Here is a 144179-nt window from a genome sequence, read left to right as displayed (position 1 = left end):
TCTCCATGTCTTTCTTGCTGGTATGACACAAACACTCCTTCCTAGAGGTGTGAGACTGTGGTAACCATGCTTTTCTCCGGCCCCAAATTCTGCACTTGCCCTTTCACCATCAAAACAGGGGAAGGTGTTACCAAGAGAATGCTCAAGTGGATAACTAGGTGCCAAATACATTATTCCCTGTCCTGTAAGGTAAAAACAGCCATACATTCTCATTATTATGGCCAGTTACTCCTGCCAAGAGAGTAACTCCTTTTTGTGCCTAATGGTTCCTTGGTACAAGGGGAGCCTAAAGGCAACAGCTGTAGCTTCTAGACCAATAGGAGTCTTGCATATATTCACAGTAGAGTTCTCCTTTTAGGAACAAAGACCTCTAAACTCATAAAACCGAGAGTTGTGGAAATAGAAGTTCCTCCCCAAGTAGGTAACTGGTAGCAATGATTAACAGGGCACTTCTGCTTCTAACTAATGGGTCCCAATCCTACAGATAAATAGCACCCTATAAAGGTCATCAATTAACGCAAGATTTCTTAACCTTAGTACTTTGACATTTTGTGCTGGATAACTCTTTGTTGTAGGGGCTGTCCTGTGTAATGTAACATGTTTTGCAATATTCCCGGTCTCCATCCACAAATGCTAACAGCAACTCCCTCGTGGTGGCAACCCAAAGTATTTCTAGACTGCCAAATGTCTAGAGGAGCAAAATTGCCCCAGGTTGTGAAGTACTAATTAAAGTATACACTGGGGTATATACTAGAGGATGATATTCCATCATTGCAAGATATTGCCTCTGAGCTGGCATTCTAGCTATATTGTTAACTTTCTGGGTGGTACAGAATATGATGTGCCCAGCGGGTCCATTGGTCATGTACTTACTTCCATACTCTCTTTGTCATCAAATGGATCCCTTAGTCTTACACAATGTATGTAGGATGCCACATGAATGGAACAAACATTATAGAAACCCTTAGATAGTGGTCCTGGCTATTTATTAGGTGCTCATATATATAAAGATAAATCCATTTTCAATGATCCAATTTTTGTTTCAACAAATATCAAAAGAATGCTCAAAAAAGATAAATATCAAGATACTAACCCTGATTATCTCTAGATAGTGTGGTTATGTGATTTTTATATTTGGCTTAAATTTCATTTTCAAATTTGTAAGTAACAACCAGAAAACATTACGATGGAAATCAAGACCAATCACAGCATCAACCCACCTTCCGGTCCAGAATTATTTTAGATAACTGAAAATATGTCTTTAAAAGAGTATTTCCATCATATGCTAGAAAACAAGGATGCCATCTGTGGAACAGAGAGTCCCCAGTAATAGAAAACAGATGGAATCATACAAACGAGAATAAGATTGAAAGAAAATGTGCACATGAGGAAGTGATTGGAGGAATAAGAGGAAGTCCAGAGATGTTTCAAGTTCAAAGTGAACAAATGCAAACAGCCTGTAAGGCACTGAAATATCATCAGAATATTAATTACTTGTTTAGAATAGCAGTGGAAAATATGGATATGGTAACACTTTGATAACTGCTTTCTAAACCCAATAAACTATCTGCTTAGAAGCTCTCTTGGCATGAGAGCTAGGGCTGGAGAGAAAGCAGACTCTGGGTTCTCTACAGACCTCTATAAGAACAGTGAGACTACAGAGAAGGCAAGACAATCTAACCCTTCCGTTGACAAAACTGCACCATGAATATGATTTTCTAAAGCATGTCTATAGAATTGCTCCTACACAAGGCACACAGATAGGGTGCTAGAATTGGAGAAAGAGATCAATGCTCTGGTCACTTAGGATCTCTGAAAGGAAGGAGAACCCAAATGCCCTGAGTCTAAACCATCCTTATTCACCCTGCCTGATTTCATGCCCTATCCCCTCCTACAATTACTGGAAGCAGGCTGCTGTAAACAAAACCTAGAGTCACCAAGACAGAAATAAGAATTTTTAATATATTCACATAAAGATAAAACAAAATCAGGAAACACTTATGAAAAAACTATGACATAGAGGCATCAAACCCAACTGGAAACCCACATCAAGGGGGACAGTTAATGGAGAAAACAAGACTCAGCAACTATGTGAGGAATGAGTAAAAATTACAGAAATGTAGACTATGAGCCCTGCAATACAGGAGCCTGGCAGGCTGGAAATAACAGAAACCTGACCTAGGGATGGGGCCAACTGAGCTCAGAAGTTTCTACAGGAATGTAGCTCAGGAGAAGAAAGAGGCAGAAAGTACAACAGAAAAGTTGATACTAGAGAATACATTCAAATGTTCCCATAGCATTGCAAAAAGAGAGAGCAGGAATAATAAAGGGAGGAAATTGAAGGAGATGGGAGAGGAAGGAAGAAGAGAGAAGAAAGAAATAAAAGTAAGGAGGGGGAGAGACGGAGTCCAGGAGAAGATAATTTACCAGAGCCAAAAGGCCCACACAGACACATTGCAGATGCACTGTACAAACAGTTCAGAGCCCAGAGGATAAAGAGCAAATGTCTAAAGACTTTCAGAAAGAAAAAAAACCAAAACCAAAACCAAAACCAAAAAAACAACAAAAGCCATGTAACTGTGAAGGAATGAAAATCAAATTAGTGTCAGACTCAGGGCTCTCTTTTTTTTTTGGTCCCAGGAAGAAGAGCTTCCATTCTGCTCCTGAAGGGCCAGTCATAGAAGACGGAAGAATAGATGGTCCTTCTGGCAGCAGTGCCTCAGCCACACTTGCCATTGCTAATGATATACACTAGAAAACAATGGGGCAAGCATTTCAAAGTCCTGAAAGAAAATTAGCTCAATTCAAAAATTCTATATCCAGTCCATTTAGTGGGAGAGCAAAATAAAGATATTTCTTTTCAGACATACGAGGCTCACAATGGCTACTGTCTATAACTCCTTTTTGAAAGAATTTCTAGAGATAAACTCCAATAAGAGAAAAAATCCAATCAGCAGAAGTAAGCAAAGACATCTGATTTGTTGGTGTACAGTATTTAACTAAAGCCAATCTGACCAGGGGAAATGTTGAGAAAGGATGGCAGTGTATAACTCAAAGCAAACTATTGTTGTCTTGTTCAGGGGAAGTTTCGTCGTTACGAAATGCATTTAGCTTCGAGTAATAGAGAAATCCAACTCACAGAGAGATATAATTTTCTCGTAACAATTCTGGAGAAAAGAAATTTCTAGATATTGGTCTAGAAGTTTGATGACATGTCGGGATAGTTGCCTCTACAATTCTCTCAGCCTTTCTCCAAGCTTAGCATCTCATGGTTGCAAGGATGCCTGCTCTAGCTCCTAATGGTACAGCCACATTGATGGTAGCAACAAGAGTGCATGACAAGTCATTTCTGTCCGTCTTATTAAGAAAGTCAGAGATGATTTCTAGTATATTTTATTAGCCCTGAAACATGTCATGGGACTACTCTCAGCTGGAAGAGAACCTGGAAAAAGTGTATTTAGCTTTTACCACCCTTATATAGAAGACAAAGGAGGAGTTTGGTAATGACAATGGATCATCCAACCAGCATGTCTGCTACAGAGCCTAAAGACGTGAATTCACTATAGATGTTGGTAGTGAAAGGATCCAAATATGCCATCCCAAAATAAGCAATCTCAGCATAAGAGTTATTTCGAGTTGAAGGCAATTAAGGGCCAACAAATACAGGAAGAATTTCTGCTCTCTCCTTATCTGCCTGAAAGACAGACATAAGTTTACCCCCAACCTGGACCAGGAGAAAAGAGGAACACTCATCAAAAAAGATGGAGGACTAGCACCAAGATAAGTCTACATAGAAGAAGTTTCCTAAAATAGGCCTTATCTTCCTCTAGTTCCCCCATATATTGCCTGATCACTTCCCCACAATTTATCATCCTGGATCATCCAAATTCTCCTTCCTTTGTGAAGAAAAGTACATAAACTCCCAAGTCTAACTACTTTGAGTTTCATATCTTTTCTGTGAAGAAAACACACACATGTAAAAATATTAATACATTTTATTTTTTTCTCCAATTAACCTTTGGTCAGTAAAATTCAAGCCCCCCAGTTTTGAATCTAAGTGTATAAAGAAAATATTTTCCTCCCTGACAATAGAAAAGTATAAATTCAAACACATATTTACAAATCAAGGAGAACTGCAAATGTAAACATTTGGGGGAAAAAATCTTATTAGCAATAGCATGCCAAATACCTACCTTCTGATACCCAAGGGGGCTAGGTAGTTTGCTCTGTCATCTGGAGCTGAGTATGAGATTCCAAAGGTGCAATAAAGAGATGGTTCCTATATTATTGCCTCTTGTGGGTAGAAAAAGTTATCTACAGGATTTTTTTTTCCTGAATGTTATATGCAGAGCTAAATTGTTCGGAATTTTGAGAACCAGGAGGGCAAGGAAGGAAAAAGAGGAAAAATGTGAAATACTGTAGAGTTTTATGTACTTTCACATAAATGTTTTCTGGTNATTCACCTCACTCTGAAGACCAGTGCTTTTTCTGGTTTTGTTTTTTAAAGACCAGCGCTCTTGACACCAGATTTGAAAACAACTTTAAATTCCATTTGGAAAAACAGACCTGCCTGATAGAAAAGCCCAGGTATAGCATAATATGCCCAGTCTGCTCCAAGGAGGTATTCTGATTCAGTGATACAAGGCATTAAGATGGAAAGGCTGCCTGAAAATAAAAGATTGTTTGGGGATTTCTTTGTCCTATGATTTTTCACCCTCATGATTGTGAATGGAATTCAAATCATCTTAAGCAAGCAGAGGATTGCTCCATCACCTAGAACGTTACCTTGCAAATCGGCAGCAATAACTAGGAGGGCCAAAAGGTTAAAAACTCTGCCAAAATTTCTAATGATACAAATTTTATACTGAACCTAAAATCTTTGATCATAATGATTGTAAGTGAAAAAAATGACTTGCTGTGACATAATAATCCAGATGCAAAAAATAAGGTCTATTTACAATATTAAGATTTTTCATAAAACATCCCCCTCTTTATCTTTTTTCTTTTCTTTTTACACATAAGATAAAGGCCCTTTTAGAGGCACCTGGGTGTCTCAGTCAGTTAAGCGACTCAAGTCATGATCTTATGGCTCAGTTCATGAGTTTGAGGTTCTCCTCAGGCTCCTTGCTGACAGTACAGAGCCTCTTTGAGATTATCTCTCTCCCTGTCTCTCTCTTTCTCTCTCTCTCTCATTTTCTGTCTCTCTCTCTCTCTCTCAAAACAAATAAGTAAACTTAAGAAAAAAAGATAAAGGCCCTTTTAATTTTGCTTATATGATGTTATCATTTGAGTTTACCATTTCTGTAGCATGAAACAAACAAAACCTTTACTTGAAGCATATTTAAATGATGTCAAATCTAATAAAATTAATAGCCCAATTCCTTGCAATTGTTCCAATATATTTTCTTTCTTAAACCAAAATTATGAGTAAAAATACCATTTCTCCTTAAATGATTTCACATAATAAAAATATGAAGTCTAGATTAAATTGATCTTTTTACTACTGTTCATTCTGCTATATTCCCTTTATGAAATTGATATTTCATGTTCAATTGTTTAATTTCAACTGAAATTGGAAGACCAAAGCATCTTAGGCTATATAATAATAAAATTACCTTACCCTGGTACAGTTTCATGTTTTTCAAAGCTCTTTCCCATTATTGAATTTTGTCCCACAACAAATCTAGTTATTATTATTTCCCTTTTGATATATGAGGAAAATGAAGCACCAAAAGTTTAAGTGACTTGTTTTTAGTTACCTCATTTAATTAGTCATAAAGCTAAGGCTGACACTGAGTGTTTTTTGTGTCTGTCATAGAATTCTTGGCTTCTCTATTTCATGAGTCCTGATATTTTCAAAGAACTGACCTGGGAGCATTCCCCCTTCAGCTAAACCCTTAAGCTCGTCAATGCACAGTTCAAGGAGATTGTCAGTTCTTGGCATACCCTTCCAAATTCCACAAGAGAATGTGGAAACTATAATGAGATTGGCAATCTAGTCTTTGGGGGAACAATGAAGGTTCATGTTTATACCTGTTTAACTGGGAATCAGATAAATACAGCATCAGGTGAATGGGTCAAACTTCAGTCCAAGAAACAACCTCATGAAGTAGCAGGCTAGAAATTGATGGTTAACCCAGTGTCAATGGATGTTTTGTAGAAAATGGGGGTGCATCTCAAGGAAGATCATAGGTCTAAGGTAGAGAATAACAGGCTAAATCAGGGCATTTTCTGTCCTTCAGCAGCTATGCAGCAGCAGGTGTTTATCAGGTGAAAGCTACATATTACTAGAAAATATAAGCATTTTCTTTTTTTTTCTTTTATGTTTTTCTTATTGCTGAGTTTTGAGAACTCTTTTTTTAATTTTTTTTAGTTTTTTAATGTTTTATTTATTTCTGAGAGAGAGAGACAGCGTGAGCAGGGGAAGGTCAGGGAGAGAGGGAGACACAGAATATGAAACAGGCTCCAGGCTCTGAGCTGGCTGTCAGCATAGAGCCCAATGCAGGGCTTGAACCCATGAACTGTGAGATCATTACCTGAGCCGAAGTCAGACACTTAGCTGACTGAGCCACGCAGGGACCCTATAAGCATTTTCTTTAAAGATTTTTTTAAATTTTTAAGTAATCTCCTCACTGAATGTGGGGCTTGAACTTACAACCCTGAGATCAAGAGTCCCATGCTCCACTGAGTGAGCAGGCCAGGCGCTCCTAGGAAATATAAGCATTTTTAAGGCACCCAGGGCTAAAGACAGGGAGCTGGGGGAAGAGGTTTTGGGATGAAACATAAATTTCAAGGCCTGGCATCCAGAACTATTCAAGGCTTCAAGATCTCGAATGTCTCCTGCAACCTCAAACAAGTATGGGAATATGGGTAGCCAGGAAGGCAGGGAATTGCCAAGCTGGCATATACATTCGGACCACATAGTTACAGGGGAGAAAAGGCATCAGCCCAGGTACCAGGACTAGAGAAACTGTCCAGAATGGATTCAAACAAGATGCTCTGGGACAAAGTCAGAGTGACAATCCAGATTGCTATGGGTGGTTACAGGAACCATTTACAGTAAGAGTTTTCTGAGGAAGCTCAGAGAGCTAAGAGACAGAAGCAAGCTGGATAAGACATTTGCCAAAATGTTACTATCGGTAAAGATCATTTAGAATGAGGAAGAAAGGGAGAGATCTGGCTGCTTTCAGGTTACAAGTAAATCAAAAAGGGAGTTTGCATGAGACCGTCTATTTCAAACTCAGGAAACTATAGTGACTTCTTATCATTCGGTCTCCCCAGCTCCAGGCCAATTCCCCACAGGAAGAATTCCCAAAGATGGGAAAATGCAATACCCCCTCTCCCCCCCCCTCCCCCCAAGGAGGCAGAGTAAAAGGTTAAGGCCTTGGTTAGAATCTACCCACTAATTTCCAGGGGGAGTAGGCCACCTCCTTGTGAACAGGACAGAAAACAAAGGAGTGCTGGGACTCTGTAGAGAGAAACCAGCTTTATTTCTATTGTGGGAAGGACAGGTATCTCAAAATAGAGTATATTAATGAGGCAAACTCTATCCTGGTCTTCCAGAAACTGAGACCAAGAAATAAGGCAGGATGTCCCTCTAGTTTGTTAGGTATTCATAGGTATTCCAGCCACTGGGCTTACCTACTTTCCCATCTCCTTTTCCCCTTCCTGGAGGCAGGGAGCCTGAGGGAAGGACTGTTATAGCCCAGAATAGCCCTCACGGACAATATCATGGGGGTGAGGGAAACAAGCACAGAGTCAGGCATCCAGATTTGGGGTAAATGAGAATCCAGACTGGGTTTTACACCTATTCTCCCAGGCACCTATGTCCCTGGGCTCCTGTCATGAACAAGTAAAAACAAACTGATTATCTGCTTCTGTAAGAGCTATAGAACCTGCAGATTGCAAGGTGGGTGCGGGTAGAGATGAAAACATTTTCTGTATCCACACCCTCAACCATCCTAGCAAGGAGTGGCTGAGCATCCAAGGCTTGAGGAGCCCATGTATATCTTCCATTCATTCCACTTACAGGGACAGATTTTATATAAATGTCAGGATAGAAATATTTTCTTAGGGGAATATATAGTACCTGGAATATATGCTCTTTTCTTTGCAGCTTGCAGAATTCCTTTGTAGGAAAAGACAAATTTGTTAAACAGATGCCAGAAGCCGGGCCCCAAAAAGCTTCCTGTTTGTCCCAAGATTCTTGAAGAAGGAAGTAATTTACATAATATGAAGAGAGGAGAAGGGCACACATAGATCCTGGGAGCAGAAGTTTCCAGAAAGAAGAAGACAAACACATTCAGTGGACCAACCTAACAGGTTTGGGGAAAATATTGCTAAATCCTTGGCTAAGTAACATACAGAGTAGAATTTCTCCACCTCTGCTGTGAAATTACCCATAAATCTTACATTTTTTGCTAATGCCTTGATAGGGGGTTGGGTGTTTTTTTTTGTTTTGTTTATTTGTTTGTTTTTGTGGGAGAGGCTCAGAGGAACGTGTTGTCTGTTGGACATGAGTTAGTACAGGAAGTATAAAATGTTTCAGAAATACAGCCGTTGATCCCTGTCATGAAATGCTTATAAAATGTCTTGTAGTTTAAGAATATTCTCATAAAATCATTATTGTCTATAAATAGGGCGATATCATACTTTCCATTTTGCAGGAGGAACTGGACTCACAGAGAAACTTGGCCAACTGAAAAGTAACTGAGCTTATTTTTCTTATTTGGGGTATTTGCTGAATTTTTTAAATGAGTTTATTATTTAGAGTTGTTACAGGTTCATAGCAAAACTCAGTGGAATGTACAGAGATATCCCATATACCCCTTGATGGGGTTTTGGGGTGATGGTGGAGTTTGGAGCCAATGGCCAAGAAAGAATTTTTGAAGATGTCTTTGGTGCAAAAAGATGATTTCATTAAGACATGGGGACAGAACCTGGACAGAAAGACTGGCACTGGGGTCATGTAGAGTGACTACTTATATACCATGGAGTTGGGGGAGGAGGAGTAAAGTTAAGAGAAGGTTTCTTAATGGGATTTCCATATGCCAAAGAGGATTTACAGATTACTGGAAGCCTAGCTATTGTCAAGCTTAGGTTGTTTTAAACTCTAGCAAAAATGTTATCATTAAGAGAGTAGGGAGTTCCTGGAGATTAGGCCATTGATGAGATATTTGTAAGCTGATGGAAACTATCAGCTAAACTGTTTGTTTTCTGTCCTTTTCTTTGTTCTTGGGCAACTAGAAGTACCTGAGGAATATTACACATATCTCACCTTGGCAGGGGGGTGGTTTGTGCTAGCTTGTGCTTGGCCCTCAGCTTGCCTTATGGTCCCTCATCACCCCTTGTCCCCACATATGCACATCCTCTCCCATTATCAACAGCTCTTGCCAGAGTGGTACATTTATCACAATGTAACCTGGGTGCAGGGGTGCAAGAGCACCCGAATTTCCAAAGAGACCAGATTTGGCCATTAGCTGCTGACAAAATCCAAAGGCAGAAAAACCAGCAGTGATGAAACAAGAAAGAAATGTATTTCAGTGAGGGCAACACTGGGAAGACAGTGGATGTCTCAAAGACAGTCTAAAATGTCCCCAATTCCTTCAGGTTTATATAAGGAAAATGTGGGGCAAAGGTGGGTGGGTATGTGCAGATGAGTGGTGAAGGTAAAATCACTGTCTTGGAGATAATTATGGGTGGGATCCTGCTGGCTCAGGGCAGTCCTTATTACTCCAGGGGGTATTTTCAGTTCTCATCAGAGGATGCTTTGCCCCTAGGGTGTTTTGCCTGAGTTAGGAGATAAACTGGAGGGAATAATTTAATCAATTAGAGTCTGTTAGACTAAGGTCAAAATGGAGGTAGCTGAAGTCCTCTTTCAATAATTGATGAGCCTACATTGACAATCATAATCACCTAAAATCCATAGTTCACATTAGTGTATGCTCTTGGCATTGCACAGTCTATGAGTTTGGGCAAATGGATGATGACATGCATCCATCACTATTATCACACTGACTATTTTCACTGCCCTACAAATCTTCAGTGCCCTCCTATTCATATCCACCAATCCTACTCCCCAGCAACTACTGATCTTGTGACTGTATCCATAGTTTTGATGTGAAATGTTGGGGTCTGGGAGCAAACAGTCAAGAAAGAGTTCTTGAGACATCTTCAGTGCAGTTAGGGTGGTTTTATTAAAGCATGGGAACGGGACCGTGGGCAGAAATAGCTGCACTGGGGTTGTGAGGAGTGGCTGATTGTGTAGTTCAAGTTGGGAGGGGATTAGGGATAAAGTAAGTCTCTAAGTCGTTTAGAAGCAAGGTGTCCAGCACTTTGAGGGGCTAGCTGCTGTAAGGATAAGGTCATTTACTAATACCTAGTAAACCCTCACTCGTGAGACCCTTCAGATGTCTATCAGTGGACCACATACTTGGAGGATGATTCCTAACTTGTATCTTGTTAGGGGCAAGGTAGAGATAAGGGAAGTTCCCAAAGGGATTTTTTTATATGTTAAAGACTTAGAGGATCCTGGAGGTCCTTTTGCATGCAGCAAAGCATTCACATTGGCAGTTGAGATCCTGGAGGAAGGTCACTCTGCCTGGTCTCAAGTACTTGTCAATAGGCTGTAAATTATAAGGAAGTTTTATTTTTCTCTGCATTTCTTTTGCCTTTGTTCTCCACATCAGTTTTGTCTTTTCCAGAATGTCATATAATTAGACCCAGATTGTATGTAGCCTTTTCAGATTGGCTTCTTTTACGTAGTAATAAATATTTAAGTTTCCTCATGTCTTTCCATGGCCTTGGGCATTTGATTCTTGTCAATGAGTTTTTGGTTACAAGGAATCAAAACATACTCATACTTGCTAAACAAAAAGTGTCAGTAGTATACTGGGAAATGTTAACAATTAGCTTTCCAAGGGAGGGAAAAAAAGACCAGGATTTGTTTCCATGGTGTAAATATTTGTTAATTGTGGCTGATTTCAAACTACTAGTGGTGATGTCACTGGGTGCAGAGTTGGCGAAAGAGGCACACAGCCAGCAAGTGGGGGGAAGCTTTGGCTCTGGCATCCACTGGGCATTTTGAAGTAAGGACACAATAGGCAGTCTCAAGGACATCCAAGGACAAGAAACAAATAATAGCTGAGACTTCTTTTAAAGTACTTGATGAGGAATCTTGTACCCTTTTTAGCTTTGCTTTGGACAGATTCACTGATCTTAATCATGCCTCTGGCAAGTTTATCTTGCTAAAGTATTACTTTCAGAGTCCAAAACAAAACAGAGAGAATGAGAGAGAGAGAGAAGTAGAGAGCGGAGTCATTTACTATGGTATCTTTCTCTTTATAGAGACTGAGTAGGGCAAGTTGCTGCTGTTAATGGAGTACAGAGGTGGAAAATATCAATGCTCTCCTGCATAACCCAGTGGTATGCCATGAGGGACAGCCATCTTGTGAAATACAGGTCAGGATCATGCAGAAACAGGAACTAAAATTCACAGCAGACTATTTCTGTCTTCTAAGTTCTACAACTTTTATCACAGCCACGGTGACAATTCTCTAGTAAGATCCTTTTGGAATCTGCTAAGCCATGGTGGTTGGAAAAGCCAAACAAGTTTCTGAAACTACCACTGCATTCAGTTGACACAGTCAGGGACCTTGGATACTGAGCCCCTGTGCACAGGGCATTCCCTTCTGGCTCTTACTGCTTTTCTTGCAGAGTAGGGTACCAAGGAGCAAACTCAGGCTGGTTCAAATTAGTCTGAGACATGATTGCCACAAAATTTAACATTTCACCACCTTTCCCCCTAATTATAATGCTAAAAATCAAACCTAGAGGAGACTTAATATGCAAATGAAGCATAGGATGTGTGAAGAAGCGTGTTCTGTCAACTGCACCTAATTCCTTATTTCCCAACATCTCCCTGCTTAAAGTCCTGCCCACCTTTGGTCCTTTAAAACTTCCCCTGGATGCTGTCCTGGAAGCCTGTCTCATACCTTGGTCGTGACTGTGTTTTCCTTCAGCTGCAGGCGTTGCCCCAATGAAGCATTGCTTGCACTTTTACATTTTGGGTCCAGCCTTGTTTCAACCATTGCTGGGTCCAAGGACCTGAGTCCAGTAACACAACCCCAAACAGTAAGTTGAAAGCCATCTATAGCCCAGTTAGAATGGTGGAAATTTGTGCCACCCTCAAAGTCTTAAAAGATGGACTCCATTATATTCTCATTTAACTCACTGGTATGGCTTCTACGAAACTCAGGTTGATCACAGCAAATGATAGTGAACTACCATAAACTCGACTAAGTGGTAGTTTACTCACAGCTGGTGTGTCGTATGTGGTGTTGCTATAAGAACAAATCAACACAGCTGCTACTGACCTGGAAAATGATTCTTTTTAATCATTATCAGAATAGAGGATCAAAAACACTTTACATTCACATGGATGGAGAGCAGTGCACATTCTGAGTCTTGCCCTAGGTCTTTGTTAATCCTCCTGCTCCCTATTAAAACAGATTCTCAAGGGACAATGCACAGAAGATGCTGTTGGTCCACTGGAGAATGGCATCATATTAATCAAACTAGTGAGCGTGAAGTGGCAAATGTTCTGGATGGTCTGGTAAGTCATATGTGAATTGGAAATTAGATAAACCTTAGAAAAATTTATGGTACATTGGTGATATTTTTACGGTCCGATGTTTTGAGGAATGCCAGGACAGTCCTTCAATGGAAAAGGACAAGGAAACGTTGTCCTATAACAAAGAAAGAGGCCTAACACTTAGCCTTCTTTGAATTTAGGAGATATCCTATCAGTTGGGTTAACTAACACATATTCCTTGCTCCCTGGTGGCAAAATTGAGAGACACTTTATACTCCATGTTTCCTAGGAAGCCAAACAGGATTGAGTACTGTTGTCCACAAGAGTAAGTAAATCTTTCATTGGCTTTTCTCCTTTCCCTTCTCTCTGCAACATGCCCTATAATGCTTCCTAGCATCAGCTCCTAAAATATTAGTAGGATCTGATATTGAAGGGACCCAAACCAAGTCAAGAGTAGAAACAGGGAAAGTAGTTACAAAGCTATTGCAATAATCCAGACAGAAGATGATGATGGTCCAGTCAGAGAGGTAGCAGTATAAGTAATTGGATATGATCAGGAGTAGTTGAATTCTGGATGTATTTTGAAGTTTGATGTGTAAAGTTGGATGTATCATATGAGGTAAAGGAGTCCAGGATGGCTGTTAAGATTTTGCCTGGGTTAACTAGAATGATTGAGCTTCTTTCAAGTGGGGAAAAAAAAATTCAGGAGAAGTAGACTTTCTGGGAAAGATACAGAGCTCAATTTTGGTCAGCTTAACCTTGAGATACCTAGTAAATATTCAAAAGATGCAGCTGGATACATGAGTTTAGAGTTCAGGGGGAAGGCTCACAGAAGAGATATAATAAGTCATTGGTATATAGATGGTATCTCAACCAGAGATCACCAGAAGAGTGAACATAAAGAGAAGGAGTAGAGGAACAAGACCTGACCACTGCATCCCTTCAGTGGTAAAAGGCTTTAGAGAAAAGAGAAGGAACAAAGTAGACTGAAAACAAGCTATTAGTGGCTTAGAAAGAAAACTCAGGGAATGAGATGTCCAGGAGGACAATGAGATGAAAAAATTAGTATATCAAGGAGGAGGGAATGATCAGCTGTATTAAACCCTGCTGATAAGTCAGGTCAAATAAGGACTGAGTATTTATGAATGTGTTTAGTAATGGGAAAATCAATTTGAGCCTGATGACAAATTTTTGATGCCTAAAATACTTCATAAATTCAATGAGTTTTAGTGGGTATCTGAGCATTCCTGAGGCTGAATATAATCCAGCCTTCCTCAGGAAAATGGGAGGATATGTATGAAAAGAAGGAAGGAAGGACTTTTAAAATGAATTTTGGCTACTTTGTAACTTTGCCTAGGGTCAGCCATGTCATTGGCAATAAAACACTGGGAATAATATGAATAGTAAATGAACAAAATCCCCTCAGTGCCCTGGGGGGTTGGGGCACGGGAAATACAGTAATACTAAAATCTCCTGGCAGTCAAGCTAGATTAATTTACTGAATGCTTTTGTGATAGATTTTGCTGTAAAATAAATTGGATAGTAGATTCTATTGAACAACAGTACCTACAATTTCTAATCGCTGAGTGTTTTTGGCTTATTATAATCAATGGGAGGCCTCTAGATACTCTGGAAATGATGGCTTGATTCAGGGTGGTACAGCTCCCTGATAATAATGCTGGAAGTCATCCAACAGTAAGCCTCAATTGTTCAATGAGAATCCAGGAAGAATAATGCTAAAAAGCCTCACACACAAAAAGCAACTGACTCTCAGGAGGTAGGGGGCAAAATAAGACCACGTGATCATTTTATCCATTTTCTCCATGGCAAAAGTTGTTCTGTGTCTAGTTTTAACTTTGGTACAAATGATGGATTTTTCTTTCTCTTGTAATAATATTTGAATTTGGTTCAAGAACTTCCTTTAGCTTACTTTACCAGTGCACAGTGTCATTTCTCCTGAAAAAAAAAAAAGCTGCCTGTTTGATGTTTGCATTTCTTCCTCCACTATCCTTCTCTTGGCAAGAGTTGCACTTGAGATAAAAATAGTATCTACCTCTAGGATTGTGGAGGATCATGTGACTTAATCTAGGAAGTCACTTAGAACAGTACTAGGGAAAGAATATTTGCTCAATGTATGAGTGTTACGCCTTATTTTTACCTTTATGTAGGAAAGGTGCTATCTTTTCATTGTCTACCTTTACATGGATTTCTAGGACATGTGACTATGACCAATTGTAATATACAGAACTTATCAAATCATTATGAGGATGAATACTTCTAATTCTAAAATGTATGAATGTGCCAGAAATGATGATCCTGCAATTTCAGAAACCCTACAAATTCTGAAGATAAAGAGGAATATGAGCCATTCTTGTTCCAAAGGCCTGAATCAGACCTTGGAATCTTAAGATCTTCGACACTATGATAAGCAATCGACTTACTTCTTTTTTTTTTATTTTTAAAAAATGTTTTATTTATTTCTGAGAGAGAGAGAGACAGCATGAGCAGGGGATGGTTAGAGAGAGAGGGAGATACAGAATCTGAAGCAGGCTCCAGGCTCTGAGGTAGCTGTCAGCACAGAGCCCGACGCGGGGCTCGAACCCACAAACTGTGAGATCATGACCTGAGCCGAAGTTGGACGCTTAATTGACTGAGCCACGCAGGTGCCCCAACAATTGCCTATTTCTAAGAAAAGTAAGATGTATATCTTTCTGCCAACCCCTTGCCATCTTAAATTCAACAAGTCATCTTTGGTTTACATGGGTCACTGCTTACTGTCCAAGGCTGAATTTTCTTCATAAGGAGGCTTTGTTTGTGTGAAAAGTAAGGGAGATGATTGATTTTCAGAAACACCAAGTAAAAGCTGTACTGTCTAGTTAGCACTAGGTTTACAACCCATTGGAAATATGTACAAACCCCTACTCCCAATAAAGGAGTCCCAAACGCTTAGATACTTCACTTCCTGGTTCTTTTTCCCCCTCTCTATTTCATGATCTTATTTTTGCAGGCTTTGCAATGAGCATGTGCGAAAGAACAAAGGGAGGAGGGACTGAAAGTCTCTGCATCACCTCAGGGAATGTACATTTGTTCCAGTCAGACTATTTTTTACCTTACGTGGGCATAGGGGTGTCTGGGTAAGGCTATAACCTCTGTAGTACTCAGCCAATGAGAACCAGGGGAGAGACATGCATGCTAGGAAATAAATTGTCTGCTGTAACTATCCCAAGTGTGCCTTTCAGATACCCGCTCTTGCAAGAACATTGATTAAAGCCTCACTTCACTGTGCTCTGAGTCTCTGTGTCCCTCCTTTGATTGGATCAGTGGGCTTATTTCTCACAGGTGTTAACATGAGCACGGAGATCCTTGCGGATGCAGGGAGCTTCAGTGATTGGGTCTAACCATTCTTCTTTGAGCTCTACCAACCACCCTTGGATGTGGTAAGGATGTGGAACACAGCTCTTCTCCTTCTAAAACCCCTGACCACCAACCCTACAAAGAGCATCTTTCAGTTTTTGTCACATCTGGTTTCTGATTGCAGAGTCTCAGAGCCCATTCTCTTTCTTGGACTCTTTCACAAAACAAAATGTTCTTAACTCTGCATGACCAGCCCCATTCCACCAAAAAACCTAGCTGCAACAGAGAAAGATTTAAGATGAAGGAAAAATACCTCTTATGCTTCTGGTCCAACTACAGCTATACAAACAAAACTCAAATTTTTTATTTCAGTGAATTATTCCAGCAAATCATAAAATGGGCCATACCATCTGTTGCCTCTGACCTTCACACATGTTGCTTTCTCTGCTGGAATATTTTTATTTTCCCTTCCTCCATACCTGGCAAACTCCTCCTACTTACTCTTCGTGTCTTAGTTTAAACAACACTTAGCAAATTTAAACTATGCCTTGATTCTTTATTTTTAAAAATCAACACACTGAAAATTTCAAGAACAAAAATATACTTTCCTACGCAATGTTCACTAGCATAGCTTACAGTGAGGACAGTGTGGCCTCAGATGCTCTGTGAATAAGGTTCTCTTCATGGGCTCCAACTTCCTTCCTGCAACTTCCCCCACTGAAGGACAACCACCTTGTCAAGGAGCTTTCCTTCATCCTTTCTCAAGGATCTGGAATCACCAGTTTACATCTAAGACAAAATGTAAGTTGATATGTTAAGTCTCCAGGGCATTTGCAGATTGACCCTAGGTACTCTTGTGTAATGACAGGAAAGTGCTGTTATGCAGCAGAGAGGATTTTGCTTATTTCAGTACAGAAATAGTGACTTTGGGGCTACCCTCTCTTCTCCCTATCAGTAAAATAACACTAAACGTATTCTAACTTTCCCGACAGTTATTTTGTAAACCAAATGAGATAATGTATTTCAAAGTGTCCATAAACTATAAAGTATTACACAAATGTTAGTGCTATTATTAGTAAGTTTTACAAATTAAGTATTCATTGGCATTCAAGACAAATCTGGAGATTCCTTATTCATAAGTCCCAGAACCCTCAAAGTTGCTGAATTCTTTTCTGCATTCAGTAGAGCTTGGAGTTCCAAGTAGATTTAGGGACAGGTTCTGAATATTTTCATAAAGCAAGGAAGCATTTTTTTGTTAAGAAAAAAATGGTATAGGGGCACCTGGGTGTCTCAGTTGGTCAAGTGTCTGACTTTGGCTCAGGTCATGATCTAGCAGTTTGTGAGTTTGAGACCCACATTGGGCTCTGGACTGGCAGTGTGGAGCCTGCTTAGGATTCTCACTCTTTTCTCTCTCTCTGCCCTTCCGCCACTCATGCTCTCTCTCTCTCTCCCTCTCTCTCTCTCAGGATAAATAAACTTAAAAAAAAAAAAAACACCCAAGTTTAAGAAAAAAGAAAAAAATGATACATGTGTATTACAATGATTTTTTTAAAATAATTTTAAATTTTGAGGTTCCTGGGAGGCTTGGTTGGTTGAGTGCATCCAACTTCAGCTCAGGTTATGATCTCACAGTTCAGAAGTTTGAGCTCCACATTGGGCTCTATGCTGACAGTTCAGAGCTTGGAGCCTGCATTGGGTTCTGTGCCTCCCTCTCTCTCTCTCTTTGCCCCTCCCCCTCATGTGCTCTCTTGCTCTCTCTCTCTTTCTCTCTGTCTCTAAAAAACAAATAAACAAACATTAAAAACATTTTTAATTTTCTTTTTTGCCTCATTGAGAATCTTCTGAGCTTTCTTTACTTTTACAATGGAAGAACATTTTATTTTTCTATGTGACTTGAAATATTTTTTTTCTGCCTGATCTAAGAGTTGAATTTTGGAATTTATTAAAATAACACATTTCTTCATTTTCAGTAAAAATTGATTAGATCTTCCATTACCTCCTAATTAATTTTTTAAAATTTATTTACCATGCCTTATATGTGAATTACACAGGTCTATAGAGGCTTATCTTTTAAAAATTTTTTCTAATTTTTTAAATGTTTTATTTATATCTAAGAGAGAGAGAGACAGTGTGAGCAGGGGAGAGTCAGAGAGAGAGGGAGACTCAGAATCTGAAACAGGCTCCAGGCTCTGAGCTAGCTGTTAGCACAGAGCATGATGCGGGGCTCGAACCCACGAACCGTGAGATCATGACCTGAGCTGAAGTCGGATGCTAAACCAACTGAGCCGCCCAGGCACCCATTTAAAAAAATTTTTAAGTTTGTTTATTTATTTTGAGAGAAGCAGAGAGAGTGTGAGCAGAGGAGGGGCAGAGAGAGAAGGAGATTCCCAAGCAGGCTCTGAGTGGCCAGCACAGAGCCCCTCAGTTTCAAACTCATGAAACTGAGTCCATGACCTGAGCTGAAATCAAGAGTTGGACGCTTAACCAACCGAAACACCCGGGGCTCCGAGGCTTCTCTTTTAAAAAACTTACTTTTTTCTGCCAAACCAAATGTGTGCAGTTCAAACATTAACATAAATTTCATATTTATCATATCACTAAGGCACTATATTTTCCATTTGTCAAATATTATGAGTTTGCATGATTGAAAATGATTATTGTCTACCCATATAAAAAAATTTTAATTTTTTAAGTGTTTATTTATTTTTGAGAGAGACAGAGAGACGACCATGAGTGGGGGAGGGGCAGAGAGAGAGGGAGGCAGAATTCCAAGCAGGCTCCAGGCTTTGAGCTGTTTACACAGAGCCCAATGTGAGACTTGAACCCACGAACTATGAGATCATGACCTGAGCCAAAGTCGGTTGCTTAACTGACTGAGTCACCCAGGCACCCCTTAAAAAAACGTTTTTAAAGACTAGTCATTGTTTAAAGTGGACTTTGTGGATCTATTTTTCTCTGAAGTCAGAAAACAGTTTCGAAAAGCAGGGAGTGAATTATGCTATTTTGAAAAAAGAAACAAAAGAATCTGTTTTTTTTCTATTAAAAATGATATATACTAGGTAAGAGTTTGGCTGCTCATGTGCCTAGGTCAGAGGCAAGGCGCTCTGAAGCAGAATCAGATGAGCCTTGCTCACACCGATGCACTAAAGCATAATAACCAAACATTTAAATAAATAAATCCATACATCCATCTGTCCAAATGTACACCCGTCCTCAAACTCAACTACCTACTTCATTTGGTCACTTAGGTAGTACATTGTTCTGAGTGTCAGAAAAGTAGACTGCAATTCTCTGCATTAGCACTTTTAGACTCAGAGTGTCGGCCATATTTTTCCTTTCTTTTCATTAATTTATTCATTCATTCATTTATCCAATAAATATTTTTGGGCCCTATGTGCTGAGTACCCATATAGGTGAACAGTGTCTAATCCAGGCATTCAGATGACTAAGAGACACAGGATCCTCTGCTTTCATGGAGATTATGTTCAAGTGGGTAGAAGCAGATAATAAGCAAGTATAAGATGAGATCATGAAGGTTAATGAGTGAGATTGATGAGCATAGGAAGGGAGGGCCACTCATTTAGATTGGCTGACCAGGAAGCCCTCTCTGAGGACATGAACTTTGTTTCAAGATCTGAAGAATAAGAGGGAACCAATCATACAAAGAACTAGGAGGAGAGTGTTCCTGGCCCAGAGAACAGAAACACAAAGTCCCTAGAAAAGGACTAGACTTGGCCTTCTCAGTATTTCTACAAGAAGCCAGCAGGCTACAGTTTAGTGAGCAGAGGGGAGAATTGTAAGACATGCACTCATTTCTTCATTTTCAGTAAAAATTGATGAGATTTAGGGGCTACATCATGAATCTCAAGAAGTCCAAATTAAGGGGTTTGCATTTTATTCCAAATGGAAGAAGAAGGCATAGGGGAGATCTAAGCAGTGAAGTAAAAGTGTCTATTTTGCATTAAAAAGTATTGCTCTGGCTTCTCTGCAGTGACTGAATTGTAAAATTCCAAGCATAGAAGTAGAAAAGTGAATAGTGAGGTTACTGCACTCCTCTAGGTAAGAGATACTGAAGGATCAGGGTGAGGGCAGAGGAGATAGAAGTTAATGGATCTAGGGGCGCCTGGGTGGCTTAGTCGGTTAAGCGTCCGACTTTCGCTTAGGTCATGATCTCGCGGTTCATGGGTTCGAGCCCGACGGGTTCGAGCCCTGCGTCGGGCTCTGTGCTGACTGCCAGCTCAGAGCCTGGAGCCTGTTTCAGTCTGTGACTCCCTCTCTCTCTGACCCTCCCCTGCTCACGCTGTCTCTCTCTCTCTCTCTCTCCTAGAAATAAATAAAACATTAAAAAAAAAAAAAAGAAGTTAATGGATCTGGGGGCACATGGGTGACTCAGTCTGTTGAGCATCTGACTTTGGCTCAGGTCATGATCTCATGGTTCGTGGGTTCGAGCTCCATGTCAGGCTCTGTGCTGACAGCTCAGAGCCTAGAGCCTGCTTTGGATTCTGTGTCTCCCTCTCTCTCTGCCCTTCCCCTACCTGCACTCTGTCTCTCTCTCTCAAAAATAAATAAATATTTAAAAATTAAAAAAAAAAAAGAAGCTACTGGATCTGTGGTACATTTGAAGATGGACATTTGTCATACAGGTAGCAAACAGTTGATTAAATACTGAGGAAAGGATGAGGGAAAAAGGGAAATCAAGGATAATTTTAAATTTTTGAAATGATGAATTTACTGACATTGAAATGCTAAGGGAAGGATACTTTTTTTAAAGGTTTATTTATTATTGAGAGAGAAAGTGTAAATGGGGGAGGGGCAGAGAGAGAGAGGGACAGGATCCAGTGGGCTCTGTGCTGACAGCTGCAAACCTAATGGGGGGCTTGAACTCACCAGCCATGAGATCATGACCTGAGCCAAAGTTGGACGTTCAACCAACTGAGCCTCTCAGGTGTCCCAGGAGGGATACATTGTTGATGTGCAGTCAAGAGTTCTGTGAAGAGCATGAAGCCCAGGTAGGAGAAAGTAACATATCAGAGTAATGTAGTTACCAGGTTACATCAATCAGTATTACTGAACTGCAATTAAGGAAGAAAGAAACATGTTCTTCTAGAGTTATCTTTTTTGTACATGGATGAAGACTAAACAGTAGGCACAAATAATTTAATGGGCTGAAGTGTAGAGAGGGCAGTGATTATATGTAGGTGCAGAACACATGGATTTACAGCACTTTTCACAGAACATTATAAAAAATTGATATAGTTAATTTCATCTTATAAGTTAGAAAACACCTTACTAGCAAATGTATTTATGTATCATTTATATTATAGAAAACACCTTACTAGCAAATGTATTTATATTATATATTATATTGTTTATATTTAATATATATTATATATATAATAGACTTGAAAAGCACTTGGTATATTACTGTACTATTACTATAGCACAGTAAAATACTATACTATAATAACATACTATTATATGCTTAAGAAATATTTGCTGAATGAATGCATATATAACAATATACAATAATTATGTTACATGTGCTTTTGAAAAATACCACTAACTATCACAAACTGCTTAAAGATATGTTTGTAGACATTTGTTTGTTAGACAAATGATAGCAAAGAGCAAAAGTGAGCACATAACAGCCAGGTTCCAGCAGGTGCATAGTTTGAGAACCCCTGGCATAGTAGACTTCATTCTGAATTGCTGCTAAAACTGGATCCCACTATCAGCCTCTGCACACATCATTTAATGTGCAACTCTCATGCACATACTTCTACAGTAGCCAGCCAGCAAATCAGTGAATAAAAGGGTCTAGAGCTATCGAGAGTAGTAGCCAGGGGATAAATTTGAGGATACTTGCCCATTTCCAAGGGGTGGCCCTTTCTCAGCTCTGATATTTACTACTGCGCTGGAGTGAGAGTCTCATCTTGCCAGACTTTTCATTTTTTCAACACATAAATGTTGGCAATTACATTTTTTAGAAGATGCTGTGGGGGTCAAACAAAACATGTCAATAAGCCAAATTTGGCTCTGGAGAATCTTAATTTTGACCTTGCACTTAATCTCTGTGGGCTGCAGATGATATAATTATGTGATAGTGGCACAATGGTTCTTAACATTTTCATTCACAAGTTCCTTTAAGAATTTAAAAATCTAATGAAATTATGGAAACCTTCCATAATCTCCGTATGAATGATATTTTGCAGAAAAGGTCAGTATGTTCGTGGACTCCCTGAAAGTTGTTTATAAACTGTGGACACAGTTTAAGAATCCCTGGCTTACACTCTGGAAAACAGTATGGCGCTTCCTCAGAAAATTAAAAATAGAACTACCCTATGACCCAGCAATTGCACTATGAGGTATTTACCCAAAGGACACAAAAGTGCGGATTTGAAGGGGTACATGCACCCCAATGTTTATAGCATTGACTATCAACAATAGCCAAATTATAGAAAGAGCCCAAATGTACATTGACTGATGAATGGATAAAGAAGATGTTGTGTGTACATATACATATATACACATATATGCATATATATACATATACATATACATATACATATATATAATGGAATACTAATTGATGATCAAAAAGAATGAAATTCAATGACATGGACGGAGCTAGAGTGTATTATGCTATGTGAAATAAGTAAGAGAAATACAAGTATCATATGATTTCACTCATATGTGGAATTTTAAAAACACAACAGATGATAATAGGGGAAGGGAAGGAAAAATAAGATAAAAACAGAGAGGGAGACAAACCATAAGAGATTCTTAAATAGAGAGAACAAACTGAGGGCTGCTAGAGGGGGGTGGATGGGGGGGTGGGCTAAATGGGAGATGGGCATTAAGGAGGGCACTTGCTGGGATGAGCAATGGGTGTGATATGTAAGTGATGAATCACTGGGTTCTATTCCTGAAGCCAATATTACACTGTATGTTAAGTAACTTGAATTTAAATAAATAAATTAGAATTCAAAAATAAAGAATCCCTATCTTAAACAAATGTAAAAATTAAAATTTACAATGATATCTCTTCTTCAACTGTCAGAAAGCTCAAATCCAGGACTAACTAAAATTTCATGTCTACTTTTCAGTTTGATTTTTCTCCTTGGTATTGACCTTCTAAAATTTCTTCTATTTCCTTTTCTCCTCTCATTTCCCCCTTGTTGATTACTCCTCATCCCTTGCCTCCTGGTTGTGCTTATGCTACTGTGGCTGCTCAGAAATCTCTGCAGCTGCCCTCTCCCAAATCTGTTGTCCACCCTAGAGATCTGTCTTGAATCGGCCTTGGGCTAACTCCCTTAGACCCCTGAGGATGTCTTTCAGCAGAACTTCAAAGGCACTTACTGACTGCATATCTCATTCTGACACTTAATCATACTCTTGCTTTTTAATGTTATTAAATGTTTCACATGACTGTGCCAGAGGGCTGCATAAAGTTTAATGTTTTGCCCCTCTCTTATATACCCCACAGCATTTAACAGAGTAGTGAGCATAGATAAAGCCTCAGTAGATACAGATTAAGTTCAGTTGTACTGCTCTTGATTTCAAAGCCCCCTATTTTTCCATTTCTTTTTCTCCAGTAGGGCAAATTTCTCATAGCACATGTCATTTTTAAAATGAGCTTTCACCTGGTGGTGCAATGAAACCTAGATTCACAGGGGAACATGAGGATTTGGGCAGATGAAGGATATTCCTGTCTGGAAGCTGTAAGAACTAATGTGGTAATTGATTTGACTGGATTCTAGGGCTGACTAAGTGGCCATAGATCTTTAGGACATAGAAGAAGATTAACCAGAGAATATGTTCTTTGCAATAGAGTAATAAGCTGTGAGCTTATGATTTTTGATAATTTCTCAATCCATTTTACATTTTTATTAAATCTGTTAGCAGAGGACATTACCAGACTTTAGATGTAGCCTGTTATTCGTCACAAAACATAGCCTTTAAGTAAATGCTAAGATGGCTTCTAAAGGTTAATGTTCCCAGTATCAGATATTTCTAGGCAACAGTTTAAAAGCCTTGACATTTGCTGGGTAGACCCTGAGAAAGTGCATCTCCTCCCAGAACATAGCACATGTAGAAACTAGACTCATTGAACAGACATTAATTGGGTGTCTACTATATACTAGGTATGCTGGTGTGGGGGGAAAGGAGTCCCTACCTTTGAGACAATAGACATACAGAGGTTAATAAAACAATCACCTGCTCCTGCCTTCTCCCCACTGTTGAAAGGAGAGACAGCACAGCAAGAATAGGTACCCTGAAAGTATGAAGGAACAGCACCACGCATACTTGTGGACACCAGGGGCCCATTAAACCTTCCTGGAAGAAATGTCAAAGCAGCTGAGTTTTCAGAGATACTGAGGAAGACTTAAGGGGTTTACATTGCTGACATCAATCACCATCTATTCACTGTTGACTGTTTCTTACTTGTTTGATTTATATTGTGTCAATTGTCATCTAGGGATTAATATCGTCTTAACTGAAACTTTGTGTATTCCAGCTACAAGAGTTCTAACCAGAGTGAGTATGTGGTTATTTTGAAAACCATGTTTCAGCTCTTTCCCCCATCTTGGAACCCGTGGAGGCCTGCTGGGAACAGGACTCCTGAAATGACAAATATGTCTGGAAGGCTGTGGTCCAGAGATTTTTGCTGGCTGTAAGCAGGGTCTCCGGAACCAGAGGGAGCACACACCTCTTCTTAAAATTGAAGGTGTTTATGCTTGAGATGAAACTGAATTCTATCTCTGTAAGAGGCGTGCTTATGTGTGCAAAGCAAAGAACAACACAGTGCCCCTGGTGGAAAATTGAACAAAACCAGAGCAATCTGGGGAAAAGTAGCTCCTGCTCATGGAGACAGTGCATGGTTCGTGCCAATTTCTGAAGCAACATTCCTGCTAAAGCCATTGGCCACAGAATCCGTGTGATGCTGTGCCCCTCAAGGATTTAAACTAACTGAAAAGTAAATAAATAAAGGTGTAGATTTGTTCTCTTATAAAAACAACAACAACAAAAAACAAATATGCTTCACTCATCCAAATGGTGCATTTGTTATAAAGACTGCATTTGTCACATCACATCCCAAAACGTCTGGAAACACCTTTAATGCAAAGGTGTATATAAGTAGGAGCATTATGACGTTTCTTAGGTTTCAGGAGACATATTCTATTACTGGAAGTTTATTGGAAAAGTATTGTTAAATTAATTAAGCAGGGAGGCCATTAGGCTGAGTGGCTCTAATGCCAGGATTGCCTATGTAAGCAAACCAAAATATAAGCCTATAAATGCCTTGAGGTTATGAAAACAAAACGCTAAGAACAGCCAACCACAAGCATCCAACTAGCCTTCGAGTTTTAGCCAAATAGTTTCCTTTCTTTGCTTCATGTCCTCTTTATGTAAGTCTTCTTCCTGGTTCCTGGTGGGAGAGGGCTCCTAAACACTTCCAGTTCGGCACTGCTTGGTTGGAAGGAATCGCTCTTTGTTCAAACTCTTGACATTTTTAATATGCCTCAGTTTACCTTTTTTAAAAGTTTATTGATTTAGTTACGTTTAGTGTTTGAGAGGGAGAGACAGAGTGTGAGTGGGGGAGGGGCCGGGAGAGAGGGAGACACAGAATCTGTAACGGGCTCCAGGCTCTGAGCTGCCAGCACAGAGTCCAATGCAGGGCTCAACCTTGGGAATGGAGAGATCATGACATAGGCCAATGTTGGATGCTTCACTGACTGAGCCACCAAGATGCCCCAAAGTTTCTTTATTTTGAGAGACAAAGAGAGAGATTGTGTGTGCACATGGGAGAGGAACAGAGAGAGGGAAAGAGAATTGCAAACAGGCTTCACACTCGGATCCACCTCACTAACCATGAGATAATGACCTGGGCCGAAATCCAAGAGTTGGCTACTTAACCAACTGAACCACGAGGCACCCCTGCCTCAGTTTACCTTTTAACTGTAACTTGTAACTGTAACATGTAACTGTAACTGTAACATGTTTCTAGTATGATGAACTAGAAATCCATTGCCTACTACTAAGCCTCACAAAGATTTTGAATAATGTTTTTCATGCTAGTAGCTTTTAAAATAGGTTAACTCAGACGCTGTGCTGCGGTCAGTTAAGCACCTGATTTTAGCTCAGGTCATGATCTCATGAACTCATGGTTCATGAGTTCAAGCCCCACATAAGGCTTTCTGCTGCCAGCACAGAATCTGCTTCAGAACCTGTCTACCTCTCTCTCTCCCCTCACTTGCTCATACTTTCTCTCTCTCAAAAATAAATAAACATTAAAATAATAGCTTAAAAAAAACATCAGACTCTGATGTTGACTTAAACACATACAAAGATAAGGAGGAGGGCTAAATAAGCCTAACTTCCTCAGGTTAACAAGACAGAAAATAAACAAAACTTGGGTGCACCTGGGTGGCTCAGTTGGTGAAGCGTCTGACTCTTAATTATGGCTCAGGTCATGATCTCATGGTTTGTGAGATCAAGCCCCATGTAGGGCTCTGCACTGAAAGCATGGAGCCTGCTTGGGATTCTCTCTTTCCCACTCTCTCTGTCCCTCCACTACTTGTTCTCTCTCTCTCAAAATAAATAAACTTTAATAAAAAAGAAAATAAATAAAATTTCAAATTAACTATAAAACAGTATAAAACTAATTTACATTAAAACATCAACTTAATATGATGTGTGCTACTATTTTGGTAAAACAAAATAATAAAAGATTTCAAAGATATGGTGACAGTCAGATTTTATATTTATGTATACATTCTTTTGACCTCAATAATACTGATACAGAGCATGCCAACTCATATTAGTATTAATAATTTCAAGAATTTACTTGCTAGTTGAAGATAATCAGATGACATACTTAATCACAATTTGGCCAGGAACAACACCTAATTGTCAACTTATTGAGTTTTACACTTAATTGGTATGTTAATCTAGTTATTGATGAGGAAAAGAAAAATAAATCTTTAGTATGTATCTTCTATTCTATTTACTACATTCAGAACTGAAGTGTGCACCACACCTTGATACTAGTTTCTTACTGCCCAATTCATCACACACTTGGTGGCATAAAACAGCTCCTACTTATTCTCTTACAGTCAGTTCTTAGAGTCAAGAGTCCAAAATCAGTTTTGCTGGGCTGAAAAAAAGGTGTTGCCAGGGCCAAGCTCCCTCGGCAGTTTCTAGGGGAGAATCTATGTCCTTGCTTTTTCCAGTTTCTACAGATGCATTTCTTGGCTCATGGCCCCTTCATCAATCTTCAAGGTCGGCAATGTTACATTTGCAAATCTCTCTTTGCTTCATTATGTACCACCTTCTCATCTGTCTCCCTCTCAGGACATTTGTGATTGCATTTATGTAATCCAGATAATCTCCCAGTCTCAAAATCCTTATTTTAATCACACCTGCAGAGTCTCTTTTGCTCTGTAGAACAACTTTCACAAGTGGAAGGGATGAGGATCTGCATATCTATGGGGACCGGTATTTGGCCCACCACCATTTCCTTGCCCCCCAAGTGTGGTGGGACTGACTGCTGTGCCAAGGCTTTTCTTGACCTCAGCATGTTGTGGGATCACTCAATATTTCCAACACTGTTCTCCAGTTCCATTACTGAGAAACTGGTATTTGCTTTAGTTGACCTTTGCTCAGTACCTAAAATGTGAATGCAGTATAGACACAAGCATGAAATCGCATGATGGCATTCAGGTATTAGGTGGCCATTCCAGTGATCCATGCAAGTATCAGTTTATTGTTTCAGACTATCACATATTTCACCACACAGTATCTTTCTGGTCTACCTGTCCATCATCATGTGTGATTCAGCTCTTTCCAGCCTGAGTGTTGACTTCCCCTGAGAAAAGGATCCAACTGGTCAACCCTGAAGCATTCTTAAAGGTCATCTCCTTTGGACAGAGCTTTCATGGCAGGCTCCCCACCCCTTGTCAGTCAGTTATGGGAGAAGCATCAGCAGATCTAGGGATGCATAAGGCATTTCCTACAGAAGCTCCGCTCAAAAAGAGACATTGGGCATGGGAGGTGATTCCTCAAAGGGCACCCTAATTGCAAGTTTACCTGTATGGTTTCTTTAATAAAAGGAAAACAGATTCCATGATTCTATGAACTATGGAATAGTGATGGTCACTACATAGCTGTAATTGAGGAAATATGATGCATTCGAGGGAGACTATTCAAATTCATGAAGCCTTTTTCATTATCAGCCACAGCTGTACACAAGCTAAAAGCTTGCTAAATGCATAGGATAAAGGGGAAGATGGGTTGAATTTGAGAAAACTGCCCATGAGTTCTTCTAACTTTACTGATTTCTTGCATGAGAAAAAGTTCTTCTGTTTGGAAGAAATAAACAGAAAAGCTCTTTGGGGATAGAAGTAAATGTAGAAGCAGGTTAAAGTGGGAGAATCACATTTGCAAGACCAAGCAGCAATTTGTCTGCCTTAAGCAGACAAGTTTTTGTTAGAGAAAGCAGATTGAGGGGGTGCAATTGAAATTTAAATTTACGAGTATTGTGACTTCTCTTGTGAGTGGGAGCCCTATTTAATACTCTGGCAACCAGACTCACAATTCAGGGTTTTCTACCATAATTTGATGTCTGTCATTTATATTGTCATGAGTTTGAAAGCTTCAGAGAGGTAAAATGAAAGATGATGTTTGCAGTTTCCACAGAGATTGTTTGGAGGAAAAAGTATGGCACTTACCATAGTCCAACCTTTTTATAATCTTTTTTTTTTTTTCCAGAAATGTATAACTTCTAAAACCTCCTTGGGAAAATTTAAATCATTTGGTAATTTTTACATTCTACTAAATTCCTAGGAACTTACTAACTTTTGATTTGCATGAACTAAAATTGCTATGTAATTGGACTTATTGAAATATTTAATCTGGGGAGTCTGGGTGGCTCAGTCAGTTAAGTGTCCAGTTTGAGCTCCAGTCGTGATCTCATGGTTCCTGAATTTGAGTCCTGTATCAGGTTCCCTGCTGACAGTGCAGAGCCTGCTTGGGATTCTCTCTCACCCTCTCTCTCTCTGCCCCTCCCCTGCTCATTCTCATCCTCTCTCTCAAAAATAAATATACTTTAAAAAAAAAAAAGAAGAATTTACTTCAAAACAAGACTAACAATAATTGAGAATCATCTTTTTTTCATTATTTAGAGAATATTTTATTCGTTTCTGTAATCAAACTCATGTAGATAAAGACCTTACACATTTAATACAGCGCGTTACCCCTGTGCAAATGGAAAAAATTGTGTTTAACATTTCTAGACCAATATGGCTGTTAATTTCTGTACAATGCCAACCCAACATTGTATGACTGGGGAAAAATTGAGAATCATCTTAAGGCAACATTGTTGTTTATAGGATTTCCCTGACCCAGTCCTTACATGATGGTACTTCTTTGTTACTCATTAATTGAAAAACGAGAGGAGTAGTGTGTGTGAGACATAGAGTTTTTTGTCTCTGCTGTAGACCAAGATGTAAACAAATCTTATAGCCACTGTCCTAGGGAAATTGGTTGGCCACTTCTCATAATTGCTAGAGCATGTTTGTGGCCAAGTGTAAGGAAAAAGTGAAGTCATCAAGTCTATTTTCAGTACTGGCCCTTACTGTTTGCAGCAGTGGAAGAGTTCACAGAATTCTTAATAAAGAAATGATTAAAATGAATGTTTCAAAAAGGGCACAATATGGACCTAATAGAATAGAAAAAGCATTAAAGATGGTGGAAGGTGGTGCATCTCTGTCTATAACTTTTCATTTGCTGATTGCCTCTTGGACACTGACTTGGCTTCTAATGGAACCAAATGCAAAGCAATTTGGACAGCAAAGATGCTTCTTCCAAAAGCAAATCTTTTTTGCAAAGCCAAACAAATGAATTTTATAATACATTATGATGTTTTCCCCCATATCAGTAGTAAAAATAGATTGTGGAGATTTAAAAATATAAATGGGGATTTTGTCCAATTATCCATTATTAATTATTTTTGGAAAACCATTCAATAGACTTGTTTGATTTATATTATCATCTTAATTCATTGTGTAAACCTGATTTGAAAATTCAAATTAATCCGGAGAAACTTTTTTTTCCCCCAGAGAAACTTTCTAAATGAATCAATACATGCCTTTACATAGGAAATTTCCAGAAATACAAATTGGTAGAGATAGCTTCATTTCCTAGCAACAAGTCTCATACCAATGTTATATTTTTGTGACTGTGAATATGCATTGTATCCTAAGATTATAATTACATTTCAAATTGTCATAATGTATAGCTATTTTTTCCTACATATACAAACAACTTAATAAAATTAGAGTGAAACCTAACAAACTGACTAAGAATTTTTACCAGTTTAAAATGCCATAGTGAGGGGCACCTGGGTGGCTCAGTCGGTTAAGCGTCCGACTTCGGCTCAGGTCATGATCTCACGGTTTGTGAGTTTGAGCCCCGTGTCAGGCTCTGTGCTGACAGCTAGCTCAGAGCCTGGAGGCTGTCTTTGGATTCTGTTTCTCCCTCTCTCTCTGACCCTCCCCTGCTCACACTGTCTTTCTCTCTCTCAAAAATGAATAAAACATTAAAAAATAAAATAAAATGCCATAGTGAAAAGCAATTAAAGGAGAGAATCTTTCATTTTTTAAAGTTTATTTATTTATTTTTGAGAGAGGGCAGTATACATAGAGAGGGTCAGAGAATCCCACGCATGGTCCACAGATAGCCCAGAGCCTGAAGCAGGGCTCAATCTCACCATCTGTGAGATCATGACCTAAGCCAAAATCAAGAGTCAGACACTTAACCAACTGAGTCACCCAGAAGCCACTTTCATTTGTTAATAATAGCTCACCAGTCATACTTAGACAATGAGTAAGCAATTATTATTTCTGTTTTTTCTTTTAAGTTAATTTTTTAAACGCAATCTTTGCACCTGGGGGGCTCGAACTCTTGACCCCAAGATCAAGAGTCTCATGCTCTACTGAGCACTACTGAGCTCTACTGAGAACCGATCAGTCACCCAGATTTTTTAAGTTAAATTTTAAAATTAACAGTTGTCTTGCAAAAGACTAGACATATATTTCCCAAATATATTATTATGGCTGAAGGATAACACAACAAGATTTCAGAAGGTGAAATAAAACATATTTCTCAATGTTATATTTCCTTTATATCAAAGTTTAGTCATCTATAGGATATTTAGAAAGACAAGCCATTCTTGATTATTCAGAGGTCAGAGAGGTCTTTCATCTGAGTGTTCATAATTAAATTCCTGGATTTATATTAGATTGTATAGCAAATCAAAATACAAAATAATTACAAATATGTAATACAAAACTGGCCATTTCCAAAATTAGTCCCCACTCAATGCAGAATCCTCAGTGCCTAACTTTAGCCTTTATTTATATTTTTTAATTTAAAAACATTTTTAAATGTTCGTTTATATCTGAAAGAGGAGGGGGGGAGAGGGAGGGGAGGTGGGCAAAGAGAGTGGGAGACACAGAATCTGAAGGAGGCTCTAGGCTCGGAGCTGCCAGCATGGGCCTTGATGAGCCATAAAATTACAATTTGAGCCAAAGTGGGACGGTTAATTGACTGAGCCACCCAGGCACCCCTATCATTAGCCTTTATATTCCCCCATGGCTTAAAGCATCAGTATCTGGACAATACGATGAAAGACGTAATGCAAAGCAAAGTGAAAATGCAAATATCCCCCAAGATTCGAACTTTCATGAAGTTGCAGAAAGTGATGTTGGAGAACTGCTAAAACGACAGGCAAATGGCAATTAAACAATTCAACCACCAGAGGAGGCAGAGACCGAGGAAGTGATGACAAAGTCAAAGCTTCAAAAGAGAATTCTTGGAACATTATACGATTATGAGGGACCTGAGGGAAAATGTGGATTGAAGATGTCATGTCTTACTCTCAAAAACATTTGTTTGCAATGCTACACCCAAAGCAATGAGATTTTGGCCCATTCTCTGTTCATTCTAAAAATCAATACACAATTACAAGTTGTAACCTAAATGTTAACAGTGATCATTTATTTTCACAATTTCTATTTCATTTTTCATGCTAAAGATCCATTGAATCTTTTTTCACTTCCTCCTTTTCCTTCTCTTCCTCCTCTTCCTCCTCTTCCTTCTCTCTCTCTCTCCTCTCTTGCTCTTTTTTTTTTCCATTCTCCTTCTTCAGTACATGTTATGAAATTTCTGGCCTCCTAGGTTAAGAGCATTCACCTTCAGTGGCTTTCTCCTCCTACCAAATAGTGTCAGATCATGAGAACCTTTGGCGGCAGAAACAAAATAAACTGGGTCATTTCAAATGTCAATAATCTGAAAAAGACTGAAATAGAGATAATGATACCTGTTCTGGAATGCCATCATGTTTTGTGGACAGATATCCTAATTCTATGAGCTTTCCCAGTCCTCAGGTCTTAACCTCTCAGCGCTGGAGGAGAGTCTTTAAAAAAATTTTTTTAAGTTTATTTATTTATTTTGAGAAAGTCAGAGACAGCATGAGCAGAGGAGGGAGAGAGAGAGAGAGAGAGAGAGAGAGAGAGAATCCCAAGCAGGCTCCACCCTGTCAGCACAGAGCCCGATGCAGGACTCGAACTCACAAAACCATGAGATCAAGACCTGAGCCGACCCAAGAATTGGACCGTTAACTGACTGTGCTACCAGGTACCCCTGGAGGAGACTCTTTTAAAAAGCAGAACGTGATCAGTTATAATTTGCAGGCTCTTCCTCCTGGTTCCCACCTTATTCACTTAGATTCCCAAACTCTTTAAAATAAGGTTTTTCAAATTTAAATTATATTTCCCCTATGGCTTGATTTTCCTTTTTCTTTTTTTTTTTTTCTTTAATCATCCTACTTCTCCTGCCTCCTAAATATAGGAAGTTCCCTAAAGTGTCTATCCCTCTTTTCCTTAGTACTTTCCCTTGAATGTTCTGGAAATTAGGGATCATGCTTTTAAATTACTTTGTTTATCACCTGGTAAACAAGTATGTTTTAGAGATCTTTCCAAATACTTTTATGGCCAAAAAATAAATACATGTGTTGTTTTTTTTTTCCTACATGGAAATTAGGCTCTACCGTACGGAACAGGTAGGATACGTAACATCTCAGGAGGCTGTTTTGTATTACAGTTCTGCAGTGTGTGGAAACAAATCTCTCACTTTCTTCCCTTTCATTCTGGATTTGAAACTGGATCTCTTCCTATTTAATGAATTCTTTCTGTTAATTCCAACTGTCAGAGAATACCATCGCCAGAATAAAATTTCAGTTTCTTCTCTACTTCAGTAATTGAAAAGGAAGTATGACTGGACTGCCTTGCTCATCATGATTCAGTCAAGAGCATGCATACCAGTAAGAAATAAGAAATATTGGTACTTCCCTGCTGCTGCATTCTAATGAATTGTAGGTAACGACTTCTGGATCTTTTCGTCCCACTAGTTCTTGTATAGATGCACAATAGAAATATTAGGTGTATGTTATAGGTTGAGTTTGAATCTTAAGAGGATATCCATGTTTGCAAATTATATTCTTCAGATATCTTATACTGATCTTAATAGATTATTTAAAGAAAATCTCTTTAGTGATAAGCTCCAATATAAAATGTGACTTGAGGAGTGCCTGGGTAGCTCAGTCAGTTAAGCGTACAACTCCTGATCTTGGCTCAGGTCAGGATCTCACAGATTGTGAGTTCAAACTCCACTTTGGGCTCTGCACCAACAGCTTGGGATTCTCTCTCTCCCCCTCTCTGCCCCTCCCCACTTGTTCTCTCTCTCTCTAAAAATAAATAAACAAAAAAATTAAAATGTGAAATGATTTTTATTTATAAGAACATGCTTTATACAGGATTTCATTATATTTCACTTAAATAGGTATTAGATAAAATGTGGTTCATTGATTATGATTATAAAATGTATAAATTGTTTCGAGATATTCTTCATTTCATTTACACAGAGTATGAGTAATATAGTATAGCAAGGAGCTGTTATCCCCTTTAAAGTCATGATAGAGAGCAATACAAAAGTCCTTACTATTTTTTTTTTTAATGTTTATTTGTTTTTGAGAAAGAGAGAGACAGAGTGAGAGTGGGTAGGAGCAGAGAGAGACACAGAATCTGAAGCAGGCTCTGGGCTCTGAGCTGTCAGGACAGAGCTTAATGCAGGGCTCAAACTCATAAACTGTGAGATCATGACTTGAGCCAAAGTTGGATGCTCAACTGACTGAACCACCCAGATGCCCCAAGGCTTACTATTTTAAAAACAAATTCACAAGGTGCCTGGGTGGCTCAGTTTGTTAAGTCCAAGAAACCAAGTTGGTTTCAGCTCAGGTCATGATCTCACAGTTAGTGGGTTCTAGGCCTGCATCAGGCTCCACACTGATAGCTTGGAGCCTACTTGGAATTCTCTCTCCCTCTCCCTCCCTCTCTGTCCCTTCCTAGCTTGCACTCATGCTCTCCTGCTCTCAAAATCAATAAGCAAATAAAACTTTAAAAAATTCACAATTTTAAAGTTGTTCTTCCTATACTTCTAGTCCAATGAGTTAAAATACTAATTTCCACAAACAGGAATGTTTTTAACTTTCACTATATTAAAAAAAAGCATACCAAATCTTGCAAAATAATGAGTATTATATTTTGATTCAAAATTTCTCCTTGGCAGTTTGATAAATAAACCATTTGTACTAAGTAGTACATGGAGAAGGAGAGAATATGTTAAGGTACTTTAAGATACAGAGGCTGTAGTTAACATCTACTTGGAAGACAATTGTACTTCTCTTCCAAGAAGCTCGGCGCCATTTTTTACCTTAAGTTTTTCCTTTAGGAAGTGCATTGTTTGGAATTCATATTACTCCTTTAGAAAGGTAAGGTTCTTTGTTGCTTTGACAGGATATGGAGGTCTTGATTCATGTTTGCATAGAACTAAACTATCACAGTATATCATACCACTACTGAAACTATTTTACTGGCTTTCTGTCACATTACAAATTGATTTTAAAGTACATTTGTCTTATAAAGGCAAAAACTGCATTGTCTGTGTTTAAATACCGCATAAACTAAATTTAGTGATCTGTTTATTCTTCATGCCCGTATGGCTCAACTTGCTTGCACCTTGCAATGTCCAGTTGTCTGCAATAATTTACTGCTGAAAAAACTCTTTCCTCTATTTCTAGAATCTGTAACTCTTTTACCTTATGGATTTAAGAGTGAGTCAGTTTAATCTTATATCTTACTACAATAATTTATTTGTATGTATTTGCTATTATATTCACATACATTGGATCTTAGTTGTGATGTATAGGGGTTTGTTCTATGCTTACTTGGTTGTAAATTTCAGTTCAGCATAACAGAGAAATGTATACACATGCTGATTTATTGACAAAGACTGTAAACATATTTCAGTTTATGGAAGAGAAGACGATGTGTATTTTTCTATTTTATTGTCTTATGAGGTATATATTGGTATCCTTTGTTTTCAAAAGTTAATGGCAACTTTATTTGGAAAACTAATGGATCAAATACTGTTTTAAATTGGTATTATCATGACTTCAAAACAGGTATGCTTACGAACAAATAATACTTGAAATACAAGAAATACTCATTTCAAGTAATACTTATGATTTTTGAAAAATTATGATGCACTTAGCAAAGATGAACATGTCAAGACTGCTTGATCTGTGTGTTAGTGCTAGAATTTTATTTAAAGGGATAGAGGATTTAAATGAGAATAAGAGGAGATATGGGGCTATGGTTGTCTTTGATTTGATGTTAAATTTATTCTCTGAGTGAACAGACTAGTTAATTCAGTAATATAAAAATTTTTTTTAAAAATTAATGTTTATTTACTTTTGAGAGAAGAGAGAGTGTGAACAGGGGAGGGGCAGAGAAGAAGAGAGACATGGAATCCAAAGCAGGCTCCAGGCTCTGAGCTGTCAGCACAGAGCCCCATGCGGGGCTTGAACTCACAAACTGCGAGATTATGACCTGAGCCAAAGTTGGATACTTAACCGACTGAGCCAACCGGGTGCCTTGTTAATTCAGTATTTTAAAAATTACCTTTAGGGGCGCCTGGGTGGCACAGTTGGTTGAGCATCTAACTCTTGATCTCGGCCCAGGTCACGATCTCATGGTTCCTGGGTTCTGCGCTGATGATGCAGAGCCAGCCTGGGATTCTCACTCTCCTCTCTGTTCCTCTCTTGCTTGTTCACATGTGTGCATTGTCCCCCCCCCACTCCACCAAATTGATAAATAAAAAAATTTTTTAAATTATCTTTAAGAATGCGTTTATTACTGTGTTGTACTAATGTTTTATAGTAAAAAATAATCTGAAGCCTAAGAATATCTCTATTCAAATTAGTTTTTGGTTTGTTGGTTGGTTGGTTGGTTTTGTTGTTTTCGTCCGTGGTTCAGATTCAGGAACAGAGTAAGTTAGATTTTGTGATTCTCACCCAATGTTTCAACCATTTATTCTGGCACCCTATAATTCAAGAAAGGGAATTTAACTAGTACTTGGAAATGAAGTATAGAGGAAAACTTTCAAAGCAAGCTGCATTGTCTATGATCATAATTAAGAATGGGACAAAACCTTGATAGGTTTTTTTTTTTAAAGAAGGTGTTTTCTTCTACAGAGGCAATTGTGCACTGACAATTGAAGTTAATGATTTTGTTTTAATTTTAACAAATGTGGGGCTGGCTAAGTACCTCTTAATTTGAGTTTAGACAAAGAGAAGTATAATAATAAGCTCTCACATAGATGGTTTACAAACTGCTTTTACATAAGCTATTCTCATTTGATCCTCATGGCAACATGAAGAGAAGGCAATTATAATTTCCTCATTTTACAGTTGATAAAAGAGAAGCACAGATTGTAAACTCTGTGAGGACAGGGTCAGGTTGGTCTTATGCACCCATTTATTTCCAGCACTTAAGTAGGGACTGGCATATGATAAGCTCTTAAGAACTGCTTGACGCTTGAGAATAATTGGAAGGGTGCGTTAATGGCTTCACTAAGGTTAAAAAAAAATGTAGTAAATGAAAGGCCAGGGCATGAACATATATATTCTACTTCCAAGGACACTGCCCTGTCTTTTTTGTTTTTGGTTTTGTTTGTCTGTTCATTAGTAGTTATCTCTTCTCTCTTGTTTTCTCCTTCCTGTTCCCTACCCTCCAATAGATGCTTATGAATTCTTTCAAAACTCTGTGTACATTAAAAATATATTTCTTCTTTTAGTTTTAAATACTCTTAGCCAATAAAAATAACTGGGAAACAAAGGGTGTTTTTTCTTTTTCTGTTCTTTCTCAGTTTTGATAATTACTGCTATCACAGCATCCACATTCACCTAAAGCAATAAGCCTGAAAGATGTGAAAATCTTTGACGTCAAGTCACTGAGTGTGAAAATAGAACTCTATTGAGAAGATAATATGGTCAGAAAAAATTTCAGGTAATATATTTTACCCTCAAGGACTGTCATTTCTTGCTCTGGAAGGAAAAGCCTGCATTTCCTGGGCTATTTGGACAATAGGAACCTGAAGTACCTCTAGTCCCATGGCCTGTTCTGGTAGCAAAATATTTCCTCTTGGGGGCAGGAAGTAGCTCATGTAACAAATTGAAACAAAACAAAACAAATAAAAACCCCAGAAGCCTTTCTTACCGAGCCCTACTGAAGAACAACAAAAGATTGGATTTCAAATCAGACATTCACAAATCTGAGCTCTTACCATCTTTGCTAATAATTTCATACTCTCCTAATCATTTCAAGATCTGAGTTTGCTAACTGCCCCCACCATATATATATATATACACACATATATATACACATATATATACATATATATATACACACATATATATACATATATATATTTTTTTTTGCCACAAAATGATGTGCTTTGGCTCTGATCTATAAATGACAACATGTACATGTACTTCACTTACACAAAAGAAACCTACCAGTTCAGACAGGAAATATCTTCATCTTTATATTCAGTTACAGAGCTTATGTGACATAGTCGAGGGAGCCAGTCCCCATAAATCCATAGACTTCGGGTTTGTCTCCATAGCAGTCCTATATCCAGCAGTCCAGAGTTAAATATTTGTTCTTTTCTTTTTTAATTTTTTTAAATGTTTATTTAAATTTGAAAGAGAGTGACAGAGCAGGAATTGGGGAGGAGCAGAGAGAGAGGGAGACATAGAATTTGATGCAGACTTCAGGCTCTGAGCTCTCAGCACAGAGCCGGATGTGGGGCTCAAGCCCACAAACCATGAGATTATGACCTGAACTGAAGTAAGACGCTTAACCCACTGCACCACCCAGGCGCCTCCAAGACTTGTTTTTAAAGGCTACCCAACTCCTGAGACTTTTCACCTGCTGCCTTGTCTTGCTGTAAGTCTAATCTCATGACAATGTTGCTGATTCCCTGTCTCTTCTCCTTTTCTTCTCCTTTCCTCCTTCCCAGGCCCCAAATCTAATGTCTCTCTCATTGTCCCAGGGAAAATAGTTTAAACATTGTTCATTGCTGCTCTGGATTTTGCTAATAGACCTCTCAGCGAAGATCTCATCAAGAATTTTCTCAAACTCTTTCAGACAAAATCTGGTTTGAAAATGCATTTTTACATTCTGATATTACATATTCATAGGTTTTATTTTCCTTCAAACAGTTCTGTTATATTATAATGTTCCAGTCACCACCTTGTGTATGGTTGGAGGTTGGTAGGGGGAGGGGAATCTAGGCAGCATCCACAAGAGTAGAATTGAGTCATAGAGAGCTTATGAGGCACAATTGACTTAGAGATCTCTAGGGAAAAACAAACAAAACAAAAAACAAAAGCTACTCTTAAATTCAGAGAAAGGAGAGCAAATTTCATCTAAAAATAATTCCCTCCCACATCAAAGGGCCAATCTGATACTGACTATAGCACAAGTCTGCCATTTTGTGCCCATTCATTCATTCATTCATTCATGTGAATAGTTACTATGGCCTTGGTGCTGTTCTGGGTGCCGGGGATAGAGCAACAAATAGACATAAATCCTTTGGAGCATGCATTTCATAAGGAAATACAGATAATAAATTAGATAAGTAAGTTAAATACATAATATGTCAGCTAATGATACCTGCTAGAAAAACAAAGGAAGTGAAGTAGAGTAGAAAGTGTTCCTCCAAATAAGCCCCTCATAGACTTGTGATGTGAATGTAAAATGCACAACAGAACAGAAAGAGCCGATTTCATACAATACATCTGAGACATACTTAGAGTACAAGGCAACACTCAATTAGTTCAGAGTCAATACAAAAAAAACTAGGGGAATAGGAATTCTGTTTGAGTAGAGCAGTGTTGACATGCAGTCCCTTCCCAAGACAGCAGCTAGAGAGAGTTTGGGACTTGGAACCATTGTGGAGTTCAAAGGTGTGAGGATCTTGACTTCAGAGTATGCCAGGCTTCTGGCATAAATGGCATTTTTGCCATTGAGGTGGCAAAAATCACTGTGGGGCTCAGAATCCAAGCCTGGAGACCATATTGTAGCCAATGGCACTGGGTTTGTGAGTATATGTCAATTACAGCCCGTAGACTTCCACACGGGAGCAGGCAGAACAGACACCAGATCTGAAGTCTAGTAGATGGGTAGATGCACTGATGTGCTGGTATATGTTGAAGAGCTGGCTTTCTGAATATAGGTCTGACACATGTGTTAGTTGATACACATGTTAAATTCATGCGTTAGGCAAAAGTGTAACTTGTTTGTCAATATGTGGGTAAATTGTTTGCTGAATAAATTTTGAATATTGGAAAAATCAAACTTTTTGTGCTTCTTCACAATATAAAAGTGGACATGACATAGTAGTCTGTTATTAGCATCTTCTTCATCTAAGTATAAACAACCAGCAAAACAATATATCAAACCCTAATTGGCAGCATTGGCCAATATTCATGGTGTAAATACCTGTAAAAATTCTCGCCATGGTTGATTTCAAGCTACCAAGGAACATGGAGTCAGCAAGAAATATGCAAGAACGCACTGCTATATACTGCAGCTTTTCTGCCATAGAGATGAAAAAATGTCAATCACATCAACAGGATAGATAATAAGAAAGGTGGTAAAGTACTTAGGAAGTGATGAGTTTTGAATATTTGCCACCTTTGCTTTAAGAAATAATATATATAACTCTAAATTAGACAATATGGTTATTTATTTTTGAAAGAGAGAGAGAAAGCAGGTGCATGAGAACACAAGCAGAGGAGGGGCAGAGGAAATGGGAGAGAAAATATCAAGCAGGCTTTATGCTCAGCACGGAGCCCAACTTTGGGCTTGAACTTGTGACCATGAGATGATAACCTGAGCTGAAATCAAGAGTCTGACGTTCAACTGAGTGAGCCACTCAGGCATCCCAACAATATGGTTTTTAATAGTGGCTATGTTTAAAAAACAGCTAATAAAATTTCTGTAGGGTTAATATTGGCTCTTGTAATCCAATACAAACTAGTTATTACACACCACTCATAGATGCCAAAACTATATAAATATAGGTTATTATTCATAATGCGACTTAATTTTTATTCTCAAGCTCAAATTGCCCTGAAAAGGCAAGTTTAAAAACAAAATGTTTTAGTCCTTTAATTTTACTCTGTTTGCTTTGATTGCACTGGGGCTTTTCTTTGAATATCTAAGCAACCGATTTCCAAATCTCTCTTAGGGTGCATAAGTGAGCAGATAATAATCTCAGCCATTATTTCTTGATTCTAGCTAGCTTTCCTTTCAAGAAGGTGACTTTTCACTGATGGCTCTTAAATTCTAGGAGTCCTTTATTGCATTCAGCTAGGTAGTATCTATAATCACTACTATCTATTATGTATTAGGTTGAGCAAGATGGAATCGCTGTTATCCAACCATTTTTGACCTAGAAAAAACAGTAATTTCATACACTTCACTCAAATATCTTTGCCCCAGTCAAACTGGTGCCGACGTTCCCTGTCATTTGTGTCTCTGTGTTCACTCAATTTTTCGCATCTGAAATAATCTTTCACCTCCCTTCTACTACTTCAAACCTCTCATCTTCAAAGACTTAACTCCTACTTTTACCTCTCCCACAAACATAGCCATGATCACTCAAATCTTCAGTAAGTAATTTTAAGCATACTCTCCCCTGACCTTTTGTGATACTTCTTTGTACACCACATAATTGAACACAATTATAATCTGTCTCATATTATTTATATAGTTTCTCGCATTAGTCTTGTCTGTAACTAGACAGTCAATTCTCTGAGGGGAGAAACTATAAGTTTAAATTTCTTCTGTACCCTTTCAATGAATAATTGTGTGGAAAATCAATATGTCCTCTGGTATTTCAACTGATTTGGACTTACCATCCTTCAAAGTTGAACTTTTTTAAAAAAATATTTTTATTTATTTCTGAGAGAGAGAGAGAGAGAGAGACAGCGTTAGCAGGGAGGGTCAGAGAGAGAGGGAGAGACACAGAATCCAAAGCAGTTTCCAGGCTCTGAGCTAACTGTCAGCACAGAGCCCGATGCAGGGCTTGAACCCACAAATCGTGAGATCATGACCTGAGCCGAAGTCAGATGCTCATTCCACTGAGCCACCCAGGTGCCCCTCAAAGTTGAATTTAATTAAATCTAGGTTTATGTGGGTGTTTAAAACTTGAGCTTTGGAGTTAGGTAGACTTGGGTCTATTTCCTTGTCCTTTCAGTTATAAGCTGTATGTCTTGGGATAGTTACTAAAAACACAAACCCTTCTTTGCTCCTCTGTCAAATAGAGAGATAATGATGTCAACACCATTAGGTGATGTTAGGGCTATAGACTCTTTTCTGGAAATTTAATATAAATGTAATATAGTTTTAATATTTTGAGTGATTCTGGAAAAGGTAAGATTATCATTGTGTATGTCTGGCTTAAGAATGAAAAATATTGTTATAGTTATTTTTAAGGTAATGCTTTTTGGTTTGACTCAACTTTCCAATCTCCCAAATTGATACCTAAAAATGGCAGACAGATGGATAGATAGATAGATGGTAGATAGATAGGCAGACAGATGGATAGACAGATAAATAGATAGATTTTGTGGGAGTGAAGGGCAAGATATTTTTTAAAGTTGAAACACACTGGATTTCTGTCTAGTTGAGTACACAGGAGGATATTGTGGCTCTTATTACCTAAGAACAAAACTCATAATTTTATCATTCTTGAACCTGGAGTTTTTGTTTGTTTTTCTTTTGTTTTGTTTTGATTTTTAGAGAGAGAGAGAGAGAGAAAGGGAAAGAGAGCATGCAAGCAGGGGGAGAGGGGTGGAGGGGGGAGAGAGGAGACTGAGAATGAATCCCAAGCAGACAACCTGCACAGCGAGGCTCCAGATGCTGGGTTTGCTCTCATGACTCTGGGATCATGACCTGAGCTGAAACTAAGAGTCCAACATTCAACTGACTGAGCCACCCAGGCACCCCAAACCTGGAGGTTTTTGTACAGTAATAAGTGCCAGCATTTATTAAGAATTTACTATGTTCTAAAGACTTTACTAAGTGTATTATCTTATTGTATTTATACAACAGCAATAAAGTATTTTCTATTATCCCTACTTCACAGATGAAAAAATATCTAATCTATCTTTTGTGATAGTGAGAAAAGTAACTAAATGAAGGCATTTGCAAAAATATGAGGAGAGCTTTAATGAACTATCTCTCACAGAGAGTGACTTTACAATAGTAACTAAATTTTAATTCAGCTTTCTAAAACTCTAGAATGTATTGCTGAAGGGCTATTAAGGGTTATTACCAATACTAGTAAAGTGAATCCAAAATGAACAAGGTATAATTTCTAAAGCAGTATATATACATGGAAAAAAATAAAGCTTTGTAATGACCATTGCTTCAGGGATAATGGTATATAGTCATTCACTCTTATTCTTCTTTTTATTGAACACATACTGTAGATGAGGCATACTTAAATATACCAGTCACCTCTCGTCCATTGAAAGAAGTTTAAATTATTGTATGAATGTTGATTAAGCTGATTACAAAATTTTGAAACACAATGGAACCCAAACTAGGGCCAATGCTCATTTCCTAAATGAACATTTTATGTGCAAACAAACAGCTGCTGGAATTCAACAGAATTTAAAGCAAGCTGTTTGTAAATTTTACTGACAGCTGTTTTTGGTGATTTTTGTCAACAGAATTTTCCTACTTTGAATCACAGCATTTTTTTATTATCGTGTCCCCTCAAAGAATCACTTGCTTGCTTTAATCACGTTTACAGAGATTTATGACTTGATGCTTATTCAGTGGTAGAGCTTCTCAACACAAAATGTCAGTGAGCCTGTTATAAATTGCTTCTGGCATTCCTACTCTATCTTTTATTTGGCTGGGAGTATTTCCACCTGAAAGTGATAAATTCCTGCTATAACCACTTTATGTGCTTCAGTAATTACACTGTACAGAAAAAGGGGGTTTCTACTGAGGTGTCTCCTTAAAAATAGCAAGCAATAAAAAGCAGTGGAATGGGCTGAACTCTGAAGTCTATTGAACAAAAAACAATGACCAGTGAAATATCTGTGTCAGGCTAAATTTGATAAATGGTCAGGAAATACGAAGATACCAAAACCTTTAAAACCACTGCTGTAGGGACATATTAATGTAACTATGTCCTTAGACTAGTTACTTTTGAGACTTTGACAGAAAATTGGCAGATGCCCACAAGAATGGAGTTAACATTCTTTCAAACACCATCTCAAAATATCTAGATGCTTCTAGAGACTTGGGTAATTTTTCAGTAAATGTCAAGGTCTATGAGATGTTCAGACTGTGTCCCTAAGTGTAAGTCTGAGACAGCAGCATGTCAAAAAATTTCGGTATACTCCACTGCATCCAAAACTCGATCATGTGCCCAACTGTATCAATCAAGAAGAAACCCATATTGGTCATGATGGCATCCATGACTAGTGGGTGCTGATTAGTTTTGGTCTAAACTAGTTAAATTTGGTCTAAATTAGTTTGGTCTAAACCAGACTTTTTTGTTTGGTTCATATAACCTATCTATAGCACACAGAACAAAGTTACTGTTTCTAATTGCTGAGGATTTTTTGCTCTTAGAGATGATGAACAAAATGTTGTAAATAAAAGATATCCAAGTTAATAGAACAAACACTATAAAGATTTTTTATTAGCTAGTACCAACATCATGCCATGAATGGTGTTAGAAATCCAGTGGACACTTCATTTGAGATGATACTGAAAGAGATTATGATCATTAAACAAAATTCAAGCTTCCTTTCAGAATTGAGTCATATTTGCAAAGGGGTTGCTCCAGCAAGTATTTCTGATCCAACAGTCATGAAATAAGTGGCTCCTTCTTACTCAGAATATGCACTCTTTCTTAAGAGAATTTAAATGATTTTCTTTTACTGTTTATTTATTTTGAGAGAGAGAGAGAGAAAAAGAGCAAATGAACATGGGGGGAGGGGCAGAGAGAGAGGGAGACACAGAATCTGAAAGCGGGCTCCAGTCTCCGAGCTATCAGCACAGAGCCGGACGTGGGGCTTGAACTCATGAACCCGTGAGATCATGACCTGAGCCAAAGTCAGACACTTCACCGACTGAGCTGCCCAGGCTCCCCTCTTATGAGAATTTTAAAGCAAGTATAACTGGCTTAGTACAGGTCAATAATGCCAGAACTAGTCCTAAAATTGGGGGAAAATGTATTCAATGCTTACTGTGAATTAAGCTTTGATGTATGTGTTAAAGCTCAGTCCAGTTCATCATGAAGAGATTTCCCTTGGTTGGGCTGCACTACTAGTTTAGAACATTTTCACAATTTGTAATTCTTTTCTCACAACAACCCTACCAGTGTGAGGTTGGGAGATGTTAATCTTAAATTTACAAGAGATGAAACTAAGTTCCAAAACAAGTTAAAACAACGGGCCCTTGGGTACAATCATAGGAAATGGCAGGGCTTGGTTTATAACCCAGTTCTGCTTCACTCAGAGCTCTATGCACTTAATCATTATGCCACATTGGATTCCAGAAAAAATAGCACAGAGCTTATGACTTTAACTTAGGTTAAGAGCATTTTCACTCAGGAAGGCTAGGTGAGTCAAATGTAGAGAGCGCAGACCACACTCCTGGATGCTGTGGAGGTCTGTTCCATTCAATTGTTCTTTATCAGTTGTTCTCAAACTGCGTTTGGGGGGGGGTGGTCTATGTTTCATAGAGGTCCTGGCAAACAAAATTTATACGTGAAAAAGAGAATGCACCCAAAAGAGTCACAGCATTTGATTCTATCGTATGACACCATAATTAAAAGCCAGAGAAGAATTTGGGTACGTGCTGAATTTGTGAGGTAGCTTCACATTCCCAAACGAGAAGAGGCTTGGTATTATGTTTGTCCTGTTTTGCTTGTTAAATATGTTTATCCAAGTGCATATGAGGGAAATTTACTATGTGAAAGCCTTCACAACACAACAGAAGAAAAAAATTAACATTTAGACAGTTTGTTTTCCACAAATTGTGATATTGAGCCTGAAGATCAGGAAAGAGACCAGACCAAGATGCCTTTGGAGTATAAGCAGCACTACAGATGGTAATCAATGCAGTTAGAAAGGGCATGAAGAGAGAAGGATATGTAAACAGGCTAAAGCAAGCCGATTTGTCTGCCTCAGAATGCCCATAGGACCCAAATGTTACACTGGGTGGGCTGAATAATTTTGGAAGAGTCTAAGGTCCTGCTTAGCTGGAAGAAAACAGACTAGGAGCAAAATGGAGAAACAAACCTAAACTCTGATGTACTTGGGAGGTCCTTGTAGGACACGAAAAGGGAATTAAGACATTCAGTCCCCTTTAAAGTGAAGACAGGATACTGCTAATGCCTAAGCTAAGGCTTTACCAAAACCCCATAGATGGACTGGATTTTCCTGGGAAGTTGTTCTCTGGAAGCACAGTTCCAGGATTTTAGGCATTCTTGGTGTACCTCATCCTGGATTGGCCCATGTTTTGTACACACACATAAATGCACATGTGGGAAAGCACTGGCTCTTAAAATCCAGGATCCAAGGCTGGGAGGAAAGGTTGATGCAAAAACATATGCCATCCCACCTCACACCTGTCAGAATAGCTAACAGCAAAAACAGAAGAAAATATAAGTGTTGGTAAGGATGTGGAGAAAAAGGAGCTCTCATGCACTGTTGGTGGAAATGCAAATTGGTGCAGCCACTGTGGAATACAGTATGAAGTTTTCTCAAAAAATTAAAAACAGATTTATCATGTGAACCAGTAATTCCACGAGTGGCTATTTAACCCAAAGAATACAAAGACACCAATTAGAAAAGATATATGCACCCCTATGTTTATTGCTACATTATTTGCAATAGCCAAAATAGCCGAGTGTCCATCCATAGATGAATGTATAAAGATCGATCTATCTATCTATCTATCTATCATCTCTACCCACACACAGTATAATACTACTAAGCCATAAAAAGAAAAAGAATGAAATCTTGCCATTTGCAACAGCATGGATGTATCTAGAGGGTATAATGCTAAGTGAAATCAGTAAGTCAGAGAAAGATAAATACCATATGATTTTAGACATATGTGGAATTTAAGAAACAGAAAAAATGAACACAGGAAATAAGATAGAAACCAAGAAATAGTCTTATAAATAGAGAACTGCTAGTTACCAGAGGGGAGGTGGATGGGCGAAATAAATGAAGGAGATTAAGAGTACACTAATTGTGATGAGGACTGAGTAATGTACAGAATTGTTGAATCACTATATTGCACATTTGGAACTAATAAAACACTGTGCTAATTATACTGGAATTTAAAAACAAAGGTAAAGTGGGGTGCCTGGGTAGCTCAGTTGGTTGAGTGTCTGAGTCTTAATTTTGGCTCAGGTCATGATCCCAGCATTGTGGGATTGAGTACTGACTGAGTCAAGACTCAGCACTGAGCATGGAACATGCTTGGGATACTCTCCCCCCCTCCCACGCCCCCCGCCACTCCTCTGCCCCCCTCTTCCCTGCTTGTGCGCTTTCTCTCTCTAAAAAAAAATTTTTTTTTTTAAGTAAAGGTAAAAGCATCAGCCACTTGTGCTAACAGAGCAGGGCTGGAGGAAGGTAATGGAAGGGGAAGTTGCAGATGGAAGAGTAACCTTGCTTATTCTCTTGATGAGTTTACTATGACTGCCATCAACCAGCTGCTGAGAATTTCATGAGATTTGGTGAGAGGTGATGAGGCAATGGCAGAAGGAAAGAAGAGGAAGCTAGTGGGAGAAAGACCTCATTGTCCCTGCACAACTCATTTAATAGCGCTATACAAATAGTCAGTAACAACTGTTTGGTCCAAAGTGTGAAATCTGCATTTACTCTGATCAGTTATGTCCTAATTACAAAAGCATCTGATAAAATTATTCAGTGTTATTCTGTGGTAAGTAAAACATTAATAGTACTGGTTATGTATGTCTCTTTCTCTCTCTCAAACATAAAAATTTAAAAAAAAAGAAAACCAGTACTGGTTATATATGTAATCATCTTCATATTAGCTACCACTTATTGAGCACTTATGATGTAGGTGATTTTACATTTATCTCATATAATAATCCTTTAGATCTATGGAATAAGTATTCCCACTTTACAGATAGGGAAACTAATGTTCAGAGGACTTAAGATCTGATTTAAATCACAAAATTATTTAGCAGAGGAAGTGGGATTAGAAGTAGGGATGTCTGGCTCCTGAAATTCCCAGTTTACTCCATTATATACCACAGTATCTCCAAGTGTATGTAACGTTTTAAGTTTTCTAGAGTTTGATTTCTCTGAAGCTCTGCAAAGAGTAAGCAATGGTTTAACAGAGTTAATAATCAAAATCAATTTCTTGACTACCTGTGAGTTTAAGAAAAAAAATTTGGTTAGTTTAATATGCTATTACAGGTCAGTAAAAATACCCTCTAAGATCTTCCTTAGGTTTTTTTTTTTTCCCCCTATTCTGTTTCTACTAACCAAGTGGTTATGTTCTTTGGAAATGTTTTAGATGGCTACAGTGTAGCCTAAGGACTAGAGGGGACTTGGGTGGACACATGGATACCAGCCAGCAGGCTAAGGCAACAATCTAGGTAAAAGTGAGACAAGGGGCCTGTGGTGGAGTGAAGACAGAAAGAAGTGGGTAGATATGAGAATAAGTCAGAGGGGAAATGCAATGATTTGGCAGTGGATTGGACGGGGAGGGTGAAGGGTGCTCAGTAGGTGTTATACATAAAATATGGCGAGCAATGAAAGATCCTTGTGTGGATCTGATGAAGTTTTGGGATGATGGTGGAGTGGTTCAAAGCCAAAGGCCAAGAAAGAATTCTTGAAGACATCTTTGGTGCCAAAAGGTGATTTTATTAAAACATGGGGACAGGACCCATGGTCAGGAAGAGTTGGACTGGAGTCCTGACAGGTAACTCATTATATACTCTCAGATTGGAAGTGGGTCAGGCATAGAATAAGTCTCTAAGGAATTTTGGAAGCAAGGTTTCTAGGACCTTGAAGGGCTAACTATTTCTAGGGAAACACCGCTTATTACCGTTTAATAAATCCTCAGGAGACCCTTTAGATATATTGAGGGGAGGCATAAGCTTGGAGTATGATTGCCAGCATGTTATCTTGGGGCAGTTGAGTTAAAGAAAGTTGACTTACAGGATCCTTGAGGTTGAGCTCATGTTAAGCTACAGTTCTCTTTTGCCGCCACCAAAGTGTCGTCTTTGAGGCAGCTGAGCTCCTAGAGGGAGGTCACTCTGCCAGTTTCAAGACTTGTCAATGGGCAGTAAGGGAATTTAATTTTTCATTTGCCTTAGTTTTTCACATTACCATGGCAAGCACATTAACACCTTTCCTTTGTTCTTGGGTAGCCAGGAATGTCCAAGGAGTATCACACATATTCCACCTGTGCTTGGGAATGGGGCGGGGTGGGTGCCAGCCTGGTTTTTGCTCTCAGCTTTCCCCAAGTTCCCTCATCAGATCTTTAACAAACCAAAAAACTTGTAAAAGGTGGAGGGGGGAGGGTGAGAAAGTTACTTTTTCAGGAGTAAAGAAGGTGGCACATTCAGTGTCAGGACCAAAGCTTTTCCCAGTTCTAAGGTAGTGAAAACTGCATTCTTTAGAGATTCCCCTCTACTAAAAGTTCCTTGGTTTGTGATTTTCCATCAGTCGCGTCCAGAGGTCCCTAAAACCAATGGTTCAGAAAAGTAAAGGACTTGCTTTTTCTCACTTTTATCCCTCTAAGAGGCCTGGACCCGCCCCCTTTCCCGCCAACTGCAGGCCCCGCCCCTCCCGGCCCCGCGCTCTGGACTTTTGGCGCGTTTCCGGGGCCCCGCCCCCCCAGCGTCCGGCCGGCCCAGAACCCGGGACCGTTCGGGCCGGGGTCGGGTGTGAGGCCTGCGGCGTCTCAGTCGTCGCCCAAGCCCTCGCGTCTCAAATTCTGGGAGGATCTCTTCCGGCGAAGGGAGGGCGATGCCGGGGAATCGGCAGCCGAGGGTCCGGTCTGGGAACGAGCCTCGTCCCGCGCCCGCCATGGAGCCCGAGGGGCGCGGGGCCTGGGCCCACAGCCGCGCCGCGCTCGACCGGTTGGAGAAGCTGCTGCGCTGCTCGCGATGGTAAAGACGGACCCTCGGCGGGTTGCCGCGAGGGCGGGGGAGGGGATCTTTTCAAACCCAAGTTCCCTCCTTCCATTCCCGCTCCGCAGTCGGGTGGGCGAGCGGACTTTGTACCTGCCTAGGGATCTGATGTCAGTTGTCCCCTCCCTCGCCCCCAGCTCATCCTTTCCGCGCGGCTTGCCTTTTCTTTATCAAACCCGACCAAGATGGTAGTTGCCGAACTTTTAGCGGGCCCAGGACGCGTCTGGAGGTGTGGTTAAAAATGCAGATTCCAGGCCCCGCCTCCAGACTTTGAATCTGTGGGGCTGGGGTGGGGCTAAGGTATTGGCCCTTTTTACAGGGCCCTGGATCCTTCAAGAGCCTAGGGCTGCGAACTTTGAAGGGGCCTGCTAAGTTTCAAACAGCTGTCACTCATTGCCAAGCTGCCTCTTTGATCTTTACTTCGTTGCAGCTCTTTCTAGGGAGAGGAGAGAGTTTTGGGGACCCTTGCTGGAGGTAGATTGAAGATGGCAGTGTGATGGACACAGCCATTCTATTTGTCATTCAGTTTCTCATTTCCTTGGTTTAGTCAAAAGGCTGTAATCGCTTGGGGTTCCAGCTCTTAGAGATGCTATTTATTATTTTTTGCTTCTTATTTTCCTTCATGCTGTTGCACCATGGGAGCCCTCTCCCTTCAAGGTTTTCATTATATCTGAAGACATCATTTTCATGACTGGTACTCCGTGCTTTTCCTGTAGCTTTTCCTAGTATACAAACCAATGAGGTTTATAAAACCCAAGAAGAGCTTGTTACCCTTTTCGTTTCTTCCAAAAGCATTGATTGAGCACCTGCTGTGTGCACAGCTCGGTATTTCTGCATCCATATCACTCAGGCAGGTTTTCTCTCTGCTTGTAGCTGTCCTGACTGTATTTCTTTTTTGGACTTTGTTTTGAATCTCCGATTTCCAACCTGCAGAACTTAACATAAAGTACACCTTACAGCAGCTTTTTTCTTTAAAAATGAGGCGGACTTAACTGTCATCGAGTTTTGCACTTATATTTGGTTTTACAAAAACTTAAAAAAAATCACTGCACTCCTTAGAAAAGTGGCACTTTTGCTAGGATAAATGGAGACGTTCTGAATTGTGTGTGTTTTTTCATAACACAGGGGTCCTCCATCTGAGAATGAGAAATTTATTTTTTTTTAATATTTTTATTTATTTCTAGGAGAGAGAGAGAGAGAGAGACAGCGTGAGCAGGGGAGGGTCAGAGAGAGAGGGAATCACAGACTCTGAAATAGGCTCCAGGCTCTGAGCTGGCAGCACAGAGCCCGACGCGGGGCTCGAACCCACGAACCGCGAGATCATGACCTAAGCGAAAGTCGGACGCTTAACCGACTAAGCCACCCAGGCGCCCCTGAGAATAAAAAATTTAAACCTAGCTCTACTAGTTGCTATAATGGAAGCAATTATAATCACACCTTAGTAGTTAAACAAAACTTAGACTTTCAGATGGGACATTTCTGTTTGGAAGGTACTAGGGCAGCAGCGTAGTGCTTCACTTAGAGTGTAGTCAGGATGGCTGAGTTCACGTTCCAGCTTTGACATTATGGCTCCGGTCACTTATGTATTTATTAAAATTTAAAAAAAAAATTATTTTGAGAGAGAGAATGCAAGAGTTGGGGAGAGAGGCAGAGAGAGAGGGACAGAGAATCCCGAGGAGGCTTGTGCTGTCAGCATAGAACCCTGTGGTGGGGCTTGATCCCAAGAACCTATTGATCATGACCTGAGCTGAAATCAAGAGTCAGACGCTTAACTGACTGAGCCACCCAGGCACCCCATGGCTCAAGTAATTTAATTTCTGTGCCTCAGTTTCTCCATCTGAGTGATAATAGTGCTCTGCTCATCCACCTATGAGGATTCATTACTAATAGAAGGTATTGAACACCTGCAAAGTGCTATTTTGGCATTGAGGATTCGTTAGTGAACAAAGTAGACAACAACTTCACTCCTTAGGAAGCTAACATTCTGTGGGAGGGAGGAAACTAAACTAAAATATAGGTGTAAAGTGTTCAATATGGTGGTTGTTATAGAATAAGTGATAAATAATATCTGTCATAAAAATACAGAAAAGCAGAGCCGGCTTGCTGAGTGGTTTGGGGAAGGCAAACCTAAGTGATTTATAGGAAAAAGAATAAGAATAATCCATAGGTTGTCGTGAAATCTAATACAGCCAATTTCACTTAAAAAATTTTTTTTTTTTTTTTTTTACTTAAAAATTTTTTTAACGTTTATTTTTGAGAGAGAGGAAGAGTGGGGGGGGGGCAGAGAGAGCGAGTGAGACAGAATCCAAAGCAGGGTCCAGGCTCCAAGCTTCGAACTGTTAAAGAGTCTGTTGCAGGGCTCAGACCCATGAACTGTGAGATCATGACCTGAACTGAAGTCAGACGCTTAACCAACCAACGCTTGAGCCACCTAGGTGCCCTGCCAATTTCACTTTTTAGCCCCTGCCAAATAGTTTTCTAGTTTCTAACCAAAGTGAGCAGACAATAAGAGCCAGAGGACTGAAAGTAGACATCAGTAACTAGGTCCAGACTTTTATTACATCTTATCTTGTTGGCTGGAGTATAATACTGAAATCCAGTGAATCTTCTTAAAAAATTAATATATGAACCACGGATGGAATAACTAAATCTCAGTAGTGTCTTTGAAGATTTTAAACTAGAGCTTGGCAAACTTTTTCTGTAAAGAGTCATATAGTAACCGTTTTAGCCTTTGCTGACCACCATCTGTGTTCTTACTATTTTTTGTCTTACAACCCTTAAAAACATAAGAAGTTTTCATGTACAGAAGACTGTACAGAAACAGTCTACTGACTTGATTTGGTGCTTAAGCTAAAGTTTGCTAAACTGTTCTAACAGGCCTTAAGTTTAAAAATCCTCAGTGTAAAATTTTATACGACATGGGGTTTAATATTTAGAAATGATTTTGCATTCCTGTCGGCGTCGCTGTACGTTTTGGCACTGTCTGTAGTATGTAGACCGTGGCCAGTTGCTTCTTACCCAGGAAAATAACTGCTTTTTTTCCCCACCGGTGCCTTTCACTGGAGCTGCCTGACACCATTGCTTGAAAGGAGCAACTCAGGATGGTCTTTTTCTTGCTTTGTTACCTACGGTTCCTGGCAGTGACCTATTATTTGAAATTGTGTGTCAGTATGCCCTTTTACAGAGTTTCAGAGTTCTACCCAGTGGACCAGTGATTACCCCGATTACCCTCACATTCAGCTTGCAGCTGTCATCTATATTGTGTTCCCAGGTGTCACCTGTCTTTAGCATATTGATTGATCTGTTTTACAGGAAGCATTGCTTGTGGGTGAGGGTGGATTGGCTACATTATAGGGCATCGTTTCTTGACCTTTAACATAAGTATGACTCCAAGGTGCAGCTGATGAAATTTTTCAAGAGGCCAGATGTGACATTTGTGTTAGGTCCCAGCCTCACAACCAGATAGAAGCTATTTAAAGATTTGGAAAAATGAGACAGGAAGCTCATATCATTTGAGAGGGTGACAGAAAACATAGTAATAATATGTTCCTAAAGGAAGTAGGAAAAAATAATAAGAGCTGTAATGTAAAAGACCGGGTGACATATGACACTATTTTGTGAATTAAAATAATTAGGTATCTCTTGACATTTGTGTGCGTGTTGACCTCTACTGTAGTGTGATTTGGAGTTCTGGCACTTTTTTAAATCAACGTTTAGTGAAAAGTAAAAAAGCAATCGTGGTGACTTTTAGCATAGATGATTTTATTTTTCTAAATTATCTTTTGTCATTTTAAAGGCAATCAAGATTGTTTTCTTTTACAGCATTGCTTAGTGGTTACGAGCATTAATTTTGAACTCTGGCTTCAAATCCTGTTTTAGTGATTTTGAGTAAATTATTTTATCTTGCATGTTTCCTTTTCTCATTTGTGAAATGAATAGTAGTAGTTTCTGTCTTATGAGGTTGTTATCTGAATTAAATGAGTTAATATTTGTAAGATACTTAGAGCAGTGCCTATTATGTTCTATGTGCTATATGGATGTTTGTAAAGGATAGACTTCCTGACCCCAGCTTTAAACTTTTGTCTTCATTAACTTTGAATGTTCAGAAGCACTTTAATAGGCCAGTGATCCTTAAGTGGGATGATTACTCCTTTGGCTTGCTCTGGTGCTGGTTCTTCATTAGGACCATAAATGAGGCACCACATTAAGGGTGACATGGTGAGACATTTTCTACCTTTAAGGAGCACGTGCTTAACAGGGATAAAATGCACACAGAGTTCAGGATAAATTTTGATGAAGGCCAAGGAGATGTAGAGAAGAGTACTTGGATGGTGCCAGTGGAGGAAAGCTTCATGGCTTTTGAATTGGGCCTTGGAAAGAGTTTCACAGATGGAGACTGGTGGAGTATGCTAATCGCAGTAGGCTAAAAGGTACTGTAGAATAAAGGGAAAGTGAGTTAGATGGGCAGAGAGTTAAGAAAGGGTCATATCAGAGAGTGATTGGTAGCCTAACAACTGACTATTCAATTGGTTCACATAGTTCCTAAGTAGAACAATATGTGTAACTTTCCTGAACTTTAATGTCTTATCTATAAAAGGAAAATGGACAAAGGGCTTTCTAAGGCTCCCTCTAGTTCTGCATATTCCATATTTTAACATACATCCAGAAAAGGCACAGTCATTGGTGTTCAGATGTATCATGTATCCCTTTTAAATGTAGGATTTATTTACTTATATGGTATTTTGATTCTTTGATACACATTTCATAAAGACAGGTACACATTTCATACAGACAGGTTCACATTTGTAGCCACAGTGCTGAACATGTAGTTTCTTAGTGTTTGTTAAATTAGTGCATGAAAGAATTTAGGTTAAGTTAGGATCACATTTAAGTAGGCTTTACAAGTGGAAATACCAGAAGGACCTTGTTAATTCACTTGACTCACCCAGAATCCTCCATAGGTTCCTGGGGTTAGTTACCCATAGCAAACAATGACTAGGGTCTTAGAGCAGATGTAGAAGGTAGAGGTCTTTCCCCTTTGGAGGTAGAGCTAGAACCACAGACCCATTATAGGCCTCCATGTACCTGGTCTTCTGTAGTGCTTGTGACTCCCAGAGAAACTTAACTGAGGCATTGAGCACCTGTTCCCCATAGCATTGGGGATGGTTGTACAAGTGAAGTTCTTGTTATTTGAGCCTGGGACTTTGAGGAGAGATTTTAGGCTGGGAGTGCACTTTTAACAGTCCTCTGCTTTAGATGGCTTGAAGGCATAGTTCTGGAAGTGAGCAGGGAAGAGAACATAAAGAGCCTTAAAACTCAACATTTGAACATTAGGTAGAAAAGGTAAAGTTAAGGACAGTTACTTAGATACTGTTTTGCTTTGGAAGAAAGGGAATAGAGGACACATAACCAGAAGTATTTGAGGAAGGTATGCAGAATATTCTCTGTGCTTATCTGTCTCATAACAGTAGATCCTATTATAATCAGTCATTAATAGACAGAATCCTGTTGCCCATTTGGCTTTTGGGATATTGACTCATTGACTTATTCAATATTTATAAACACTAAAAAATTAGACATAATTAAAAAAAATTCCTATGTGATTTACTTGAATCTGGCATACAAAATAACTACACAGAATAAGATGCTTTTGTGTCATTATTCATATCCCTTACTTAACAGTTTTATTTCTTCTAAAGATAAATATGTTTAATTGGCTTGAAAAACCTGTGCATTTTGGTGTTAAATGTGTTGACCCACACTTAAAAGTTACTTGGCGATTTTCAAAAATGTAAGAGCACTGTGGTAGCTATCTTGCCTAATGTTAAATAGCCGTTTATCTCAGTAAGCTTAGGAAGCCATTCTGTTAAAAAATAGGTCTGCCTCAGTATTGTAATCTCAACTGAATTTACTTTCCCTTTCTTCTTTGCAAATAAATTTTTATATCAATAGGCCCTTTTAAAAAAAAATTGTTTGTTCTCACTACTTAGTTCTTCCCTAATCCTCTGGCTGTGCTGATCTTTCCAAATCAGCTACACGTAAAGTAACAGAAGTATGACTGCAGATGGGAAAAAGTAGATTTTTCAAGGTACAAAAATCTTGTTACCATGCAAATGTCTTCTCTTATTCTTCTGGATTTTTTTTCTTTCTAATATATATGTATATCAAACAAAGAATAGGGTAAAGATAAAATAGAATTCTTAATATAAATTCATTTTTTATGTACTCTTCCATTTGCTTCATTCACTAAGGATTTATCAAAATTCTGCTGTTCATATAGCACCATGCTAGAGAGGTAATGGCGTGTTGGGGAGCTCAGAAAAAAATAAAAGTCAAGATCTCTTGTTTGTAGGGCTAGAGTCTACTTGGAAACCAGGGGTTGGGGGGGGGATAAGGAATCAAGCAGATAAAATACAAAATAATTTAGCTTTCAGCATTGATTGCCAGAGCTCCAAATAGATGCTGTCTTTCTGGAACTTGAGAGCATTTTGTAATTCTCTTAAATCATATACTAACTTTGCTTATCAGATTACCTAGTTAGATTATAAACCCTTAGTGTAAGTACAGATTGTATTGCAGTCAACCTTGTGTTCTTTACATGTCTGGTGCAAGGTACAGATTTTGCATAAGTGATGGTATGGAAACTAAAATCCAAGAATTTCTGTGCTTTGTTTAGTGTCATTTTTATTATGTCATCCTGGATAATATTTGGATAATGTGTTGGGCTTAGTTTTGGCGGTTGGGAGGGAGGACGTGTAGTCTAGGCTGGGGAGAACCGTCTGAGCAGTTGTGGGCTTGGTTTTGGACCTTGGGTATTATTTGAGAAATATTACAGACACTGGCCTGCTGAGAACAGAGTTTTGTGGATGAGCAGTGCAAGAAAAGGTTGCTTGCTTTGGAGTTACTGGTTGTGAAGAACTTTCTAATATTAAGTTTTTCAAAATTGAAATAATACGTGCATTAAAATATCAAGGTATATGGTGATTAAATATTCAAGGGAGTAACAGGTGAGCCTGAATCCTTTTCTTTAAGAACCACTATGAGCAATACATTGCATGCCCTTTAAGAGGTTTTCTGTGTTTATGTGAGCATTGTAAGCTTCAGATGAGAAGATACTATACATCAGGAAGATGTATCATGATTTATTTAACCATTTCCTTGTTGGTTAAAATTTTGATTGTTTAGACTAGATTGTTTCTGGTCTTTGGCTATAATAAGCTGTGCTAGAATGAATATCCTTGTCAATGGCCTTTAAAAATTTTTAGTTAAAATTATTCATGAACAGGGCGCCTAGCTGGCTCAGTCAGTGGAGCCTGCAACTCCTGATCTCAGGACTGTGAGTGAGTTCAAGCCCCGTGTTGGATGTAGAGAGTACTTAAAAATAAAATCTTTAAAAGCAAATAATGCGTGAACATAGTCAACAAAGTCAAAGTCAAAGACATAATGAAAACATTCTTTTGCTTCATCTGTACTCCAGATATATACAACTTCTTTCATCTTTTAGTTCTTCATGGTTTACATCTACATTTCCGAATAATGCGTTTCTATTGCTGCCTCTTAATTTTTTCTATTTAGACATTATTTATAACTTTGTAACTTCCTGCACTAAAAGATGAATTTTCTTACTATTATCTATTAACTTCCTACAGTGGAAGGTGACTGGGTATAAAATTTGAAGTACAAAATAATTTTAAATCATGATCCTGAATGCTGGGCATCCCTTATCACTCTTGAGATGTCATATGCTGTTCTGAGTCCTTAAAAAAATACATAAATGTAGATCTGTATATATGTGTGTATATGCATACATATACATACATACACATAAGAATTAAAACTAAAAACACGACATTTTAGTTTTAATTCTTAATCTCTGGAATCTCTTTATTATCCTGTCTAGATAGCCATCTTTGGTATTTTAGAGTTTCAGTTTTGCAAGCATCTGAATATCTCTGACAGATAAATTCCTGACACGGGAATAGTTGAATTCAAAGTGGGTGCATTTAAAATTTTGATAGTTATTGTCTAGTTGTAATAAAAATTGTTTTCTTCCAGAGTACTTCTCTGCTAAGCTCTAGACATTGTCTGAAAGCCTAGCTTTGACAGAGATCATTGCTACTCTTTATCTGCTCTTTAAGCTCTTCATTAACAATTTTTTGAACTTGACACCACACCTCTTCCTCCCACTCTTGGGTATAACACCCTTCTCCCTGCTCCTTCCACTAAGCACGTGTACATACTTTTCTGCACATGCACATACTTCTCCGTCAGTCTTCCAGTGTCCTTCCTCATCTGTTAACAGCAACAAAAAATATATTTTAGCTCACAAATTAGAATAATTAGTACAATTGATCAGTTATTCATAGATACTAGGTTCATTGCTAATCACTCTGTAGCATCTCATTGCTAGGGTGAAGGGTCAGAACCTTCAGAGGTCTGAACCTCTAACAGGTTCAGAGTCATCATAGAAAGGAAATTTAAGTGTAGAAATAAAAACAAGGCATTTAGTTGACTACTGCCGTAGAAAGCCAGAAGACCGTGAACTGCATCCTGGGGGTAAGCCTACAATTGAGAGATAGGAAAAGAAGCAGCTAATGGAATGCTGAAATAGGCAGATAAATGTGCTATAAGAAAATGAAAACTCAACAGAAGGAAAGGTTTCAGGAAAGAAGATGAAGTCAATGTTACCTCACAGAGATGTCTGGGAAAACGAGGCCTAAAAATGCTTTGGAGAACAGTTTCAGCAGAGTTGGGAGTTCAAGCTAGGGAGAGAAGGAGATGTATGTAGTGAGAAGTGTAGAGCACTTACTGAGGACCTTACATCTGCAGGAAGGGGAAGAGCTGGGGTTGAAGGTAGAGCGAGGCAGGATCCAAAGAAGGTGCTGTTTTTTAGGGTGGAGGAGACAGTACCTGTGCATGTTTAGTTGCAGATAGAGGAAGAAATTTTGGTGAATATAATGATGAGAATCAACCACTTTAGGAGACAGGGAAGATACTAGATCTAGGGACAGGAGGAGCAGCACATTTTAAGAAGGAAGAATGACTGCAGAACATCTTTCCCTCTGAGCCCAGAGGGAGGGACAAGATTGTGGGTGAAGAGGTCGGACTAGGTCTAGGTGGTGAAAAGATCGCAGTCAGGTTAATGGGATTTAGGAGCATGGAGACTGTTTTGAATAGCCATGTATTCATTTGTTTATTTACTGAAAGTCTAATATACCACTTTGGTAGAGATACAAAGGTGAAGAAACTACCAACTGAATTTATAGAGACAGGTGTACATTTCTGTCTTTTGATAATTGTCATTCATCCCCTGAGAGGATGTGAGGAAGGAGTGGACTGTGGGGCCTATCTGGCATTGGCATTTGTGAGTGTCTAAAAGGTCAGTGGAAATAGGGTGGTGGTGAAGAGGTCTTGTGAAGTAGTAATGGTGGCCTAGGAATCCAAGGAGCTAATGAGCTGAATGGAGTTCTCTCAAGGTGGAGAGCAACTTGAAGGTGGAGGTTTCGTCAGAGTGATGGAATAAAATAATATAGGGAGTGTATAATGATAGGATGAAGTGAGATGCATCATTTCTGAGATCTTCTTACGGAACTTGTAATGAAGTAGAATTCACCACACTTGATTAGGAGAGGAGTGATTAGATTTGGTAGGTGAAATAGTGAGCAAAAATTATAGGAGTGTGATCATTGTAGCAGAGATCACCTTCATTGCCAGAGTCACAAAAGTGGCTGGCACTTCAGAAGTCATGTTTTTAACACTATGCTCTGTGTAGTGGGATAAAAAAATCAGACATTGCGAGTTTTTAAAAAGTAATGGGTTTTATAATGTCAGTGAGCACCATTTTTGATATCTTGAGGATAACATTGTAGGTGTATACTCTGTTTTTAGCATTCTTTCTGAAAGCTCAATTTCACTTTAATGTTCACATCTATTAAATGTGCAGTTTGATACTTTTGATCTTTCAAGAAATGTGGAAAACTGTTTTTATTGTTATGTGGTATATACACAGAGGTAATTGGATAATAATGCTGTAAATACGTAAAGGTCCTAAGGTTAGTGTAATAAACCAAGCATTAAAAAATATTCATCCTTCAAAAGCTTTATTTTCTCCTGTTTGCTCTTGCTGCACTACACCCTCTGAATATAATGACTTGATGTGTTTATTAATAAGTATGTACTGTAAACTTTCTGAGGATTATCAAATGTAGCAGGTATTTTGATGGACAATAATTGTTTCTCTTTCCCCAATGCCATGAGTCTCATTCAATCTGTAGAATGTCAATCTGATGATTCCTATTTGCAGTTGCTTAAAGAACAAAACAATTAATTGTGAACTGAAAGAATGGCTGTATTTTTGACAAGGCATCTAGAAAAATAAATGGCCTCTTAACAATAGCCAGTAACCAATGTATTCCTGTGGGAAACCATGAATTCTTACGGTCAAGGTGGTCAGATGTTCTAATTTTCTTGGGTCAGTCCTGCTTTACACCTGCTGTCCTGTGTCCTATTTAATTGTTATGCCCCATCACTGCCAGAAATGTTCTCATTTGGACAATTTATTATATGGTCATTCTATCTTTCAGGCCTTATTTTGAAATTTATGGTCTATGCTTTGAATTATTAAGTGAAGATGTATCTTAGTAGTTGAAAGAAGCAATCAGTGATTGGTTTTGCCAACCTCTATAAGAGGAATAGAGATACTTAAACAAAATTGCTTCTTTCTGAATTCCCACTATATGCCTTATAAAAAATGTTACAGTTTGTACTGAGCTTGGTAGTAACTATTTGAATTTAGATCTGTGATGAGACAATGTTTAATCAGGGAATAACAGCCTTTCAAATAAATACATCTTTAGTATCTTCTGCTTTGGAAAGAGAAATATGATAGTGTTGGCCTTGGATTTAAGAAATGTTGGGTAATAAATGTTTGTCTAACAATGACCTAAGTCTTGATTGTTTTCCTTTCAGCACTAATATTCTGAGGGAGCCTGTGTGTTTAGGGGGATGTGAGCACATCTTCTGTAGGTAAGTAATTACAGCTTGCTACATAGTGTGACTATATTTTTTTCCTAGGTCATCCTCATTTAATCACATTAATAATATGTTGTATGTTATGTTTGGGTAACTCTCAGAGACTACAAAGAACTTACTGTACATTGTCTCATTTTGATACTTAAAACTGTCTTAATTTAAAAATAGGAGCATCAAAGCTCAAAGGCGATTACTTGTTCAAAGTTGCAGAGCTTAGTAAGTAGCTCTGCTAAGCTTCGGGAGAAAAATCTGTTATGTAATTGAAATACGGCTCTTTTTTCCCTTCTGGTTAGTTTTGAGTCTAGATCTTCCAAAATCTTGCTTTTACAGTTATTGGATTAATTTTCTGGGGCTCCCGTAATGAAGTATCAAAGACTGAGTGGTTTAGAATGACAGAAATGTATTGTCTCACAGTTCTGGAGGCTAGAAGTCCAAGAGCAAGGTGTCAGCAGGGTGGTTGCTTCTGAGGGCTGTGAGGAAGATCCTTTTCCATGACTGTCCTACCTTCTGGTAGGTAGAGAACCTTTGTCTTCTGGCACTCTTTGTCCTTCCTTGGATTGTAGGTCTGTCACTGATTTTAACCTTCATGTTCACACGGTGTTCTGTCTATGTTCATGTTTGTCTCTGTGTCCAAACCTCTTTGTAAGAATGCTAGCTCTCTTGGAGTGAGGCTCACCTCAGTGATCTCATGCTAATTTGATCTTGAGAAAGACCCTGTTTCCAAATAAGATCACATCTTAGCTACTGGGGGTTAAGACTTCAACATCTTTTTGGGGGACACAGTTCAAGCCGTAACAGTTACTATGGAATTATGTCCGTGTTATAGTATGAAAGCCTGGCATATAGATTAGAATACTAGATCTTCATCTCATTGTATTTCTTATTCTGGAGAAATCAATTAAAGAGCTGAATGTCTTGGTTTAACTGTGTGTGAGACAAGGTCCAGATAGCCTCCTTTGAGTCAGTTTTTTAATGACTTCAGTGATGACTGTGTGACTATCTGACATGAACGACTTCAGCATGAAGTTTAAGCACACATGAAAAGAACTTGCTGTGTGGCTGCTGTGGGCCAGTGTGTGGGAAGCAACTATGCCTGGGGTCCCCGTTTTCCTTCTGGAAACTTGAGTTTGATATATGGGGCATATCCAGCTGGAAGGTGGGATAGGGAATAGTACACGTTGCCCACCTGATCTCTCTGTTGGGAGGATGATCAGGACTTCACATGGGCAGAGCACGTGTGTCAGTCATCCTCCCGTCTTCTGTGACCATCTCGGGCATCTTCATGGCAGTAGAGCGGACTGTCGATCACACAGCTGCTCAAGGCAAAACCCACAAGTAATACCCAACTGCTCTTTTCTTCCTTGTCACGTCATTAAGCTCTGTCAGTTCCACCTCACAATGTACCTTGAATCTTGAATTTTCCCACTCTTCTCTATATTTACTAGGGTTTATTTGATCCAAGCCACCATCGTATCTCTCAGACTGGTGTAAGTTCATAACTGCACCCCTTCCCCATTTTCTACATTTCTTCATAGTGATCTTTAAAAAATGCAAATCACATCCATATCATTACCCTCCTTAAAGTCCTCTAGTGGCATCTTTTGCAGTTGGAATAAAATCCAAACGCTTCACTATAAGGTCTGGAAGACCTTGTATAGGACCCGCTTCCTGCCTGTCTCTCCAGCCACACTTCCTGCTAGCTCACACTGTCTAGCCGCCTTCTCCTTTTAGTTCATTAAACACACCAAACTCATTCCTGCCTCAGAACTTTTGCTATTTCCTCCTCCTAGAATGTACTACCAAATTTTTGTGAGGCCAACTTTTCATCAGTTACATTTCAGGTCATATGCCACCACCTCCAAAAGACCTCCCGTGATCCCCTTATGAAATATGTCCACTTCCTGTCCTTAGTAGTAAGCAGATTTATTTTGTTTCAGCTCATGTACTCGCTGTATGTAATAGAACAGTGACAAAGCTGCTGGAACAGAACAAACCCGATGAAATTGTATGTAAAGTGTGTGTGTGTGTGTGTGTGTGTGTGTGTGTGTGTAAGTATGTGTGTGATTGGTAGAGATCTGTATCTTTAAGTGGGTTCTAAAAGGGTTTGTGATTTAAAATGGACAACAAAAAATCAAGATACACATGAGAACATCTCAAAAGAGAAAATGGTCATCTGTTATATGACATGAACATAGGAAAGAATACATTCAGTGCAATTTTGGTTCATTTTGATTATGTGATGCCAAGAATTGGGTAACTGTATTCTTTGCAGATTTGAAGCTGTGTCAAACTGCTGAGCAATGTTGTAAATACCATGAAGATTTTTTTTTAATGTTTATTTATTTTTGAGAGAGAGAGCGTGAGTGGGGGAGGAGCAGAGAGAGAGGGAAATACAGAATCTGAAGCAGGCTCCAGGCTCTGAGCTGTCAGCACAGAACCCAGTGCAGGACTTGAACTTGTGAACCGTGAGATCATGACTTGAGCTAAAATTGGACACTTAACTGACTCAGCCACCCAGGCGCCCTTTTGCAGTTAAAAAAATTTTTTTAATGTTTATTTTTGAGAGAGAGAAACAGTGTGTGAGTGTGAGAGGAGCAGACAGAGAGGGAAACACAGAATCTGAAGCAGGCTCCAGGCTCTGAGCTGTCCGCACAGAGCCCAATGTGGGTCTCAAACTCGTGAAACCGTGAGATCATGACCTGAGCCGAAGTTGGACGCTTAACCAGGCACCCCATAAATACCATGCAGTTTGAAAAGGTGGTTTGATATATACCAGTCTAGTTGAAGCATCGAAGTGGAGGGGTACTGGTGGAAGGGGCACAGATTTTTATGTCACTGACAGTGTTGTGGTAGATACAGGATACTTTCATGCCAATTCTTATAAAAGCAGTCCATGTATTGTCTTTAAGATAGAAATCATTTAAAATACAGGGCAGACATATGCAGACTTTTTGACCTTTAAAAATTGAGGATCCCAAAGCAGTTTTGCTTGTATGTGTGTATTTAACATGTAAAATTGAGATATTTAAAAAATACTATTCACTTAAAAATAACAGTAATAAATTCATTACATAGTATATAAGCAACACTATTTTAAGAAAAAAAATAACCATTTTATAAACCAAAGAAAAACTAATGAGGAGAGTGATACTGTGTTATATTTGTGCAGATCTCTTTATTGTTTTGCTGAACAGAAGACTGTAGATTCTCGTATCTGCTTATGTAATCTTTCTGTTGTGATCTATTGTTTTGATTGCAGTATGTGAGGAAGATCTTGTATTATACATACGCATAGTTGGAAAAAAGGATTTTTAAATAGTCTTTTTAGATAATTATGGATATTCTTCTTTGATACTACACCATTACTTAGTAAGTGCTGGTTTCTTTAGATTTGTAACAGTGTGGACTCTAAAAGGATTCCAATGAACTTTTTGTATTCTGTTCCATTAAATTCATTGAATTATCCTATGCTGTGAATGGATCTTTCACCCAGCATGATTTTATGACCTAATCCATTGATCATTTGGAAAATACTGGCTTACTGAGTTATACAGATCTATTGAGAAATGACATCTTTCCCCAGAATTTTAGATTAATGTTTACAAAATAATTTGAGAACAATTACAAGACGAACATTATAGAATGCATAAAATAGACTGAGTACCGGTGTGGTGCTGGGTAAGTGTCTCACCTAATTGGATCTCATTTTCTTTATCTGAAAGTAAGGTAATGATTCTTGAGGAGTGAATTGTGACTCTTGAACACTGGTGTTCCTCAAGTACTTAAATATTACATAACTTTTGATGATTTCATCCTCCTGTACGATCAGTTTCCCTATTTTCTATGTTGGAGTTTTAAGTTAAGGGTTCTTAACTACAAGCAAAGAAACTCAAAGAATTTCCTTTCTTTGCTAAAGAAATTTGACATTTATTGAATCCAGTGATCTGGAGGCTCTATCTTAGCCTCAGCATAGATTACAGATTTGTTTTATAACATTTATTGAGTTACTTTGCATCAGAAATGATGCCAGAATCTAAAATACAAAGAATAGAACTACCACAGGCTTTTTCTGGAAGGAGCTCATATTGTAAGAATCCTTTGTGCCTACAAATGAGTGGGTCACATGAAAAGGAATGTGGTATTTGGGGGAGATGTGGCTTTTATCGGTTAGGTTACCCAGTCTTGGAGCTAAGGAAAGAGTGGAGTGTTAGGTTTCTTATTTCTGAATCCACAGATAAGATTTGGAGGTGAATTGTGACCCCCTTTTTTTCTTTTTTACAAAAGCTTAGGTATATCTTCAGATTTGCAAAGGGTTTGTAATCCCTATAGTTAAGAAAATCCCCCTGTGAGACTTTAACTCCTAGACAGATAACATGAGATATTTAATTGAGTCTACAGGTTATAAAAATGTCTGAAAGAATCAAATATCTTTTCTCAGAAACTACTTTAAAGCCTTTAGACACTTGTCTGCAAACAAAACAAAAAACACCTTTCCCAATCTCTTTGCAATAATTTGCCATGAAGCATAGTGTTAATATTTAGGATAGAAATGGTTGACATGCATGGCTGTTATACATTTGGTACTAAATATGTTTGTTTATGTCCTTCTCTGTACTCTTACCCCTTAGAAGCTATAGATATATTTGCATGAAAAAATTATTCAGATTAATGTCTAAGTAAAATCTCTTCATATCAAATTACCTGAGCAACTTTAGATATGGATTTTGTATGTATGTGTATCATACTCTTTCAAAAACATCATTTTAACAGATATTATATGTTTGCCCATTACTTCTGTTGAAACTCTGTCTATGTTTATTTTTTGGAATTCAAATTCTGCTGAATGCATTGATATATATATATATTTTTTAATCTTTTTAAAGTAATTGTGTAAGTGACTGTATTGGAACCGGATGTCCAGTGTGTTACACCCCAGCCTGGATCCAAGATGTGAAGATAAACAGACAGTTGGACAGCATGATCCAGCTTTGTAGTAAGCTTCGGAATTTGCTACATGACAATAAGCTGTCAGGTGAGAAAGATCACTCTTTTTCTTCAATAAATATCTGATGGATTCATATTGATCACAGAAAGTATGTAAAGATCTATCAGGAATTCTGATGACATATTTCAGATTTTAAGATTTACAGTGTTTACAATTATTTTGAGAAGTGACAGATAACTTAGAAATCACTTAGAGAAGCCAAGGTCCAAAGAGGTTGAATGATCTTACCTAACATCACATGTGTAGTTAGTACTGGAAATGAGAAATCAAGCCCATTTCTTCTGATTGTCAGTCCAGACACTTTTCACCACCTACACTGCCTGCTTTTTACAGTTATAATAATTTCTGTATAATATATATGGAAAAGTGATTTTGTCCTTAAATTCACTTAAATACACTTTTACAAGATAAAATACAACCTTCTGTGCATGGCTTTTCTAGACTGAATTAATTAGATGAGCACATTTTGAAAGAGCAAAAATCTAATATTCATTTTCTTTTCTATTTAAATGGGGGTTAATGTTTTTCAAATTGTTCTTAGACTCTGTGTATTAACTATATATCTTCCCGTTGTGCTTTCTGCTGAGAACTAATTAGCTGGGGAAAGAAAGTAAAAGGTTTTGAATCTTCATAATTAGATATTGGAATTGTCTTTTTATTGACCAGATCATGTCATTTTAGCTTATGTTTATAGGATAACCTTTTCTTGACTGGCAGGGTGCTGTGAATGATTGATAATGCTCACATAAAATGGTTGAATTTCCATTTTTAAATCTTCTGATCTTAGATTTCTGACATCCTGTGTTATTGTCAGCTACTAAAGGTGAAGTTGTTTAGACAAATTAAAGAAACAAGGCAAATACTTTGTCTTTTTGACTAGGTCTATATTTTTAAGAAGAATTTAAATCATAGCCTACCTATGAAAAATTTTGCTCATCTAATCATTGTATTAGACTCTATTCTTTTAGGATATAATGTGGTATGTGATAAAGTTTTACATATTTTCAGATGTAATTATATACTTATATACATTTCAAAAAGTATTTACCTTTTTGAAAAGACAATACTGGGCAGTAAATCTCTTTAAGAGCATAATGAAGGAAGTTTCATTATTATCATTGTTTTCCTTCTTATTCGGAGGTAGGGCTGATAGCATGTAATTTTCTAATTAAAATGATTAGTGTATGATATGTCTCCCCCCCCCCATACAGATACCAGTGATNAGGAGAGGATTAAAGTCTTTTTTTTTTTTTTTAAGATTTTCTATTTTTTTTTTAGTGTTTTTTATTCCTTTTTGAGAGAGAGAGAGACAGAGACAGCATGAGCAGTGGAGGGTGAGAGAGAGAGGGAAACACAGAATCTGAAGCAGGCTCCAGGCTCTGAGATGTCAGCACAAAGCCTGATGCGGGACTCGAACCCACAAACTGTGGGATCATGACCTGAGCTGAAGTCGGACGCTTAACCAACTGAGCCACCCAGGCGCCCCAAAGATTTTGTATTTTTAAGTAATCTCTGCACCCAATGTGGGGCTCAAACTTACAACTCTGTGATCAAGAGTTGCATTCACTACAGACTGAGGCTTCCAGATGTCCTTAAACTCTTGATTTAAGTGTACAACATGAAAAATGTTCATGTCTACCTGAAGGTGGCTTTTGTCAGAATCTTAAAGACGTGTGGCCTGTTAAGCACGTTGGCCATGCATTGACATTTGAGGTGCTGTTCTGAGAATTCTGTCTGTCGTGATGGTGTGATTTGATTCTTCTCCAGTTGCTGCATGGTAATATATTAGCTTGGTCAGGCTGCCATAACAAAGCACCACAAACTGGGTGGCTTAAATAATGCAAATTTATGACCTCACAGTTCTGGAGGCTAGGAGTTCTAAACTGAGGGGTTGGTATCGTTGGTGCCATCAGAGTCTGTGAGGAAAGGACATGTGTGAGGGAAGGATGCGTGTGAGGGAAGGATGCGTGTGAGGGAAGATCGTGTGTCAGGGAAGGATGCATGTGAGGGAAGGTTGTGTGTGAGGGAGGGATGTGTGTGAGGGAGGGGTGTGTGTCAGCGAAGGTTGTATGTGAGGAAGGGATGCCTGCGAAGGAAGTTTGTGTGTGAGGAAAGGATGTGTGTGAGGGAAGAATGTGTGGGAGGGAAGTTTGTGTGGGAGGGAAGGATGTCTCTGAGGGAAGTTTGTGTGTGAGGGAAGGATGTGTGTGAGGGAAGGATGTGTGGGAGGGAAGGATGTGTGGGAGGGAGGGATGCGTGGGAGGGAACGATGTGTGGGAGGGAATGATGTGTGTGAGGGAAGTTTGTATGTGAGGGAATGATGTGTGTGAGGGAAGGATGTGTGGAGGGGAATGATGTGTGTGAGGGAAGGATGTGTGTGAGGAAGGATGTGTGAGGAAAGGATATGTGTGAGGGAAGTTTGTGTGTGAGGGAAGGATGTGTGGAGGGGAATGATGTATGTGAGGGAAGGATGTGTGAGGAAAGGATATGTGTGAGGGAAGTTTGTGTGAGGGAAGGAGGTCTATGAGGGAGGTCTGTGAGGAAAGGATGTCTCTAAGGGAAGGATGTGTGTGAGGAAAGGATGTCTGTGAGGTCTGTGAGGGAAGGGCCTCTCTGCTTGGTTTGTAGACAGCAGTATTTGTGTTCACATGGTGTTCTCCCTGCATGTGTGTTTGTGTTAAATTTCCCTTTATTTAAAAGAAAAGATAAAAACCATATGTTCCTGTCGATAGATGCAGAAAAAGCATTTGACAAAATACAGCATCCCTTCTTAATAAAGACACTCGAGAAAATCGGGATAGAAGGAACTCACTTAAACATCATAAAAGCCATCTATGAGACGCTATCAGCTAACATCATCCTCAATGGGGAAAAACTGAGAGCTTTCCCCCTGAGATCAGGAACACGACAGGGATGTCCACTCTCACCACTGTTAAAGTTTAACATAGTGCTGAAAGTCCTAGCGTCAGCCATTAGACAACAAAAGGAAAAAAGGCATCACAATTGGCAAAGAAGAAGTCAGAACTTTCACTTTTCGCAGACGACATGATATTCTACACAGAAAACCTGACAGACTCCCCNAAAAAGACAGCCTCTTTAACAGATGGTGCTAGGAGAACTGGAGACAGCAACATGCAGAAGAATGAAACTAGATCATTTTCTCAGAGCATACACAAAAATAAACTCAGAATGGATAAGGGACCTGAATGTGAGACAGGAAACCATGAAAATCCTAGAGGAGAAAGCAGGAAACAACCTCCTTGACCTCAACCGTAGCAATTTCTTACTTGACACATCCCCAAAGGCAAGGGAATCAAGAGCAAAAAGGAACTATTGGGACCTCATTAAGATGAAAAGCTTCTGCATGGCAAAGGAAGGAAACAATCCATAAGACTAATAGGCAACTGACAGAATGGGAGAAGACAGTTGTAAATGATATATCAGATAAAGGGCTAGTATCCAAAATCTGTAAGGAACTCACCCACTCCACACCCGAAAAACAAATAATCCTGTGAAGAAATGGGCAGAAGACACGAACAGACACTTCTCTAAAGAGGACATCTAGATGGCCAACAGACACATGAAATGATGTTCAGCATCCCCCATCATCAGGGAAATACAAATTNGGGTGAGGGGAAGAGGGGTGATGGGCATGGAGGAGGGCACTTGTTGGGACGAGCACTGGGTGTTACATGGAAACCAATTTGACAATAAACTATTCAGGAAAAAAAAAACAAAAAAGACACCAGTTATACTACATTATAGAGTCCCACTCTATTCGTTTTTACTAATTACATCTGTAATGACCCTGTTTCTAAATGAAGTTACATCCTGAGGTACTGGGAGTAGGACTGGGATAGATGAATTTTATGAGGAACACAGTTTTTAAGCCATAACAAGTAATTTGAAATTTTTAATGCCGATAAAAAGGGAGCAGAGTAACTCTTGATGGGCAGTGAATTATACCTATATAGTGGGGTATGGGTACAGGGCCTTGGGGTGAAAGAAGAATTAGATAGGGGACTTCTCCAGAAATTCGACTGCCTTTAATGATGGTTGAGTCTTTAGCATGGTTTTCATATTTTGTGGACCATGACTGGGAAACGTCTCCATATTTCATCACCGCTAAGGATATTTATGAAATTTATCGGGTTTAGAACAAGTTTTTGCATGGGGTCAGAGGCCTTTAGAATGCTGTCTTTGTCATCTAAAAGTAGATAGGGAATTCGAGGAGAGAATTATGGTGACTCATTTTTTGAAAGCCATTTTGTGTTCATTTTCCTTATTTTAGTGAGTAATAACTACTTTTGTCTTACCAGACTTCAGCCATCCTGGCTTCAACATTACTGATTTTAACATGAATTGAAATTTCACAGTTTGGATAACATACAATGAGAATTTTAGGAGCAGGAAGGTCATCTAAATCACTTATTTTGTAGGTGAGCAAACTGAGGACTTAGGTTATGCAGGATTGTCACACTGTAAGTTTGTTTACTGTTTTATCATTTTGCACAATGCTTTGGTTAGGTGTATAGGTGTTCATTATACTTGTTGAATTAGAGACAAATTGGCAGTGGTAAGGCTTAATTCATATCACAGAGACTAAACTTAAAGCAATTTTATTTTATTTTTAAAGTTTTTTTAATGTTAGCTATTTTTGAGAGAGAGTGTGGGCTACACATGAGTGCACACGAGGGGCAGAGAGAGAGAGAGAGAGAGAGAGAGATAGCGGAACAGGATCTGAAGCGGGTTGCTGTGCTGCCAGCAGAGAGCTTCATGTAGGGCTTGAACTCCTGAACCATGAGATTATGACCTGAACCGAAGTTGGGTGCTTAACTGACTCAGCCACCCAGGTGCCCCAAAACAATATTAAAACAAATTCTCAGGTTTGATTTCAATGATTCATTTTATAATGGTAACATTCTCCTTTTCTTCTTTTATAGAAGATGATAAATCTAGAATGTAAGCATATTGAAATATATATCTCTGTCCAGAGCTATAATTTACACGGTGCTGAGCTTGCTCTGCTGTTCCGTGGCATTCCATCAACTTTTCCTCCTGAGGTTCCCTCAAAACAAACTATCCTCAAAGGGCATTGGAGTTTTTTTGTTTTTTTGTTTTTTTGTTTTTGAGAGTATTTCTCTATGTTTCTTTACAGTGTATTCAGTATTTTATGTAGTACCTTATGTTAGTTTATGTAGCAAGTACCTCTAAAATTAAAGTGGTATAAGGTGTACTAGGTCACTAGATAGAGAGAACTAACAGGGGTTTATCCTCTTTATTTATTTGTGGAGAGAGAACACAGGTGTGTGGGGCAGGGAGGGGCAGAGAAAGAGAGAAAGGGAGCGAGAGAAAATCCCAAGCAGACTCTGCATTGTCATTGCACAGGCTGACATGGGACTCAATCCCGTGAACTGTGAGATCATGACCTGAACCAAAATCAGGAATTGGATGCTTAACCCACTGAGCTATCCAGGCACCCCGGTTTATCCTCTTTATAATGAGGAAATTGGAAACATCTCTTAAAATAAGTGATTAAATGATCCCTAAGATCTAGCTTGAAAATCATCTAGTTCTGTTAAATGGGTGTTGATGATGATGAATTAAGTGGGATGGTCAGCTATCTACATCTCTCTTTTTTTTAAGCCCTGTAGTTCATAATTTATCTTTCAAAAGAATCTTGTTAGTTGCATTTACTATAAAATTATAATTACTGTGATTAAGGTGGGTTATAAGGAAGAACTTGTCAAATCATGGACATGGTATATGGTATACTAGAGATAAAGAAGCCCGATTTATACTAATGCTTTTTAAAATGAGCTTCTAAATACCTGAACAGATTTTCCTCGGTTCAGTGTACTTTAAAGAGAAAAGATTGTCTGTCACAAATTTTTCTTTCAACCATTTATGGATAATTTTACCTTATTCTTTATAACATCATCTTTTTTCTACTAATGGAGTTACATTTAAAAGTTTGTATTTTATATTGCTTCCCATCATATTAAATCAGACCTTGCAGGTGCTGGTCAGGCTCCGTGAAGCATTTGTTGGTATTGGTGTTGACGTTAAAAAACAAAAAATTTTTAAAAAAGCACTTTGATTATGCTTTCATGGGATCACAATTTCCTTTTCTGTTTTCTGGCTTCCAGAGAGATGCTTGTCTTTCTATAGTGAATTACATAGTGTTTCATATATGTTATGACTTTCTTATAATAGATGAAGATGAACATTTGAATAGCTGTGTTGCTGTTGTTTTTTTAAAATAGAACTGAATACTTCTTAACTTACAAAATAATCATTCTTTGGTGAAGGCGTTAATGTTGCACAGATGGTAGCAAAGTACTTTCCTTTGATTTTTAATAAGGGATTAGTTTGTCAAAGAGATTTCTCAACTTCTGTTGTGAAACCTATAATAGAGAATAATTTGAAAGGCACACAATGTACATCATTATAATCCTTTGATGTAGATTAATGATAGCTAAATCACATTTTCTAATTGCCTCATTTTTCTATAGTTTTATTATTAAATTTAAGAAAAAACTTGGCTAAGCTGCTCCTTAGCAACATGTGCATCTCTGTTCCTCGATATTTTGTGGTGTTCTCAGAAATATTTATATTCAGAGGATAGAATTTTTTAAAATGTCATCATTAAGAAATTTACTGTGTGGAAGAAGGACCAATATTTTTCTTCATGAAATGAATATGACTGTTTGTAATGCTTAGAAGCATTCACTCATAAAAATTGTTGTAGCTGTTAATATTGTGATTTATGTTCCAGCAGGGTGGGGGTTTTGCTTTTTACAAGCTTAACTTAGAAATGCTATGTATAATGCAGAATTTACAATCATGTTTGCTGCTGTGGTCCTTGCTTAGTTAGGATAAGATGCGTAATTTCAAAAACAAGTCATTTCTGCTACAATCTCAAGTCTAGAAGAAAGGTCAAAATGAAATCTTCCTGAGTGTATTTATTGCTGCTGGATGATTAGTGAAATTATTGTGTATGTATAAATTACATGAATATGTGCTTTTTTCATTGATTTCTTTATAATTTAAGGGCTATGTAGACCTTAGTATGGAATTGTGTTTTGTCTGTTGTTTTTTAAAGATTTTATTTATTTATTTATTTTAATTCACAAGTATTTTTATTTTTTTATTTTATTTTTTTAATAGTTTATTGTCAAGTTGGTTTCCATATAACACCCAGTGCTCATCCTCACAAGTGCCCTCCTCCATGCCCATCACCCCCCTTCCCCTCCACACCCATCAGTCCTCAGTTCTCAGCATTCAGGATTCTCTCATGGTTTGCCTCCCTATTTTATTTTTAAGTAATCTCTGTACCCAACATAGGGCTTGAACTGAGAACCCCAAGATCAGTAGTCACACATTTCATTGACCATGCCAGCCAAGCACCCTGAAATTCTACATTTTATAAATTTTATAAGTTCTTAAAGTCCTTACTTTAGCAATTGTCCTGTTTTTAAAAATTTTTTTTAAAGGTTTTATTTATTTTGAGACAGAGAGATAAACAGCGCACCTGCAGGGGAAGGGCAGAGAGAGGAGGGAGACGGAATCCCAAGCAAGCTCCACACAGTCAGCACAGAGCCTGATGCAGGCTTGAACTCATGAACCTTGAGATCATGACCTTAGCTGAAACCAAGAGTTGGACACTTACACGACTGAACCACCCAGGGATTCTACCATTTGACTTGTTTTTAATTGAAAATGTCATCATCCATCTTTAAAAGAAATTTTAGAAAATCAAATACAAGTTTTTACAGACTACTAGAGGATTAACCATTAAGTGTTTGTAATCCTGAGTCTTAAAAAAGTAATACTGGTAACATTTCATGATGACCTTTCTTCTAGACTTGAAATTCTATCAGAAATGACTTGTTTTTGAAATCTACCAGTTACTGCAAAGGAAAGACCTTGTTAGAAATCAGACATAAAGTCTTCTGTGTGAATGGATACCTCATTCTGATTGCATTTATTTCCAAGATTCTAATCTAATAACACTTTGTAGACCAAGTGGTGTTCAGCTAGGACATAGGAAGGATGCCAGAGAGTCTGATGTTACTCAGCTATACATTCCTGGCTTCCAGCTTGGTTTGTTGGCTTACTGTCTGGCCAGTATAATGCTTCCATTTGCACCAGGAGGAAGGGATGGCTTCTTTGGAATAGAATGGAGTTAGAATTCCTTTGGTAGGCAGAGAACATGTCTTTGAAATTTCTATAGAGCTAAGTATGAATTATTTGTTTTCTAAAATCTGTTTTTATTTTTTCTTACCTGTTTAAAGTGCTGTCTTTAGATCTATTTATAAAGATAGGAGCTCTATGCTCACAAAATAGGAGGTGAAAGAGGAATAGAAAAATCAATTTTGAACTAAAGAGATTTGAGATTTTAGTTTACTAATCCTCTGGTCTGTTAATAATTTTAAATGATAATAAAATGTTCTGTGTGAATAAAAAATACCTAAAAGAAATTTAAAAATAATATTTTGTAATTTCCTTTTCTCTCATTAATATTTTAAGGCATGAGAATGTTGAGAAGAAATCTATCCCCAGAAACAAATAAGAAAAATGAAACTGAAATTATGTTGTATCTCTTAAGTATTCAAACTCTTCAGGAATAAGTACACTTGACAATTTTATATAACACCTTAGTAGCATCAGACACATTTATTTCCTACATAGCAGATGTTACCAGTTCTTAGGAATAAGATACCATTGGTTTTCTTCTTAAAGTAACTTAGTGTTAGAACTAAGTTTGTTGAAATTTTGCTTTAGAGTCTGTAATGTAAGAAAAGTCTTTAAATAGGAGTTCTCTTCATCTTGAATGAGGAGTGACTTCTCAGGAAAAAATAATATGGTAACTTCCTCCTTTTCCTCCCCCTCCCCTCCCCTCCTTAAATAGGTCAAATAAAACATATTCTAAGTACCTTTGTTGGTCAAAGGAGATTATTAAGTCTGTGTCAATTGGGAGAATGAGTGTTAGGTAGTCGGAAATTATTCGTTAGGCATTGTTAGTCCTGTTAGGTGGTGGTGGTGGTGGTGGTGGTGGTTTTTCCATTGCCCTTGCCTTTTCTGTGTTCTTTCTTGTACTTGAAATAGCATCTTGGTAATCCAGTTCCTGTGGAGAGGAGTACTGGATTGGGTGACCCGCCCCCCCCCATCCTGTCCTTTTAACTTTAATATCTCATCTTTAAGTGAGAGAATTGGGTGACTCTCACGTTTTTTTCTAGCCTTTAAAATGTAACCTCTCTTATATAAATGCTTGTCAAGATTTAAGAGGAGATATCAAATAATTTATTCACCAGTATTTTTTGAGCTCCATAGATTGTGGCTCACCACTGTACTGGGCTGACCTGGGTTGGTTTTACCACCCCTGTGTGGGGTGGGAGGAAAGAGGTTTGAGGGAATATATTTTTTTAAAACATCTATTTGTTTTGAGAGAGAAGGGGAGCACAAGTAGGGGAGGGGCAGAGAGAGGGAGAGCGAATCCCAAGCAGGCTTCTTGCTGTCAGCTTAGAGCTCAATGTGGGGCTTGATCTTGCAAACCTGTGAAATCATGACCTGAGTTGAAACCAAGAGTCAGATGCTTAACCAACTGAGCCACCCAGGTGCCCCAGGAATATATTTTTTAAAGAAAACCAAATGGGCATAAAGGCAAAAACAAAATAAGACAACTTGAAGGAGGATCACTGACAGAATTCGAAAGTAGATCACTATACAACTCATTCACTATTTCTTACTCAGCTGTTAATTGGAAAAATTCATAGGTCTAAAAAAAATACAGTACATATAGAGATCATAATATATATATAGTGCAAAGAAAAGCTCACCTTTCCTGTGTGTTTCTCTACTTCACTCTGACACCAGATGTGTGGATTTTCCATATATTAAGTTGTTCTGTGACACTGACTGGGTGTCCTATGGTTCTGTGGTTTCAGTCTGTTCTGACACTGCCTGCCTGGAGATAGCATTAAGAGCCAACAGAGGCTAAGAGCTCAGTCCCACGAGACTGCCTCCCACTGCCCTTCAAATGCTACCTGGCTGTATCTTGGAGGTTCCCAGGACCTCCTTGAGTTTGATTAATTTGCTAGAGTGGCTCATAGAAGTCAGGAAAATGTTTCATAGGGAACAGATTACTGTTCCCTATAAGTGGATATAACTCAGAAATAACCAAATAGAAGAGATTCATAGGGCAAGGAGTGTGGGCAGAGGTGTGTAGCTTTATTGCCCTCTCTGGGTGTGCTGCTCTCCCAGCACCTCCATGTGTTCATCAACTTGGGAGCTTTCCAAACCTTTCTTTTTGGGTTTTCTTTTTTTAAAAGGTTTCATTACATAGGCATGATTCACTAAATCATTGGCTGCTGGTGATTAGTTCAACTTGTAGCTCCTCTCCCCTCTTGAAGGTTGGGGATGGGACTGAAAGCTTTAACTTTCTCATTTTGATTGGTTTCCCTGACAACCAGTCTCCATCCTTAGGGGGACCCTAAAAGTCACCTCATTAATGTAAGCTTAGGTGTGGTTGATTGAAAGAAGCGATTGTGAAGAAGAGAAGACCCCTATTTCCTCTTTATCACTTGAACTACTTTAGAAATTTAAAACATGACTAAATGTTTATAATAAAAGATGCCCCTATAGGTTCTCTTGGGAAATTATAAAGGTTGTTGGACCTCTTTGTACCAGGGGACTTGTAGATGAGGACCAAATATATTTTCTTACTATAAATTACAATATCACATGTAGTGATACTTAGTGAAAAGTTTTAATGTTTTGTGAAAACAGGTGTGAGTTCAAATGCCAGCCGTTTCAACAACTAGGTATATAACCTTAAACAAGTTTTGTTTTCTGTTTATATAAGAAATATAAGAGCATTCTTTTTACAATGGATTAAGCTATATAGAAGTGTGTAAAGTCTGCAAGTCCTCCTCTACCATTTTCCTTCAACTGAAAAGTAGAAAATTCCTTTCTTTTACAGAGGTGCTATCTCATTGTTTAGCTTTCTAGTTCTTCTTCTATGTGTTTATGAAAATATTTGAACATAAATGCAATAAAATTTTAGAACATAAATGAAATTGTGCTACACTTACACGTGTCTTGAAGTGGCCACATAAGATCTTGTAGTCTCAATGATCTACAGTTAATTGATTGCAGATTGCTGAACACTGATTTTTTTCTCCTAATTTATGCTATTATGAATATTGCTGCAGTTGACATTCTTACACATTTATGTTTGCAGCTACGTGTGTGGATATTTTCTATATTTCATAAGATAGATGACCCAAATTGCTTTGTGAAAGGGTGTATACATTTAAAATTTGCAGGTATTTTACGATATTGCCTTTGAAATTCCTGGATTTGATTTGCTGATGTTTTATTTCGCAGTTTTACATCTTTGATTATAATTGGCAAAGGGCCCATCATGGATTCCTGCACACACACAGTGGGTTGCGATATAGGAAATGAACTCTAAGCTTAGGGAATTGACTTTTTGTGGTAAGCTGAAATGGGCTTGCTTTTTTTTTCCCACCGGGAGACCCTGCCCCATCCCTTAGAGATGTGTGCTGTGAACACAGTCCTGAGAAGTGGTCTGGGTACAGAGTCACTAGGGCCTGGCCGTATTGGCACACCCTGCAGATGCATGCAGGACACTCAGAACCCCTGGCAGCTCATCCCCGCACCCCTCCGTCAGTGCTTCTTCTCTAGGTGTCTTCAGTGGTGAGTGGTGTAAGCCAGAAGCACGTGACTCATCCTTGTCACTGCCGCCTTCTCATATTCACTCTATCACCACATTCTATAAATTTTATCTCCTAAATATTTTTCCAAAGTCTTCTTTTTTTCCCTCCTACCTCCTCCCCAGTCTGTTATCTTCTTCTTACACTCCTACTCTGGCCTCTTAATAACAGTTGCCTTCTTCCAATCTATTTTCTCTCGCTCCAGTCAAGACTGATCTTGTAAAACACGGATATAGTCAGGCCATCTGACTTACATAAAACATTTTATTGGTTTGAGGAACAGCAAGGAGGTCCAGTGGCTGGAATGGCAAGTAAGGAGAGAACAGGAGATCAGGAAGGTAGTGGGAGATCAGGTTGTTTCTGGCCTGTTAGGTGGCTACTAAGATTTTGGCTTTTATTCAGAGCCAGAGTGGAAGTCTGGAGTGTTTTAGTGACATAATTTGACCAGCTATAAAGGGATCACTGACTGGTCTGTTGAGAATAGACTTATGGGGGAGGAAGCAAAACCAGAATCAGAGAGATGATTTAGGAGCTTATTATTACTAACCTAGTGCAGGATGATGGTGCCTTATACCATGCTGGCATGAAGGGAGGCAGTAAGAAGTAGGCAGATTTTGGATGTATTTTGCTGGTGTAACTGTAGAACTTGAATTTTGTATATAAGGCATGAAAGAGCTAGCAGAGGCAAGTTTGATTCTAAGGTTTTGTCTTAAGCTACTGGATTGATGATATGCCATTTACTGAGATGGGGACAGCTATAGGAGGAACAGGTTTGGGAGGATGTGGATCAGGAGCTCAGTTTTGTTCATATTCAATGTGAGATACTTATTAGGAGTAGATGTGCATGTTAAGAGTTGTTGAGTAGTATGCAGTTGAATATTAGTCTGCAGTTGAGGGGAGAGGTCCGGGTGGCACATACACTTTTGAAGTTGTCCATGTATACACACACACACACACACACACACACACACACACACACACACACATACATATATATATATATGTAAGGTTACCAAGGGAGTGATTGCAGGTGAAGTCCTAAGCCCTCCCACTTCAGAGGTTGATGGAATGCGGAATACCAGCAGTCATACTTGTGGCTGAACTCTTCATGGAATGCTTCTGCTTACCTCTCTTATTTAATTTTCAGCTCCTTCTCCAAGCTCCAGCCACAGTGACTTTCTAAACTCATTTCTACCTTAAGACCTTGGCACTTGGTCTTCCTTCTACTTGGGAACCACCTTTCCTAGATATTTATGTGACTGCTTACATTTTGTCATTTGTTATGAGGTCTCAACTCAAAAGTGAGCTTTAGAGAGAGACCTTCCTTGATGACCTTATCTAACGCACCAAAGTTTTTATACAAGAATACTCACCCCCAAAATGTGGCACCTTGTCTACTTAGGGACACTGATTTCTTTTTTTTAACTCTACTGATTCTTTGTGTTTTAATTTCTGATTATTTATTGTTATTCTTTTTAATTTTATTTTAAGTTTATTTATTTATTTTGAAAGAGAAAATGAGCAAGCTGGGGAGGGGCAGAGAGAGAGGAGAGAGAGAATCATCCCAAGCAGCTTCCGTACTGTCAGTGCAGAACCTGATGCAGGGCTCAAACTCATGAACCACGAGATCATGAGCTGAGCTGAAATCAAGGGTTCAGATGCTTAACCGACTGAGCCAGCCAGATGCCCCCTAATTTCTGATTTTTAAAAAAATTTTTTTTCCTAATTTCTGATTATTAATAAAAAGTTGAAGAAATTCTTATAGTATACACATTGTAACTGTATAGCTTAATGAATTTTCACAAACTGAACTCAATAATATAAATATCTTAGAAGAATAAACAATATTCTAGAAGCCTCTCTTGTCCCTTTTTAGTCACTAACTCCTTTCCCCATAGTTATCAGATAACCAGGATTTTGATTTAACATAATTTTAGCTGGTTTTATGTATTGTTTTGTATCTGGCTTCTGCTCAAGAGTATATTTGAGTATGTAGTTAAAGTTCATTCATTTGCATTAATTTCTTGTTTACATAGCTTGAGATTAAATGAGATGGCACCTAAAGAGTTGTGACTATCTTCAATGCCTTAGATTCATTTTGTTTGAAATGAGTTAAAGTCATGTGGTGTGAGTCCTCCAATTTTGTTTTTCTTCATTACTGATTTAAATATTCTAGGTCTTGTGCCTTTCCATATTATAGCTCCTTTGCTTTTTCTCATGTAAATTTTAGAATCAGCTTGTCTATTTTTACAAAAAAATCCTAGGATTTTCATTGGATTATATTATAGTCTGTAGCTCTATTGGGGAGAATCAACATCTCAACAATATTGAGTCCTACTGCTAATGAACGTGACATGTCTTTCCATTTGTATGGATTTCTTTCATAAATAGTTTATAATTTTCAGAACTTGTATGTATTTTGTGAGATTTATGTTAAATATTTTATGGGGCTTTTTTGGTACTTTTATAAATGGTACTAATGTTTTTAAATTTCATTTTGCATTTGTTCATTGTTATATATTATATCAAAACATAGTTGAAGTTCAACTTGATATATTGACCTTCTTTCTAAGGCCTTGTTAAGTTAAAGTTACTTGTTAGTTTCATTAATTTTTAAAAAATTTTCTTTTGAGATATTCCATATAGTGATTCAGGTCAATTATAAATAGATGGTTTTATATCGGTGTGCCTTTTATATCTGTTTCTTTGTGTGCTATCTAGGACTTTCAGTATGATGTTGACTAGGAGTGGTGAGAACAGACATTTGTGCCTTCTTTTTCATAATAGGGACAAAATGGTAGTTGCAGTATTTTACCATTTAGCTTGATATTAGCTGTATGTATTTTTATAGATGCCCTTTACAGGTTGAAGAAGTCCTTTTCTATCCCTAATTAGTTGACCTTTTTATAAAATCATAAATGAATGTTAGATTTTGTCAATTTTTCTGTATCTGAAAATCACATTATTTTCCTTTAGTTTGTTGATCTAATGAATTATCAATTGTAATGAATTATTGATTTTTGTATTGATTGGTTTTCAGAAGTCTCAATTGACAAGTGTTAATTTTTTTTTACTACTGCTTATTAAATCCCATATCTGCCTGCCTGCCTGCCTGTGTGTCTGTTTGTCTGCCTGCCTATCTGTCTATCTACCTATCTGACATATCTTTTCTCCATAGCTCTTATCACCACCAGCATGCTGTATGGTCTAGTACTTATTTGTGTATTCTGCCCAGTGGAATAGAAGTTCCAAATTTTGTTCTGTTGTATCTCCAGCCTCTGGAATGTTGTCTGGAATTAAAGTAGGATTCTGTAAATATTTGTTGAATGAGAGAATATCTCCTCTCAAGGAGTTCATAGCCTAGGAGGGGGAGAAGGTACACAAATGAAGTGCGAACTGTGAGCAAAATTCTTGGGAGCTCAAGATGGGGGAGATCAAGTTAATGTAACAGATTTCCTTTCCTTTTTTCTATCAGATTTGAAAGAAGACACATCTAGGCAAAATACATTCAATGACGCAGAAAATAAGAAGAATTCAATAAAAATGTGGTTTAGTCCTCGAAGTAAGAAAGTCAGATATGTTGTAAGTAAAGTTACAGTGCAAACCCAGCCTCAGTTGACAGATGGGGAGAGCACTCGTCAGGCCTCAATGTATGACTTTATCTCTGCAAGCCCCCCAACAGGTGGTCCTGAGAGGGCTAAAAAGGCTTCCACAAGATCTGGAAAAAAACAAAAAAAGAAAACTTTAGCTGAAATCAACCAAGAATGGAATTTTGAGGCAGAAAAAGATGGTGAACCTTCCTCCAAAAAGGAACTTAAGGAGAAGCTTGTGTCTTTCTATAGCCAGCCGTCTGTCCCTGCTACTCCTCAGACAAATGGTGACATAGACTTACTAGCAAGCGACTCTGTAACGGAATCAGATTGTTCTAGAAGCTTAACTGAAGTCTCATTACCATTGGCTGAGCAAATAGAGTCTCCAGAAATGGAGAGCAAGAAGGAAGACATGACTCCGGAGAAGAATCTCTGTGCGAATCATCTTACATCTAAGCAGCCCTTGCCATCAGGTCATAGTGGGCGGCGTGGACATCACAGCAGACGGTCCAGTCCCATTTCTAAGAGATGCAGCAGCAGCATTCTTGGTACCAGTAGGCAGCAAATGGCGCTTTCAGAAAACAAACCATTGCCTGGCTGCTCTTCACCACCTCCAAGCAAGCGTAGAGTTGGTGACACATTAAGGAGGAAAAACAGTAATATATCAGATGAATTCATGAGACTTTCACCGGGTACACCACCTCCTGCACTGAATAGTCCAAGTTACAGACGGATGATGACCAGCCCCTCAGCAATGAAGCTATCTCCTGGTAGCCTTACGGCTGTGAAAAGAAATCACAGAGGAGAGACTTTGCTTCATATTGCTTCAATTAAGGTAGGATGCTTGCTGTGAAATACAATTTTGGAATGAGACCAACTATAAAAAACAATTTCTGTGGGGCCTGTGAACAGTGACATGAGATTACTAGGATATTTAACCTGCTCATGTGATACCTCCTTTGAACCAGAGAAGCAGAATTCATAGGGATTGTGTCCTCACCTCAGAGCAGTGGCCCTTGGGCCTGAGGACCATAATCTTAAAAGAGAAAATAATATTTCAATATTTCAGCTTCTGCTTTGCCAGTGGCTTTGAATTGTCTATTCCATAATGATTTTGTTCAGTTTTTACCAGTTTCTCATGCTTTACGAATATAGAGAATGGCCAAGTTACTGCTGGCAACACATCATTACCCAGCCAAAGAGCTAGGGACAGTGTGGGAGGTGACAGACTTCTGTATGTAGACACTTGTAGTGGGCACTGCCAGAATTTGCAAGGTTGAAAGATGTGGTCTGTACATTTTTCCGATGACCTGGAAATTTGATCATCAGAAATGGCTCCCGCAGTTGACCCTGAAGGAGTGTCTCTGTATGCCACAGCCAGCCATTTCTTTTAATAGTGTGTTCATTAAAGTTGCCTCTCTTTATTTACTGCCTCAACACTGGGGGGTGTAGGAGTGTTCGTTTTCTGGAAACTAGCCCATTTGTCAAGTGTGAGGTATATTTGGAAAGGTTAATCCTTGGATCTGACTCAAGAATTGCACATATAGGGGAGCAGTTAGCACCACAGTTTTATAGACTTTGTGATTTCACGTGAGTGTTATCCAGATCAAATACAGGCAAGCTTAGTACTGAGCTAGGATAGCTTTTATGATTTAGTAAATTCGCCAGGAGATCCTTGGGTCTTTTGCATGGATAGAGAACCCTGGAAGGTCTTGAAGGAACCCATTGGAGGCCCCCATACATAAGGCTTGTGAGGAATGTGAAACATCTGAGAAGAATATGGAATAGGCATGGAGTCCAGACATTCCCGTATATTCTCCTAATATGGAGAAAGGGCAGAGCACAAAAATGAGCCTCCCCAAATGTTAGGGTTTAATTTTTTTTTTCCTTGCTTTATCTTTCAATAAATGATGAATGTGGACTACTCTATATCTGATACCAGTGAGGAGGCAAACCGCAGCATGACTACACGCTAGTTTCTGCATGCATATCTTCTGAACAACTTAAATTTTCAGTTGGTCCCTGTTAATACTTTATTTTTTTGCAAAGCATTGATTTAAAATATCAGGCTAAAATATCAGGCTATTGATAAAAAATATCAAAAATATTTTTGTCGTATTTGTTACGTATATAGTAGATATGCACATAAGCTATTATAAACTTAACTTTATAATGCTATAAATGCTTTATAGGCATAAGTAGCTAGCATAATAATGATGTTTTTCATTTTTTCTGACTAATACATAAGAATGTAGACTGCTTTAGCTCCTACATTTTGCTTTCTGGGAATTATTTTCAGACCACCAGGCAGGGCTCCATTTATTGGTAGAGAATTTTTCTTTTAACCATAATAATAATTTATCTTTACTAATGAAGATCTCTAAGACCTAGGCCATGGTTTGACAAACTCTTAAAGGGGAAGAGTAAATATTTTCAGCTTCCCGGGCCATATAGTCTCTACAAGTATTCATGGCTGCCCATAGTTCAAAAGCAGCCATAGACAATATATAAACCCAATAAAACCTGGCCTACAAAATCATGCATCTGGCCTACAGGCCATAGTTTGCATACCCTTGGCCTCAGCAATGAAAAAACATAGAATCTTAAGACAGGAAAAGAGACGATGTTGTCTTGTGAATTTTCTCCTCTGAAGATTGCTTCATAGACATTTTGTTGTATTATTAGTTTACCTAGGAAGGGTCTCTTGCCAGCCTTAAAATTACCCATTTGATTCTTTTGCACTTATCAAATACTGTTATTGTCCTTAGATGGCAGATTCTGATATAGTACATTTAAGACAAGCTAACTGATTTCTAGGTTTTTTTTTTTAACATCACTGTTAAGAAGAGTACTCTCTTTTAAAAATATATTATAAGTTGAATGTAAACCCCCCAACCAGGTTGATTTTAGTAGAACAAATAATGTGTGAAAAAAACATATTTTTCATGTTGATTTATCAGTATTGTCTTTTTATAAGTAGTATTCATTTCATTTTCTGCTCTAATTTTCTCATTTGCAGCTGAAAGTGTGTACCAGATATTGTGATTCTGCTGTCTTAATTTATCTTTTGTGCCCACTTTACTTTAGAAAAAGATTTGAAGTGGTTCTGAAGTTAAAATATTAAAAACGGAACAAGGAAATAGAAGTTACTGCTGCTGAACAGGATGTAGATTTGATGACCTTTCAAGCAGCCGAGACTGGCCTTCTTTAAATGAAATCCACAGTCCTTCCCATGGCCTACATGGCCCTGTGTGATCCTCCTCCTCCAGGCTTCTGCTCAAATGACGCCTCTTCAGAGACACTTCCTAGCTGACCTCACCTAGCAGTCCTGCTTGTTTTGTTTTCCTTCCAGTTATTTCCTGACTTTTTTTAAAAAAGATTTATTTTATTTTTTGAGTGCAAGTAGGGGAGAGGGGCAGAGGGAGAGAGACAGAGAATCCCAAAGAGGCTCCATGCTGTGTGGGGCTCAATTCCTTGACCCGGGATTGTGACTTGAGCGGAAGTCAAGAATTGCACACTTCACTGACTGAGCCACCCAGGTCCCCAAATTTCCTGACATCATCATCATTATTATTATTATATAGATTTCTTAGTTTCTTGCTTCTCTCCATAGAATGAGAGCAAGAATTCTGTTTGTTCACTGTTAGATCTTCAGGATCTAGAACATTGCCTGGAGCATAAGAGATGAATTTGATGAATATATGAGCAAATTTTCCACTCAATCATGATCTGAACCCCATTCTCCTGTCACACTGAACTTTATTTAGTCTTATGAATTATTCAGGTACATTCATTAATTCTACCAGTGCTTTGCACATGTTCTTTTCTTTGATTTATATTCTTTCCTCTACATGCTTCCCTTTTCCTTCCCTGCTGTTTGTATGTAACCTTAAAAATCCAGTTTACACCCTACCATCTTAATAATTAAGAAGTCTTCCTCAGAATTCCTAGAGTTAGTTTCTCCTCTATGGTGACATTTTGTTTGCATTTATATTCATTTAGCTTTCTCTTTATTATATGACTTCATTAGATATTGTGGTTATCCAGAGTATATTCTTCATTTAAAGTTTAATTTCAGGGACACCTGGGTGGTTCGGTCGGTTAAGTGTCCGATTTGGCTCAGGTCATGATCTGGATTGTGAATGTGACAGCTCAGAGCCTGGAGTGTGCTGACAGCTCAGAGCCTAGAACCCGCTTCAGATTCTGTGTCTCTCCCTCTCTCTCTGTCTGCCCCACCGCAGCTCATTCTTCTCTCTCTCTCTCAAAAATTTTTTTTGATTTAATTTCAAAATAAGCATAACTGCAGTTTTCAAAAATAAGAAGAAAAGTATTTATAGTAGGAAACCTCACTCCTAAACCCCACTCCTATTTCTGCCCCTACCCGCGCTATTACTGACAAGCCTTTTTGCTTAACTACCTTACTTACTTGTGTGTCCTTTGTGAATTTCTTTATGTACGTATAAGCAAACCCCTTCCATACTGGCACATAGCTTTCTGTATATTCTTATAGTAGCATTGCCTTCTATATATTTTTATTGTTTGACTAGTCCTTACTGATGGATGCCTGTTTCCATTCTTTTGCTTTTATGAACAGTCCTGTGGCAAGCAGTCTTGGTTTCATATGTGAGCAGGTGTGTCTTTAGGATAAATTCCTAGACGTCAACTTCTGGGTTAATGTAGAACATCTCTTACCTTATTTATCTTGATAACCTCCATATCTGGCAACAGAAGGGTCTTAGTAAATATCCAGACTTCCTAAATTCAGGCTGCTGGATGTGGACCGCTACTATATCACTGGCAGATACTGTTTGTGTTATCAGTTCTCAAATCCTTTTTTCCCTCAGGATCCTGGATTTATAGGTGAGCCATTCTACTTTTTGGACATTCAGCCCCATATGAATGCAAACCCTACAAACCCTACAGGATTCTTCTTGAATTCCTTATTTATACTTTCATTTTATTACCCTGGAATTTCAAGCAGAATATTCATTCATATGATGTCTGAGATATTGTGCGTATTCTCACGTAAACAGAACAAATTTGAGATCCAGTTGGGTCTTTTTTATTGCCTGTGTTTCTATTTGAATGTGGAGGTCACCTATGTTTAAAATGCTACTGAAAACATTATATAAATGAGAGATTTTCTGAGAAAGTGTTACAATGCCTAGGTAGAAACTAAGATAAACACTCATTTATTCTTCTGATTTGATTTTTGAAAACGTAGTGTTTGATGTTTTCTAGACATAAAGAAAATTTTGATTTGTTACTTTATTATGTCACCTCTGCTTGAGGATTTGTAGTTGCTGGAATAAACCACAGATTCTTAAAATGGTAATGATTACTCATAAATCATGCCACAGCATTGAATGTATCATGATATAGAAGGCTTGACGTTGGCATGTCATGATATATTTTTGATGCAGACATAAAGAATCATATTTTTCAGGCAACTTATAAGGCTTGATACACTTAACATAGCAAAGATGATGAGGATCTCCTGGGTGGAAAGAACACCCCTTGTGAGGAGTCTCCTTTAGGGTCTAACTTTGTCATTCATTGTATTTTAAGGCCGTCACATTGTGTGAAACTCTGGTTACTGCACGTCCTTTATTACCAGCTTCCTGAGAAAGTTGTAAAGGACTCCAAAGCAAACTGGTATCTATGATATTTTCCAGATTGTAATTTCTAGGACATCTCTTAGAGTCAATATTCATTTTTCCCTCTGTCATCTACCACCTTTATAATACTGAACCCCTTAATATCAGCAGCTTAACATTACACAGACTAGATTGTCAGAAGCATCTGTGAAGTTATTCAGTAAACTTTTGAGAAGCCAGGGAAGTGTTTAATATATTTTAGAGCTTCATTCTGGATGACAAAAAAAAAAAAAAAAAAGAAAAAATTGTCAATATCTAGTTGCCAAAGGAATAGGTAGCTGATTAGTTCATTTATGTGGAAAAGCTTAACCATTTGGGGTAAGTTGTCATCATTGTAATGCCCTGTACCTTTTTTTTATCAAGATATTTATTCTTAATTGTATTTTAGAAGAGCTAACCTTTACAATAAAGAAAAAAATGGGTGTGTGTGTTTGGAAAGTTAATTTATGTCTTTTTTTAATTAAGACTGTCTAATTAATGGCTGTCATATGTACAGATGTGTGAAGAATCTGTTTTTGAATGAAAGGTTAGCAATAAGAAAATTCATTGTGGCACACACATTCCCTTTGTTTTCAGCCTTTAAGGTATTACTTGAAAATACCAAATCCATTTAAAATTTCTTGCAAGCCTTGGTAAATACTTTCCTTGGTTGATTTTTTTTTTTCTTGCTGTGGTTTAAGAAAATCTCAGTTACTCTTTTAAGTTGTAGAGAGTCTAAAAGTGAGTGCTTATTACTCAGAAAATATTGTTAGTGAAGAAAGTAATTTAAAGAAATCAGAAGCAGAAGTTAATTTATTTCCCAGAAACTCCATGTTGGTTCAAGCTTACCCTGTTACTGTGGGCTCTCTCTGATTTTCATAATTTTATTTATGTGCATGACATTAAACTTACATAAAGTAGAACAATGAAAATGTGACAGACTTTTAAATATTAGGGAAGAGAAAGCAGATTGAGTTTGAAGAACAAGTAGTTTGCAGATGGGCTATATGTTCCCGGGAAGCCTAGGGGTGTTTTGTAACAGAAGACACTTTGATAGTTTAACAAGGTTACAAGAAAGAAAAAGACCACTGTCTAGCAGTCTTCCAAGAGAATCTGCTTTTAGTTCTTAAATTGTCAGTGTTTCTATGTGACTGTTCTCATGTGACTTTTCAATCCACAGTTGTGTGTTTATTATTTTATGGGCTTCGTTAGGTTAATATGTTTTTGTGATTACTATACAGAATTAAAATAGGGAAATCTTTCAGAAGGCTTTTTGTGTATTTTTTTGTGTGGATACTTTCATGATGAAGGTTGGAAATGTGTGTGGTTCTGGCAGTTCATCTGCCCCCATAATCATGGGATTGTTTTAAAAAATTCAAATTTGTATCTTGACAGATGTTCCTAGTTTCATTGGGAACGGGACTTAAATATAGAGCAAAGGTTGCTAAATAAATAGTAACTTGTACTAGTGGTATAGAATTTGCACCCCTAAGAAACTGGGAAAATGTTTTTATTGAAACTGGAACAATTTATTTGAAATGTATATAGTGTTTATTTTTTAGATCCATTAAATAGTAGGGTCATTTTGTTAATTATGTTGCAAGTTGATTTTTTTTAAAGTTTATATATTTTGAGAGAGAGCATGCGTGGGGGAGGAGCAGAGAGAGAGAGGGTAAGAAAGAATCCCAAGCAGGTTCTGTGCTGTCAGTGTGGAACCCAACATGGGATCCCTCAGCCTTGGGATCATGACCTGAGCCTGGATCAAGAGTCAGACACTTAACTGACTGAGCCACCCAGGTGCCCAAGCAAATGAATTAAAAAAAAAATTTTTTTTTTTGAAAACTAAGTAAGCTACCATCTTAAGATTTGTTGTGCTTGAGAGGCAGCCCAAAACAATCAAATAAAAGCAAATGTTACTGTTCTTAGGAGACTTAGTGACTTCTGCATAATGAAACCTGTAGGGGAAAAACTCGTTTTAAAGGAATATTGAGTCTGGGAGTGGGAGAGGAGAGATTTTCTTTTCCCTAAAGAAACTCTTCAAAAAAACAGTTAGTTGAACACCTCTTTGTCATAGATAACTTTTGCCATATGTAACTTAAAAAAAATTTTTTTTTAAGTTTATTTATTTCGAGAGAGAGAGAACATGAACAGAAGAGGGAGGGACAAAGAGGGGGAGAGAGAGAATCCCATGCAGGCTCCCCACTGTCAGTGCAGAGCCTGATGCGAGGCTTGAACTCAAGATCATGACCTGAGCTGAAACCAAGAGTTGGACACATAACTCACTGAGCCAACCAGGTGTTCCATTGCCATATGTAACTTTTATTTATTCACCCTTTTTTAGAGTAAGCTCTGTCGGTGATACTTGGAGAAAATAAGCCTTGCTTTTGCCTAGAAAAATATCTTTTAGCAAATAAGGTGACTATAAATTAGTGTATTAAGGATAAATGGAGTAACTGTCAATAAAACAAAACAAAACAAAATAATTTTTGGTAGTTTTAACTGAGTGGCCTTCTTGGCCTTGATTTTGTTTTAAACAGTACTTGGAGATCTTTTCATGCATGCTGAAAAGGGATGTTTTTCATAAATGAGTGATGAGTTTAAATATTTAATTTTCATTTGTTAATTTTTGGTTAATGCCCTCTCTTTGATATTTTGAAATGACTTTTGATAAGGGTTGCTAATCACAGAGATTTTGAACTTGATATTCAAGGATGGACCATATGACTTCATGATTTCTTGGTACCTTAGAACAGTTCATCTATACATGACTTATTATTTATTACTGATGAGCAGTAGGTATTAGAGAAAAAAATTAAGTTTGATTCTATCTTTAAGAAAACAAAATTTAAAAAGTAAAACAAAACCCAAATCTCAATATCTTCTTTTTTCTTGATTATTTTTAATTTCTTTTTCTTTTTTCATTATTCTACTAGGGCGACCTACCTTCTGTGGAATACCTCTTACAAAATGGAAGTGACCCAAATGTTAAAGACCATGCTGGATGGACACCATTGGTAGTTTTCTATTTGTTTTTTTGTTCTCATTTTGTTTATGTCTTACAGTTATTATACTTTATGTAGTTGTCTATATACTCTGTTTTTAATCTGAAGAACATACATTTTCACTAAGTAAGAGACAATGATTATTTTTCATGTAGCTTTTCAACTGTGACAGGCAAGAAATTGGCTACCTTTTCACTACTACCTTTAGATTTAGGAATCTAGTTATACCATATTGCTGAATGTAGCTAACATATGGAGGTAACTCTTGGAGCCAACATCAGGCCTCATTTTGTCACATTGCAGATTATTGGAACTTGATTTCTTGGAACAAAGAGGTCAAAGGAACTGGGTATAGGATTATATCACAAGGCAGTGATTCTTACTGAAGATATATTGTAGCCTCATTTATACCTTTCCCAGTTGCAAATATATAGAAACAGTAGAAATCTTTGCTTACATTAAACATTTTTAAAAATCTTTGCTTATTATTACAAAACTGCAATGTGGAGTATAGTCTGGAAAAAGAATAGCACCAATACAGGAAATAAGTGCTACGTGAGCTAATTACATGTAATTTGAAGATAGCTATAGAAGAGTCAACAGAGGAGGTAGAAGCCCTTGTCCTGTAAGATGGAAATTTATGTCAGAAATTGAGAGATTCTTATTAGGCCAGGTGTAAAAAAGGTTTAAAGTTGTAGAGAATAACTTCTTGCCAAATTTTTAAGCTGGGAGGGTTTAGACTGGATCAGAGTCGCTTTGTTGTTTTTGACTCCACAGGCTAGTTAACCTTTTCAAAGAAAGGTCCATTTTTTTTTTAAAAAGCCAGTAAGGCAAATTGTAGTAAAGGTTGGTGAGTGATTTATTAGAGCACCTGATGTCTAATTTGGATTATTTTCTCCTAGAAATAGACCTACAGATATTTAGTAGGGTATTGCCCATTATGAATTGAATAGATGTACTTAAAAAGCACAGTATGTCCATGATTTATTAGAATATAATGTAGTGCCATTGTTAACAGTTCATTAGACATAAGGAAAGATTTGCACATGTGGCATCTTTGAATGCTTCATTGTTCCCTGTTACATTGGTAAGCTCTTTTTACTCCATGTTATTTCTGTTATCGATACCAGCCATACAGTAATCTGTAGCTTCAGCAAATAGAGAGACTTGTCATGTAAATACTCTCTCCAGGATACTCACTTTGTGGGGTGGTTATGTATACATGTGGGTGCACCACTTAGGGTATGGCTAAGTATCTGAGTTAGTAGATTCTATTCAGCCTTGGAAAATTTCACTTTTTATGCATGATCTACTTGATAAATACTTTCTGAGCTTTTTGTTTTTAATTTTTTACTACGGAATAATTGAGGAGCTAGAGTTGGTTTATAGTTACATTTTCTTCTTAAAAAAAAAAAAACAGTTGACTGAAGGCTCAAATAAATAACATCTTTTTCCATGAATTGCATAGATCTTGACCATCATGTATGTTATCACTAAGAATACTAAATAAGGCTTTTACTCCGGGCCAGCACTTACAGTCTGTATGAATATTTAGGTTAGAACCAATTTACTGACTGAAATTCATATCTATTTCTCTAAAGTGCAATTTTATTATGATATAATGCATTATTCTTCCTCATCACTTTTCTCACTTCTTATTTAATTAGCATGAAGCCTGCAACCATGGGCACCTGAAGGTGGTGGAATTGTTGCTGCAGCACAAGGCATTGGTGAACTCCACTGGGTATCAGAACGACTCACCACTTCACGATGCCGCCAAGAATGGGCACATGGATATAGTCAAGCTCTTACTTTCTTATGGAGCCTCCAGGAACGCCGTGTAAGTTGTTCAACTTAAAACCTGGCTTTTAGAGAAAAAAAAAACCAAAAAACAGAAAAAAAAACCCTGGCTTTTAGTTGGCTTATGTTCTTTTGAGTTAAGGCTGTGAGGAAGCAAGGACTTCAATACCCAAGCTGATGGCCGTCTTTCTTGTCTTTCACAACTGAGGGTAGACGTGACTGTTATATTCTGTATTTAAAGTCAGCACTCATGCCCTTTTTCTTTGTGATACTTACATATTTGAGGGAGATTTGCTCCTTTAATGAGAAACAATTGCCAGATTCATTTTGGAAGCTTTTATTTTTCTGGACAAAATCACTTAGTTATTATATTCTATAGATTGAGTCATACTTATTGATAAGAAAAGAATTAGAAGCATAGAAATAACTATTTTGTATGCTTCCTAGTACTTCAGAATTTGTTTTAAACATTTGATTTTTTATGATTTTCCTGCATATTTAGTTAAAATATGTAAGAACTCTGATGTTGGGCAAGTGCTATTGAGTTATTTCTTAGATTTTTCACATCATTCAAATGAAGCTGTGGGTAAATTGTTTTGCAATGTCAGGACACAGAGATGCATTAGTGAATGCTGGCGGCTGCATTTTAAAATTGCTATTGTCAACAGTGTCACAAGCAATTGCCATATGTGGATTTTATACCTTTAATCTATAACTTGGTTCATGTCTCCCTGTATATTATTTTACACTTTTCAGTTAATGAGGTAGTTGAAATGGAAATAGAAGAATTGCCTCTTCATGTCCCCATTGCTTCAAAAGGTTTAGAAGAAGCACATGAAAGTTAGCCTTACTCTGGTTACAGAGGCCAATAAGAATTACAAAATGCAGAACTTCTAGGTTGTAATTTTTATAGCATAATTGAAAAACAAATTAATAATGCAGGAATGTACCATATCTTACTGTTAGTTTTGGTAAATGTGTCTAATATTCTTTTTTTTCTGTCACATGTGATGAGATAGTTGGGGCAAGCTCAAGGGATACATATTTTTGTGTATTTTTATCTTTCTGGTTTGTGTGTGTGTGCTCATGTGTGTGCACACACACACATTACATACATACATATATATATATATACACACACATGGACCTAACAGATATGACCCTCCTGTGGGTATAGGCAGCCATTTGGTAAAGCAAATGGTTACTTGGGTCAGGTGAAACTGAATAGTTTCCATCCGTGGGTTCTTAAATCAGCCGTGACTACTTTAATGAATGGAGCACTGGTCAGGGCGTTAGGGAATTCAGCTTTTATTTGTGACTCCATTATTGACTTTATAGCCTCAGGCAGGTTAATTTTTGTGCCTTGGTGTCCTCACCTATAAAACATGGGTGATGCCTGCTGCTTTTCTATTTCTTCAGAGCATAGTGAGAATTAATGAGTCAAAACACAGGGCCTGTCTTGTGGTTTGTACACCATGATTCTTCACTACACTGTGAAGCTTATTAATATACAAGGTGTGGGCATGAGACAGTGAGCTGAGTCTGCCTTCACAGGTGCCTCTCAGATAAATATGTTGTTTTTAAATAGGCTTACGTAGTGAAGTGGCAGATTTAGGTATATCTGTAGCCCAGCACCATCCAATAGATCTTTCTGTATTGATGGAAGCGCTCTATGTCTGTGCTGAGCATTCAGTAGCCACTAGCCATCTGCTGCTGTTGAAGACTTGAAATGTGGCTGTTGCTACTGAGGCTCTAAATTTATAAATATATTTTATTTGAATTAAATAGCCACATGTGCCAGGTGGCCACTGAATTAGACAGCTGGTTGATATAGTTAGGGTAGTGTGGAAGGAGGATTTACTTGGTGAAAGGTTGGGAATAACATTGAGTAGAGGATGGTTAGGCAACTATGGAGTGAATGCAGCGGTAGATTGAATCTAGGGTATAAGAGTGTGATAGCTGTTTCTAAATATTGTTACTCCTTCTATTCCAGACTGATGGTCATCATACTTAAGTATTTGCTGTGTTTTTCACTTTTTGTTTTATTTCATAGTAGTGGTTGTTCACCTAATTGGCTTCACCCGTTTCCTAACTGGTCTCCTTTCAGATGACTTTTCTATTGTTCATTCCCCATTACTGCACCCCACGAACTTAAAAAAAAAAAATACAAGTCTGGCCAAATCACTTATTTACTTAAAACCCTTCATTGGCACCTCTTAATGTTTTTAAAAACTTCAAGACCTGGCTCAGGAGCCTGGATGGTGTGGCACCACTTAACCTCTCCAGCCTTATCTTTTCCCCTTTCCCTTTGGCATTTTTTATGCCAGCCTTTCTAATTCATGCCTACTCTCCTGGGCCTGCTGACATGCCGAACATAGTCTGTACCCAGATTCATTCATGGTGGAAATTATAAGTATTTGAATGAATGAAAAGATGGTATATTTTTTCCTCTCTTTTGAAAAAGGGTCCTATGAGATGACAATAGAAATTGCTTTCCCCTGCTCCCAGATTCACTGTAAGTGTGGCCTGAAAGTCTAAAACCAAGTTTCCATAATCTGCCTCTTTGCTAGGGTGGTAGAACTGATTTCCTGGTAGATGTTAGAGTGAATGATGTTCTGGGTAGAATTCTTACTCTTTTGTCTTCTGGGCGTCTGTCATCCATACTGTATTACCTTTTGTGGGTTCATGGCTTTCCAAAGTAATTCCTATTAGTCTTCACATTTTTAAGATCTGTTTTTCTTTCTACCAGTGTTCTATATATTGTCTTTTTTTGAATTAAGTACTGACAAGTGACAATAGATGAAATTCATTCCTTGACTTCCTCCATTTAAGAGGAACATGGAGGTAGGGCATGGGGACTGTATGGGGTTCTTACTATTTTTTTTTTTTTTTTTTGGTCTGAAGATCTTGTTTGGTAAGTTGGCACCTTAATGCCTTCTTATAAGCCATTAATATCTCAGACTCTGGAATCTGAGCTGGCAAGCATAATACTTTTTGTTATTGTTTTGTTTTTTAATTTAAATTTTAGTTAGTTAACCTACTGTGCGGTATTGGTTTCAGGAGTAGAATTCGGTGATTCATCAGTCACAAGCATATTGCTTTTACTTTCTCTGGTTATTATATCTCTTTTATTTATTTATTTTTTGAAGAATAGTTGACACACAATTAGTTTCAGGTGTACAACATACAGTTTGCATATTATACTGCACTCACCACAAGTATAGCTGGCCTCTGTCACCTTCCGGTGTGGCTGCAGTACCACTGACTGTATTCCCTGTGCTGTGTGCCTTGTGAGCCTGGGACTTACTCATTCCATACTCGGCAGCCTATATGTCCCACTCCCCCACCATCAGTTTGTTTATATCTTTTTTACCCAAAATGGAACTCTTCTCTCAACAGTCAGGACTAGACTCATTCTGTCCCTGGAAGAAGGAAGAAGGGTTGGAACTGGAAAGGGCAAAGGCAGTTGTTTTGTCCTTCCCTTTATATCGCTTAGTACTTTGACTGATCAAATTGTAGGTGGGTAGGGTCTTTCTGCTTAGTCTGTGTTTCTAAATGGCAACCTTTAGCTCCGTAACATGTTGGCAGTTTTCTTCATTCCCTCAAGGTTCAAGTAGTCTTTTTTACTTAGATGCCTTCATTTCTGGGGTCTTCAGTGATACCCTGTTAGGTTTTCTCATACTCTCGCACTACTCCTTTACTTCCTCACCCCCTGGTTGTTTTATCTGCTCCTTTGTTCTAGAGGAGTGAACTCATTACAGAGCCGTGTGACACGTGTCTTCATGGGCCAGTGCACAAGATGGTATGAAAATCTAGACTAGGGAGTGTGAGACTAGAGTAAGTCATGAAAGGCTTTCTTGGGGAAAGAGCACTTCTACTGTATTTTGAAGAATAGGTCGATAGGCTTTTCAGAAATAGACGGTGGGTGGTTAAGGTATACTATGGCCAAGACTGTTTGTCTATTCAGTTCTGGGAGCTTTGGTTAGTGATGATAAGACTGTAATAAAAGGGATGATGACCAGAGAGGCCGGAGAAGGTGGCAGAGGCAGAGAGAAGCATATCGGTTCAGATTTAACATTGGAAAGCTCCTTCTGCTCATGAGCCGGGACCTTAGTGAAGAAGAGTGTCCAGTAACCAGGGGAGGTGAGTCTGAGCTAACCTAGTAACAGTGAGTAGTGTTGCAGATGGAGGGGAAGGGAGGGAATTCACTCTCTTTATCAGCTTCTTCCTTCAGGTGAGGTCTGATACACTTAGTTAAGAAGTATCTTATTAGAGTTGTAATTGAAATTGGGTAAGTGTGGATTATAGTGGATTTAATAAATTTGATTTTTCACTCAGAAACGTAGTATGTTTTTCCATTTATTTAAGCCTTCTTTTACACATCTTAGTAAAGTTTTTCACCTGTTTTATATGTATCTACATTTATACATGCACTTAACTATTTATTGAGATTTTTCTAGGCATTTGATTCTTTTGTTGCTCTGGTTAACTGGATGTTCTGTTAAGAAATATAACCTGTCATTCCTGATATATAGGAAAGCTGTTGATTTTAGTACATTTCTCTTACATCTAGCCAACACCTAATTCTAAGGATCTGATTACTATTTACCAATTTTAACTTCTTATTAAATTTGCCAAAGTTTCTAGAACAATATTATAAAATAATGGTGATAGTTGGCATACTTGTTTTATTCTCAGTTTTCAAAAATGTTGACTATAGGTTACATTCAGTATTGAAATCAATATTAAAAATAAAGATCTAGTTATTTTACTATTTTTTAAGAAGACTATATTTTATTAAATGATTTTTAGCTTCTACAGAGGTGATCTTAGACCTTTTGCCTGTTGGTGTCATTAATACATTTAAAATTTTTTTTTAAGTTTTATTTTATTTTTAGAGAGAGAGAGAGGAGAGAGATTGCCAGCATGAGTGGGGGAGGGGCAGAGGAGAGAGACTCCCAAGGAGGCTCCTCACTGTCAGCACAGAGCCTGATGTGGGGCTGGAACTCAGGAACTGTGAGATCATGACCTTAGCCAAAGTCAGTTGTTTAACTGACTGAGCCACCCAGGTGCCCCTACATTTAAAAATATGAAAGCATGTTGTATTTCTGTGATAAACTTAATTTAATATACTGTGCTCTTCTTTAAGCAAGTATTTTACATCAGTTTGTTAGGTATTTAGTACTTTTGCATTTATAGTTGTAAGTTGAAATGATTTGTGTTTTTATCTTTTATTTTTTTGCCCACAGATTTTTATATTAAAATTAAATTCATAGCTTCTTTTTTTAAATTTATTTAAAAATTTTTAATTCAGTGTGGTTACATACATTACTCAGAGCTCATTAAGATAAGTATACTCTTAATCCTTTTCACCTATTTGACCCATCTCCCCACCTCCCTCTGGTAATCGTCTGTTCTCTATAGTTGAGAGTCAGTTTTTTGGTTTGTGTCTCTTTCCCTTTTTTCCCCCTTTGTTCATTTGTTGTTAAATTTTACATATGAGTGAAATCATATGGTATTTGTCTTTCTTTGACTGGTTTATTTCATGTAGCATTTTATAGTCTAGATCATCCATGTTGTTGCAAGTGGCAAGATTTTATTCTTTTTTGTGGCTGAATAATAGTCCACTGTGTGTGTGTGTGTGTGTACACACACACACACACACACACACATATATATATATATATATATATACACACATACTTGGACTGCTTTCAAAGTTTTGCTATTGTAAATAATGCTTTCAATAAACATAGGGGTGTATGTATCCCTTCAAATTGGTGTTTTCATATTCCTTATGCAATTACTGGATCAGAGGGTAATTCTATTTTTAATTTAAAAAACTTTTTGATATTTATTTTTGAGAGAGAAAGATAGAGCATGAGCAGGTGAAGGGCAGAGAGCTAGGGAGACACAGAATCTGAAGCAGGCTCCAGGCTCTCAGCTGTCAGCACAGAGCCCAACATGGGGCTTGATCTCATGGACTGTGAGATCATGACCTGAGCCAAAGTCAGATGCTTAACTGACTGAGCCACCCAGCAGCGCCTCTATTTTTAATTTTTTGAGGAACCTCCATACTGTTTTCCATAGTGGCTGCACCAGTTTGCATTTCTACCATCTGTGCAAGAGGTTCCTTTTTCTCCACACCTCTTCAACATTTGTGTGTCTTGTGTTACTGATTTTAGCGATTCTGACAGGTGTGTTAGCTCATTGTGATTTTGATTTTCATTTCCCTGATGATTAGTGATATTGAACATCTTTCCATATGTATGTTTGCCATCTGCATGTCTTCTTTGCAGAAATGTCTATTCATGTCTTCTGCCCATTTTTAATTGGATTATTTGTGAGTTTTTTGGTATTGAGTTGTATAAGCTCTTTATATATTTTGGCTACTAACCCTTTATTGATATGTCATTTGCAAATATCTTCTCCCATTCCGTAGGTTGTCTTTTACTTTTCTTGGTTGTTTCCTTCACTGTGCAGAATCTTTATTTTGGTGTAGTCACAATAGTTTATTTTTGCTTTTGTTTCCCTTGCCTCATATCTCGAAAGATGTTGCTACAGCTGATGTCTAACACAGTACTGCCCATGCTCTCTTAGAGGACTTTTAAGGTTTCAGGTCTCATATTTAGATCTTCAATCTGTTTTGAGATTATTTTTGTGTATGACGTACAAAAGTGGTCCTGTTTCATTTTTTTGCATGTTGATGAACCAACACCATTTGTTGAAAAGACTGTCTTTTTCCCATTGGATATTCTTTCCTACTTTGTCAAAGATTAATTGACCATATAATTGTGGGTTTATTTCTGAGGTTTATATTCGGTTCCATTGATTTATGTGGCTGTTTTTGTGCCAGTACCATACTGTATTGATCACTATACCTTTGTTATATAACTTGAAGTCTGAAATTGTGATGCCTCCAACTTTGTTTCCCTGTTCAAAGTTGCTTTGGCTATAGGAGTCTTTTATGGTTTCATACAAATTTTAGGATTGTTTAGTTTAGTTTTGTGAAAAATGCAGTTGTAAATTGGACAGGGATGGCCTTAAATCTGTAGATTACTGGGACTCCTAGGTGGCTTAGTCAGTTGAGTGTCCAATTTCAGGTCAGGTCATTATGTCACCGCTCGTAGGTTCAAAATCATGTTGGGCTCTGTTCTGACAGCTCAGAGCCTAGAACCTGGAGCTTGCTTCGAATTCTATGTCTCCCTCTCTTTCTGCCCCTCCCCTATTCATGCTCTGTCTCTTTCTTTCTCAAATACATTTCTTAAAAAATTTCAGGGGTGGGGCACCTGGGTGGCTCAGTCAGTTGAGCGTCCAACTTCGGCTCAGGTCATGATCTCACGGTTTGTGGGTTCGAGCCCTGCGTTGGGCTCTGTCCTGACAGCTAGCTCAGAGCCTGGAGCCTGCTTCGGATTCTGTATCTCCCTCTCTCTCTGACCCTCTGCTGCTCACGTTGCCTCTCTCTCTCTCAGAAATAAATAAACCATTAAAAAAATTAAAAAAAAAAAATTCAGGGGTGCCTCGGTGGCTCAGTTGGTTAAGCATCTGACTTCAGCTCAGGTCATGATCTCACAGTTGGCGAGTTTGAGCCCCATGTTGGGCTCTGGGCTGACAGCTCAGAGCCTGGATCCTGCTTTAGATTCTGTGTGTCCTTCTCTCTGCTCCTCCCCTGCTCATGCTCTGTGTTTGTCTCTGTCTCTCTCTCTCTCAAAATTAAAATAAACATTAAAAAATTTTTTTCAAAATAAAATATGTAGATTTCTTTGGGTCGCTAGTACAGACATTTTAACAATATTCCAGTCAATGAGCATGGAATGTCTTTCCGTTTTCTATTTGTGTTGTCTTCAATTTCTTTCATCAGTATTTTATACTTTTCAGAGTACATTATCTTTTACCTCTTTTGTTAGGTTTATTCCTAGGCATCTTATTATTTTTGGTGAAATTGTAAATGGGATTGTTTTCTTAATTTCTCTCTATGCTATTTCATTATTATTAGTTTTATAGACCTGCAATAGATTTGTGCACACTAAATTTGTATCCTCTGAGTTTACTGAATTTATCAGTTCTAGTAGTTTTTGGTGGAATCTTTTGGGTTTTCGTTATATAGTATCATGTCATCCGCACATAGTGAAAGTTACCAATTTGCATGCCTTTTATTTCTTTTTGTTGTCTGATTGCTGTGCCTAGGGCTTCTAGTACTAGGTTGAATAAATGTGGTGAGCGTGGACATCCTTGACTTGTTCCTGACTTTTGGGGGAAAGCTCTGTTTTTCCCCATTGAGTATAATGTTAGCTGTGTTTTTCATGTAAAGCTTTTATTGTGTTGTAGTATGTTTCCTCTAAAGCTACTTTGTTGAGGATTTTTATCATGAATGGACATTGTACTTTTTCACATGCTTTTTCTGCATCTGTTGAAATGATCATATTTTTTTAAACCCTTTTTGTTTTGATATGATGTATCAAATTGATTAATTTGTGAATATTTAACCACGCTTGCATCCCAGGAATAAATCCTACTTGATTGTGGAAAGTGATTTTTTTTTAATGTATTGTTGGATTCAGTTTGCTGATACTTTGTCTGTGTTCTTGAGAGATACTCACCTGTATTACTCTTGGTATCTTTATCTGGGTTTGGTATCATGGTAATGCTAGCCTCATAGAATGAAAATGGAAGTTTTTCTTTCTTTTTTATTTTTTGGAAAAGTTTGAAAGGAACAGGTATTAACTCTTCTTTAAATGTTTGGTAGAGTTTTCTGTGAATCTGTCTGGTCCTAACTTTTGTTTGGTGGTAGTTTTTTTTATTACTGATTCAACTTCATTGTTGGTAATTGGTCTATTCACATTTTGTATTTCCTTCTGCTTCAGTTTTGGTATGTTAATGTTTCTAGAAATTTATCCATGTCTTCCAGGTTGGCCAGTTTGTTTCATAATATTCTCTTATAATCTTTTGTATTTCTGTGATGTTGATTGCTACTTCTCTTTCATTTGTGATTTTTTTAGAAGGTCATATATATCTATTTCAAACTTCATCTTTTGTTTAGACTTAATCTAATACCTTACTATTTTTTTAAATCCCATTTTACTTAGAATACTTTCTTATTGTTTTTGGGCTTTTGCGGTGTGAACTTTGCCACACATCTTACATTTAAATACAATATTAATTCATTTAACTCTGATTTTACTTATGTTTTGCGTGAGAAATTACCTCTTATGTACTAAAATATGAGTCCATTATTTTTTTTCTCTACTTCTTTTTTTTTCTTAAATAGTTTATTGTCAAGTTGGTTTCCGTATAACACCCAGTGCTCATCCCAACAAGTGCCCTCCCCCATGCCCATCACCCCCCTTGCCCTCTCCCTCACCCCCATTAGCCCTCAGTTTGTTCTCAGCATTCAAGAGTCTCTCTTGGTTTGCCTCCCTCCCTCTCCCCTACTATTTTCCCCCTTCTTCTCCCCCATGGTTCTCTGTTAAGTTCCTCCTAATCCACCTATATGTGCAAACATATGGTATCTGTCCTTCTTTGCCTGACTTACTTCGCTCAGCATGGAACCCTCAGGTTCCATCCATGTTGCTACACATGGCCAGATTTCATTCTTTCCATTGCCATGTAGTATTCCATTGTATAGATGAACCACATCTTCTTGATCCATTCATCAGTTGATGGAAGACTCCATTATTTTAATCCAGTATTTTCCCAAGAGGGAAAATTACTTCTGTTTTAGCCTCGGATAAAAAGATTCATATCTTCTATGCTTCTTTGTTGCCTGAGAATATTTATATGATGATTGGTCAAACCTCAATGGCTATCTTTCTTCCACACTGCCTTCAGTGCATCCAGTGTGAACCTAAAATGAAAGTTCTTGCATCCCATCAGAACTATTTTGAGTGTATGGAGAATAGCATATGCTTTTTTTTTTTTTTTTTTTAATTTAAGAGATATATAAAGTTTAGGATTTGGTACATGGTCTGCTATTAACATAGTTTTCCTTGCAAGGGTGTAGAATTCATAATTAGAAAATCTTATATGGACCATTGGACCTATTAATTGTCCCACTGCCCTAGTTAATTTTTTAAAAAATTAATCTCCTATGACAGATAATTTATGTTTTACAGCTTAAAAAATAAATGTTGCTCATTTGAATTTCTGTGCTGTTTCCTGCTTTACAGCAAGCCAAGTGACTTGAAAAATTAAAATCTATGTGTTTTCAGTTTTATAGGATTCATAAAGGATTTCATTCATGGACTGTCTTGGTAGCCTGTCATGTGTGAGAGGTTTAGTATTAGTAAAAATGCCTTTCTGCATGAGTATTTGGGACTGAATGATCTATGTGTGCAAATGAAAGTCTAAATTTGCCCATCTCTCCTTCTCCTCTTTTATGAGTGGTAAGACTTCTCTTGTGAATAGTCCTGGGTAGGTTCCACCATATTCTTGAGTGGAAAGGACATGAAAGGGTTATATTTGGGGTGAAGCTGAAATGTTAAACACAACAGCTCAACTCTTTAGTGAGAACTTATTTCTCATCAGTCTTAATGATCAAAAGAGTCCTAGTGAGGAGAGTTATTCTCACTGTCTTCAATTAATAATCAGTCACATTGATAGTCTCCTGTACGTGTGACATGTGAGCTTTCTTCAAGTATTACCTCTTTTCAAATTATATTTATTTTATTTTGTTTATTTATTTTCTTTAATGTTTATTTTATTTTTTTGAGATAGAGAGTGCAAGCAGACTAGGGGCAGAGAGAGACAAGGAGAGCGCGAGAATCCCAGGCAGCCTCCGCGCTGTCAACACAGAGCCTGACTTCGGGCTTGATCTCCCAAACCATGAGATAACAGCCTGAGCCAAAACCAAAAGTCAGATGGATGCTTAACCAACTGAGCCACTTAGGTGCTCCACAATTATGTGCATTTTAAACTGATTTTTTTACACTAAGTCTGTAAAGAAAATGTTAGTCCATTCAAACATATCATTATGGGGAAAAATGTGTGACTTTCTTGTACCCGAGTGATAAAGGAGAAATCTTACGTGTGCCCTGTTTCTTCCTGCTCTGGTTTTTTGGAGATGCCGTATAAAAACTTGTCTCTAATTTCAGATTTCAGTAGTCCACGACAAAGGAGAAACATGACAGGATTTAATAGGCTCTGCCTCCTGTGATGCAGGACTGAGGCTTAACTGATTATCTTTCAAACTGTAGCATTTGTATGTGCCATTCTCCAGTTCATTAGCAATACAGGAGGGCTCAGGGTTTAGTGAAATGTGTATAAGCAGAAGCTGTCCATAATCCAAGTGCATGTTTAAAGACCATGTGAGATAGTAAGCTTTGTGTAGTAAGGACTCTAAATGTAAATTAGAATCTTGCCAGTCATTTTATGGAGGAAAACCGTAGTACAAACATCTTACTTATTCAGACAATTGTTTTCCTGGTTACGTTTTGTTTGAAGTCCACAAGCTGATGGTGGTGCTTTGAGATGTACTTTCGTTAATATTGTTTTATGTTGTCATAATGGACTTTTATTCATACCTGTGTAAAACAGCTATGCTATCGTTACTGTTTATTAAAGTACACGTGATTGGGCCCTTCACCTTTTATTTCTATGAAGTGTGAAATTTAAAGTTGTCTTTTTAAAAAAGTCTTTTTGTGTACAGTGATTTTTTTGGTGGCCTATAGTGTGACATGGTTTTTTTGTTGTTTATTCATTTTTGCACTTAGTGGTTTAAGACCTGGAATATGGATTCATTATCTCAGATTTCTGTTTTTTGGTTGTCATACTTACAGAATATATGTGTGAGGAGATTGTTTATTTCGTATGTGAGCACAGTAATTTAAGAGAATGAAATTGAGAAGTATCAAGTAGAGTGGATGAAATTAGCTGCCTTTTGAAATAAACTGAAATTGTTTGCTCTAAATGTATAGGAATTTGGAAAGACCCCAAATCTAGCACAATGACTTGTCACTTTGTTGTAAATCAGAGTGCTGAAACACAATACAATTCTTGGCTAGAGAACAACTGTTGCCAGAGGAAGGTTACAAATTATTGAACCTAGGCCTAAAGGGAAATCTGAGAGTACAAATTTATCAATGTTTACCAGTACTAGTCTAAGAAGAAAGAGTGACTGAACCTGATATTGATAAGTAACAGTCATTAGAGAAATGTTTGCTGTGGCTCATTTCTTTCCTTAATCCACTAGCTTTCTTTTCCTGCTATGCCATCAAAACAGCCTTTTCCTATGGTGAGTAATGACCTTGATCTCCAAATTGGTGCTTCTATCCCTCATTTATGTGCCCTTCATGCAGCATCTGAGTTGACACCTTCCTTCTCCCTGTTCCTTCCACTGTTTCCTTCCAGATCTTTTTCTGTACATTCAGTGCAATTTGAAAAGCTGGTACTGTACTGTTTGTCATATTATATCTAGTTGAACACATTGCATTTTCACGTGCACTTTAATGGCCATTACATAGGCATACCATAATCTTAAAAACCATAAAACCCTATAAAAGAAATGATCATTTTAGAAAATTTAACTCAGTCGGTTGAGTGTCTGACTTCGGCTCAGGTCACGATCTCGCAGTTCGTGGGTTCGAGCCCTACATCTGGCTCTGAGCTGTCAGCACAGATTCTGTGTGTGTCTCTCTCTGCCCCTCTGCCTCTCATGCTCTGTCTCTCAAAAATAAATGTTAAAAAAATTTTTTAAAAAGAAAACTTTATGGGGCGCCTGGGTGGCTCAGTCGGTTGAGCGTCTGACTTCAGCTCAGGTCATGGTCTCATGGTCTGTGGGTTCGGGCCCCACGTTGGGCTCTGTGCTGACAGCTCAGAGTCTGGAGCCTGCTTCTGATTCTGTGTCTCCCTCTCTCTGTGCCCCTTCCTTCCTTGTGCTTTGTCTTTCTCTGCTTCATACAAATAAATAAACATCAAAAAAAATTTTTTTAATAAAAAAGAAAACTTTTTCTTATGTTGGCATATTATTATCTTTATTTTTTAAATTTACTTATTTAAAGTTGAGTTAGTTAAGATGCAGTGTATATGGATTTCAGGAATAGAACCCAGTGGTTCATCACTTCCATACACCACTCAGTGCTCATCCCAACAAGTGCCCTCCTTAATCATCACCCATTTAGCCCATCCCCCCATCCACCTCCCCTCTAGGAACCCTCAGTTCTCTGTATTTAAGAGTCAATTATGAGACTCTGTTTTTATCTTGTTTTTCCTTCCCCTGTGTTCATCTGTTATGTTTCTTAAATTCCATATATGAATGAAATCATATATTTATCTTTCCCTGATTGACTTATTTTGCTTATCATAATATGTTCTAGTTCCATCCATGTTGTTGCAAATGGCAAGATTTCATTCTTTTTTTTTCCAGAGATCATTTTTTTAAATGTTTTATTTATTTCTGAGAGAGAGAGAGAGAGAGAGAGAGTAGGGGAGGGTCAGAGAGAAAAGGAGATAAAGAATTTGAAACAGGCTCCAGGCTCTGAGCTAGCTGTCAGCACAGAGCCACGGGGCTTGAACCCACGAACCATGAGATCATGACCCGAGCTGAAGTCAGATGCTTAACTGACTGAGCCACCCAGGCGCGCCTCATTCTTTTTTTTTTTGTTTTTTTTCTTTTAATTTATTTTTGAGAGAGGCAGAGTGTTAGTGGGGGAGGGGCATAGAGAGAGGGAGACATAGTATCTGAAGCAGGCTCCAGACTCTGAGCTGTCAACACAGAGCCTGATGTGGGACTTGAACTCATGAACCATGAGATCATGACCTGAACCAAAGTCAGACACTTAACCAACTGAGCCACCCAGACACCCTAAGACTTCATTCTTTTTGATCACATTGTATATATATTCCACATCTTCTTTATCCGTTTATCAATCAGTGAACATTTAGGCTCTTTCCATAATTTGGCTATTATTGATAACGTTGCTGTAAGCATTGGGATGCATGTGCCCCTTCAAATCAGCATTTTTGTATCCTTTGGATAAATACCTACTAGTGCAATTGCTGGGCTGTAGGATAGTTCTATTTTTAATTTTTTGAGAAACCTCCATACTGTTTTCCAGAGTGGCTGCACCAGTTTGCTTTCCTACCAGCAGTATAAGAGGGTTCCCCTTTCTCTATACCCTTGCTGACATCTGTGTTCTGAATTGTTTATTTTAGCCATTCTGATAGGTGTGAGGTGGTATCTCATTTGGTTTTAATTTATATATTTCTGATGGTGAGTGATGTTGAGTATGCTTTCATGTGTTTGTTAGTCATCCAAATGTCTTCTTTGGAAAAATGTCTATTTGTGTCATCTGCCCATTTCTTCACTGGATTATTTGTTTTTTTGGGTGTTGAATTTGATAAGTTCTTTATAGATTTTGGATACTAGCCCTTTATCTGATATGTCATTAGCAAATATCTTCTCTCATTCTGTTGGTTGCCTTTTAGTTTTGTTGATTGTTTCCTCCCAGAATAGCAAGGCAGTCAGATTGCCCTGTGTCACAACTCTCCTATATTTTTTCTTTGGCTCACAGCTGGGATTCAAAACCCAAAGTCTTAAAGGACCCAGCATCACACAGACCCACTCCCCTCCTCCTATAGAGTAGAGCCTCTCCACTCTGCTGATAAAAGGCCTTTGGCTGGCACCTGCACGGTCTTTTATCCTTGGGGAGGCAATAAACCCTCTTCCAAAAATACTCCAGGAAGGGGACTCTTCTCTCCCAGTGTATCCCAAAAATCACTACACCACACTATGCACTCTGGGACCTCATCCCTTCTCCCCAGGAGCACACTCCACATTTCTGCTCCAAGGAAAAGTTGTGCACTTCCACAACCAGAGTTTGAGCTTCTGAAGCTGTTTGCAGTAAAGAGCTGAGACACTCAGTACTTCTTGTTCCCCAGTCCGTGGTCCAGAGAGGTTTTCCTCTTGTGCTATCTCAGTGGTGCACTCTCTTAACACCTCTCTTTCTCTCTGTTCTGTCTCTCCATGGAAAGAGTTCCCTTTCTTCCACAGCTAAGCTGTTTTTCTCTCTCCTGATTCACATCCATGCACCTCACAGTTGGCAAGCTGTCTCCCTCCAACTGTGGAGAGCCTTCTGCCGCTCTGCAGGTTGCTTTCCTAGGTGTTTCAAGCAGTGTGACTTCAATGCAGCTGTGCTTGAGGGACAAGGAAAGCCCAGAGTTCCCCTACTCCGCTGTCTTAACTCTCATTTTAGAAAACTTTTTACTGTAATACAGTATATTAAAATTATTTTGAAACCATTTATAAGAAAGTGGAATAGTAGACAAAAGTTGTATACTTTTACCAATTTACTTAAAAAACAAATGATGGGCATTTTGAATATTATTGGAATAAACAAGGAAAAACACAACTTTGGTTAAGTCATTGGAACCTTTTTGTTTTATTGTCTATGAAATAACAGATTTCTACAGGTCTCTGAATTCCCTTCCAGTGTAATATTCAGTGACTTCTGAATTAGCACATGCTGAGAAGTCTGCGTCACCTTGTTCCCTAAAGCACCAGTTGGTTCTCTTGATGGCTGATGACTGTATAACGTACATACACATTAGAAGTAATTTTAAAAGTGCCCTGTCCACTGCTTTATCTATTTGTTTGTCATGTGGCATGGTTTTCTTTCTAGTAGATCTAAATGCTTGTCCTGTGTATCAGATTTCTGCATTTGTTGACATAGAATACAGAGCCTATAATAGCTATGGTAAGTTACTTTTATCTGCATTTGAGAGCATCCTACCCTTAAGGATTAATGATTATAAAGCTATATTTAAAATGTGAATATGAATACAGAAGAATAGCATTATGAAAAAAATTCATGTGTAAGTAAGACTATATCCAATTAAAAATACTCCCTAGAATGGTCTGATGTCAAATTGAAATTTTACGTGTATTTTTCCATTGAATTCAAGAGCTTGTGATACTTGATCCTTATGCTTTGTGTGAATTCTGAGTCATTTATTTTAGTAAAAGTTGTGTATTATTAAGGAAGTTGAAAAAATTCATCCCCTTGTGCATCCATTTAGTTAAAAATCAAGTCACACATTCTATTTACTTAAACCCATCTGCACTTATTTTACCAGTAACATATTTGGTTTGCGGCCTGTGGATTATGCAGACGGTGAAAATATGAAGTCACTTTTGCTGCTACCAGAGGAAAATGAATTATCATCAACTCGCCATTGCTCAGTAGTAAGTATGGATTAGGCTTTGGAAAATTTAGGTCTTTTATTGAAATTGATTGTGAAAGGAACATAATAGAAAAGTTTCCAGTTAACAAATTGTTTTCAATCACCAAAAAATTATTGAACACTTTCTTTGTATTAGCTATTGTGTGTTCAAAGACTATTATAATCAGAATAAATCTATCAACAAATATTTATTGACTCCCCTATATATTTTCGGGAACATTCATACTGAAATCAGTGTGACAGATAAAACTTATTCTCAAGGAACTCGCATTCTAAGGGAGATAGGAAAGAGACAGTCTGTAACTATGTAAACTGGTATAAATGAAATAATTTCAGGAACTTTAAATGTGTGGTTTGAACATTTTGTAAAGTAAAATTGAGTGGAAGTTGCTCCAGAAAAGGCACTGCATTAGCTGGAGTCATTGGAGGGCCTCTAGAGAACTGATGTTTGATTTGAAACCTGAATTAGGAGGAGGAGGCATCCAGGTGAACATCTGGAGGACAGGTGTTCCAAGCAGAGGGAGTAGCAAGTGTATAGGGTCTCTCAGTAGATGAGTGTGGCATGTTTGAAGGTTAGAGAGGTCTGACTTGACGGCAACTAGTTAGTGACTAAGAGTGATGGAAACCACTGAAAGGATTTAAAGCAAGGGAATGACATGATTTGATACACAGTTTAGCAAGTTCACTCTGACTACTTTGTAGTAAAGAGACTGAGGTGGGCAAGAGTGGAGGCAGGGAGATCACTGAGGACTGTTTCATTGTGACAGGATGAGCTATCATAATTGCCTAGATTAAGGTAGTGGTGGAAATTACGAGAAGGAGGAAGTTTAGTGTCTATTTTTGAGTCAATGGTACCATACTTTGTGATGGATTATATATGAAGGGTGGATAAAGAGTAGAATTAGTATGACTAGCAAAGGGGTAGTAGATAGTGGTGCTATTTCCTGCTGTGGGGGAGGGAAATCAATAATTCTCCTGACTAGTTTTATGTGTCTAAGGCAATGAACAGAGATGTTGAACAGGCAAGTGAGACAAGCTCAGGAAAGAACTACAAGCTAGACAAAGTGAAAAGAATGCTTATTCCTTAGGAACTTACAGTTTAATGGTGAATATAGATATAAAAAAGTTCATTACATAGTGTAATAAATTTATAATAGAAGCCATAAAAATGTACAGGAGATTCACAGAGAAGGAAGAAGCTGACCTCAGGATAGATAAGAAGAGCTTCACAGAGAAGGTGGCAAAGAAGGATGTAAACTTTTAAAGGTAAAAGTTTTAGCAAGGTATCTAATAGAGTGCTGTTGGCAGCAGATAACAAAGCATTTACTCAAAAGGCAGTATATTCTTTTATATAAAGATAATCCGAATATAGAATAGCTTCCTCTGGTGAGTTCAGCAATTAAATGGTTGCACTAGAGACCCAAATTCTTTCTGTCTTTCTGCTTTGCCATCCTCAGCTTGGCAGCTTTGTCCTCACCAATTCCCCCCCAGTTGTGGTTGATAGCCACAGCTGCAGATCTGGCCGTGTCCACTCTTAAAAGAAGGACTAAAACCTTTCCCAGAAGCCTTCCAGTGGACTTCCCCTTATGTCCTACTGGTCAGAACTGGTCACAATTGGTGTTGACATACCTTGTGACTGAAGGCAGGGAAGATTCTTGAAGAGTAGGTATCTGGAAAAATTGGGATTTGGTTAGTGTGCCTCACCACGATCAGGTATACTAAGTGGGGGTGGCAGTCTAAATCTAAGGAACAAGAGCTCATAGACAAGGAGGTATAAAGAACCTTCAAAATCTGAGAAACTAGTTAGTGTGCGAGGAGCACAAGTGTATTATCAGAGAGGAACCAGAGGTTAAGAGAGAAGTTGGGATCAGAATGCAGAAGGCTTTGGCTCCCTCCAGGAGGAGTTGAGACGTCACTGCCCTACTCAGCAGGGCACTCTCATGCGTTTTCTGTGTATTGGGACCGCAGAGGACAGCTGAGAGCAGGTCGAGACCAAAGCCTGGTTAGGAGGCTGTGTGGTAAACAGAACTCTGATGGGAAATGGTGGTGTGATGTCAGCAGGGAGAGAAGAAGAGGGGTTTTCAAGAGAGGGGTGTGCTGGGTGCACTCAGCTGCTCAGATAGGGAAAGATGAGAGAAAGGAATGAGTTGAGGTCTAGGACCAGAGGTCCTGCCCTTCCTGTCTAGTGAGGGTAGTGGCATAGTGACTGATACTGTGGAAGATGTGGTCATAGCTGCTGTCGCAGGCTGGTTACCTTTATACTCTGACAACTGTTTATCTCCTGCCTTCTCCTGGACTTCAGCCCTGCAAGCATGCACCAAGCTGTGGTTTTGATAATGAACGGCAAGAAAAAGTAGAAATGAGCAGCTTAATTTACTAGTTTACAAAGAAGAAAGCTGAAACCTAGTATGATTTACTCATGGTTAACTAGCCATTAAAAAAAAAAAAGGAAGAAAGAAAGAAAGTAGGGATTTTTTGAATGGGTCAGTTAGAACTTGAATTTCTTAAATCTTAGGTCAGTACTCATTCAGTACCACCATACTTAGTAACAATAAATTGGCATTTATTTCATTCGTTTGGACTTGAACTCTCCTGGCAGAACATAGCATAACTAAATTGTCATTTGCCAGTGTTCCTTTTATGAAAAGCTGGAGAAGAATTACTTCAAATGTGTCAAAAATAAAGAGATCTTTATGGTGTTCTTGGAGTGTGAAAATGGCCATGTCCTTCAGAGAAGAGGAAAGTGTTTACCCTCTTCTCAACTCTATTCAGTTACTGTTGTTAACATTTTACAAAATGTAAGAAACCTGCACTTTCTGCATGTCACACGGACATGGCCTGACTGTATCATTATTTTACTATCTTCGTGGTAGATTTTTGGCAAAGGAAAAGCTAATGGATATATGGTAAGTCCTAAGGTGAAAGAGCTGTGTCTTTCTGCAGTCGGTCTTCCTTCTGCTGCTGCCAGATCCTCTTTCACTCATCATTTCTCAGCCACGTTGGACTGCCTCACTGTTCCTTGAAGCCACCAACACGCTCCCATTTCAGGTCCTCGGCACTAGCTGTTTTCTCCGCCAGGAACGATTGTAGGGAGCTGGACGTACATGTGGCACGCAGTGTCACTCCCTTGAAATCCCACTCCGGTACAGTCCTTTCAGAGAGGGTTCCGTATACTGTTTCTCAGATAGCAGCCTCCCGGGGCTCCGTGTCCTCCCTGCCCTGCTTGATCTCCCCATACCACTGATCATTTTTGTATCTTCTCGGGTTGTCCCACCCTTGCAGCTAGACTATAACTGTGTGAGGTCAAGGACGTGCCTCTTCTCTTAATGTAGTAGCCCCAGTATTGAGAACAGTGTCTGGCAAATATTAGGTGCTCAATAAGTGTATGTTAAATGCATGAGAGAGTACTGGAGGGTCCTCCCTGATGTATGCTTGCTCCTGAAACCAGGACAAGTGCTTAGTAGCTTAGTCTGAATTCCTTCAAATCCGTGATTTCCAAGTCCTGGGAGCTGCTTCAGGAGGAGCATCATGCAGAAGGAAAGGGGTGATAAACGTGTGGGTTAGAGTGTCTTTCCTTCCCTTCTAGAATTTTTGTTTCATGGTTATTGGAACACATTGTTTTAAATTCGAGAAGTTATCTCTAGTGACTTAAAAAGCTGCTTGCTGTGTTCATTTTGTTACTTCTCTGTCCATGATCCCATTGAGTAGCATTTTTATCCTTTTTCTTTTCATATTTTTTAAACCTTATTTTTTATAAACTCATTAAGAATTTATCTAGGAAAAATTTTCATGTCTGATTGTTCTTTATGCCATGTACATAGCAGCTAACATCTATATTGAACACTTGGTTGTATTCTGAACATCTTTTGAACCTCGGAGTGGTAAGACCTCTACTTATTCAAACCACATGCCTCCCCACCCATACCTCCTGTCCCCAGTCAGATGTGTGGCTTTGGTGGCTGTTTGCTTCGTGTTGTTGTTGTTGTTAATAGTATTCCTTAGCCATGAGAAATTAGTGCCAGTTTCTATTTTTTATTCAAACTTAAAAACTATGATAGGAAAATGCTTGACCCACTTTGGTGCTCTTCTTGGGCTGATGGAGACAGTATCATATGCTATATATAGAATTAATGTCTTTTCACTCTTGTATTTTGTGCAGAGAACTCATTTAGCTGAAGTGGAGTTATATAAATTGGATAGTAATGTGTTCCATTTAGAGCTATTTTTATGGCACATATTTGTATAACTGACAATTACTGAATTACTGGTTTTTACTATTATTTAGTAATTGAATGATTCATCAAGTGCACTGCACTATTTTCATCTTAGGGAATGGTTACAGTGTTTAGACTGGGACATGGTTATAGCACATATTAACTTAGTGAATAGGAAAGGTACATAGACAGCAATGTGATGTCAGTATGTGTTTGATGTGTGTAGCATGTCCAGTCAAACCTTTGTTGTTGGAGGCAGGCTCCGGCCGGGTCCCGGGGTCCCTGAAGGATGGACAGTGTTGGCGAGGGAGGGATGAGACAGCCCCGAGAGTCTTTCTGATCACCAGGCAGGCATCTCTGCCCTGACTGGGGCTCAACTTTATTTTATAATTAAGTGTTTGGGGGACGACACAGAGGTGGCATTTGCCTTAGACAATGATTTCTGATGACAGACTTCTTTGATATGTAAGAATTTCCCAGAACATAGATTTGTAGAAGACTCTTGCATAACCTTTATCAATAGTGATTGAGGCAGGTGATTTAGATGCTTATCCTATGGGGAAGGAAAGTATCTTTAGCATACAAGACCATGTTTTTAGCATAAAAAGGGTGAAGTTAGTTCTTTGTGGGCAGGGGTCAGTAGCTTGCTTGTTTAAGGAGAAGTATTAAGAAAAACAGGTCTTTCAGGAAACACAATGTTTGCTCCCATAATCACAAAAGAAGTAGTTCCTACAATAGGTTCCTTCACAGGGAGCAATCAGCATATTCAAGGCCAGAGTAAGTCACTCTGAATACTGATCACAAAATGCCTTGGGGGGGGGGCGGTGCTCCAAGTAGAAACAATTGGGTGGGGGTGGATACCTTAACTCCAAATTAGGCTCTTTGTCCCAGGGCCAGGCTCAACTGTAACTCTTGTGTTCTTAACCCCCTTTATTATGTAATTTTTGGATCTGCAAGGCCCATAGGAAGAGCCTTTTGAGAGTCATCCATGATGCTTTCATCTAAAATCTCTTGAAAAGGCAGGAATTATGCTTTTCCTTTTGAGGAATCTGTGTGGGGAATATCTGGGGAATATCGGTCTGATTTGGAATATTGTGAGGCCTGGTCAATACCCCCAGGCTCATTTCCAACATGAGCCAGTAGTAGCAGAAGGAGATACCAGTTTTACTTCTCATGGCAGGAGCTGTGCAAACACTGCCATTTTCTTGCTGTGACTGTCATCCAGTGAGGCCAGTGCAGCTCCCAGCACTTTGCAACTTGAACCTCAAGTAATGAATAAGTAATTCAGGAAACTGAACTTTTTTTTTTTTTTGAGAAAGAGCAAGTGAGTCAGGGAGAAGCGGAGGAAGAGGGAGAGACTCTTAAGCATCCTCCATGCTCAGCACAGAGCCCAACATGGGACTCAATCTTATGAATATGAGATCATGACCTGAGCGGAAATCAAGAGAATGAGACGCTTAACCAGCTGAGCAACCCAGATGCACTTAGGAAACTGAACTTTTTTTTTTCTTTAAATTTTTTAATGTTTATTTATTTGTGTGTGTGTGTGTGAGAGAGAGAGAGAGAAAAGACAGATTGTGAGTGAGGGAAGTGCAGAGAGAGAGGGAGACATAGGATCCAAAGCAGGCTCTAGGCTCTGAGCTGTGAGCACAGAGCCCAACATGGAGCTCAGACCCACAAACCAGGAGATCATGACCTGAGCTGAAGTTGGATGCCCAAATGATGAGCCACCCAGGCACCCCAGGAAACTGAACATCAAGTGTCAGTTTTCAAACTTTTCAAGTTTTGATATTCAAGTGCTGAATATCCCCATTAGATAAACCTTTTATAGGAATTTTTTAAAATGTTGTATATATAATACATAGTAGAATCTCATTCAGTATATTTTGAGTGAATGGATGATTGGGATCCATCCATTTATAGACATAGCTAACAACTTAGATGTTCTATGGTAGGGCATCAGACTGAATTATCACTACTCTGATATGTAAATGTTTAAAAACTAACCTTCATGCACGCTGGAGGGCCCTGTGTCTTATATTTGAAAATTACTGTATTTGACTTTTTATCCTTTAATAGAATAGTGCTGATTTACTTCCTCTTTTCTTCTTTCCTGGGTCATTGCTTGTTTTTTATTGGGTAGCTTTTGGCTGACTCTCATTCCAATTCCATTTGTTAAATTCTGTTGGCTACTGTTGAAGGCATTAGCTCATTGTTTCTTTGAATCTTTCACTTTTAATTTCTAATGTTATCCATTGGTGTTTTCTCTTTATATTTGTTGCTTTTGTCTCCTGTAATTTCTGTGTCTTTCTGTTCAAGTGAAAATATTAGTCTTTGTTAGAGCAATTCTTGCATTTTCATGAGCAGCCTTGAGTTATTACTCTTAGTGGATCTGGTCTAACTTTTGTATTCTATTGTCTGTTTTAATTGTCTTGGTTTTGTTAGGTACCTGGTTGATGTTAAGACTTTGTTTTCTGTTTTTGAGTTCAGTGCTGTTAGAAGCTTTAGTGTTCTTTGATTTTTTACATAATCTCAGTTTAAAATAAAAGGACTAGGGGAATCTTAGGTGGCTTAGTCAGTTAAGCCCCTGCCTCTTGCTGTCAGCTCAGGTCATGATCTCACGATTCGTGAGCTTGTGCCTGGCATCAGGCTCCATGTTGGCAGTGCAGAGCCTGCTTTGGATTCTCTCCCTCCCTCTCTTTTGGCCCCTCCCCTGCTTACGCACACTCTCTCTCTCAGAGTTAAAAAAAAAAAAAAAAGAAAAGACCAAACCAAATTTAACTTTAGTAGAATAAGTTAGTGGAGGTAAGATAGGGAATTAATAATTTTAAATGAGTGTTTTGGGTTTACTTAAAAAAAAGGTGGGGCTCCTGGCTGGCTCAGTTGGTACAATGTGCGACTCTTGATCTCAGGGTCATGAGTTCGAGCCCCATGTTGGGTACAGAGATTATAAATAAATTTTTTTTTAAAAGGCTTACTGGTGGGACACCTGGGTGGCTCAGTCAGGTGGGCTTTGGCTCAGGTCATGATCTCAAGGTTGGTGGGTTCAAGCCCCATGTCGGGCGCTGTGCTGACAGCTCGGAGCCTGGAGCCTGCTTCAGATTCTGTTTCTCCTGTTCTCCCACTATCTCTGCCCCTCCCCCGCTCATGCTCTCTCTCTCTTTTAAAAATAGGTGAACATTAAAAATAATAATAAAATAAATTTTAAAAAAATAAGGCTTAATGGTGACAGAATGAAATTATAAAATTCTAGAGAAATCCAATTTAGAATCAAGGAAACAAGATGCCCTGGGTTTAGATTACTATTGAGCATTTTATTGGGAGGTGGGAATAAAGGACTAGAAAGTAACTATTCAAATGCATTGAGGATTAAGGTTCTGAGCCACAATTTGATGGAAATTGTGGGTAATTACTAGATAGAGGAAGATAAATACTGAGATTCAAGCTTCTATCAAGTGAAAGTTTAATGTCTTTCTCTAGTTTTTAAATGATTTTAACCCTGTGGTATCTCCCCTTTCATTAACAGACAAGCACTGGTCAGCGTAGAGATGCACCTCTTGTGCTTATAGGCAGTGGGCTTTCTTCAGAACAACAAAAAATGCTCAGTGAGCTTGCAGTGATTCTTAAGGCTAAAAAATGTGCCGAATTCGACAGTACAGGTGAGGATTTTTATACACTTACTTATTTTTCAGCTGAAGAAAATTTTAAATAGGCAATCCCTTTGTAGAATTTCCTTCATAGTTTATATGTTTTAACCATTGGAGAATGGCAGTATACTTTGAATCTTATAATAAATCTAAAATGTTTTTACAGGCCTAATTTAGTCAAGAAATGTAAAGTTTAAAGCTTTGCACATATTTTAGGACAGAACATTGTGTCAGAAGGGCACACTTATGTGTTTGCTAATGACAAATAAATTGTAATGTAATACTTTCTTTAGTTATAATTTGAAAAGAAAAGAAAAATATGTTTGTTATGTGGCTTTAAGATACATGATTTATGATCTGATTTTTCATGTTGTTGGCCAAGATGGAGAATGATACTTAATTTAAAAGTCTTGTGTCTAGGTATAAAAATTTTTGTTTTTGAAGAAAATTCAGATTATGAAATGCACACTAACTAGTTATAATCGTTGAAGAATTGTGTTGGTATATATCTCTGTTTCTGTTACTTCTTTTTTTGTATTCTAGTAACTCATGTCATTGTTCCTGGGGATACAGCCCAAAGTACCCTAAAATGTATGCTTGGGATTCTCAATGGATGTTGGATCTTAAAATTTGAATGTAAGTTTTGGTTTTGGGAGAACTACAAAATGAATTAAGTAGTCTAATTTCATTTTTTATGGTACACTATTACCAATAATTATTTAAGGAACTTAACACTAAATTTTCTTACCTTAGGTTAGTCCCTGCATTTTGAAAAAGCTTCCTATATTAGTGGTATCATTTAGATATTCTTGATGAATGTCTACAGAAATTTTTAGTCGTTTTTAAAGCCTTCTTTTTCACAGTATGAAGTATTTTAATAATGAGTAAATGGATTATATAGTAGACTTTTAAACTATCAGCAATCCATATCACTGTTATGATATATTTAACTTAAACAATATTTTAAATAATACTACCATGACATGAAATAGTTTATTGTTTTGCCTTATGATTTCTAAAAACTGTGTATGCTTTCTTAGAGGATCCAGTATATTTTAGGAAGCCGTTAGGATTTTAGACTGCCTTGTACTCCCCGATTTGGGGCAATTGCACTAGCCATTATCCAAACCTCTTCTGAAAATGTATGGTTCATACCTGCTTCTGGTTGGTCCAGCATCACTACCTGCTTGTTTGCTTTTCTTGACCTTGGATTTACTTAGGTCTTCAAACAAAAAGGAAGCTCATATGGAGTTATTTCCTATTCTTCAATAGCTAAAGTATCTACTTTTGATACGATGGTTAAAGTAGGACACTGGGTATACCTTTTCTGTTAACTAATATTTTAGAAAAGAGTAATGGCTGTAAAGAGGTTACACAGGGAGTCTTGTGATGCTGAAGCTGAGCATCTTGACTCCGGTGGTGAGTACATCACACAGGGCTACACATGTGGTTAAATTGTATAGACCTGCACACACTCACGTGCACACACATACCTGAATGCGTGTATAACTACGAAATCAGAATAAACCCTGTAGGTCGTATCAGTGTCAAATTCTTCTATAGTCCATGGGATGTTAACACTGGACACTAGAGGAAAGGCACATAGGACTTCCCTGTCATTTCTGTGTATCCTCCTATGAATCTCTAATTATTTCAGGTTTAAAGTTAAAATCAAGAATAGTATTTTTAATGAAACTTTGTAAGAAGCAAATGATGGATTAGAATTAGTTTTAAGAAACTTCATGTTATGGCTTTGTGCTTTGAAGATTTTATAATCGAAATGCTTGATTTATCAAGATCTTAATTGTGTTATTAATTTAATCTCTAGTTTGAAATTAATTTGGTTCATAGAACAGTTTCCCTTTAGCAGTTGGTATTCATGTCCTTTTTAAATGCAGCCACCGCTTTCCTTGTGATGCCCATGTCCACCGATGGGTCAGACCCAGTTGAGGCTACGATTAGCACTGCCACTCATCTGTTCTCGTCCGTAACTATTACTAGTCTGTCCTTTAGTCTCTCCTGGTCATGACCAATTTAAGAAGTATCATAAGCAATTGGACTGAGTTATTATGTACATAGAAAAAAAGTTTCTCTTTCTGCTTCACTCTTATTTTTGAACCTCTTTTCAAGTCTGTGGCAAGTTTTATTGGGCCTCAGTGCTTAAAACATTGATTTAAAATGGTTCCTTGATGATAGATGCTGTTTTACTGAACTTGCTCCAGAAACTTTGCCAGTGGTTATAGGAAGGAATGGGTTTTCATAGTAACAAGGTCTTAACAGTAAAGAAGCCATGTGAAATTTTAAATGTTAAGGCATTGCCAGGTAAGTCTAGTTCTTGTGAATATGCTCAACTTGTTTCTGGTTAAATATACTGGCTACGTGTTTCATTTCCATAAAATCTGCCTTCTTTAAGAAATGGAAGTTTTGTCAGTATAATGGCTTAGCTGTGTCATTTTTATAGAATCACGATGGACTCAAGCTGACTCAATGGTGTGCTGTTTGGTGCTTCTCAGTGGTGAATAACACTCCAGTGTCCGTGGAATAAGGATAAGAGATGCATGGAATCTCTTACTGAAGTTCATATGCTTGTACTTTCTGACCCACCATCCAGAGAGAAATAGCGTCAGGGTTTGAGACAGTTACTGTAAATAGTCACTCGGTGTATCAAAAGAAGGGAAGAAACTACAAATATCTCTGTTCTAGTCTATATTTCTCACTCCATTGTTCTTAGTGTCAGACATGTCATTTTTATTTTTTTAAATGTTCGAATCTTTTCAAAACTGTCTGAAAACATCTACATTGAAGAAAGATGAGGTGGACGCAAGCTTTCAAAATTAATTGTAAAGATTTATGACTTATTAAAACTAGGTCTTGTGTTTGAGGATATCCATTAGCTTGCTGGAAGACAAAATCTATTGACTTAACTCTACAGAAACATCAGTATTATCTTTTTATGGGATTTTCCATAAACCAAGAGGCTTCAAGAGGAAATTTTTTGGCGGAGGGTGGGGGTGGGGGGGACTCAAGTGAGCAAAGAGCAGAGAGAGAGAGCGAGAGAGAATTCCAGGAGGGGCAGAGGGAGAGAGAGAAAGAGAGAAAGAAGCAGGGCTCACCTGAAGTGTGGCTCATGCTTACCTGAAGCAGGGCTCAGGCTCACCTGAAGCAGTGCTTGTGCTAACCTGATATGAGACTTGAATTCACAGACTGTGAGATCATGAACTGTGCTGAAGTCAGATGCTTAACAACCAAACTACCCAAGAGCCCGCAAGAGGAAATTTTATCTAAACTTTTCTCTGTAGACAATTGACTCCTTTAATAAAGCTAATTTAAACAAGTTAACAACAAAGAATAATAACTGTCTGAGTTTAACTGTTGGATATTTTCTGTATAACCATGTTTTGTTACTTGGTTAATCTCTTATTTTTCCATGTTACATGTGTAGAGTGTATTACAGTGTCATAGTTAATAGATACACCAACAAAGATTGTGAGATTAGGACATAATGATACTATTGCACCAGCCATTTGTCTTACAGTATTTTATAGAAATAGTAACTACAGATAGGAAAAGTTCCTTTAAGATTAAATTTAGGACTGAACTTCTGCTTAAGGACTGATTCTGGTGCCAGTTCCTCACAGGCAACTTAGAACTATCATCATACAAGGGTCGTTAAAGACATGTATAGAATGAAAAAAATAGATACATGAATAAGTAATTTTTATTCCCCTCTAGGCTGTGAATAAGGTGGAACTCCATCCTAAAGATGTAACCTAGCCTTCCAAAAGAGCAAACATCTTTTACTGACCTGTACTTTTAGTACCTTGCTTTCAAAATTTCCTCCACCCTAACCTTTAAAACAATTTTTTTTTTTTTTTTGCATCTTCATTTCTCATCTCAGTGTGAAGAGGAGAGCAGATGGCTGTCATCTTTTCTTTAGTAATCTCTCTCTCTTCCCCACTCTCATCTAAGTTTAAATACAGTTGCTGCTGGAGAAGGTTTGAAATTTCTTAGCACCAAAGGGCATTGGTGTGGGAACGTGCCCAGCATTTTACATTGAGCTGGTGTGTGTGAGGTGACGAGGCACCATATAGGCTATTTTGTTTTTGCTTTCGTTTTTGTTTTAGTTGAAGACGATGGAGCCTAAAAGACAATCATTACCATCATATAACCTCAAAATCAGGTTAGCAGACTCACACTTTTCTATTAAAATGTTTCTTCAAATTTTATTCAGTTCAATAAAATAGAATCTGTTCAGTTCTATTTAAACTTTGCTAATTACCAAAAAGTAAATATATCAAAACATTTCTTTCAACTAAGATTGATAGGCAACTTCATGCTAACAGAAATCCTTTGCCAAAAATGCTCTAAGGATTATTTGTTTAAGAAATAACATCTTTTGATCTAATAGCCCCACTTCTGAGAATTTGTCCTGAGCCAGATATATGGAAGAAAGAAGAAAATTATTTTCATTGTTATTTCCAATGGCAGGACATAGGGGGGATAAATATGAAAGAATTAAGAGATGTTTAAGGATAGTCCCTGAAAAAAAATCATGTTTTTATGATAATTATTAGTTTGAAGTATTATAACAAAAACAGGATTGTTTACAGCACAGAACAATTATATCCTCACTTTTTCTTAATAGTTTATTGTCAAGTTGGTTTCCATATAATACCAAGTGCTCATCCCAGCAATTGCCCTCCCCCATGCCCATCACCCTCCTTCCCCTCCCCCCCCCACCCCCATCAGCCCTCAGTTTGTTCTCAGCATTCAAGAAAGAGTCTCTCTTGGTTTTCCTGCCTCCCTCTCCCCAACTATTTTTCCCCTCCTTCTCCCCCACAGTCCTCTGTTAAGTTCCTCCTAATCAACCTATATGTGCAGACATACGGTATCTGTCCTTCTCTGGCCTGACTTATTTCGCTCAGCATAACACCCTCAGGTTCCATCCATGTTGCTACACATGGCCAGATTTCATTCTTTCCATTGCCATGTAGTATTCCATTGTATACATAAACCACATCTTCGTGATCCATTCGTCCGTTGATGGACACTTAGGCTCTTTCCATGATTTGGCTCTTGTTGAGAGTGCTGCTATGAACATTATTGGGGTACATGTGCCCCTATGCATCAGCACTCCTGTATCCCTCGGGTAAATTCCTAACAGTGCTATTGGTGGGTCATAGTGGAGTTCTACTGTTATTTTTTTGAGGAACCTCCACACTGTTTTCCAGAGGGGCTGCACAAGTTTACATTCCCACCAACAGTGTAGGAGGGTGCCCATTTCTCCACATCCTCGCCAGCATCTGTAGTCTCCTGATTTGTTCATCTTAGCCACTCTGACCACTGTGAGGTGGAATCTCAGTGTGGTTTAGGTTTGTATTTCCCTGATGATGAGGGACGATGAGTATCGATTCATGTGTCTGTTGGCCATCTGCATGTCCTCTTTGGGAAAGTGGCTGTTCATGTCTTCTGCCTATTTCTTCTCTGCATTATTTGTTTTTTGGGTGTAGAGTTTGGGGAGTTCCTTATAGATTTTGGACACTAGCCGTTTATGTGTATGTCATTTGCAACTAGTTTTTCCCATTCCGTTAGTTGTCTATTAGTTTTATGGATTGTTTCCTTTGCCGTGCAGAAGCTTTTCATCTTGATGAGGTCCCAATAGTTCCTTTTTGCTCTTGATTCCCTTGCCTTTGGGGATGTGTCAAGTAAGAAATTGCGGCGGTTGAGGTCAAGAAGGTTGTTTCCTGCTTTCTCCTCTAGGATTTTCATGGTTTCCTGTCTCACATTCAGGTCCTTTATCCATTCTGAGTTTATTTTTGTGTATGGTGTGAGCAAATGATCTAGTTTCATTCTTCTGCATGTTGCTGTCCAGTTCTCCCAGCACCATCTGTTAAAGAGGCTGTCTTTTTTCCATTGGACACTCTTTCCCACTTTGTCAAAGATTAGTTGGCCATACATTTGTGGGTCCAATTCTGAGTTCTCTATTCTATTCCATTGGTCAATGTGTGTCTGTTTTTGTGCCAATACCATACTCTCTTGATGATGACAACTTTGTAGTAGAGGCTAAAGTCTGGGATGGTGATGCCTCCCGTTTTGGTTTTCTTCTTCAATATTACTTTGGCTATTCAGGTCTTTTGTGCTATCCATACAAATTTTAGGATAGTTTGTTCTAGTTTTGAGAAGAATGCTGGTGCAATTTTGATTGGGATTGCATTGAATGTGTAGATTGCTTTGGGTAGTCATGACATTTTAACAATATGTATTCTTCCGACCCATGAGCATGGAATGTTTTTCCATTTCTTTGTGTCTTCTTCAATTTCCTTCATAAGTTTTCTATAGTTTTCATCATACAGATCTCCTATATCTTTGGTTAGGTTTATTCTTAGGTATTTTATGGTTTTTGGTACAATTGTGAATGGGACCAGTTTCTTGATTTCTCTTTCTGTTGCTTCATTGTTGGTGTATAAAAATTTAACTGATTTCTGTACGTTGATTTTGTACCTGCAACTTTGCTGAATTCATGGATCAGTTGTAGTAGGCTTCTTTCTGATGGAGTCTGTTGGGTTTTCTATGTAGAGTATCCTGTCATCTGCGAAAAGTGAAAGTTTGACTTCTTCTTTGCCAATTGTGATGCCTTTTATTTCCTTTTGTTTTCTGATTGCTGACGCTAGGACTTCAAGCACTATGTTAAACAGCAGTGGTGAGAGGGGACATCCCTGTCGTGTTCCTGATCTCGGGGAAAGCTCTCAGTTTTTCCCCGTTGAGGATGATGTTAGCTGAGGGCTTCTCATAGGCTTTTATGATATTTAAGTAAGTTCCTTCTATCTTGACTTTCTCGAGGGTTTTTAGTAAGAAGGGATGCTGTATTTTGTCAAATGCTTTTTCTGCTTCTATTGACAGGATCATATGATTTTTATCTTTACTTTTGTGAATGTATCACACTGATTTATTTGTGAATATTGAACCAGCCCTGTAACTCAGGAATGAGTCCCACTGGATCATGGTGGATAATTCTTTTTATGTGCTGTTGCATTCGATTTGCAAGTATCTTGTTGAGGATTCTTGCATCCGTATTCATCAAGGATACTGGCCTGTAGTTGTTTTTTTTTGCTGGGTCTCTGTCTGGCTTGGGAATCAAAGTGATGCTGGCTTTGTAGAATGAGTCCAGAAGTTTTCCTTCGATTTCTATTTTTTGGAATAGCTCAAGAAGAATGGGTATTAAATCTGTTTTAAATGTATGGTAGAATTCTCCAGGGAAGCCATCTGGCCCAGGGCTCTTATTTGTTGAGAGATTTTTGATAAGTGATTCAGTTTCTTTAATAGTTGTGTGTCTGTTTGGATTTTCTATCTCTTCCTGTGTGAATTTTAGTACTGAGTGTGTGTTTAGGAATTTGTCCATTTCTTCTAGGTTGTCCAGTTTGTTGGCATATAATTTTTCATAGTACTCCCTGATAATTGCTTATATTCTGAGGGGTTGGTTGTAATAAGTCCATTTTCATTCATGATTTTGTCTATTGGAGGACTCTCTCTTTTCTTTTTCAGAAGCCTGACTAGAGGTTTGTTAATTTTTTTTTTTTTTCCCTCAAAAAACCAAGTCTTGGTTTCTTGGTTTGATCTGTTCAGCTCTGTTTTTGGTTTCTATATTGTTTATTTCTGCCCTGGTTTTTATTGTTTCTCTTCTCCTACTGGTTTTGGGGTGCTCTTGTTGCTCTCCTTCCAGTTCCTTTAGGTGCACTGCTAGATTTTTTACTTACGCTTTTTCTAATTTCTTGAAATAGGCCTGGAGTTCAATGTACTTTCGCCTTAGGACACCTTTGCTGCATCCTGTAGAGTTTGTATTGTTGTATTTTCATGTTCATTTGTTGCCATATATTTTTAAATTTCTTCTCTAATTGCCTGATTGACCCATTTGTTCTTTAGTAGGATGTTCTTTAACCTCCATGTTTTTGGAGATTTTCCAGACTTTTTCCTGTGATTGATTTCAAGTTTCATAGCATTGTGATCAGAAAGTGTGCCTGGTTTGATCTCATTTCTTTTATATTTATTGAGGGCTGCTCTGTGTCCCAGCATGTGATCTGTCTTGGAGAATGTGCCATGAGCACTTGAGAAGAAAGTGAATTCCGAATGTGTCATTGAAGTCCATTGTTTCTTTAGTGATTTTATGTCTAGTTGATCTATCCATTGGTGTAAGTGGAGTATTAAAGTCCCCTGCTATCAGCACATTCTTATCCATACGATTGTTTCTGTTTGTGATTAATTGTTTTATGTATTTAGGTGCTTCTGTATTTTATTCATAGACATTTATCATTGTTAGCTCTTCCTGACAGATAGACCCTTTAATTATTATATAATGCCCTTCTTCATCCCTTGTTACTGCCTTTAAAGTCCAGTTTGTTTGATATAAGTGTAGCTACTCCAGCTTTCTTTTGACTTCCAGTAGCGTGATAGATATTTCTCTATCCCCTTACTTTCAATCTGAAGGTGTCCTTATGTCTAAATTGAGTTTCTTGTAGACAGCAAATAGATAGATTTTTTTTTTTATCCATTCTGCTACCCTATGGCTTTTGATTGGAGCATTTAGCCCATTTACATTGAGTGTTATTGAAATATATGGGTTTAGAGTCATTGTGTCCTTTGTGGGATTCATGCTTGTGGTGGTGTCTCTGGTATCTTGTGTTCCTTGCAACATTTCCCTTATAGAGTCCCTGTCAGGATTTCTTGTAGGGCTGGTTTAGTGGTGACAAATCCTTTCAATTTTTGTTTATTTTGAAAGACTTTTATCTCTCCTTCTATTCTGAATGATAAGCTTGCTGGATAAAGGATTCTTGGCTGCATATTTTTTCTGTTCATGACATTAAAGATTTCCCATCATTCCCCTCTGGCCTGCCAAGTTTCAGTAGATAGGTCTGTAACCACTCTGATAGGTTTCCCTTTGTATGTTAGGGCCCTTTAACCCTAGCTGATTTCAGAATTCTCTCTTTGTCCTTACATTTTGCCAGTTTCACTATGATATGTCATGCGGAAGATCAATTCAAGTTATGTCTGAGAGGAGTTCTCTGTGCTTCTTAGATTTCAGTGTCTGTTTCCTTCCCCAGATTGGGGAAGTTCTCTGCTATAATTTGTTCAAGGACTCCTTCAGTGCCTTTCCCTCTCTCTTCCTCTTCTGGAATTCCTATGCTAAGGATATTGTTCTATTTGATTGTATCCCTGAGCTCTAGCAGAGCTCTGGAACTCTCTTTTGTTCTTGGATTAGTTTATCTCTCTTTCTCAGCTTGCTCTTTTTCTATAATTGCGTCTTCTAAATCACTAATTCTCCTTTCTGCCTCTTCAATCTGTGCATTGGACCCCTCCATTTTATTATGTATCTCATTTATAGCACTTTTTTTAATTCATCACAACTATTTTCAAGCTCCATAGTCTTTGTAGCAATAGTTTCTCTAATGTCTTCCATGCCTTTCTCAAGCCCAGTGATTTATTTTATGACTATTGTTCTAAACCNATAAATAAATAAATAAATAAATAAATAAATAAATAAATAAATAAAAGCAAGCTTGTTGTGCTCTCTGCACCTGCAAGTGCTGTTGTACCAAAGAAGGCTCATTGATTGTTCAGGGCCTGGCTGTTCAGGAAGTGTTCTTTGAATGGTGTCTCTTGGTCTTTCTTGTTAAGACCTTGGTTATTTTATTTGGGTATTTGGGACTCTCCACCATGTGTACTTTGGCTTTTTTCTTCAGGTAGCCCTGGAAAAGAAAACAGACAGACAAACACAGGGAACAAAGGCACACAAATGCCCCGACAAATCCAACAAACATGCAAACCGAAAGGGAAAAAGAAAAAGAAATGAAGGTATAAAAAAAAAGAGAAAGTAGGGAAGACAAGTAATAAAAAAATATATATATACAAAATAAAATAGAAGAAAAGAAGAAAGAAAAAACCCAAAAGTCAAAGGACAGCCTAAAATCCTAGAACCAGAATTCCCAGCTACAAATAAGAGCTGGGTGTATGTATGCAGTGCTGATGGAAGAACATTTACAAAGAGAAATGACAGAATGGGGAAGAAGTGAAATTGGAAATGAAATGACCAGGTAGAGAGACTAAGAAGCTTAATTCAGAGAGAGAAAGAGGAGAATATGGTTAGAGGCGAGGAGAAAGAAATGAAGATAATGTTACTCAGAGAAACTATATAGTCTGATTACTCCATAGAGAGATAAAAAGGTAGAGGTGGAGGTGTAGAATTATACCTCTAGAGAATGGATTAAATGTGACTGTTTAAGCAAGCCAGTGACCAGAATTTAATCAGGGCAGTGCATCCATGTTGGTCTTGCCTGGGGCTCAGATAAAAAAAGAAAAAAAAAGCGGCTCTCTAGTAGGGATGGGCGTGGTTTGGTGTAGGCAGGTCTTAGCCTCCACTGAGTCCTGTGGGCCACTCAACTGAGGTCCCGCCTTGGTGGTTGTGGGGAGAATAATGGTGGCGCCCCAAGTCCCTTCTCGAACCAAGCGTTGTAACTCACTATTTTGGGTTCGATCTCCCTGTGCCACAGGTGTAGCCAGGGTGGGCTATGCTCTATATCCCAAGCCAGGCCTTCTTTCCAGACTTAGTCCACGCGCCCCATTGTAATCACCCGAAATATAAACCCGCAGGCGAGTCCCCCCTAGCAGTTTCAAGCCTCTCGCCTCCCCACTGGGAATCAAGCCGAGCCAGAAGAGCAGCGGCACAGCTTCAGGCGCTGCTGCTTTCCCTCCAGGTCAAGCTGGCGAGCAAGGAGCTGTTTCTCCTGGGGTCATCTGGGACCAGTGCATCCCACCTAGGGTCAGCTGGACAGCAGCTGTGGGGATCCCTCTGTGTCCCCAGCCGAGGTTTTCTCTTCTCCAGCGACAGCGACAGGGACAGTGTCTTGAGCAGTTTCAGCTGCTCTTTCCCCCTAGACTCACCACAGCTCCCCACAAAGGGGGCTCCCTCCTGTCCTTCTGTGTCTCCAGTCCCGGACAGTTTTTATCTTCCCCAGTTCACACTCACGCTATAAAGTTTTCTCAGTGGACTCTGTCTCCTTTTCCTCCCAAACTCCTAGATTCTGTAAGGGTTCCTATGGCCTCAGGCCTTCTCTGTTTGAGAGGTGGGGGCTAGTGAAATGTACAGAGCTCCCTATTCCGCCATCTTCTTCCCTCCTCTATATCCTCACTTTTAACAATATATAAATATGTGAATGCATGCAGCCAAAGGAACAGTCTAAAGAAAACTGGTGGATTAATAGGCAGAGGCCTATTTGTAACAGTTTTAAAAACAATGTGTGTCTTAACACTGTTAAGTGAAATCCATGCTCTCTGGAAGAAATTTAGCTTCTCAAATTTGAATCACAATTAGAAAGTATATCTTCTTTTTCAACTTTCCAAGGATTAATTGTAGAACTGATAGCTTCAGTGTTTATCAGGGAACTTAGAACCTGTGTGTGTACATTTCTGTAGTCTAACATGCCTGATCTTTTATCCCTGTTCTGTAGACCTACCAAGGACCTTGTGTTATAGTGACTGTCCTATCAGTCAAAGAGGAAATTCTTACATAACATATTTAAACTTTAAATATATGACTAAAAAAGAATACCAAGTGTGAATTTTTAAATTATTTTATTAAGAAAAAATTTTCAATATTCGACTGAATTTGATCTTTAACCACAACTCTAAAAAGGGGATTATTTTGATATTATGAATAATACAGGGTCTTAGAATTGATATTCATATTTTGCCTAAGAAAATTTTATTATACAACCTGTAATGTATTTTTAAGATAGAATTTGGCCTGCTTCTCAATATGCATTAAGTAAAATAAATAAATTAAGCATACTATCCTATGAAGAAATCTGTTTTTATATATAAATATGTTTGTAGTTAGAATACTGGCCTAAAAGTAGCCAGAACTAACCACTTGTTAAATGGTATTTATATAGCATTACAAAATCTAATGATCTCCAGTAGTGTTTTCTCCGATATCCCAAGTGTAGATGTTGATGATGGCCTGAGTGGAACACTGAGGCCTTCATTTCATTTTCAGCCTTCATTTCATTGTCCTTCCACTCTTTACTGTGGCATTTTGTAATATTGGGCTAATTTTTTCCTTTACGGTCCACCCAAGTTTTCACAAATTACAAGGGAGAACGTTAAGTTGCTTTTTCATTTTCTATCACAATTGTGTAAGGCATTTTTCCTGTGATGAGTTCCTTTTTCTAAAGTTTAGTGATATCGTAGCCTCTTTGCTTAAAAAGCCTAATGAAAAGCATTTTAAAAATAAATGATGTTGTTTGTATAAGTTGGGTATTCATTTTTAATAGAGTCACGGAGTAAATTCTCCAATATTTATTTTACTAATACTTTGAGTTCCATAAGTGTCCAGTTTGGATCTAACGACATGTTTATTAGGACTTGATTTTGACATAGAATGATGTTTGATTCTGTATTTTAATTTTTTTTAAAGGACATTACATGTTGGCTGAGAGTGATCTTTAATTCTTATATTTTCAGTGCTATTTCAGCTGTGGATAGCTCCAGAAAAATAGCTGTTCTTTAAAATATGGGTTTATTTCCTGCTTTAGGTTTTGAAGAAAATGAGCAGATTCTACAGCCTTCCATGGAGGGGTAGTTTCTCCCTCAAGATATTTAACAGATCTCCACGTCAAAGCTTTATTCCATCTTCATTGTATTCTGTAATCATTTGTGTGTAGCTGTGGTTTCAGGGACCCTTTTTTTCTACTCCTTCCCATTTCCATGATATAAGACTAGATTTTTTTTCCCTTCCAAAACTAGATTAAGATAAAGCTGATTAAGCTTAGTATACATTCACAAATATTATCAGTGGTTTGTGAAAATATACTCATTGATATATATGCTGTTATGAGGTCTGGGAGGTGAGAGTGGTTACTAGAGATCTAGAATAAACGAGCATTTTCCTGTATAGTACAAGCTTCTCTTAAAAAAGTCATTGTAGCCCAGAATTCATAGGCTTCATTACTATGCAAAGATTCCAGGCTTTGCTAAGGTAGCCAGAGCTACTACCTTAATGACTGAGTTAATGACTTTGAGTTAAGCAGCACTTGGGAAATTAGGCTGCTTTCTCATATATAAAAAAGTAATAAGATCAGGGCCAAAGGAAAGCTTACCTGAAATGGTAGACATGATCAGGAATATATCTGGGCTAAAAGAATCTGTGAGTTTTAATAAAATAGGCACTTCATTCCTATATTTCTGCCAAATGGTAGTTTCAGTCAAAATCTCAAAACAATGGAACATGTGAAAAGGAAGAAAGGATCTAAACTTTTTATAAGGATAGTGGCTGGACACATTTTAAAGTATATCTCATTTTTGGCATCTGTAGAAATCTGTGTTTATATAAATAACATAGCTTATTCATGTAGTCATTTCAGTTTGGAAATTATTAGCTAAGAAAGCTACTAAGTGGTCTTGTATATATATGCTGCTTCTTTCTTTTTATTTAATTTTCTTATGTCTTTATTTTATCTTGAGAGACAGACAGAGAACAAGTGGGGGAGGGGCAGAGAGAGAGAGAGAGAGGAAACACAGAATCCGAAGCAGGCTCCAGGCTCTGAGCTAGCTGTCAGCACAGAACCTGACGTGGGGCTCGAACCCATGGACTGTGAGATCATGATCTGAGCCGAAGTCGGACGCTCAACCAACTGAGCCACCCAGGTTGCCCCTATGCTGCTTATATCTTTAGAAGAGAGAATAGATGTCCATCTTTCTGCTAAACTATTTTAATAACAGATGACAGAATAATGCCGATTTTACCAAGTACATAGTATAAACAAAAAAACATTTTTTGGTTAAGAAGTATCTTTTAATTGAGGGAAAGTGTCCTATTTTTATTTTAACTTTTTATTAAAAATTTTTAAATGTTTATTATTTTTGAGATAGATAGCAAGTCAAGAGGGGCAGAGAGAGAGTGAGAGAGAGAATCTCAAGCAGGCTTCTCACTATCTGCACAGAGACCAACACAGGGCTGGAACCCACAGATTGTGAGATCATGACCAGACCCGAAATTAAGAGTCAGACACTCAACCTACTGAACAACCCATGTGCCCCAGAATGTGGCCTGTTTTTAAATGTTAATATATAGAGAGAGAATAGGATTACAGTATATATTGTATTTTGGGTGATTTTATGTCAATGAATGTTATGAAAGTTCTGATATTTTGTTTAACACAGAAGATAGGTTTAGGAAGTTTTGCTGCAGTTTGCTTCACTTTTTATTGAGTAACTATAAATTTGTAAATACAGCCCATTGTTTCACCTTGTTAATTAGGTAACACTTTGGCTAGTGGAGTCTTCCATTTCATTGATGGTGTTAATATTTCAGTAAATTGCTGAAAGTTTATCTTATTCTTTTTTTTTTTTTTTTACTTTTTTAGAAATCAATTTAGTTGGTTTACTCAAGAGGTTCACTGGAAAATTGATATAAATTTGTAGCTATTGTAAATGTCGATAAGTAAATGTCAAGAAAGAGTAGCAACTGTGGCATCAGATTAAATAAAATCATTAATTCGCTGAAGACAAAGCCAAATGCGTTGGTCTTCCCATTCCTCCCCCAAGGCAGTCAGCACTTTTTGCCATTTTGTTATACTTTTTGTATAAAATCTCTTAAAAATAAGAATCCTCCTACTTAGTCATCTATTAAGTGGTTATATGACTTATTGCAGGAGAGGTACAGTACGTTAAATCTGAGTAGAGAACACCTGTCATTTCCTTAGATGCTTCATTTTTTAAAAAATAGAGTAAAGCTTAACAAAGAATAAAGATTAAAAAAAACTGCTCTAGGAATTAGAAGATACCTGAGTTTTCACCTCCCTGTGTCACTGAGAAAACTGCTGAAATCTAAGACCTTAGTTTCTTTATCTGAAACAAAGAGGTAGATTAGACAGAGAGCGTCAAGAGTTTCAAACTGGCAGTCTGAGGGCCAGAGTAGATACAGCTTATGTGGACCAATTCTGTTCCATGTCGCCACTTAAGTTTCAAATATCCTGTCTGTTTCCTAGTGGTTACAGTCTCCACAGCTTCCTACCACTTAACACGATGCTCCTCACGCATTTACCTAATCTGAGGGGCCCTGGGAGACATTTGAGTTGCAACCCCTGGACCAGATGGCACTCCCAACTTTCAAAAAATTCTTCATTATTTTGTGCTGTGACAGCATCCAACAGAACACTTAGTCATCATTCAAACATGTTATTAAAGATCTGGACACTGTTCCTTAATTTTCAGGGGGAAAAATGCTTTATTTTCTTTCTTCTTTAACTTGATATAAATGGCATAGAGAGTTGGCAGATTTTTGTGTAGAATAAGAGAACATCAGAGGAATGTAGTCTTAATTCAGCTCACTAATGAGAGCAATGGATTTCCCCGTTTTACTCTATAGGAATGTATTGAGCAACTGCTATTAAGCTGCAGGTTGTCTGCTTGGAGCACATTCCCACCACAGAAGCACTAGAACGGCCATGCTGCCCTGTCTGACTGCCCTGTGCTAGGCTTCTCTCATTCTTGTGTCTCCTGATTGATACTAACGTCAGCATAGTGGCAGGATCAATAGACACCATTTTAATAGGCTTTTTTGACAGTTTAAATAGTCAACCCAAATAAATTTGCAAAACGAGTAAGCAGCCAGCATAGACAAAGCCCATTTATTTATTCTTGTAGTTAAGACATTCACTGTTCACCTGTTACACTAGTTATCCTGGGAGTATTCAGTCCTGGGCTTTATATGCTGGTGTGATCATCTAAAGATACTGGTATGAATGCTCTGCAGAGCTTTCGGAAAGGAGGTTTAAGAAGGGGTCCTCAAACTTAAGAGATAAAAAGTAAAAAGAAAAAAAATTCACATGTAAAATAATGAGCTTAAGGTAAGTCCACAATTTAGCTAGATTGCTAATTTTTTTTTAGGTTGGTTTTCAATATAGAAACAGTATATGATGTAATGTAAGCACACTGATAGTGTTACTGGTATGACTTTGAGCTAGTCAAAGTTTTTGAGACTCATTTTCAAGATACAGTACATATTTTAAAATTAGTTCCATTAGAAAGATAGTTTTTTACTCAGTGGGCAATTATTAAAAATTATAATATTTTTAAAATGCAATTTTTATGTAATGCAGAAACCCTACAGTTTTTATAGAACCATCGTATTTATGATAAGTTAGTGAGAATAATAAGATTCGGAAGTTCAGCATAACAAACTTGGCTAAATATGAATTTTGTATTGAAAACATCAGGGGGAAAGAACACCAAACCATAAGCAAAATTAACAAATTAAGAATCACATGATAGAGAATTATAGATATCCCACGGTTGAATGTTGATTTGAATATGCATTAACAGTCCCAGGTTAAGAAAAAAAAATCATCTCTTGACAAAGCTCTGCTTTTGAAGAGATGGAGAATTCAGTTGTTAAAATCTTCTGACTTTTATATATTAAAGAAGCATCTTGGTACATCTCTATTGAAGCCTGTCCAAAGCATTTGACATATTCACCAAGTCGTCTGTGGACTGGAGACTTCAGTTGTGTACCTGTCAAATCCCAAACATGTCTCAGGCTTTGGGACAAGTGCTGTCCCAGCTGACCTAGATGTGGACCAAAGCACGTTCCTTAATGTCAGACCACTGAAGAGTCTAACGGGGGGTAGATTAGACTGCAGAAATGAGCAGTGCTGCTGAGAGGCCCTCGAGTTCAAATCACTGTGAGCTGAACTACTTGAGGGACTTTTTACCCACCTCCATTTTGGTAATTGATATAAATACAAATTTAGATTTTTATAATTGCATGTGACATGGTGTCTTGATTTAGGTTTTTCAGTAAAGAAACTAAACTTAGTGTTCAGTACTACTTTTTTCAGTCCTCTGAAGGAAAAATGTTTTCCGTTTTCTTTATGTGGAAAATATTTTGATTATATTCTGTTTTAACATAAGTAAAGTGTGTATTTCTGTTTCAGAACAATACTTAAACAATGATGGAGAAGAAAAATCACCTAGGTAAATTACTTGTTTCAGCAAGAAACAGATAGTCACTTGATATTTATTTTCCTTGTTTTTTTCTTTTTTTTTTTTTTCCTTTTTTTGTTAGGGGTGAAAGCATGTCTACAGAGAAAAGCATGTGAACAGGAGGAAAAGTATGAGATTCCTGAAGGACCACAGCGAAGCAGGCTCAACAAAGAACAGCTGGTATTTTTCTTTTGATACTACTTTCATTGTTCGTATTATGACTTAATATCATCACCATCAGGAAAAACTTCTCTTGCCCTTTCAACAAGTACAGGTGACTGATTAAAATTTTATTGTGCTTATTTCAAGCACTTGATTTTGAGAGATGATCACAATGAGCAGTAAAATCCAGAAGGTGATAATTTCATACTGTTAATGGATTGTTGGCATCTTGAACATTCCCATAAATCTTTCAGAATCTGGAGGGAAGTCTCAGATGCAGAAAGTCACTTGAAAGCAGACTTATGGCTGCTGCTTGGATTTCGTTCCCATGTGTCCTTATTGCCACACACTGCAGGTTTAATAAATGCCATTCCATTATCCTATGTACATATATATACATATTAGAAATAACAAAGAAGAATTTTCATAGAAGGCAACTATGAAGACTTTTTTTTTTTTTCAATAAAACATGAAGAAATGTGTTTCATAGCCAATTGGATCCCTAGCCATGGCGTCATAACATATCTGAATATGTTATGGAACTCTGGAGGCCACACTACAGGCTGTCCTGGAGACCTGAGGTTGGTAACATATAGGGACCTGAGTAAGGATGGGCAGAACTGGATAAAGATCCACAGATGATGTTACTCATATAATTTTATTAAATGTAGCCCAGGGTCCCTGAAGCACATTTCACATACCGTAGGTATTCCTGGGGCTTTAAGTCCCACCAAATATGAATAACATTCTGTTAAAAGAAGTGTGATGAGCAATGTTTGTTTGCTGTTTAAAATAATATACACATACACGCTCACACGCGCATATGCAAAGCACACCTAAAATCTGAGGAGAGTAAAGTATCTGAGATGGTGATTTAGGAAAAAAATTGTAAATAGGAAATTATAAAGTGTAAGTCTTTTTCTTGACCCAAATAGTGTGCTTGAAATGCAGCTTATCCCAGCACTTCTTTTAAGCAGCTTCTTAACTGCTCATAACTATTTATCTTTATTTTCCTCATTCCTATGCAGTGTTTTTAAATGTTTTGATCTGCTTTTAACAAGTTTTTTCTTGTTATTTCAGTTGCCGAAGCTGTTTGATGGCTGTTACTTCTATTTTGGGGGAACCTTCAAACACCATCCAAAGGACAACCTTCTTAAGCTTGTCGCTGCAGCTGGGGGCCAGGTCCTCAGCAGAAAGCCCAAGCCAGACAGTGATGTGACTCAGACCATCAATACAGTCGCATACCATGCGAAAGCTGACTCTGATCAGCGCTTCTGCACGCAGTATATCATCTATGAGGATCTGTCTAATCATCGCCCAGAGAGGGTGCGGCAGGGCAAAGTCTGGATGGCTCCTTCCAGCTGGTTTATAGATTGTGTGATGTCCTTTGAGTTGCTCCCTCTTGACAGCTGAATATCGTACCAGATTAACATTTCAAATTGAACTTACACAGTGTGAGAACCAGCCATTGCACTGTTTTGATCATACACATTTTTACAAATAGGCAGACTCATTCATGCATATTTTTTCCTTGAATTTAAAAAAAAAAAAAAATTATGCCAGATTAGGAATTCCTTCTGTGTTTACCATTTAGATGCTGAGATTGCTTTGAAAGATTTCTCTTAAAACTGGTGTGTGTTTTGATTCATCATGTCTTTTTATTCAGATTATCAGCTATCAAAGATCAATGAGAGACTTTTAGAAATAGGATCATTACCATCTCAGCCTTTTAATGTTCTTTGATGAAAAAATCCACAATTGCTACCAGCAAAAATACTTCTCATCCTTTGGTAAACCAGGAATATTGTCAAAAATAATCGATTCTGGCTTTATTGTAATGAAAATAGAGTACCTGGTCTGAATGTACCACCACAGGAGTTAAATTCTTCTGTCTACAATTGTCATCTTACGTTGTGTTGAGGTTCTTATACTTTAGGTGGATGTCAGTTCCCACATTTTTATCCCTTTTTATCTTTTCATCAAGAAATCATGACTTAAACCAGAACATTATTCTTTTGTGGTGAAAAGATTGGGCTCATGGTACATATTTGTATTGTGTATACTTGCTTATTATTAACTATCACTTTGTAACTGAGTTTCTCTACAGTATATGTATATATATACTTGGAGCATTTTCTTTAACACGTTTTAGTATCAATATTTCTTAGAAGGTCTTAACAGACTAGCAAATTTTCAATCAAATATTAACAAATTAGGAAGCTGTCTTTCTCTGGTAGACCTTGCTACATATTGCTAAAATAATTGTTTTTGAAGGTCTTAATTTCTTTTTTTTGTAAAGTTTTTTTTTTTTTCTCCTCACTTTTAGATTGCTGTGGAGGCAGAAGTTGGGGATTACTTGATTTAGAAAAGATTTTTGGCCAGGTGATACAAAAGGCCATAACAATAAGTCTAAGGGTAGGGGTGGGAAGGACTTATTCCTAATACCAAGATAGTCAAGGCTTGAAAAAAGTGGACAGGACACCCCCTGAGAACTGGGGTGGTTACTCTGATCGAAGTGTTCTCATTTGTGAATGAATCGACAAGGTAAATGAGCTCATTTAAAAATATTCTTAAGGAAGCAGAATTCTTTAATAAGTATCCCTAGAAATTGAATAGATTACTAATATTAAAGGCATGGGAAGGGAGACACTGTGGACCCAGCCAGGTTTGGTCCCTGGTGGCTAGAGAACAGTTTAACTCCTGGATAGAGTCTGAAGTTAATAAACATATTAAAATTCATTTATTTGTAAGTTTGGAGGTCTGCTGATTATTTCAAAATAAATTTTATTGTAATTCCTTCATTGACGTGTTACTTTTCCATATCAAGAAATATATTATGTAAATGCAGTGATACACTGTGGACCCTGACCTTCAAGGATGAATTGGCTCTGAAAATGCTCTCCAACCAGTAATGTGTTTGTCCTACATTTCATCCTAATGGAGAATGATGAACACCATAGCACCAAACAAATCTGAGGGGTTAGATAATGTCTGGATTAAATAATTTAAGACTCTCTGGGATTTGGGTTGTCATTTTTGATTTATAACTGACTTTTAGTCACTTTCTATTGCCTCATCGGTCACATTCCTAGACAGGTTTGTGTCTGTTCCTCTGATTTGAATCCCTGTTTATAAAACAACTGAGAGGGTTGCTGCTCACTCTCCTTCATTCGTTTTCTTAGCTTCACCCCCCTCCTCCTTTGTTGTATTTTGTCCCCCACTATTAAGCAGTTTTTTGTGGTTTTCCTTCATTTCTTTCAATATTTATTTTGACAGTATTTGGTTGATGTTAAGCTCCTAAATCTTGTGAGTTCTGTATAGATATACTTGTAACTGTTTCCATTTTTCAATCATAGATTCAAGCTTCCTTTTTATTTACTACAAATCATTAAAGTTATTTGTGTTTCTGTATCTCTGTATCTTCTATAGAGGTAGCTCATTCTGTGCTGTTGAAGAAGGATGCTCAGCAAGACCTGCGAGGAAACCTCTCAGCTAACAAAAGCTTATCTTTTGGAACACTAACGCAGTGCAATTAATTTTAGAAAGAAATATTTCTAAGGTATATTAGGCACTTTATTACTTTAAATAAATTTGTCTGAATACAATGTAACCTTGATAGTTGGAATCCTCATTAAGAGCATCAGTTATTGCAGGATGATTTCTTCATGGTTCCATTAGAGCCAGAGGTAGGTGGCTTGTCCACAGCGTTACACATGGCTGCTTTCTAGTTCTGCCTACATTTTGTCTTTTTTTCCCCCCTTGGCAGCCACTACTTTGTCGCTACTTATCTGTTCCTATTAATACTTTACCCTAATTATTTTTTTTTTCTCTTTTGACTTGCTAAAGAATGAGAACCTGGTAGGAAGTATATTAGAATTATGAGCAAAATGGGGATAAATAATGTGTGAGGGTCCCCATCTGTGTGGCCTCCCCTGTCCATTCAGCAAACACTTGGTCTCCCTTTCATCCCATAGATGCATTTATTTTGGATACCAGGATTGCTTGGGCCTCCACACTGAGATATACACCCCTTTATTATTTACTTGGGTTTTGGACATACTAAATTAATCTACAACCCAGAAAAATCACTATTAACATTCTTGTCTTTTTTTTTTTTTAGCTCTTCCAGTGCACACACATAGAGCTCTTATAAGAATATACTTTCACTTCCATACTTTTCCCACATGATTAAATATGCTTGTATGTAATTTCCAATAGTTGTATGGTAGTCTGTCAATAGGATGGTGATAATTTAAATCCCTGCTATTGCATATTTGGGTTACATCAGTTATAGATAAGCCTATATAAACATTGTTATGGTAAACATTGGTCCTGAGGGAAGGAGGAGGCTTTCTTTACAATATCAAGCTAGGTCACCACCTGTCGTTATTATCTCTACAAAATGTAGTGCGCACCGTACACAATTAAATTAAGACCTATAGTTATGAAAAAGAAAATGAGCCTCAGTTGATTGTCATGATTTTCATGAAATGATGAGACTTTGCACATAAGCTTCAAAACATGCCAGCTTTTACAGTTTAGAAACTAACCAGATGAAGGGGGGAGAAAAGGATCTTGGGTCTTTTGATAGAGATCTCTGAGATCACCGTGCCTGTGCTAAGATGAGGAAACAGATTCAGTGAACTCTTAGAATCACTCATTGCTGCCAGGGCTCAGATTAAGCACCTGTGTTCCTTTCCTTCTTCCAAACCACCTCCCAAACTACGTTGCTTCTTTAAGTAAATCAAAGTGTTTGCTATTATAGGAGCCTGTGATCTTATACTTAAATGAGCTTATTGGACTGTTCTGTGACATCAAGAAGGGGAGATAACATCTACCCCAAATGGGCTACAGCCCCCACTTCTACATCAGCAGATATTATTAATTATTACATCTGTTTTTGAGACCAAAAAGAGTCTTAAAATCTTTCTCAGCTTGTGTTTCAGGCAGCCACAACTAATTGGTGAAGGTTTATCAGAGGAAGTATTTACCATCACTAAACTGAACCATGCCTTAAAAATTTAAGTGATCTTCCTGTGTTTGTTACTTTCCCCACAGCATGCCAGAAGTATAGGGACATATTCTAGTCAGTCTGTGGCGTGGTACAGAAACTAGCAGGTCATGTCCTCTTAGTTGGGAGGTAAAGGGGTTAAAAAAAAAAAACCCTCCAAGATAAGGAAAGAGTAGGAAGGAGAAATATATTTGAAAAAGCTTTCTAGGTGATTCTTATGCTAGCACTTAACACAGCTGCAAGTCATTGCCTGGTACCATTTATTGTTGGAAATTTTCTTGCAAAATTGTGTTTCTGATTCAGGCACCCAGTGTAATGCAAAATGGGTGTGTGTGTGTGTGTGTGTGTGTGTGTGTCCGTCCAAATGTGACCATATATTGTGTATATAATGTGTCTGATTCCCCAAGACAAGCATTTCTGAAGCTGAGGCATGTGGACTTGGATGGAGAATACAATGATTCATGTGCCTTACCATTGCTATTGCTACTGTTCCCATTGTAATGACTTCCTTTTCCTGTGAGTGCTGATGTTCTGACACCTGGTGGTAAGTTGGATTATTTTTCTGGGTGGTGGATGTAATGATTAGCAAGGGTGATACTTGATTCATTTTAAAAGGGAATTATTACAGTCTTAAAAGTAAACCAAGTCTGAAGATTTTTTTTTCTACTGACCTTTCTTTTGCAGCTATGTGACAGAAGCACAAAGGGTAGGGCAATTGACTTTCAGTAAGTATCCTCTTAGTTAAAGGACTATGCAAAGATTCACTGGCATTGTGCATAGGAGTTTTCTCTTTTTTTGAAAAAATATATATCTGGCTTTAAATTTTCAAAAGAGGTTGAAAAGGAGTCTGATACTTATTTACTCACTAATTTTTACGATTCATTGGATATTTATTGAGAAGCTACTGGAGATCAGGCTGTGTTCACTTGGAATGACTAAGATGGATAAGACACAGCTACAATCCTCAAGTGGCTTACAGTCTACAGGAGAGCCAAACAAGTAAAGAAATAAAGTGGAAAATAAAGATTGCACAGGCATTGCTCTTGGTAAGGCAGGACCCTGAGACATATGCAGGAGGAATGCCTTGGTGGTGTCCTGCACACCAGTGGGCATGTCTATGTCAGGACATACTCAATTTTATTTAATGTTTATTGATTTATGAGAGAGAGACACACACACACACACAAAAAGCGTGATCAGGGCAGGGGCAGAAAGAGATGGAGACACAGAATCTGAAGCAGGCTCCAGGCTCTGAGCTATCTATCAGCACAGAGGCCAACACAGGGCTCAAACTCACGAGCCACGAGATCACGACCTGTGTAGAAGTCGGAAACTTAACCAACTGAGCCACCCAGGCACCCAGGACATACTTCTAGAAGTCTACCACTCCCGCTTGACAGAAGATACAACCAGTGTTTGCTCTGGGTATAATCAAGTATTTTTTAAAAGGGTACCTAGGACCCATTCTTAGGATCAGATGACTTAATATTCGTCATTATATTCACTAAGCATTTTTTTTATTTCCCTTGAGTGATATTCTTGTCTTTTGCAGAAGAGAATGACATTTTATCAATATTTTATTAGAGGATTTTTTAAAATTATTTTTTCCTTTCATTAAGGAGACAAGTCAGAAATAGGAAATGCAGCTTGCTGAAACCATGAATAGGAAATGAGTTTTTCGCTATCTGTTTAATTTGCTAAGTTAGCAAGTTTAATCTCAAGATAATTTAAACAGTAGTTTGAAGCTATCAGATTTATTTCCTCTACCTTTTTGAAAAAAAATGCATCATTTTAATATTCATACTGGTTTTCTATAAATTCAGATGTCATTAGAAGGAAGGTTTTCTTTTTTTAAATGTAAAAAACATTTTTAAATGAATGTTGGTATTTTGAAATTTTCCATTTTATAGCAAAGTAATTTGTGTACATAGTTTAAAAAATGAAATAATGCTACAGGATTTAGACTGAAATGCATTAGTTTCCTATATGTCCTACACTCCTATACTTCTGAGTTTCTACTCAGAAGCAATCACTTTATACTCTGGTAGGAGTTTATATCAGTATTTGCCTTCTACACAAGTAAGTATGCATGTACTGCATTCTTGTGATTAATCTATTTTAGGCATCTGTGATCTCCTATTATGGTAGCTCATTCATTCATTCAATCATGCATGCATGCATTCATTCATTCGTTTTTGCGCTCCGAGATTCTTCTTTTCTTTCCAAATCTTTCCAAATAGATAACTTAAATTTCTTCTTGGGCTTTCACAATGACGGCTATGGGACATATTCCCTGATCTTCCAAGATTTTTTGTAGTGATTGCATTTCCTTTTTATAAACCTTTTTGTTTTTCTTAAATTTTTAAGTTTTTTAAAAAAATTTAAGGCTTATTTATTTTTCAGAAAGAGAGAGAGAGTGTGCAAGTAGGATAGGGCAGAGAGAGAGAGGGAAACACCAAGTCTGAAGCCTGCTCCAGGCTCTGAGCTGTTAGCACAGAGCCGGACGTGGGGCTCAAACTCCTGAACCATGAGATCATGACCTGAGCCAAAGTCAGATGCTTAATCAACTGAGCCACCCATGTGCCCCAAATTTTGTAAGTTTTTAAATCTCTGTCTAAAGGTTTGAACCTATGTCTTCATCTTCAACTACTTTCTGACATCTTTGAAAAAAGTCTCACAATTTTAATTTTTCTCTGAGACAAAAACTTATTTGGATAACAGACCAGCTTCAGTTTTTCCTGGAAACATTCCTCCTGAAGGCTTCTTCTCTCTCCAGTATGAACTGGACTGCTTGCCAGTGAAATCTATCTCAAAGCTTTTACCTTGTGACTTCCAGCTTTCCCAGATCCTGGAAAACCCCTTTACTTCTCTCCTCTATTGGTTGAGAGGTCCTTGTTCACTGCTTTACACATTAATCATGATGAAGCATATCATCCAGCAGCTTCATGAGAAAGAATACAATCTGCACATATTTTGGCTGAGAAATGTTTTCATTCTGCTATCACTCATAACTTTGGTTTGGTAAATAATTCTTCTGTGGCAATTGTTTTCCCTCAGAGTGAGGTTTTGAGAAGTGAATTAGCATCTTTTGTCTATGCCCATCTGCAAGCACTTGGTTTTGACCTTCCTTATCTATGAAGTGATTTTCCCCTACCATATGTTGTGTTGAGGGTTCCATCAGATTACTTGGTGATTTTTACCCAGAGGTAGCTGCAGGCAGTGGACCAATGTCTTTGACATTTGTACTCATTCTTCGGAAAATATTTTATATATAGTTATATATAACTATGTCTTTTACATCAAGTTGATAAAATGATGTTTTGTTTTACTTATGCTATTTGGAAATAATTGGACATACTCCTGTCTTAAACAGTATAAGCTGACCCTTTGACAAAAAAAAAAAAAAAGCGGGGAGGTGGGCTTGTTAGTCATGTGGGGCTTAGGGCAACTTACTAACAGAGCTTATAAACAGTTTCTTTTCTGAATGATGATTTTAAATGACTGAATCATTTCCTGCCCAGATAAGCCCACTGATTCTATTCATAGTATTCTATATACAAAATATCAGTACTTCATGAATAATCTTTTTAGCAGCAAGCTTTCAATTTCATGTTTCTTGGCCAAGCACTTTTTTCTTTAGGTAGAACTGTTGAGATTTATAACTCTTATAACCTAGAAGTAAAGACAATATTGATAGGAGATCTTCTAAGAGACAAATGCAAGTTATCTAGATGTAGGGGAGATAATGGGAGTGTTTAAAAACTATAAGATAAAGAGGTATCAATGATAACATAAAAAGATAAGGCCAATCGATGACCAGTTGGGTATTTTGGGAGGTGGAATCTCAAGTGGAAAACCTATTAATCTCCTACAACCATGGTTGAGGAAAGAGGAAGAAAGGAAAAATTAAAATATTTAGAATAATTGCTGTGTGCCTTTTTATAGTACACTATAATAATTTCTTAAGAATTGGCAAGTATCCAGAATGTGGAGGGGGTGGTCCAAGATGGCAGCTAGCAAACTCCTGAACTCACCTCCTCCCAGGAACACACTGAATCTATAGCTACATATGGGACACTTCCCTCTGAAAAAGACCTGAAATCTAGCCGAGCAGCTCCCTCATAACAAAGCAAAAACCTATAGCAGATACACAAAACATAATGAGAAAGAAACCTAAGCACAGCACTAAAGAAAGTCATCAAACCACAAGGGAAGAGAGCAAGAGAAGAAGGAAGGAAAGGGGAGGAGCTATAAAACAGCCAGAAAACAATGAACAAAATGGCAGTAAGTATATACCCATCAATAATTAATTTTTTTAGAATTTTTAAAGATGTATATTTATTTTTGAGAAGGACAGAGTGTTAGCAGGGGAGGATCAGAGAGAGGAAGACAGAATCTGAAGCAGGCTCCAGGCTCTGAGCTGTCAGCATAGAGCCTGACACGGGGCTCGAACTCAATAACCACAAGATCAGGACCTGAGCAGAGTTCAGATGCTCAACGGACTGAGCCACCCAGGTGCCCCCTATAAATAATTACTTTTAATATAAATGGTCTAATCCAAAGAAACAAATAGCTGAATGGATTAAAAAACAAAAAGAAACAAAAATAAGACTCATATATATGTCGCCTATAAAAGACTCACTTCAGATGTAAGGAAACACAGACAAAGTGAAGGGATAGAAAAAAGTATTCCATACAAAATGAAAGCTGGGGTAGCTATACTTATACCAGGCAAAGTGGACTTAAAACAAAGACTGTAAAAAAGACAAGGGCATTACATAATGATAAAGGGGTCAGTACAACAAGAGGAAATGGTATTTGTAAATATTTATTCAAACATAACACCTAAATAGATAAAGCAAATATTAACAGGCCTACAGGGAAACATTGACAGCAGTACAATAATAATAGGGGACTTTAATACCCAACTTACATCAGTGGATAGGTCATGCAGGCAGAAAATCAATAATAAACATTTGCCTTAAATGACATATTAGGTAGATCTAATAGATACAAAAAGAACATTCCATCCAGAAGTAGCAAGACACACATTCCTCTCAAGTGCATATGGAACATTCTCTAGGATAGAGCCTATGTTAGTCCACAAAACAAGCCTCAATAAATTTAAGACTGAAATCATATCAAGCATTTATCTGACCACAGTAGTATGAAACTAGATATCAGTTATAAGAAGAAAACTGGAAACATCATACATATGTGAAGATTAAACAACATGCTACTGAAAAACCAATGGGTCCATGAAGAAATCAAAGGAGAAATCATAAAAATACCTTAAGACAAATGAAAATATAAAATACCAAGATATATGAGATGCAGATACCCAAAAGATTTTTTTGTTTGTTTGAGAATCTGTACAAAAGCAGTTCTAAGAGGAAAGTTCACAGGATGCAAGCCTACCTCAAAAAAAAAAAGGAAGGAACCCATTATACCTAATGGAACTAAAAAAGAAAACAAAGGAAGCCCAAAGTTAGTTGAAGGAAGGAAATAAAGATCAAAGTGGAAATACATGAAATAGAGACTAAAAAGACAATAGATCAATGAAGCTAAGAGGTGGTTCTTTGAAAAGATAAAATTAATAAACCTTTGGTTAGACTCACTGAGAATAAAAGAGGATTCAAATAATAAGAATAGAAGTTACAAATGATATCACAGAAATACAAAAAGATCACAAAAGACTACTTTCAACAATTATATACCAACAAATTGGACAACCTATAAGGTATAAATTCCTAAAAACATAATCTTCCAAGACTGAATCATGAAGAAATATAAAATATAAACTCTGAATAGACCAATTACCTGTAAGGATATTGAACCAGTAATCAAAAATCTCCCAACAAACAGATGTTTAAGATCATACAGCTTCACTGTTCATTCAAAGATTTAATCCCTATCCTCAAATTCTTCCAAAAAATTGAAGAGAAGGGAAAAGCCCTCAACTCATTTTACAAGACCATCATTACCCTTATACCAAAACCATACAAGTACACAATAGAAGGAAAATTACAGGCCAATACCTCTGATAAACATACACACAAAGAGTCTTAACAAAATGTTAGCAAACTGAGTTCAACAATACATTACAAAAATCATACATCATGATCAAGTGAGATTCATTCTAAGGATGCAAGGATTATTCAACATCCACAAATCAATCAAGGTGATGCACCATGTTAAACTGAAGGATTAATATATAGATGCAAAAAAGGTTGACAAAATTCAACATTTATTTATGATAAAAATTCAACAAAGGGTTTACGGAGAATGTACCTCAACATAATAAAGGCCATGTGTGACAAACCCACACCTGACATCACACTCAGTGGTGAAAAGCTAAATATATTTCCTCTATGATCAGCAAGTAGACAAGAATGCCCATTCTCACGACTTTTATTTTATTCAGCATAGTATTGAAAGTCCTAGCCAGAGCACTTAGGCAAGAAAAAGAAAGAAAAGATATCCAAATTGGAAAGAAAGTAAAA

General features: G+C 37.9%; 1 protein-coding gene across 1 annotated transcript; it reads left to right on the top strand.

Moving 5' to 3' along the window:
- The first annotated feature begins 49356 nt into the window (after positions 1 to 49356).
- BARD1 (BRCA1 associated RING domain 1) lies at positions 49357 to 136227 on the top strand. The gene is made up of 11 exons (XM_077748661.1): positions 49357 to 49606; positions 60596 to 60652; positions 65542 to 65690; positions 80880 to 81829; positions 89564 to 89644; positions 91300 to 91472; positions 107501 to 107609; positions 115349 to 115481; positions 116013 to 116105; positions 132586 to 132683; positions 133746 to 136227. The coding sequence occupies exons 1-11, from the start codon at positions 49464 to 49466 to the stop codon at positions 134076 to 134078; spliced, it is 2319 nt and encodes a 772-aa protein (XP_077604787.1). The 5' UTR covers positions 49357 to 49463; the 3' UTR covers positions 134079 to 136227.
- The last annotated feature ends 7952 nt before the right edge of the window (positions 136228 to 144179 follow it).

The sequence above is a fragment of the Crocuta crocuta genome, unplaced genomic scaffold (assembly GCF_008692635.1).
Source record: "Crocuta crocuta isolate KB4526 unplaced genomic scaffold, BGI_CrCroc_1.0 scaffold229, whole genome shotgun sequence".
In the NCBI taxonomy this organism is placed as follows: Eukaryota; Metazoa; Chordata; class Mammalia; order Carnivora; family Hyaenidae; genus Crocuta; species Crocuta crocuta.
Note: the sequence above shows the minus strand (reverse complement) of the source record. Positions and strands in the feature narration are given on the sequence as shown.

Bases quoted from the DNA above. Each gene is read 5' to 3' on its own strand.
- BARD1 (XM_077748661.1), top strand. From the start codon at position 49,464: ATGCCGGGGAATCGGCAGCCGAGGGTCCGGTCTGGGAACGAGCCTCGT. The intron at 49,607-60,595 runs GTAAAGACGGAC...TTTTCCTTTCAG, and splicing joins CTGCTGCGCTGCTCGCGATG to CACTAATATTCTGAGGGAGC. The intron at 107,610-115,348 runs GTAAGTATGGAT...TTTCATTAACAG, and splicing joins CAACTCGCCATTGCTCAGTA to ACAAGCACTGGTCAGCGTAG.